General features: G+C 37.0%; 3 protein-coding genes and 3 long non-coding RNA genes across 10 annotated transcripts; 1 reads left to right on the forward strand and 5 right to left on the reverse strand.

Moving 5' to 3' along the window:
• Nucleotides 1-30,659: 30,659 nt before the first annotated feature.
• LOC114299355 (ABC transporter B family member 20-like) lies at nucleotides 30,660-53,872 on the reverse strand. The gene is made up of 11 exons (XM_082882786.1): nucleotides 53,201-53,872; nucleotides 49,190-49,244; nucleotides 48,913-49,088; nucleotides 48,624-48,824; nucleotides 43,859-44,118; nucleotides 42,619-42,929; nucleotides 42,272-42,495; nucleotides 41,839-42,179; nucleotides 40,877-41,664; nucleotides 40,473-40,714; nucleotides 30,660-32,456 (listed from the first exon to the last, which is right to left on the reverse strand). The coding sequence occupies exons 1-11, from the start codon at nucleotides 53,576-53,578 to the stop codon at nucleotides 31,227-31,229; spliced, it is 4,206 nt and encodes a 1,401-aa protein (XP_082738912.1). The 5' UTR covers nucleotides 53,579-53,872; the 3' UTR covers nucleotides 30,660-31,226.
• A 1,744-nt stretch (nucleotides 53,873-55,616) lies between these two features.
• Nucleotides 55,617-59,097, reverse strand: LOC145796963 (uncharacterized). Its single transcript, XR_014337771.1, has 4 exons — nucleotides 58,733-59,097; nucleotides 57,196-58,517; nucleotides 56,987-57,070; nucleotides 55,617-55,888 (listed from the first exon to the last, which is right to left on the reverse strand). It is a non-coding gene; the product is annotated as an uncharacterized LOC145796963 (long non-coding RNA).
• Nucleotides 59,098-72,628: 13,531 nt separating this feature from the next.
• Nucleotides 72,629-80,339, reverse strand: LOC114278271 (uncharacterized). Of its 2 annotated transcripts, XR_014337772.1 has the most exons (3): nucleotides 80,040-80,339; nucleotides 78,343-78,411; nucleotides 72,629-72,911 (listed from the first exon to the last, which is right to left on the reverse strand). It is a non-coding gene; the product is annotated as an uncharacterized LOC114278271 (long non-coding RNA). The 2 variants fall into 2 exon arrangements; XR_014337773.1 differs by lacking the exon at nucleotides 78,343-78,411.
• Nucleotides 80,340-86,396: 6,057 nt separating this feature from the next.
• On the reverse strand, nucleotides 86,397-118,734 carry SVR1 (pseudouridine synthase family protein). 4 transcript variants are annotated; one of them, XR_003642283.2, is made up of 12 exons: nucleotides 118,148-118,734; nucleotides 117,813-117,892; nucleotides 116,580-116,680; nucleotides 116,386-116,458; nucleotides 116,167-116,260; nucleotides 115,960-116,008; nucleotides 115,678-115,828; nucleotides 94,555-94,611; nucleotides 93,986-94,041; nucleotides 92,783-92,925; nucleotides 87,236-87,271; nucleotides 86,397-86,665 (listed from the first exon to the last, which is right to left on the reverse strand). XR_003642283.2 is itself a non-coding variant. In XM_028244066.2 (10 exons), exons 1-10 carry the CDS (start codon nucleotides 118,623-118,625, stop codon nucleotides 92,865-92,867), a joined length of 1,200 nt encoding a protein of 399 aa, XP_028099867.2. In that variant the 5' UTR covers nucleotides 118,626-118,734; the 3' UTR covers nucleotides 92,370-92,864. The 4 variants fall into 4 exon arrangements, 1 of the variants encoding a protein (XP_028099867.2); XR_003642280.2 differs by having other exon boundaries at nucleotides 92,769-92,925; XR_003642281.2 differs by lacking the exon at nucleotides 87,236-87,271.
• LOC114299922 (uncharacterized) lies at nucleotides 90,284-91,235 on the reverse strand. Its single transcript, XM_028244749.2, has one exon. It carries the CDS (start codon nucleotides 91,186-91,188, stop codon nucleotides 90,547-90,549), a length of 642 nt encoding a protein of 213 aa, XP_028100550.2. The 5' UTR covers nucleotides 91,189-91,235; the 3' UTR covers nucleotides 90,284-90,546.
• Nucleotides 118,735-136,892: 18,158 nt separating the features above from the next.
• Nucleotides 136,893-138,321, forward strand: LOC145796569 (uncharacterized). The gene is made up of 3 exons (XR_014337046.1): nucleotides 136,893-137,188; nucleotides 137,965-138,029; nucleotides 138,253-138,321. It is a non-coding gene; the product is annotated as an uncharacterized LOC145796569 (long non-coding RNA).
• The last annotated feature ends 5,858 nt before the right edge of the window (nucleotides 138,322-144,179 follow it).

Consider the following 144,179-nt stretch of genomic DNA (forward strand, 5'->3'; position numbering starts at 1 on the left):
AAACGCAATGCTATGAATTGAAAAGGCATACACAATGCATAATGGACTTACACCAACATGAGTGGACCTCAGCCACACTCACATTAATAGCCGTTAGATGAAAATGAGACAACCGAAATGCGTGCACACATGCACGTATACCGAGGACCGAACCTAAGGCATCAAATGCCACTCTACCAAAGCATGGCAAGGGATGAAAGATGGCCTATGAACATGTAATTTCCAGCATTAAAACATAATGCTAAATGATCCCGAAACATGGAAATATAGCACCTGATGCATGGAATAAGCCCCGAAACTCAATACTAGGCACATACATTGAACCACAAGTATACAAATCAAGCATTATTTAATCATGAAGTCAAAAGATAGAGCCAAGGCAGTCCCAAAACATGCACATTTCTAGTTTAGAGCATGGCCAAAAGATGCTAACATGATGGACTAAAATAGCATGAAACATTGGCTAGCAAGCATGGTTTACATGGCATGTATATTAAGCAAATGAGAACTCATCAAACCAGCCGAAAACAATGAATAAAACATGCCAAAATATGCCCAAATAATCACTGAAATGTAGCCAATGCATGTAAAAATGAGGGGCTTCTTTGGAAGGCCATTCAAGGGGTTGTTTAGCACATACAAGATAGACATGAAGCATAGAAAAACCACCTCTAGAAATGGACTATGACAGCCCTAAAACTCACCAAATTGGCCCTGAAATGGGTCTAGGAAACATGCAAAGAAAGGCCCCTTTGAAAGGCCTTGGATGGGATTGCTCTACACATGCATTGTAGACATAAAATATGGCCAAAAGGGCATTGGATAGCGCCAAGGCAGACCCCAAAACTCACAGAATGAGGCCTGAAACAAGACTTCAATGCATGCAAAATAGGGTCCCTTTGGAAGGTCCAAAAGACCACCAAACAAGACAAGGAGAGAGAGGGTCACCCCCCTCTAATTTTTCCCCTCAAAAATATATCTAAGCCACTGAAAATCCACTAGATTTCAATGGCTAAGAGGCCAAACCATGGCCAATGCAAGTGCTGTAATGCATAGCCTTAATCATGAAGATATGAAGCATGCATAGGGGGAAGATGACCCCAAACAGAAATGGGACCTTAACCAAACTTGAAGAGCATTTCAAAACAAGACTTTTTCCAGTTTATATAAACTCTCGAAAATGCTCACAAGTAAGGCTAAAATAGGATGCAAAAATAGCCCTAAAAGAGAGATTGAACAAACAAGAAAGTAAATGACTTCGAACAGTAAAGTGCCCTTAAACAAAGTTGAAGAGGGGCTTAAAATAAGTCACTTTACACTTTATATAAAAACTCGAAAGTGCTCACAAGTAGGACTAAAATAGGATGCAAAATAGGCCTACAAAGAGGGGTAAAGCATGCAAGGGTGTAGGAGGCCTCAAACAGAAAAGTGTCCTTATACAATTTTCAAGAGGAGCTCAAAATATGACACTTTCAGTTTATGAAAAAGTCCAGAAATGCTTTCAAGTATGGCAAAAATAAGGAGCAAAATGAAGACCAAAAGAGGGAAAGAGTATGTTACCCTTGTAGCCAAGAACTCCAGCAGCAAAAGGGGTCCAAATTCTGAGCTAAAACCAGATTTTGGAGCTCAAAATGATCCTCACAGAACCTCAGCCCAATGGTAGTTGAGTTTGATCAAGGGTGCCTAGGCAAAGGAGAGGTATATCTCTTGCTATGCACACAAAGGCAAGAGAAGGAGAGAAAGACAGAGATTTGGCTCTGGAATTTCTAGAGAGAGAGGGATTTTCTTTTTTAGAGTGAGAAGCTCCCAAGCTTCTCCAAGAAGTTCCTCTTTGAAAAATGGGAGATATATCATCATATATAGCAAAAATGAGAGTTGGCTCGAAAATATCTGATTATAGGATAGCTGGGGGTTGTGGAAGACAGCTGAAAAGAAAATATCTATCAATTTTGAGCTTTCTGGGCATAAGTGGTCAGCCGGCCACCTTTCCTGGTCGGCCTGCTACTTTTCCTGGTCGGACGACCACTTTTTCAAGAGAGGGTGGTCGGCCAGCCACCTTTTCTAGTCGGCCTGCTACTTTAGGAAAATTCTGCTTTCCCAGTCCAACTTCAAATGGTCATAACTCCTCCTTATAAACTCCTTTTCAGGTCATTATTGTGTCCCAATTAAAGCCCCGGAAGTTATCTTTCCAATGGCGCAAACCTTGCATTAAAATTCCATCCGTGCAAAAAGTTATTCCTGTTTTGGTGAAGCCGCGCAGATTCGGTCCAACCGGATTCATGCCGAACTTCTCACAAACTAGTTTTCTTCTCTCCTTTCCTCTTTTCTTCAATTCCAAACCCCTAAACAAAGTGTTTTGAAAAAATTTTCAAAAATTTCATCTCTCTTTCATTCATTTTCACTTTGTCCTTGCTCGGTTTACCGAAAAGCGCAATATTTGACAAAATGCGAGTCTCGGAACATCGTAAAAACTTTATTTCAAAAACATTTTGAAAGAGAGGGTTTTGAGGTCTAAAATCTTTTGATCAAGATTGTTTTGGTCTAAAAAGGAGTATGAAGTTGAGATTTGACTCTCTCCTTACCGAGGAAACTGAACCTTTCCCCTGCATACCTTTCTCCACCATGTAAACCATCAGTCGCGTCCAAGTCTTAAGGGCGGTCAAAAATGGGGTGTCTACAGTTGCCCCTCTTTGACAGAACTTGGAAGTCAAGAAGTGACGGGAGTGAATGTCAAAGCCCAGAGACGACCCATTTTTGACAAGGCCAAAGACTTGGACAAACAAACAAAGTACAGACAAATAAATAGTTGCGCCCGCAGGTTGCCTACATATCCCCTTGCAAGGAATCAAACCAGCGTAGTTCAGGGGCAGGATACAAAATGATATGCAGAAAGATTTTGATAATTGGACTTATACGCTATGCGAAGCCGGTTTGAAAATTGGACTTATACGCTAAGCGAAGCCGGTTTGAAAATTCAGGATTTATGCGATGCACTGTAATGACTAAAATGCAATGTGATAGCTAGGACAAGGGAGGTTCCTTACAGGGGTAATTGGTAATGACTTACCTCGGCAATGCCCTACCTCATGCTGATGTGGGAATCTTCCTCTTCTTCTCAGTTGAACTACAGGTACTACTTTTCTCCCTGACTATGGTCGCAGCTTTCCCTATTCTCCAACAGGGTGACAAACTAGGTTGATTCGGTATCCAGAATTGAGGCGCATACATATGCTATCTCAATCTATGGGGTTGCCATACAGATTTCAAGCTGAGGATATACCCCTGGGTATTTAAACTAGACTTTAGTCTCGAAAATTCCGAACCTTTGCGTTCTAGGCATGAGCCATTCGAACTCTAGTTTCCACCGTCTTAGTTGGTCTCCTAGGAACTCACCGCAAACACAGGCAGGTGGCTATACCAGACCACTGGAAGTCATTCGGGCGCGACAAACACCAAAGGAATTGCACCTTTAGAGGATTTAAGGTCTCCTAGACCAAAGGGTGCACAAGACAGTGCGATGCAGAATGAATGTACAAAACAGTGCTAAGAAGATGCACAAAATAGTGCGATGCTAAAGGTGTACAAAACAGTACGAGCATGGTGAATGCACAAAATAGTGCGATACAGATAAGGTGCGTAAGATAGCGCGATGCAATGCACTAACAAGTGCAGGTAAGGTGCGCAAGATAGCGCGATGCACTGCACTAACAAGTGCAGGTGGGATGCACAAGATAGCGCAAATGATACAATGTAATGCACAAAACAGTGCGATACGCTAAATAGCGCGAGTGTAAACTGCACAAAACAGTGCGATGCGCAAGGAAGCGCGAGTGATAAACTACACAAAATAGTGCGATGCGCAAAATACTGCGAATGTAAGCTGCACAAAACAATGTGATACGCCAAATAGTGCAAATGATAAGCTGCACAAAACAGTGCGATGCGTAAAATAGCGCGAGTGTAAACTACACAAAACAGTGCGATTGAGGTGCGCAAAATAGCGCGAATGATAAACTGCACAAAATAGTGCGATGCGCAAGAAAACACGAGTGATTTGAAATGCACAAAATAGTGCGATACGCTGAACAGCGCGAGTGATTTGAATTGCACAAGAAAGTGCGATACGCTAAACAACACGAGTGATTTGAACTGCACAAGAAAGTGCGATATGCTAAACAGCGCGATTGATTTTGAAATGCACAAAATAGTGCGATGCACAAGAAAATGCGAGTGATTTGAAATGCACAAGGCAGTGCGATACACTGAACAGCGCGAGTGATTTAAATTGCACAAAAAAGTGCGATACGCTAAACAGCGCAAGTGATTTGAACTGCACAAGAAAGTGCGACATGCTAAACAGCGCGATTGATTTTGGAATGCACAAGACAGTGCGATACGCTAAACAGCGCGAGTGATTTTGAAATGCACAAGACAGTGCGATACGCTAAACAGCGTGAGTGATTTTGAAATGCACAAGACAGTGCGATACGCTGAACAGCGCGAGTGATTTGAAATGCACAAGACAGTGCGATACACTAACAACGCGATTGATTTTGAAATGCACAAGACAGTGTGATACGCTAAACAGCGCGAGTGAGATACAACCACAAGATGCACAAGACAGTGCTAGTAAGATACAAAGTGTAAGTGCACAAGATAGTGTAAGTGAATGCATGTTCTATGCAAATGAGGTGCATTTTCTATGCAAGTATGGAAGAGTGCATTTTCTATGCAAAAGATACGAACATTTTCTATGCAAGTATGGGGGCACTTTCTATGCATGAAGCAGGCATACTCTATGCAACTTTTGAAAGCACGTTCCATGCAATATTGAAAGCATATTCTATGCATGAAATAAACAAAGCATATTCTATGCAAAAATTGAAAACAAGCATATTCTATGCATGAATCATAACGATGCGCGGCATGCATGTAACAGAAGTGTATATGAAAGTGCACATTCTATGCAATAGAGGGACATAAAACATGTACTCTAGTGCCTCTAATTTATCTCTCGGAGGGCTTTGTAACACACTCAGCTCAAAAAGGGCACACCCTGCTTATATTGGCGAGAGATAACATCTGCATGTGAAACCCTCGGGTGCTACTTAGACTGCCATTCTGACTTGAAGCAGGCTTACACTTGAGGTAGAGGCGCACTCATACTTCGGTAGCATTAACAAGACCTGAGGAGGTGCATATGGAATGCAATCTCGAAATTTTCTAAAGGTGAAACACACTCAGATGCTCAAAATTTTCCCCATTTTCTTTTGCTTTGTAGTCTGGAACCTATATAGCTTCAGATAGGTCCTGGTTTTACTGTTCTCACATGACCTGGGTTGAACCCTGCAGCTTTTGAAAGAACAAAATCTTGTTTTGCACAAATGTGGAGAACGACACGACACTCTGAGCACAAAACGATTTTCGAAATTGAAATGAGAAAAGGGTTCTCAACCGGGTATTGAGCCTACAACTGAACACAGCATATTATGACTTAACAAAAGGAAAACAAAGGTAGAACAACCTAAACATAACTCAACAAAGGAAAAACAAGGTAAAATGACCTAAACATCTATTGACACTCAAACGACTCAAAACAAGAATCGAGACAAACAAATGCACAAACACAACACTCAGCTGTGTTACAAAGGCAAGAGACCTCTCGGTGCACAAGGAGCCAGTTTCTCCGGGTATTGTTTCCCACCCTTTCTTATTTGTGATTCTCACATCACTCGGCCCTCAGGCTCGGTTTTTTCTGAAAAAGCCCTTGTCCTCACTTTTTCTCTCAGCGCACATCTCTCTATTCTTTAATCTCTCATTTTTTATCCCTTCCCTGGGTGGTTTGATGGATAAACAGAAAGTTGCGGGCTCTTGCCCCTAGCACTCAGCTAAATTTTTCTTCTTGTTCACAACAGTGAGTTTCTCCCAGAGAGGGGCTGCACTACAACTGGGCGGGTAGCAAATTTGCAACTGACATCGGTTGACGATGCTCTGCTGGGGAGTTTGGACGTGATCAAATCTGTCCAGATAAAGGAGTGGAATATCCTGATCCATTCCAATTCATGCTTCGCATTTGGTTTGATACCTTGTTTCTTGGAGGATGAGAGAGCTTTTTGGTCCTTTGTGTTAGCTTCAGTTGTGCCCTTTTCTAGCAGGTAGAGTGCCCTTCCTGGCAAGTAGAGTGTCCTTTTCTGGCAAGGATGTTGACAACGGGGGAAAGACAGAAAGCCTGACTCAACTGTGCCCCTAGTTTATCATTTTGACCATTTTTTGTTTTGGTTTTCCACTAAAACAATTTTGACCAACATAAGAGTTAGATTAACATGCTTGTTCAATTTTTTAATTTAAAATCATGCAAGTCAAGCTATGAGCACTGAAAATTTTCCTTTTTTGGGTCCAAGGAATGGTCCGATTTTGGAAAAAGATGGAATAATTTTTGAGAAAATTAGTCAACCTCAGTAAAAATTTTCAAAAACTGTTTTTGCAAATGGTCACTGCTCAACAAGCACGGAACCTACTCTTGAGATGCACAACCTCAGATCCACACTCAAACGACTCAAAACAAGAATCGAGACAAACAAAACGCACAAACACAACACTCAGTTGTGTTACAAAGGCAAGAGACCTCTCGGTGCACAAGGAGCCAGTTTCTCCGGGTATTGTTTCCCACCCTTTCTTATTTGTGATTCTCACATCACTCGGCCCTCAGGCTCGGTTTTTTCTGAAAAAGCCCTTGTCCTCACTTTTTCTCTCAGTGCACATCTCTCTATTCTTTAATCTCTCATTTTTTATCCCTTCCTTGGGTGGTTTGATGGATAAACAGAAAGTTGCGGGCTCTTGCCCCTAGCACTCATCTAGATTCTTCTTCTTGTTCAAAATAGTGAGTTTTTCCCAGAGAGGGGCTGCGCTACAACTGGGCGGGTAGCAAATTTGCAACTGACATCGGTTGATGATGCTTTGCTGGGGAGTTTGGACGTGATCAGATCTGTCCAGATAAAGGAGTGGAATATCCTGATCCATTCCAATTCGTGCTTCGCACTTAGTTTGATACCTTGTTTCTTGGAGGATGAGAGAGCTTTTTGGTCCTTTGTGTTAGCTTCAGTTGTGCCCTTTTCTAGCAGGTAGAGTGCCTTTCCTAGCAAGTAGAGTGCCCTTTTCTGGCAAGTATGTTGACAACGAGGGAAAGACAGGAAACCTGACTCAACTGTGCCCCTAGTTCATCATTTTGACCATTTTTTGTTTTGATTTTCCACTAAAACAATTTTGACCAACATGAGAGTTAGATTAGCATGCTTGTTCAATTTTTTGATTTAAAATCATACAAATCAGGCTATGAGCACTGAAAATTTTCCTTTTTTGGGTCCAAGGAATGGTCCGATTTTGGAAAAAGATGGAATAATTTTCGAGAAAATTAGTCAACCTCAGTAAAAATTTTCAAAAACTGTTTTTGCAAATGGTCACTGCTCAACAAGCACGGAACCTACTCTTGAGATGCACAACCTCAGATCCATAACAATGGCAAACTGCTCCTCATCTAAAGGACACTGCATGGCAACGGAAAGTTGTCCCTTGTTTGAATAGCACCGCAGCACATTGTATGGCAACAGAAAGTTTCCCCTTGTTTGAATGGCACCGCGGTGCATTGTAGTTAGTCCTCAGAGCGACGAACACAACCAGACTCTCGAATACAGAAGATGATCAGAACCATCACATGGACATAGTCGAATTTGAAGTGTTTTGCGGCTGGACTTCAGAATGAAGTTGCCTACGTATCCCAAAGATGGGAATCAAGTCTTACGTGGTTCGGGCTTAAGGTACACTCGGGTATTAACCTCTCCTTTTGCGCTCTAACTTTTGCTAAGGCCGCCCTTCCGGGTTTTCAACCTTGCGAGCTCTGTTTTTCTTTTCTTTTCATTTCTTTTCTTCTTTTTTCATCTTTTTCTTCTTTTTTTTTTTTTTTGCATTTTCTTTATTTTTCTCTTTGCATTTTTCTCTTTTGTTCTTTTCTTTTCTTTTCTTGCTCTAATTTTTGCTTGGGTCGCCCTTCCGGGTTTTCAACCCAACGAGCCTCTCAATGGTAAAAGTGTAGCTTTTGTCCATATGGAATGGTTTGAGATCTCGAAGCCATCTGAATCCAGGAGAATGGCTGTTGTTCGCTGATGATGCAGGAGTCCATCCAATGGGGGCTGAATTTGCCCCTAGTGTAGTGGATAGGAACTCAGTTGTCCTTCAGCAATACCTTCGTCTTTCCTCCCTTCTGGGATTTGGCATTCTTGCCGATCTTTGTTGATTTGCAGAATGATCCATCTTCAGCTCTTCGAGCACATTTGAAATTCTTTGCCCCTAGTTCCAAGGGTGCTTCTGATCTAGCTTTGCAAGCTTCTTTTGACGACATTTGATCTTCTAGATCTGACTTTTCTTGCCGTTGATTCACAGGCTGCTTCGAATCTGGCCACACAGGCCTCACGTTGTAGTTGACTATTGAACATTCTGAATTTAAGTCCAAGGTTTGACAATGAGGGGTTGAGTCTTGAGGCTGAGAGCGATCCTAGGCTGCACAATCTCAAGAGCGATTCCACACAAGTCTTCGCAGGATCGCACAAAACATTTTTTTTGAAATCTTTTAAGAAAGCGACAAATCGCTCGCGCTGAAGACAGTGCGGAACCAATCTGGATCAAGTTAGGATCCTTCTCAGTGCTCACATTAACAAGCATGATCCCGATCATTAAAGGCTTAGCATGCCTCTCTTTCTCTCAATTGATCAAATTTTGCAAAACCCGAGGAATTCCTTCCTCTTCGTTTTTACCGCAGTGTTCAAAAAAAGATTTGAAAAACTTAGGTCAATGCAATAATTTCAAGGCACAAGAGAGCAGGTGGAATGCACTGCCGTTTCATTCAAATCCCGGCACAACTAGCACACGGCAGAAGCAAATACAAGAGTGCGAAAATCACTGCTATTTCAATCAGAATCTGTTGGCACAACTGGCTCCAAGGCAGAAACAGACTCAAAAGAAAACGAAAAGACAAAGGCAAAACAAGCAAGTGATGTCCGAGGTAACACCCCTGAAATCACCCGACTCCAACAAAACAGGACTGACTCGATACAACAAGACGGACCCAAAACAAAAAGACTGACTCTATACAAAACAACAAGACTGACTCAATACCCAAGTCAGAAAGCACAAAAACTGGTGTTTGCATATTGCTCAGAACAGTGCGTGCCATTACCACATCTGGAGTTAATCGAGCGCCACCCGCAGCTGGTTCATCCCCCGATCACATCACATTATCCCCCAAGTTCACCGATCCAGTGCCGATAGACTTTGCTGAGCTCGGCGAGAGGATGACCCCGTTGTCAAACAGATCCTGTACTTCGTAGCGAAGACGAAAGCAGTTGTCGGTAGTATGGCCAGTTTGCTGATGGTACGCGCAGTACTGGGTAGCATCATATGTAGCTAGAAGAGGGTTCGGGAGAGGCCGAGGCTCAAGGGGTTTGAGATGGCCTTGTCCGACAAGGATTTGGAGAGCTTTGGACAAAGGCATATAGAGGGCATGGAAGACCCTCCGACCTCGGGGTTGGTACTTCAAGGTTTGTGGATTTTTGCTGGGCGCACCAGAAAAGAGATTGGTAGGTGCTGGCCTGGCTTGCTGATCTCTTCCAAGTGGAGGATTAGAGCTAACAGGATCGTCTCTGGTATGACGGCCCTTCTCCCGGTTTTCCCTTTGATTCAGACTGCCCCTAACTTGAGTAGCGAAAGTGTCATCCACAGCCTTTGCAACAACTGCAATCATTTGCTGTTTGTTCAGTCCTTCGGCTTTCAAAGCCTCAACAACCCATATGAGGTGTTCATAGGGATGAATGTCTACCCCTACCTTGTTCTTACCACTGGCCTCCACTTTATCAAAGGATCGGGTCGCTATATCCGAGCGGAGCCCAGTTGTTGTCGACACGCCAACACCCAGATCTGAGATGGCTTCAGGTTGGCCCTTTTCAGTTGCAGCTTGCTTCAAGATTAAGGATCCTTTTGGATTGAAACTTCTAGCCTGTGATGTGGTCAATGATGGAGCCAAAATTCCAAAGGCTAAGTCTGCCACAGTTCTCTGAAGATCTTCGATCATTCTCATCAACTCAGAAGTGGTGGGCTCATAGGTTTGAGATGATTGGGGTTCAGATGCACCCATCATGCATAAGTCCATGCTTTCTGGGATAAACACCTCAGGCTTGGGTAGATGGACTAGGGTGATGTATATGCTGGGGTCGTAAGGGACGGCCAGTGTATGGATTAGATTGAGATGTGGATGAGGTACTTGGTCATTGGGGTCTAAAGGTGGAGCTATTGTCCGGTTGTCGATGAGATTTTAGACCTCGTGACGAAGGCGGTAGCAACGGTCGGTGCCATGACCGCGCTGCTGATGGTACACACAGTACTTGGAGGGGTTATGTCTGGTTGGGAGTGGGTCAGGCAGAGGTTGAGGATCGAGAGGTTTGAGATACCCTCTTTCCAGCAAGACTTTTAGTGTACTAGTCAGGCTCATATAGAGAGGGGTGAAAGTTCTGCCCTGAGCTCGGGCTGGGCTGGTGGTTTGTAGGCTTGGATTGGCAAAAGGGTTGGCTGTGGCGACTGTATTGATTTCTGCGGGTTTGGGAATAGCGCTACTACCAGCATTGGCACTCCCTGAAATCACCCTCCTTGTCGCTTCACTTGTTCTGGGAATGATCCCACTGTTAAACGCATTCTCAATCTGAACCCCCAGTTCATGCAAACTTTTGAAAGTGAATAGCGGAGCGACTATCAACTTTTGCAACATATCATGCTCGAGGTTTCGCACCATCATCTATACTTGATCCCTCTCAGAAGGGCGACGATCTGTCATTTGTGCTGCCTTTGCTCTCCACCTCGCAACAAATTCCACAAAAGGCTCTGTTGGGTTCTGGCGAGTTGCTTCAAGCTCTTGGATGGTCGTTTCAACTTGGGTATTGTAGGAATACTGATCGACAAAGGCCTCAGCCAGTTCTTCCCAATTTTGCTTCACTGTATCCTCCAATTTGGCATACCAAGTGGCTGCTACACCCGACAGGGTTCTTCCATACAGAGAGAGTTTCTGTGGCTTAGTCAGACCCATCGACTTCAGGATATCCAAGAAAAGCCGGATATGTACCATAGGATCTCCAGAGCCGTTGAAACGGTCAATATGTGGCATTTTGAATCTATCTGGGAGCCGTACGGCAACCTCAGTGTACCCATCCTCAATGTCGGGAATGGAGTTAAGGCCATGTACCTTTTTGAATTGCTTCTCAAGGTTTGCAATTTTCACTGCGGTCAGATCGAGCTCATTAACATCAAGGGGATAAAGCCTCTCATTAGGCTGCACCAGGGGTCTGAAAACTTGGGCTTGAGCCAACCCTTCTCGAGGATATGGACCCAGCAAATCTTCAGCTGGCGGAAGTGGGTCAAAGTTCGGCTGGGGTCCCAAAGCTGGATGTGAGGCAGATGCCCCAGATGGGCGTTGTGTTTCAATACTGGTCTCGGCCTACATGGCAGTTCCCTGATTTAACGCTGCTATCACGGCCACAAATTCTTCCGAACCCTGTGCCATCACGATCAGCTGAGTTCGAACAAAGGTAATGTGACTAGCGACTGACAGATCAGATGAACCGGTGAGCCCCGACTGGCCTTTCTTTGCCTTACCTCAGCGAAAGAACACTGGTTGCCCTTAAATTGAATTTCTGACCTAACAAAGTCTATCAGCACTAGTCTAATGTACCCGGGGGATATCGGAGCCTTCTGAAGCTGTGGTTCCCAGACTACCTAGCAAAAGAGAAAACAGACAGCATCTCAGCCCGATTTCACCGAAACCCATATGAGCAGAGCTGAATGACTGTGCCCCCTACAGAATTCTGCCCAAAATTCTACCCGTAAACTGATACCCTCAGGTAAACTGAATCCCAAAATACTGAACTGGTACCCGCAGGCCTGATACTCAAACTTGCAAACTGATACATGTATTCCCTGTAGAGACGCACTGTAAAAGCACATAGCAAACAAAGAGAGCCAAAACACCCCTATGTTGGGGGTAGGGTTTCCCTGTCCTATTTTGTCAGGAGCTAGGGTTTCACTACGCACGCAACGGTTTCAAACAACCTATCATCGGGTAAGCAACCTGTCCTAGCTTGGAATGGTCACTATAGATTCCGAATATGCACTAGGTCGAATGGTCAAAAGGGTGCCCCGGTAAAAATCGGGGTTTGTGTTCCCATACTAGCAGAGCCCGCAACCGATCAGCCTTATGGCATGCTTTGACAAAGCAAGCCTCCGGCAAACCGTTCAGGAATAGCATATGGCAAACACGGTGTCCTAGGCGCACCAATGCACATGCAATGCAAAGAAACACATAAGTGTAGTCAAAACAAGATATCATGAGTTCAAGTCAAGTTCTCTAACTCCCCAGCAGAGTCGCCAGAAATTGTAGACGCGCCCTTGGGCCTCACTACAATTCAGGACTCAATGTCACGGTCCTGTATCTAATCTGGCAAAGTGCAATACAAGACCGATGAATCATCAAAGAGTCCAAATCCGACAAATCGTTTTTGAAAATAGGTTTTTTGAAAGAAGTGCCAAACATGGACTGCTTTGCCAGATACAGAGTCGCCACCTAAATATTTTATTTTGGGAAATTTAGGAAACCTTGACTCGTTGCCTAAGGCCACGTGTCTGTCATCACCAAAGTTGCCTCAGCTCGGGAACTTGGGTACGATTGGGGAAGGTCACTTCGTAAGCACCCCCGCTCGCCCGATCAAAGATCGGCCTCTACTAACCATGATATCTAGTTTTGAAAACATTATGCGTTCTTATTCCGGTTATTAGCCTAGATTTACTATGTGGTACGCGCAGCATACAAGTATAGACTAGATCACCTGAATTGGAATAAAACATTTCATGTTGGTTTTTGAAAGCGGTTTGCGACTCGCAAGTAGGCTTAAAATGCAGATTTTGCCACCCTCAGGTGGGCTTAGAAAACAAGGTGATTTGCCGCTATCCAGTGGGCTTAAAACTCACAATTGATGAATTGTTCCAATCCAAATAACCCAACCTTCACCCACAGGCATTCAGGCAGGTATATCATATAAGCACATAGCCTCATGGTAAGCATGCTATCATGGCAGTCACTCACACACATGCAAGGATGCTAAAGCAAAAACACTTACCGAGTACTCCAAGCCAAAACAGAAGCTAATTATTAATCCATGCATGGTCCTAACTATGCTGAAATGCCTAATGCAACACATGCAAAATGCAACTAAGATAGGCCCGGCTATTCTAAGGATGGCATGTGAAATGCTACAACTAACAAGTATTCAACTTGGAATTGAAATACAAATGCAGTTAGTATGATGCGCCGAACCCGGTGCATGCAAGACAGATGAATGATGCAAACATGCAAACATAAGTATGCTAATTGAAAGATGCCCTAATCTAACCATCATAAGCTGGTAAATAAAAGGGAGAAAGACGTAGGGTTGGAAAACACATCACACGCACGCACACTTATTACAACATTGCCCTCGTTCGGAGGGTCCGAAAGAATAATACAGTCTGAATAAATAATTACAATCCGGAATGAATAATTAAATATTTGTAGACACCCCATTTTTGACCGACCTTGAGACTCAGACGTCACCAGTTGAGCACTTGGTGATATTGCATAATGTGCCCGTTCAGAAGTTTCAGAGTCTTGGCTGCGAGCCCTGCCTTTGGACTTCTGAACCCTCTTCTGTGCCTTGCCTCGGTTTGCGAACCAGACTCAATTTTCTCTGTTTCTTTTCCTAAGGGGAGGGAGAGGTCCCGTAGACCATCTCTCAGTGGCCGTGGGCTACATTTTGTGGCCGTAGGCCATTTTTCCCATTTCGGAGTCCGGTTTCCGGTTTTCGGAGCCGTCAGGCCGTGTGCCTCGGTTCGGGACCGCCTAACCGACTCTGTTTGCTCTGATTTTTGGCATACTTCTTTTTTGCTCCCTTTTGAGGGACACTGGGGTCGAAGAAACCCACTTCGTGGTCGAACGCCACTTTCGGTGCTTAGCAGCTCATTTTCGGGACCCCGAACTGCGTGTTTTGGCCCCCGAGGGTTCGTTTTGCATCAGTTTTTGTTCATTTTTGGCAGGTGCCTCTGTTTCATCACCAAGGAGGTCACTGGAGGGTGGGAGGCCAGCAATTATCTTGGCAACCTGTTATATTCCATTTTCGCCCTCTGACACCTGTTTTTCGCACTTCCGGGCCAATGTTAAACAACCTGGGCCATTTTTCTTGAACTTTGAACCACATATTTGTGATGTACACACATGGGAGGACCCTAAAAGTTGGTGGCCGGCCAGTAATTCCACCTGACCCTTTTGAACCCCTCTTTTCGGGCTAATGTTGAACCCCTTGGACCCACTTTCTTGGACTTTTAACCACAGGGTTGTGTTGTACACAGATAGGAGGACACCATCAGTTGGTGGCCGGCCACTAAATCTGCTTGACCCTTTTGACCCCTAGCTGGCCGGCTAGGGGGTGTGGCCGGCCGGCCACCTGCAGCAAAAGTAACAGGCCGGCCGAGCTCCTTGCACTGTGCACTTTACAGCTGTGGAGCTTTATCCCCCAGAAAATATCAATATCCGGGGGATATTTTGTGGGGGAAAGTTGCTCTCCTTTTCCCCCACCTTTACACCCCCTTTTTGGCCCTTATAACCAGCTGGTGGCTTCACTTGTAGGGGTTAGAAAAATTGTTCTTCAAGCTTCCATACACAAAGCCATTTTTATCCCTCTCATTTCCTTGAAAACTTCCAAGTCCCTAATCACCATTTCTTCTACACCACCAAGCTCTACCACCACCACCTCATTTCCAGCAACAAGGAAGGCTTCTCAAAGGCTAAAGGAGCTGCAAATTGATCCAAGAAGCAACAAAAGCTTTGATCTTCAAGGGTGAGTAACACTTCTCCTCTTTTGACCCTTTTTCTTGATCCATTTGTAAGCCCCATATGCTTTTTGTTTCAAGCTCCGGCCCTAACTGAAAAGGGCCCTCTTTTGATCTCATATTCACTTTTCATTAAGGGCTCAACCCTGTTTGAGCCCTCCATGATGCACTTGCTTCATTGATCCTCTTATATGTCATAATCTTGCATGCTATTTTTGGCCCATGAGTAATCTGTTTTTGAGCATGTTGTAAACTGATATTAGGCTTATTTTGAGCCCCTCTTCAACATTGAAGAAGGGCTCAACACCATTTGGGACTTCCATGTTGTACTTACCGTTATACTCCTCTTTTATTCCCCATTCTTGCATGCAATGGCAGCCTACCATGCTTTTGTTTTTGGTCATTTTACAGTTCTGAAAAAGTGCTTATTTTGGTCCATTATTCATGTTTCATTTAGGTCCTTTCATGGTTTGGGACCTCCATATGCCACTTCATGTTATATCTCTCTTTTATTCCCCATTCTTGCATGTTTAGTTAGCCTATCATGCTTTTGTTTTTGTCCATTTTACAGTTCTGAAAATAGTCCTATTTTGGCCCATTCTACATGTTTTATTAAGGGTCTTTGGCTGTTTGGTGAATATTTTGCATACCTCATGTTATAGCCACTTTTGAGCCTCATTTTGCATCACATTTCTATCATGTTTGTATACTGATTTTGGGGCTTCCATATACTGTAAATATTCATATTTTTGGTCCCTCTTCAGTGTTGTAGAAGGGAATTTTTTAGAGGTGGATTTTTCTTATATCACTTGCTTCATTACCCCTCTCTTGGCCCCTATTCTTGCATGCCATTTTTGCCATACCTATGCTTGCTGTTTGGCCATGTTTATAACTGTGAAAGTGCCTTTTTTTGGGACTGTCTAGCTTCTGTCTTTGCATTGCATGTCCATATTGTGCATGTTTGGCATAGCTATAGGCCATTTCGGGTGCCTAAATTCGCATTTCGGGACAATTCCATGCATTTGGTGTCATTTCGCCTCATTTCGGGACTGTTTTCCCCCATATTTTAGTGCTGAAATTCCATTAGAATGATTGTATGTCATTTTCCATGTCATTTGCATTGCGTATGCATTGCCTCGGTTTGCGTGCCCGTGTGCACGCATTTCGAGGCACTCCATTTTCATCCATCGGCCTCTCATGTGAGTGTGGCTGAGGCTCTCTCATGTTGGTATAAGCCCATATCATGTTTTAATGTCATTTGCATTGCGTATGTATTTCCTCAGTTTGCGTGCCCGTGTGCACGCATTTTGAGGCATCTCATTTTCATAGCATTGTGCATGCTAGGCTGTATCTTAGTTGCATTCATGCATATCATGCATATTGCATCGTGTTCGGAATAGGAGTTAGCCTGGGCACAGGAAACGAGGTATGTTCCGTACTCCGAATGACGGAACGTATCTCAATTTCCCAGTCACCGACACTTCGGATCATCCATGATGGAGTTAGGTTTTGTTGTGTTTTCATGTGCATTCATCCTACATTAAATTGTGCAATTCGACTCCTCGGCCATCATGCCTCGGTATGCGTGATTGGTGGCACGAGGATCGAGGCATGCATATATTTGTGAAAATACACTGCTATGCCCCTTTCCTGCTCTCTGTTGCAGCAAAATCAGGAATCAGCAACTTTCCGGAATTTGGCACGCTTTTCAAGAATAATTGTAAAACAGAGGCTAATCGGGGCATCCCGGTGGATTTCCGTGCAAGACAACCCGGACATGCATCATCCATCAGAAACAAGGCAGTCCCTGGCTTGCATGCCAGTTTTACAGCTTTCGTAGTTAATTCATTAATTAATTAGGAATTTGTATATTATTCGGACTGTAATATTTGGACTGTAATATTCTTTTATTTTGGGACTGTATATTTATTTGGACCCTCTGCACGAGGGCACAACTGTAATAAGTGTGCGTGTGTGTGTTGTATGTCTTCCAACCCCACGTCTTTCTCCCTTTTATTTATCCGCTTTTGATGGTTAGATTAGGGCATGTTTAAATTAGCATACAGTATGACAGCATGTTTGCATCATTCATCTGTATTGCATGCATCGGGCTCGGCGCATCATACTAACTGCATTGTATTTTCAATTCCAAATTGAATACATGATAGTTGTAGCATTTCATATGCCATGTTTAGAATAGCCGAGCCTGCTATAGTTGCATTTTTGCATGTATTGCATTAGGCATTTCTGTATACTTAGGATCATGCATGATTTCTAATGTAGTTTCTATTTTGGCTTGGAGTACTAGGTAAGTTCTATGCTTTAGCATCCTTGCATGCGTGTGAGCGACTGCCATGAATAGCATGCTTACCATAAGGCTAATTGCTTATGTGATATAACTGCCTGAGTGCCTGTGGGTGAAGGTTGGGTTATTTGAATTGGAATAATTCATCAAATGTGTGTTTTAAGCCCACTAGATAGTGGCAAAATCATGTTTTCTAAGCCCACCCGAGGGTGGCAAATCCACGTCTTAGCCTACTTGCGGGTAGCACCATCAAACCATTTTCAAATAAACAAACATGAAATGTTTTGTTCCAATTCAGGCAACTCAGTCTATACTTATATGCTGTGTGCATCACATAGTAACCTAGGCTAATAACCGGAATAAGGACACACAAAGTTTTCAAAAATTGATATCATGGTTAGTAGAGGCCGGTCTATGACCGGGCGAGTGGGGGTGCTCACGAAGTGACCTTTCCCCAATCGTACCCAAGTTCCCGAGCCAAGGCAACTTTGGTGATGACGGACACGTGGCCTTTGGCACCGAGTCAGGGTTTCCTAAATTTCCCATTTAAAAAACATTTAGGTGGCGACTTTGTATCTGGCAAAGCAGTCCATGTTTGGCACTTCTTTTCAAAAATCTGTTTCTCAAAACGATTTGCCGGATTTAGACTCTTTGGTTCAGACTTAGAACGTGACAAATTTGAGAGTCCTGAGCTGTAGTGACCCCCAACTGAACGGAACGGGAGCTCGTTCCTCCCGGGGCGTTCGGGGACGTCTACAATATTACAAAACCCTAATTAATTAACAAATTAACTAGAAAAGTGATAAACTAGCATGTAAGCCTATGGATTGCCTCAGCTCTGTTCCGAATGGTGGAATGATGCATGAAAGCCTGACGCGGAAATCCATTGCGATGCCCCGATTCGCCTCTGTTTGCAATTGTTTTCGGAATATTGCGCAACGCTCTAGAAGGCCGCTGATTTTTGATTTACTGCAACAGAGAGCAACAAAGGGGCATGGCAAAGTATTTTCACATATGTATGCATGACTACTCTTCAGGGAGTGTAGTCCTCGATCCTCGTGCCACCAATCACGCATATCGATGCAAGATGGCCGAGGAGTCGAATTGCACGACTCAATATGAAATGAATGCACATGAAAATACAACAAGACCTAAACTCCATCATGGGGAATCCGGATTGTCGGCGACAGGGAATTGAGACACGTCCCGTCACTCGAAGTACGAAACGTCTCTCGTTTCCCGTGCTTGGGCTAACTCCTATCCCAAACACAATGCAAATGAGATGGCATACACAATGCGACTAACATACAACCTAGCATACGCAATGCTATGAGATGGCATACACAATGCTCGATGTAACATGGCATACACAATGCACTAACACGCAACCTAGCATACGCAATGCTATGAATTGAAAAGGCATACACAATGCATAATGGACTTACACCAACATGAGTGGACCTCAGCCACACTCACATCAGTAGCTGTTAGATGAAAATGAGACAACCGAAATGCGTGCACACATGCACGTATACCGAGGACCGAACCTAAGGCATCAAATGCCACTCTACCAAAGCATGGCAAGGAATGAAAGATGGCCTATGAACATGTAATTTCCAGCACTAAAACATGATGCTAAATGATCCCGAAACATGGAAATATGGCACCCGATGCATGGAATAAGTCCCGAAACTCAATACTAGGCACATGCATTGAACCACAAGTATACAAATCAAGCATTATTTAATCATGAAGTCAAAAGACAGAGCCAAGGCAGTCCCAAAACATGCACATTTCTAGTTTAGAGCATGGCCAAAAGATGCTAACATGATGGACTAAAATAGCATGAAACATTGGCTAGCAAGCATGGTTTACATGGCATGTATATGAAGAAAATGAGAACTCATCAAACCAGCCGAAAACAGTGAATAAAACATGCCAAAATATGCTCAAATAATCACTGAAATGCAGCCAATGCATGTAAAAATGAGGGGCTTCTTTGGAAGGCCATTCAAGGGGTTGTTTAGCACATACATAATAGACATGAAGCATAGCAAAACCACCTCTGGAAATAGACTATGACAGCCCTAAAACTCACCAAATTGGCCCTAAAATAGGTCTAGGAAACATGCAAAGAAAGGCCCCTTTGAAAGGCCTTGGATGGGATTGCTCTACACATGCATTGTAGACATAAAATATGGCCAAAAGGGCCTTGGACAGCGCCAAGACAGACCCCAGAACTCACAGAATAAGGCCTGAAACAAGACTTCAATGCATGAAAAATAGGGTCCCTTTGGAAGGCCCAAAAGACTACCAAACAAGATAAGGAGAGAGAGGGTCACCCCCCTTTAATTTTGTCCCTCAAAAATATATCTAAGCCACTGAAAATCCACTGGATTTCAGTGGCTAAGAGGCCAAGCCATGGCCAATGCAAGTGCTCTAATGCATAGTCTTAATCATGAAGAGATGAAGCATGCATAGGGGGAAGATGACCCCAAACAGAAATGGGACCTTAACCAAACTTGAAGAGGATGTCAAAACAAGACTTTTTCCAGTTTATAGAAAATCTCGAAAATGCTCAAAAGTAAGGCTAAAATAGGATGCAAAAATAGCCCTAAAAGAGAGATTGAACAAACAAGAAAGTAAATGATTTCAAACAGTAAATTTCCCTTAAACAAAGTTGAAGAAGGGATTAAAATAAGTCACTTTACAGTTTATAAAAAATCTCGAAAGTGCTCACAAGTAGGACTAAAATAGGATGCAAAATAGGCCTACAAAGAGGGGTAAAGCATGCAAGGGTGTAGGAGGCCTCAAACAGAAAAGTGTCCTTATACAATCTTCAAGGGGAGCTCAAAATATGACACTTTTCAATTTATGACAAAGTCCAGAAATGCTTTCAAGTATGGCAAAAATAAGGAGCAAAATGAAGACCAAAAGAGGGAAAGAGTATGTTACCCTTGTAGCCAAGAACTCCAGCAGCAAAAGGGGTCCAAATTCTGAGCTAAAACCAGATTTTGTAGCTCAAAATGATCCTCACAGAACCTCAGCCCAATGGTAGTTGAGTTTGATCAAGGGTGCCTAGGCAAAGGAGAGGTATATCTCTTGCTATGCACACAAAGGCAAGAGAATGAGAGAGAGAGACAGAGATTTGGCTCTGGAATTTCTAGAGAGAGAGGGATTTTTTTTTAGAGTAAGAAGCTCCCAAGCTTCTCCAAGAAGTTCCTCTTTGAAAAATGGGAGATATATCATCATATATAGCAAAAAGGAGAGTTGGCTCGAAAATATCTGATTATAGGACCGTTGGGGGTTGTGGGAGACAGCTGGAGGGAAAATATCTATCAATTTTGAGCTTTCTGGGCATAAGTGGTCGGCCGGCCACCTTTCCTGGTCGGCCTGCTACTTTTCCTGGTCGGCCGACCACTTTTTCAGGAGAGGGTGGTCGGCTAGCCACCTTTTCTGGTCGGCCTGCTACTTTAGGAAAATTCTACTTTCTAAGTCCAACTTCAAATGGTCATAACTACTCCTTATTCACTCCTTTTCAGGTCATTCTTATGTCCAAATTGAAGCTCCGGAAGTTATATTTCCAATGGCGCAAACCTTGCATTAAAATTCCATCTGTACAAAAAGTTATTCCTGTTTTGGTGAAGCCGCGCAGATTCGGTCCAACCGGATTCATGCCGAACTTCTCCCAAACTAGTTTTCTTCTCTCCTTTCCTCTTTTCTTCAACTCCAAACCCCTAAACAAAGTGGTTTGAAAGATTTTTCAAAGATTTCATCTCTCTTTCATTCATTTTCACTTTGTCCTTGCTCAGTTTACCGAAAAACGCAACATTTGACAAAATGCGAGCCTCGGAACATCGTAAAAACTTTATTTCAAAAACGTTTTGAAAGAGAGGGTTTTGAGGTCTAAATTTTTTTGATCAAGATTGTTTTGGTCCAAAAAGGGGTATGAAGTTGAGATTTGACTCTCTCCTTACCGAGGAAACTGAACCTTTCCCCTACACACCTTTCTCCACCATGTAAACCATCAGTCGCGTCCAAGTCTTAAGGGCAGTCAAAAATGAGGTGTCTATAGATGCAAATATGTTTCAAATATATAGGGCAAAGGGAAAGGTAAGGGAGATAATTGCAATGGATTTGGCAGAGCAATATCATAGGATTAGGGATTATGCAGCTACAGTTGTTTGGAAAAATCCAACCTCACACATTTCAATAACAACTAATCTTGAAAAGACGGAGCCTACATTTGAAAGAATGTATTTCGAACTTGGTGCATAGAAAGATGGATTTCTAGCAGGGTGTAGACAAATAATAAGACTAGATGGTTGTCATTTGAAAGGGATTTTTGGAGGGCAGCTACTCGGTGCTATTGGCAGAGATGGAAATGATAACATGTATCCTATTGCAGTGGCTTTGGTTGAGATAGAATGTAAAGCCTCTTGATCTTGGTTTCTTCAAGAATTGATGAGTGATATTGGGAGTGTTGAGGAGATGGGGTGGACATTTATATCAGATAGACAGAAGGGGTTGATTGAAACATTTGCAGAGTTATACCCTACTGCAAATCACAGATACTGCTTGAGACATATGTATAGTAACTTCAAGACAAAATACAGTGGTTGTGTGTTGAAAGACCTGTTATGGAAAGCTGCATCAACTGGAAATGTGCATGAATTCAGTTATTGGATGAAAAAGATTGAAAAAGTTGATCCTAAGACTGGAAATAGGAAGACAGCTGTGAAGTGGTTGAGGGAGACTGACCCTGTTTGGTGGGCAAGGTCACATTTTTCTCCAAGAAGCAAGTGTGACATCCTTGTGAACAACTTGAGTGAGTCATTCAATTCTTACATTCTAGAAACTAAAGAGCTACCAATTATCTCCATGTTTGAATGGATCAGAAGGAAATTGATGCAAAGAATTCAAGTTAAAAAGGCTGGAATGGGAAAATACAGTTGTGAAATTTGTCCCAATATTCATGACAAACTTGAGAAGTTTAAGGGGGAATCAAGGAATTGCTTTGCAACCTAGTGTGGACAATTGGAATTTGAAGTCGATCATTTTCAGAGGAGGTACATAGTGGACCTAAGTACTAGGACATGCAGTTACAAGAGATAGGATTTGTGTGGTTTGCCTTGTAGTCATGCCATCAGTGCAACTAAAATCAATCATGAGCAGCCAGAAGCCTTTGTGCATGAGTATTACAACAAGTCTAGGTACTTGGATACTTATGCATTCATGATACACCCAGTTCCAAACATGCATGAGTATGAAAAAGGTGGCCAAAAATTAAATCCATCGGAAGTAAAGAAATTAGCAGGTAGACTAAAGAAGTTAAGAAACTGACAAGCAGATGAGCCAAGAAATTCATACAAGGCATCAAGGAAGAACATCAATGTCACATGTGCTAAATGTCTGCAGAAGAGGCACAATCAGAGGTCATGCAAGAACAAACTGTATCCTAAGTCCAAATTAGTGAAGGTTAGTGTATACTTATGCATTCATTTATTGTACACATGCTGTTATTTGTTTGTTGCATACTTAATTTGTTTGTTGTAGCAGAGATGTACTACTGGGAAATCATTTCAACCTGCATCAACTCTTACTCTTGTTCCTACTCCTACTCCTACTCTTACTCTATCAACAAACATCCCATCAAATGAGATAACTAACTTTTAATGTTGACTTGTAACTTCAAGTAGGAAACTAACTAAAAAAATTTTTGCCTCAGATGTCCAGTAACATCCAAACTAGAAAAGGAGACCAAGCAGCATCTCAACCACCAATGACTACTGCTTCTATTGGACTGAAGAGGAAGATTACTAGGTCATCCACGCAGGTAACTCACTTGTTTATATAACCAACTTTTTAATTTTGTAACTTTTCAGTTTGTTAATTGAAAATGTTGTTACAACCCACAAAACTACCAACCCATGGTGGAAAGGCATCAAGTGGTCCTCGCAAAGGACTTAAAATCACATTTGATGGGAGGCATAGAGGTAGAGGACCAATTAATGCATCAACATCTGCAATCAATGTTGGAAGAACTGAAGAACTGGAGTGAATGCTAATGTCAGAGGGCATGCTGTTTCAGTAACTTCTGTACTAGAGACAATCAATACAAGGAGACTGCACAAAGAACCGGCAACTGGATCAAAGTAGACTATACTTATAGTTATGGTTTTTGTAATGAAACAATACTTATAGTTATGGTTTTTGTATATAGAGTTATGTTTTGTATTTAGAGTTATGATTTTTGTATTTAAGCTATGTTTTGTATTTAGAGTTATGGTTTTTGAGAATGGTTTTTTGAAATGCAGCATACTTCTGTAAATGGATTGGTATTGAATAGCATTGTTAGCATACTTCTGTAAATGGATTGATATTGAATAACATTGTAAATCTTAGTTTTTTTTTTTTTTTTTTTTTTTTTTTGCTATTGAATAGTATTGTTTGTGTTTGAAATGTTGGTTGTATATTTTGCATTGGAATGTAGTAAAAGAAATAAAGAATTTGTTAATTTTTTTCCAATTAAACTCAATAGGGTTGATTTTTTTCCAATTAAGAATTTATAAAAAAAGATTTCCAATAAAACAAATCATGAATTTGTTGGAATAATTTTCAATATTGCAGTAAAAAAATTCATACAAAAATCATGTTGCAGTAAAAAAAAATTGAATTTATTTTCATGTTACAGTAAAAAAAAAATACAAAAATCACAAGTTTCATAAACATAATTTCATTTTTTTCAAACATACATCAAGTACATAAAGCACCTTACAAATTCTTACAAATTCATTTCATACTAAACATTAACATGGTGGAAATGAAACATACAAGCAAAACCACCATCGATGTCTTCATCATCATGGTCAGTGCCTCTATCTTCATCTCCAGCTTTATCAGTCTTCCATTAAACTGCACACCTTCCTCAACTCTTGGCTTCTCATCATCAATCTCATCTCTTCCATAGATGGGAGCATATCCAACTAGGTTGCACTAAGCCCAGAAATCACAATCCCCCAAACCTACATTTTCACAAACATAGTACAACCTACCTTTTGAAGGCTTCTTAGACTCCACGATTCTAATGGCTGCTTTTCTCCCACAACGACATTTCTTGCTCATGAACCTCAACATTTGTCCTTCTCCACCTCCAATGCTTGAAGATGACATTTTTTCTGGGTAAACTACATGCAACTCAACATATAAAGCAACGAAGCAGTATAAAAAGCAAGGTAAGCTTTTATGTTTAACCCTAGGGGCATTTTCGTCTTTTCATTGCGAGGGAAAATCATCAGTTCATGCCCACTAGCACCACTCTCGCGTGCACTACACAACCGGTTAGAATACATGAAAAAGCTAACAGTGCACATTACTCCATCAACCACAAGGGGGTTATGTGGCTATATTTGAAAGTGAAGGAGGTAATCCACAGATGGCCTAAACCATAAGGGGGAAAAGTGAAGTTTGCCCATATATATATATATATATATATATATATATGCATATTTATTTATCATTATTGTTATATTATTACGTTATTTTGAATTGCACACGCATTACGTGTGCGGCTCGCTGGTGTATATATATATATTAGTAGGTGTGTTGCATCCGATGAGTGCGCAACTAAATTTCTAGAATATGAATTTTAATTTTGAATTAACATCATATAGTATTTTTATTACTCAATTGGTAATAGTGTTATTTATCAAATCAATGGTTTAGGGGGTGAGCTCACTCGATGAGTGTGCTTAAAATATAAATTTTAATTTTGAATTGAAAACATATCTTTTTCATTATTTAAGTGGTGAAGGTATTATTTAGTCAACAATGGTCATAGGTTTAACTTATGTGCCACTCTTGTAACTATTTTTTTTTTTTATTTCCCTTGGATGGAGAAATTAACACTACAAGAAAAAGCAGATTTCACGACTAAAAATGAATTTTTCGTCGCTAAAAGCAGCAGAACTGGCGACTAAAATTAAATACACTTTTGTCGACTAAAACAGATTAGTAGCCAAATGTAGGGGTTTTGGCGACTAAAAGTCAGTTTAGTCACCGAATATAGGGGTTTTAGTGACTAAAAAAATTTTAGTAGCCAAAAGTATAGGTTTTGGCGACTAAAAAATAGTTTGGTCGCCGATTATACGTGTTTTACCAACAAAAATCAATTTCGTAGCCAAAAGTGAAGCTTTTTGGCTACAAAAAAAATTTAGTAGCTAAAAGTCAAGAATTGCCGACTAAAATGCAGTTTAGTCGGCCAAAGTAGAGGTTTTGGCGACTAAAATTCAGTTTAGTCGCCAAAAGTGCTATCCTTAGGCGGGATTTAATTCTTTTATCGACAAAAAAGAAATTAGCAGCCAAAAAATATAGAATTGGCGACTAAAATTCAGATTTAGTCGCCAAAAGTGCTATCCTATTTTTTTTAGTAAATAATTTATTTTTTACATAAAATATATTAAATAAAAATAGTTATTTTTATATATATAGTTTTGTATTAATACCGGTCAATATAGTATATAAATAATATATGTTGCATTAATATTCATGTGATGTTGTAGTGGCGTAATGGGGAGAGAGTGTTGGTAAAGGTTTAGAATGTTGGGAGGTTGGTGGTTCAAAACTTGGGAACAACAGAGGCAATTTTGTTTTTTCTGAAAAATACTTTTGGCGACTAAAGTCTGTGGTCACCGAAAGATTGGCTATTGGCGACGAAAAGTTTACTATTGGCGACTAAAAGTTTAGTCGCTAAATGTATAATTTCAAAAAATTGAATTGACTATTGGCGACAAATTCTTTGGTCGTTGAAGACCTGTATATTGTCGACTAACAGTTTTTTAGTCGCCAAAGGTATTCACGACCATGTATTCGCGACAAAACCGGCGACTAAAATATTTAGTCGAGGAAAGTGAAAATTCGACATTTGGCGACTAAAAAATGACTTTTGGCGACTAAAAATTTAGTCGCCAAAAGTGTTTTTTCTTGTAGTGTAATATTTGACGCGAGGAGATAAGACCACTTGCCAAAAGGAGGCCAAGTGAATTGTTCACTTTTAATAATAGATAGATAGTATAGATAGATAGATTAATGAGATATACCTAAAAAAAATATAGTGTAGATAAATGATATATATATATATATATATTTAATGTGTGAATAATATACACTACAAGAAAAAACACAATTGCCGACCAAATTTCCCGACTAAAAAGAATTTGGTCGCTGAAAATATAGCTTTTAGCGACTAAAAAAGAATTAGTAGCCAATTGTGAAGCTTTTTGGCGACTAAACAAATTTAGTATCCAAAAGTCCACAATTGGCGACTAAAAATAAGTTTGGTCGCCAATTATATGGGTTTTACCGACTAAAACATTTTTAGTAGCCAAAAGTATAGTTTTCGCCGACTAAAAAAAATTTAGTAGCCAAAAAGTCAACAATTGCCGACTAATTATAATTTTGGTCGCCAATTATGTGGGTTTTACCAACTAAAACATTTTTAGTAGCCAAAAGTACAGTTTTTGCCGACTAAAAAAATTTTGGTAGCCAAAAAGTCTACAATTGGCGACTAATTCTAAGTTTGGTAGCCAATTATGTCGGTTTAACCGACTAAAACATTTTTTAGTAGCCAAACGTAAGTTTTTTGGCCACTAAAAAAATTTTAGTAGCCAAAAAGTGTCCAATTGGCGACTAAAAACAAATTTAGTAGCGAAAAGTGGTCTTTTTTAGCGCGAAAGTCTCTTCACCGACCAAAATTATTTTGGTTGCTAAAAGTTAAATTTTTATTTTTATTTTCCTACTAAATAATTTATTTTCACATAAATTATGTCAATAAAAATAATTATGTATATTACATATATATAAATAATATATATTACATATATAATTATGTGTTGTTACGTTGGCGTAGTGGAAAGTATGTGGTGCATAAGGCTTATGCTGTGGGAGGTCAGTAGTTTGAGTCTTCATAAGAGTGGATGCAAAGCTTAACAATGAATTTTTTTTTTTTCACAGATGAAGCTTTTGGCGACTAAAAATGTTGCTCGCCGTTTGGTAGCTTTTGGCGACTAAAGATTTTGGTTGGCGATTCCTTGATTATTGGCGACTAAAACATTGGTCGGTGAATGTATGATTTTAAAGAAATATAATTGACTATTGGCGACCAAAATTTTGATCGCTAAAGAGTAGCTTTTTGCCGACCAAAGGCTTTTTAGTCGGCAAAACCTTCCCCGACAGGTTTTTGGCGACAAATGTAGCGACCAAAATTTTTTGTCGCAGAATGGCTTTGGCGACCAAAAAACAAACAATTGGCGACCAATATTTTAGTAGCTAAAAGTGACTTTTTGTAGTGATATTCTTTTTTGTGAATGCAAAACAGAAAATTTAGAATTTTAAATGAGGTCAATATTTTTTTGTAAAAGATAAAATATAATAAGTTCTAAAGTTTTAACATAATTATATTGAGATCCTTTAATATTTTAATTCACATAACATTAAAGTCATTTTTTTCAATGATTCGTTAGTTATATGGATAAAAAAAAATGATATGGTCGTACATTGACATATAGGATAATGCTACTATATGCACCCCATTTGGAATATGTACCAGGTACAAGTTATAACATTTATGATGTTAATAATAACAAATGTCATAACTAAATCATTTTTTAGTCATAATCAAAATCACATAAGGTATAACAAAAGAACTTTTAGATCATAATTAAAATAATAGTCATAACCAATATCACAATGAGTCATAAGTAATACCGCAATAAGTCACAATGAGTCTTGTGAATTTGTCTCTACAAGAATTTAGGTAGATGATATGCCTTGCCTTGATCTTCCCTGTAAGAGAAAACCCCAAGTCAGAGGCCTCCTTGACCTATATAGATTGGGAGACCCTTCGATAATCATGTTAGCCCCCAGATTAGACATAACTATATTGGATTAGTTTTTGACCGTGTATGTGTATTTTTTGTTGTCTCTTTACACCTGTGGTGTTGTTGGATCCTTTCATAGGCAAATGGTACTCAACTTGTCATCATTGTGGGTTGTTTGATACCCTTATTTTCATGAGACAAATGAGTCCTTGTCAAAGGTCATTTTGTATAGATCAGCCAGATTGTGTTAATCTAGGCCGATCGGTCTAATCAGTTTCTTTTGGTTTCCTTTGCCAAACAAATTCTAGTCTCGTGCAATGGATTGTTCCCCTTTTCTAGGCCTGTTTGGGTCTGAGTTTCCTTGGTCCGAATTCTTATCCTCCACAATCATGATAGATTATAATTAAATATTATAATTGTCATAGGACATATGGTGTGTATTGTAAAATTTCCCAAATAAATTATATATATATATAAAGAAACCTAGCGAGTAATCAAAAGTCAATTGGGTAAATTACAATACACCCTTTTTGTTTAAAATATGAATTGGGGAGCTTCTATTTACACACACCCATTCCCCTCTTTACACATCTTTTTCAATAAATAATTGGTTCGGAAGTAGATTTTCGAAAATAAGTAATTGGTTCGGAAGTTGCTTTCCGAAAATAAACAATTGGTTTGAAAGTAGACTTCTGAATTTTTATTATTTTTTTGACATTCAACTTCCGAATGTGTTTATTTGATGTCTATAATAGTAATTTCACTTGAAAAAAAAAATTATAATAAAAATAATTTTTATGAAGTGTGTGCAAAGAGGGGAAGGTGGATGTGTAAATAGAAGCTCCCATATGAATTGCCTCATATAGTTTTGAAAATTACATTTCACTCCTTCATGTTTTTAATTACATAACAAATGATCTCTTTTATTAATAAATTATTAAGTCAATTAACAGTTTTTAATGATGTCAAAATTATATTTTGATTAACAATTTCGGTAATTTTATTGTTCTTGGAAAGTAGTTAGGAATTTTATTTTTTCTGTTAATTCTATTAAATAAAAAATTCTGACAATAGGTTATTTATAATTTCCAGAACCATAAAGAGCAATCCGTATTTAAACAATCTTCAAGAAAGGTATTTATAATTTACCCAAATAAATTTTAAGATTAGTAATAAATATCATTTTTTAAAAAATATTTTAGGGGTTTGAGTCGTTTCGTGCCATATATTGGCGAGTATATGTCAAAATTCTCTTTATATTAACCTAACTTGTTCAACCATATCAAGTATCATGACTCTAACTGGAGCTACTTGTAACAGCTTCTAGTTGTTGACACATTTATAAGTAGTTTGTTTAACACACTAACCTTGTTTAACCTTGTTTGTTGATGATATGATTAACACACTAACCTTGTTTAACAGATAACATGGGCCTCAATCAAAGGCTCAATTAAACTAAGAAAATTTATTATATATATATATATATATATATTTTCAAAATCGGCAATGATTGGTGGCCACAAATTCTGTGACTCAAATGGCCCGAAAATATCAAAACGACGTCGTTTTAGATACAAAAACAACTTTGAAAATGCCAAAACGACGTCGTTTTGATATTTTCGGTCCATTTGAGCCACAAAATTTGTGACCACCAAACATTTTCCTTTCAAAATTAAGGAAACCGTTTATGGCTTCGTGATGACTTACTTCATGATAAGTCCAGGTAGTATTTAAATAAGCTAAGCTGTAGATTGTTTAATTTTGGTTCAAATATATAACAAATTTAAGAAAAATGTAATTAAATTTAATTTATTTACCTTCTAAGCCATTTTCAAACCAGATTTAATTGAATAAATCATACGTTTTTGTTGGAGTGGCTTAGCTTTTTATATAGTTCCATGGTGCCCTGCCCCATTGCCATTCCTACACATACCCTGCCAACCTTCGGTGCCACTTTCAATCTTCAATCCATCTCCAGACAAATAAAAAGCCATTCCAGTTCTTCAAAGTTTCTCTCCTACTAGCCATCAGATTTATGGTTTGGACCCTAATCATATCAATCATCTTTGCTATACGTAAATGACTAGTTTCACAGATTCAAGAATCAAACAACTTTGTATCATTAGAGCATCTCACCATATCTTTGGCATTTAAAGTATGCAATGAACGGTTGAAGATCCAAACCTGCCCAGATACCTACTCTACGAGAGCACATTTTGAATAGATGGAGGTCCGAACCAGCCCAGATTTGCGAAATCGATTCCAACCAGCAACCATTGACTATAACAAGCCCCAAAACAGAAGTGTTTGTGGGCAACAAGTTCACAATTTAGGAAGGAGTTCCCAGCGGGAGGAGTACGAACAAGCAAGTCATTCAATATTGCTTATCACCAAAATGCTCATTACCTGCATCGATGCCTTAAGAGACCCAGCCTCTTCCAAAAATGTGTATACAAGCTCCCCACAACGATAATGGACAAGGGCTGTGACGTCGGAAATGATTAGGAAATAAAAAAATATGTAAGTTGATAAATTTTCTCAACGATTTTATATACAAAAGGTCTCAACAAATATCTTCACTTTATCCTCCTATAAAGCTCATGGAATTTTCACAAATGAAAAAAGATGTACAGGAAAATGGGCGAGAATAACCCGAGAGAGAGAGAGAGAGAGCTCATCCACCATACAAACAGAAAGCAAGCTGGAAAAAGACGTAACAACCACTTCAGAGAGACGGTACAACTAACTGCACTCTTCTATAATTAGTGAATCAATATACCATGGAGACGAAGCACAACCCTAATCTAATGATATGCTTGCCTCCAAAAGAATATGGATCTAAGCCTGAGAGCCTGTCCTCACAGGCTAACTGAATTTTGAAGACCATTCTCATCCTCCAAATTTCACTATATAACCACCACAGCCACAACAGCCATTCTCAACAGCACTGCCAGTGCCACCAAACCACCTATATGAAAACTTTCACTGCCTAATTTTTCCAGAACGAGCAGTAATCAATGTCCTGGGCAACTTGAAAAATGGGCAGATTTCCCATGGGCCAAGCACAAATTACAACCAAGCCCAAACCCCTCCTAAACAAGTCTATGTTGACGCAAGCCCTTCCCAAAGTGAGGTTGCATCAAACGGACGTACAAACCATTCTTTGCCATTAATGAATCGTGAGCGCCTTCCTCTACTATTCGCCCTTCATTAAGTACTACAATGTTGTCTACATGTCTCATCATAGCTGCTCTATGGGCTATTAGAATGGTTGTTTTGTTCCCCATGATCAGTGTATCCAGAGCCTCTTGCACCACTCGGCTAGACTCAGACTCAATGGAAGAGCTTGCTTCATCCAATAACAAAATAGGTGCATTCTTCAGCACAACCCGAGCAATTGCAATTCTTTGTTTCTGTCCCGGTGTTAGGTCCACACCCCTCATCCCCACATGTGTGTCATACCCATGTGGCAAGCTGCTGATGAAATGATGAGCATTTGCTATTCTTGCTGCCTCTTTAATTTCTGCTTCGCTTGCATTGTGCCTTGCATAGATGATGTTTTCTCTTATTGTCGTTGAGAAGATAACTGGTTCCTGCTGAACAAGACCCATGTGGCTCCTCAACCATCTCAAGTTGAAAAGTTTCAATTCTCGACCATCTAGTAAAACCTGACCAGCAACAGGGTCATAAAATCTCTCTATCAAAGATATTATAGTGCTCTTTCCAGACCCTGAAACTCCCACCACGGCTATAGTTTGTCCCCCATTGACTTTGAGACTAAAATTGCTCAATACCAACACTTCCGGGCGGGTTGGGTAAGAAAAATCGACATTTTTTAACTCAATGCTACCATAAACATTGGGAGGTTTCAATGCCAAGTTATCATCTGGGTCAATCTTAGGCACTCGATCTATGATCTCAAATACTGAAATAAGAGATTTGCGCCGTTTGAGTATGTAAGGAGCCAAGCCAAAAGGCTCCACAAGTGCAAACATTGCAAAAGAGAACACCATGTACTCCTTCAGAGCAGTAGCTAGATTCATGTAGTTATTTTTAACAGAGAATGCAGTGTACCAGAGAAGAGCAGCATTGCAAGCAAAAAGAAGAAACTGTGAAAAGCCAAATCCAAAACCAATAGCCATCCCAAGAAGGAAGCTCTGCTTGAATATTTTTTGTAGTTGCAATCTGTAGAGCTCCATAACCTTGTTACCAGCGCAGAATGCTACAACAGTGTAAATATTTCTCACAGCATCCTCAAGAACCAAAGAAGCCTTTCTGTGCATCTCTTGTATACCCTTGGAGAATCCGGCAAGCCACAACTTCTGCAAAAAAAATTCAATGGGTAGCTACTCAGGATTTAGGGACAAGATTATCAGAAAAATCGTAGTGCTTCAGTTACAGAAAATAAAATGCAAAACAATACATGGAAAAAAAGCTCCATCGCTTTTATGAAGTATAATCAACATATTGCTGATTCCCACATTATAGACTTTTTTTTTTTTTTTGGTAAGCATAAGACACTTGATTTCCCCATTATAGACTTTTTTTGGGGCAAGTATAAAACACTCCTCCAAATTCGAAAGAGAAAGTTGTCCTCATTTTTCCATGAGAGAGAGAGAGAGAGAGAGTCCTCATTGACTTGTGGTGGTGAACTTCATTCCTACCAAGCTAGAAGTCCTTGTTTGCTGCTGCTACTCCTTTTCTGGTCTTCAACCAATATTTAAATGATTTCAACCAAGGTTGTCAAATCGGGATTCGAATTGTAAGTCGAAATGGCCTTGTACCGAATAGCAAATCAATCGAATCGTGAATCGTAAAGATTCGGTCAGTTTTTCTAAATAAGATTAAAAAAATATATCTACACACTTAGATATTACATGTCTTACAAATATTAAATATTTAGACTAAAATCCACGAAAATGCTGTTTGGTTTTGAGTTTTTTTTGTTTTTAGTGATTTTTTTTATATATATTTTAGTCATTTAAAAAAAATTAGATGCACCTAATTTAGATGTATTTAAAAAGTACAATATTTGTGAAGGATCTTAAAAAAAATCAATAAACACACCCAAAAAAAAAAAAACAAAACAAAACCAAACCAAAATATCTTAAATTTTTATATTTTTTTTGTATTTAGTGACAACAATAACAAAGATACTAAGGCCTCGTTTGGAAACAAGCTATTTTAGTAATTTTTTGATTTTTTAACTAAAATATGAGGTAAAAAAAACTTGTATGCTTGGAATGACCTTTTAATTTTTTATGAAAAGATGTGCAAAAAGTAAAAAGAAAAAGAAATCTTTACTTTTTGCTATAGGTTATAGGCTTTTTGATTTTTTTAATAACTTTCTGACTTTTAGGCTAAAACTAATACTTCCCAAACGAGGCGTAAAGTAAAAAAAAGTCTCAAAGTGGCCAAAGTTTAAGCTATTCAGTTTGGTACTTGTACAACAAACAGTACCGTTTGGAGTTTGTGGACCCACCGCAGCTCAAAGTCAAAGCACCACACTTCAAAAAAGTTGTTGAAGCTTCAAGATTTCCTTAAAGTTGAGGGTGCAAAGGGATCCAACAGAAAAAGCGACTGCTCCATAACCCGAGAGAGGAAAAAACACATTCTTTTTTCTAGGGTTTTGTCATTTGAGAGTTAATAGGCACACAAAAAGACAATGGGATTGTCATATAATAACTTGAAAGGTCTTAGAAGACCTACTTGATCCATTCTCCAGCAAAATAAAGCAAAAAAAATGCCTCAGAAATCCAAAAAATTCACTCTGGTCCGACTGGTAGAAGTGGGTTGACCCACGATTTCCAGAATCATGCGATTCTATGATTCTTGCGATTCGGCAATACAGGTGCAATTCATGGCCATTTCAGATTCTCTCTACCAGTTCATATCGATTTGTATGTCCATCGAACCGAATCGTACGATTCGAACAACAGAGTTTAAATCTTCTTAGCAATTAAACTATAGCTTATCGGTCTAGCTTTGTATAATTGAACACTCTTAACTTCATAGCAGCAACTGCATATATGGCTAAATTATCATACATTAATGATTAAAGCTACATTTAAACAAAACACAGAACCTGAACAAAAAATTTCATCCTATATAATCTGAATTAAACTACTAAAAAATCCAAAGTATTAAACACTCCATAAATAAAACATATTTTCAATTGTACAATAGTTTAGTTATATGATGATTCTGATTCTGCATTGCATTACCTGAACACAATGATCCTGTATTACTTTTGTCCAAGGCTGATCGAACAGCATGGATGAGTGGTTTAGATGTTCATACGAAGAAATAGTAAAAAAAAAGGACACAATTGATGCCAGAGCAGAATCATAATACCTTAGGGAACAAAAACATTAAAACTTTAGAAGGGTGGTTCTGATTTGGAAACTTAAATAAATTTGTATAAAATTATTAATCGTTATACGATTGCAAAAGAACAGGTTCTTTAAGATTTTATACTACATTATTCATCATTTACAGAAACATGGTCATTTAACAATTGTTTCAAGGTAGGAATTTACAGAAAGAGGCTGCCTTGCTAAACAATACACATGATGAGAGTTTTCAAAGTCATTACTGGGGTGAAGTGCCATAAGAAATGAAAAGGCAGCAAACACGAAAGATAATGTAATATTAAATAAATACGAAAGATGGTGAGCTATATGGATACAGGCTAAGATATGGTAAAAAAGGAAAGTAGAGACATGATTCCTTTTAACAACTGCATGATGTTGGTTGGCTGATTGCAAAGAGCACTCTCCAAAAGTAGTCAACCCAAAATAAATCTAGGGCAGCAGAGAAAGGGTTTTATTTAGGCTGATTATAAACAGTTTTGGGCTTAAAAGTTCGTAAAGACAAAGGGCTGTTACGGGTCTCTATGAGGCATCAGAAGGGGCAGGGATTGGAGCCATAAATCAGACGGGGTAGAAGAAGTTGAATAGCCTTGTTCAGGGACAACGAACAGTAACAGTGGATTGTTTTGTTCGTTTTGTGCTGTAGAATTGAATCGTTTAACAGAGAAGAGCTAGGGCTTACAAAGTAGAATTTTCTGGTAGGGATGAAAGTGAATTAGGTCTAGCTCTGGGGTATTAAAGGCTAAAATTACAAAAGAAAGAAGAAGTATATATATTTATTTTTTCTGGACTTCACAACCCAATCCCCGTAAGTGTCACACCAAGGTTAGATTTACAGCACACAAACCATAGAACTTCATATGCTTTCCACTGGATAAAAGCATTACATGACTTCACATAAATTAAGCACTCCTAACCATTAAGACTTGGACCGCTACTTGGAAACTATTCCCTACAAAATCCATCTACAATCAAATAAAAACCATGTATGAAAACATATTAACATAAGTTCACCCGAATTACGACCCCAAAGCAAAGCTTTAAAGCCAATGTCCAAGAAATCCAAACATTAAAAAAAAGCCACTCCTAAAAATTGTGAAAAGCATATATATACTGACAAAGCACTAAGGAAAGACAAAAAGGAAATTCTATACTCGAAAAATTGTCGGACCAAGTTCCACCATCTCTCCTAAAACCAATTCGTGTTAGAGAGGGCTTCACTTATGTATTTTATGGCATTGGACATCGTGCCCCGCGCCTATTTTTAGATCAATCATAGGGAGTGGCATTGTGTACCAACAAATTTTATTCACCAAAAGCTCTCTTTCCATAGGCTACATCACCATATTTATAAAGAAATAATCCTAAACCTATAGGACTAGAATTCCTAAGGAACACAGGGAAAATTATAATATTGCCCAATTGGTTCCTAACTAGGGAAGCCATTAGAGTATCCAAAAAAATTGGCAATAAAAGGCTAAATTACTAAAACAACATACAAAAAATAGTAATACAAATCTTCCAACAAATGTGATAAAACAAGGTTTCTTTCCCTACACCAGTCTGCCCTCTTTCGAAATAACTCATCCTCAATTTCAGTTTTATGTATTGAAATCTTCCTTGGCAGCGAATCAAGTACTTCAAAATTTTCAGTTGTTTTGATTTCTTTCCGAATTTGCTCTCCATAAATTGCATGATCTTAAATTCCTTTTGCATTAGGCTACATCATTGATGAGATCCACCAAAGGATTAGAAATCACATTAAAATTTTCAACACCAATAAAATCAAATTTGGGTGAATCAACCTAACTATATAATTTGATCTCATCTTGAAATTTGATCATCTTCTTCTCCTCTAACATCCATAACAAGATTCACAACATATGCAATAATTTCTTGCTTGTGTTAAACTTGTTCATGGTATAGACTTTAAGACTTTTTCTTCAATATCCAACTCATCAATGTCTGCAGTAGTGCATACATGTGTAAGGACAATACACTGACATCTGATTCAAAAATTTATAGCCTTGTGGTAATTATCATGATATGTAATTTTTCTTCCGTAACTTCAATTCATCGCAAACAAGTAGTTGTTTAGCTCTGTTGATTTCTTGAGAGTGGAGTAATACAGATTTGTCATCAAACATAAGCTCTTCAATGTCATCTTCAAAATGAGTAATCACATTAGTGTTTTTATTGTATTTGTCCTCTAATAATTGCACATAATTACAAGGAAATTTTCTCCATCATACACCTTTTCATTATTGACCATGAACAACTACACAGCCTGATTGATCTTTTAGAGATTACAAATATAACCACCATCATAGTTCTAGACCCATAAGCTTTAATAGTACATACTCTATATTCAGGGGGAGAGAGGAAAAAAAATTTATATCTAGTATCCAGTTCAAAATATTTTTAAAATTAACACGACCACTACAATTACATAAATTTTCTGATAATACCTAAAAAATCTCTGTTAGAAAAAAGTGTCTATGAACAGATTGATTGTGAGCAAAATCTCCAATGCTACACCCATTCCTGTCATGATTCTAGTGAATTTGAAACTCCTTACAAGTAACAGTCTCCTTCCCACAATCATTCACTGAGAAGTTTGCCTCTTCACTTATTGGTCATCAAGCCAAGCGAATCCTTTCTTATACCAAGTGTCGCAAAACGAAAAGCATGTAAGGGCTAGATATTGTTCTAGGGACGAACGGTTTTGAGTGCCCAACAAAAATTGAACTAGAATTCACTATGAAAACTCATAAATTTTGGGAGCTGCCATGCCTCCACATTATTTCTTGAGACCCCCCACCTCTTTTTTTATTACCATTTTTACCCTAACATGAATTTTCCATTTTACCCCATCCCTAACATCTCAACCCTAACCGTAACCCTAGTTCTAGCCACCTCCCCTAACAGCTCTGACCACCTCCATCCACCCCTCTCCGACAACCCTCACCACCCCCTGCTCCTCTCCAACGCCAATCGCCACCCCCAACCCTTTTACAGTCCCTCCCTCCACCCGCTGGTGCCACCACCATGACCAGAACCTTCATCATCCCTCTCTAGCCCAACCCCGCCATTGTCATCCCTCCCTTACCCCACTGTCTGCTGCCGCAAACCCACCGCATCCCTCTTTCCTCTCTCTTCCTCTCCTTTCTTTCTTCTTCTTCACATGCAATCTATAAACCCTAGATCTAGAGTTTTTAGATCACGAAAACCATAGATCTAGGTTTCACAAATGGCAGTGCAAAACAAGAGGAAAAGGGGTTGCAGCAATGGCAGCGGTAGAAACAATGGTAGAGGAAGAAGAAGAAAAGGCGAGGGTAACTGAAGGGCTGGGAGAGGGTCGCCAGAGGGGGAAGAGCACTGGGTAGGTCGGCGGAGATGGGGGCGGGGGCTGCTGGAGTTAGGTACAGTAGTGGGGGAAGCAATTTTGAGGTGTTGGGGTCCTAATAAATAGTGCGGGGTCTAATAGTAGCTCCCTAAATTTTTATTCATCAAAAGTTCACTTACCATGAGACTACATTACCATAATTATAAAGGAAATAGCCTTAAACCTAGGACAACTATAATTCCTAATGAAAATAAGAAAATCATATTCTTACCCAAATGGATCCTAGTTGATGCCCTGCCATAAAAAGACTCTAGTTTAACAAAGGAAGTCCTAAATTTTCCTAAAATTAAGAAAATTAAGAAAATAGAAGCCTAAAATAATTTTAAAAATTACAAATAAAGTAATAAAAATATCCAACACATGAGATTACGTTGGATTTCTTGCCCTACATCAACCGACCAACAACATAGCAAGCACAAAACAAGACTACCAAAGCTAACAATAGATTAAGCAAGTCTCTAATAAGGTCCCTCTTAAAATCAACCAAAACCAAAATGTTAACACCTTTTTAATATTACTTTTTTGAGAAATTATATTTTAGACATGGGGTTTGGCCAAAAAACATAAGCGAGTTATGTGTCCTGCATGCCTAGTCAATTATAATGGTTTCCATCCATCTTGCACTTCAAACCACGAAGGAGTTATGTGTCCACTAAAATGGTCTGATCATGTACAACAAAGTCTAATAAAGGCAACAGTGAGGAATTGCGATAAGATCATGCTTAATGAAAGCCCCAAGGGGAAGGGAAAGACCTAGATTGACATGAGATACCGGAATGAAGAAAGATATGAACTTAATTTAACTAAACATATGGCCCTTGATAGAGCAGAATGAAGAAAAATGATTCCTGTGGCCAACCTGACTTTATTGGACATAAGGTTTGGATTGGTAAGCGATGCTTTAGAAGAGAAAAGGAAGACGTCAAGAGTACTTAGAACCAAAAATTGCTTCAAGGAGTACGACAGACGATGCATTTTGGTTAGATGGGTCAACTGAATAATCATTCTTACGCCAATGGAATAAAATTGTAGGAGTATTTAATGTTCCTTAATAATAGGGTTGTTCAACAAACTGAATTACAAAACAAACCAGTTTAATCCAACCGACCTGCCAATAAAACAAACAATTTTGATCATTGCAACGGTTGGTTACAGTTCATAAAAGCATAAAAATTATGTGTCTTGGTCGGTGTGCAATTTAATTGTTAAAGTATTTGTTTAGCCTAAATCAAATAATTAAAAAAAAAAAAAAAAAAAAAAAGCTTTATCCTTTTTTGGGAAGATGTTAAAAGCCATCATCTAGCTTTTACCCTATTTTGGATCCATATCATCTCTCTACTTTTTTACATGTTTTTTCAAAAAAAGCCAAAAAGCAAGCTTTTAACCAACTTTTCAAAACAACCCATAGATACGTGTTCAAATGTAATAAGCTATTGAGATTACATACTTATCTCTTTACTTATTTTTGAGATTATATCCTTAGCTGATCACCTCAAGCTAATTCTCTCTCTTACGTAATCCGTAACTCAGTCCTCTCATATTTCTTCTCTCTCTTAAGCAATATGTCATCTCATCCATAATCTTCCCCTCTCAATCAGTCAATAGTGCCCTCGTTGACGGCAGATCCGGCACTGAGGAACGGCTACGGTACTCTATGGGACTACGATTTCATCAACTACCATTGCCAATCTGCCTATAGCCCTTGTCAACAACACAGCAACGACTGAAGTCTCCATTCTCGCTCTCAGATCTATCAAATCTGTATGTAAATGTGTATCTCTCTCACATATTTTCTTCAGATCTATATCTATATCTATATATATGTATTTTTACTTTCCTGCTAACCCTTTCATCTTCCCAACTACTCTGACTGACACCGATTGCCAAACCAAGGGGCTGTCTCAGTCGATTTCGAACAGAGGGGTGGTTGACAACTGGTGAGATGATTCACAACCCGGTTGGTGGGCTAACGGGAAACCTGACTCGAACCGACGCGTGAATGGCTCAATTCCATTTAATGTTAACAATTGATGAAAAGATTGGACACATGTTGCACAGAATACCATATTGCAGCATTCCAATAGGCAAGGCCAGAACAGGTGTAAACAATTTCAAGGCCAATTTTTTCACTTCAAAGTTCAGTTGAGAAACTTACTGAAATGATGGGTTTCGTGTAATCTGATTCTATAGAGCCACACATTATCAGGGGAAAAGTGTCAAAAGAGATACGATGCAGACTAAATTAAACAATTTTGATTCAGAAGAAGAAAGGAGTCACATGGATAAATTTCCAAACACTTGGAGTTGGATGCTTATATGAGAATTAGTCTCACTGTATAAAAAACAGAATTGGGCAGGGTATTTCATAATCACCAGATAAGATATTTTATTGAACTTCAAATTTTAGGCATTAGGAAGGATGCATAGACTTCTGGTCCCCATCAGATTGATGGAGAATGGCTCTTTAAACCTGATGAGATGAATAATAATCTGCAGATGCTTATTCAGTCCATTGATGAACACGGAATTTTCATAGAGAAGCAAGTAAACACAATGCGAACCTGTGCAATGGCAGAAACAGTAAGAATAGGTAAGGTTGCCAAAGCCACCAGTGCCAGTCGCCAATGTAAAAACATCCCAATAAGAACAGCCACTACAACAGCTGCACCGTCTTGTATAAATATAGAAAGCCGGTTGCTAAAAGCAGCTCTCACAAATGTAGCATCATTTGCTAAACGCATGGATAAGTTGTCAGCACTGTTGTCCTCTTCATCAAACCATCCAACTTCATTACGCAGCATAGCTGTAACATTAAAGTTATTATATAAAATCACACTAAAAGGCAACTTATGCACTCACAACGAGGAAGAAGTACATATCCAGCACGCATTAAGATCACAATAAGATAGCTCATGCATTCAGAATGTTAAAAACATAAAATTCTATTTGGGAAGGAACCATGTACCTGAGAACATCATTCTCCTCACTCGTTCGGTCATTTTCTCCCCCATTATACCAAAGTAGAAGTGCTGTAGGAAATTGGCAACAACTGTCACAATACCCATGCAAGTAATGATTAAACACCACTTATCTACTTCACGACGTATGCGATGACCTTCTTTGTAGTATTCTGCAACTATCAGCGCGATAACATAGGCAAGGAGTGGGTTAAAAGAACCAAAGATGGCAGCACCAATGCTTCCTAAAACAGCGTAAAGCCATTCTGCTAGGCTAAGCTCTACAAGCCTCCAAACTGATGGTGCATTCCGATGTCGTGTATCCACTGGTTCCTTCATTTTCACTGATGTGTCATCAGATGGGCTAAGAGGTCGGCTAAAAGTTTGCGAATGAGAACGTTCATTTTTGGGATCAGATGTCAAGAGCGGTGAGACAGGAGATTCAGGATCAGAAGCATTGGATGTGTGTTTATTCCCAGACAAAACATCAATCTTGGGTAACTCAGGGAGCCTCATTTCAAAACTATCCTGCCTTCTTATGGACGGTTCCTTACCAGAAACATTCAAGGGCAAACCATTTTCCCCCCTTTGTTTTGGTGAGGGGCTACGAACTCCTGGGGATTCTTGTGAATTGAGTGCAACATCCGGAGGCCAAAATGCATGGAGACCAGAAACTCTCTGAAGAGATGGTGATTTAACCATTTTTGGAGATGATGGTTCTTGGAAGCTGTGACTTGCTGATGAATCTTTTTCAATTTGGAAAGCTGCAGTTTCCTTGTAGTTCATCATGGGCATCCTGGATAGAGATAAGGAACAGGCAAACAAGATAATGTTCAACTATTACTAAAGAACATATAGTTTAAAAAGGATGTTTATTCTAACGACTCTGTGTTTAGATGCAGGCCTTGATAACACAAGTACTTCATAACACCATGTTCAAACAAAGCCTAAGAATTCTCAAGCACAATACCTCCGTGGAAGTTTTGCTGCTTCTTCACATCTGAGAAGCTCCGAATAGAGGCCATCCAGCTTTATTAACTCATCATGTGTGCCTATTTCAACAAGTTGACCCTCTTCCATCACTGCTATATAATCAGCATTCTTTATAAGGCTAAGCCGCCGGGCTATAATAATAGTTGATCGTCCTAACATGAGGAGATCTAGAACCTCCTGAACAGATCTTTCAGCTTCAAAATCAAGTCCACCAGTAACCTCATCAAGAAGAAGAATAGATGGATTTGAAAGTACTGCCCTAGCAACAGAGAGTTTTATTTTCTGTTCTTCAGTCAATAATAAGCCAGCCCTACCCACCTGACTTTTGTAAAGGGAAATATGTCACTAATAAAGAATCAAACCCAGCAAGCAATACAGTTTCGATTGATATGCTGTCTCTAAAATTTTACCTGTGTCTCATATCCTTTCGCAAGTGAGCTGATAAATGTATGTGCATGTGCTATCTTAGCAGCTTCCTCAATCTGATCAAATGTAGCATCAGACCGCCCATAGGCAATGTTGTCTCTGATACTCAAACTTAGCAATGCAGGTTCCTGTGTGACTAAACCAATTTGGCTCCTTAGCCACTCCAATTTGAGGTTCTTTATATTTTCTCCATCCAAAAGGACTTCTCCTGCAGTACAGAATGGAAAAGCCATAGGAATATGAGATAAGAGAGGATCAATAATGTTTCAGCGAAACCTTAATTGAAATAACAAGAGCACCATGTAATGACAAAAAGATATGTTCACAATACCTAATGTAGGATCATAAAACCGTTCCATAAGGGGTATAATACTGCTTTTTCCAGAGCCATTTCTTCCAACAAGTGCCACTGCTTTTTTAGCAGGTACAGTGAGGAAGAACCCACTCAAGATGGGAATTTCAGGACGGGATAAATAGCTGAAATATACATTTCGAAACTCAATGTTTCCATGTACAGAATCTAGAGTAATTCCATCATGATTAACAGCAGAGGATGAACGGCTTATCATTTCAAAGAGTCTATAAGCAGCAATTCTCCCTTGCTCAAAAGAGTAGAAGTTTGTTGCTGCTTGATTCAGCCCTCTGCGAAGGACACAAGAAATCATACATAAGAGCTCCAGAAACAAGAAAAAACATATATAAGCAAATAATAAAAGTTTCTGTTTCCATCAAAACAGCCAAAGCATTTCCTTCTCCAAGGAAATGGACACAAAACATTACTTGAAAACCAAAATTCCAGCATTTTCATTGAAACATACTGAAACTCACCAAAACAATATGAAAAGAAATGAATACCTAACAAAAGTTGTTTTGAATCTCCTCCTTTTGTTAATAAAAAAATAAAAACTTAAAATTGACTGAAAATATAAGGAAGTAGAACAAGGAAGGGAAGAGATAAAGAGAAGAAAGACATTATTACGCCACTTATTGCCTTTCACACTCATCACAAGAACTACTTTCTTTTTTTCACTATGGCTCGTAGAATCTAGCTTTCCTTCTTTAAATCATTTGCTTATTATATTCTAACATTTATTTTAATCTTGTTACCAAACAGCCTCCTTACACCTTGGCACGCTGCAACGTTTGATTATTATTATTATTATTATTATTATTATTATTATTAGTTGTTGTTGTTGTTATCATTTCAGCTATATTTTAAACCTTGTATGATAGGAACCTTATGCTCATTGAAAATCATAAACACTTGTGTTCAATAGCATTGATTTGGTAGACTTCAAATGATTATTAGTTCATGTTGACATTTACTACAAAATTGTACAATTGTGCCTTTCAAGTGAATGGATAAGCATACCTTATTAGCTCATACATACATTTAGAAAAGTTTTAAATTTGTTTTGAAACATTTTTGTACATTTCTATAAAAAAAAAAATTTAATGTTTCATTTCCAAGCTCCCCGAAGCGGCACACCAATATGAAATTTTGATCCTTTTATATAAGAAACCCAGTAAAAATCAGAAGTAGGACAACAAAGCAAGTTCAGGATGCTTACAGGCCGCTTAAAATTACAGCAAACAGGGCTGTTACAATTTCACCGCCATGGGCTTTTCCACGAGTTACAAGAAACCTTCCAACCCAAAGCTGTAAGGCACAAGAACAAATTGCAAGCCCATATGTAAATCCAAGTCCAAGTCCTTGCACAAGACTTATCAATATACCATATCTCAGTGTGGCTTGTAGTGAAGTTGCATATGAATACTTGGCCAACGTTTCGTTTGTAAATGCATATAAGGTTCTACTATAGGAAATTGCCTGCAAAATTTTAAAAGAAAAATGGCAACAAAGGATCACTGAAAATCAAGAAACTCCCCAATGATATACAAGCAAGTTGAGCACCCATTGATATGACACCCATATTTACCACACCCAGCACTCGCATGGACACTTATGAAAGAAGACCTACATTACGTACCAATATAAGTGTTCCACAAAGGATTTTTTACTTAAGTTTAACAAGAAATCTGTTGTATGGCTGTTACTTCCATATTTGTTAAGACTCAATGTGTAATCTGCTTGCAAGCATACACACAAACATATATACCACAAGTTAAACAGATGACATCTAGCCAAATGCTCATAAACCAAATTCCATAAGTGAATGCATGTGCGCATATAAGATAACAGAAAAGAACATGAACATTGAGACCCATACATGAGGAGTATCCTTGGTCTTATCAAAAGTCCAGGGTATAATTAATAGTCCCTTCCCAGTCTCAAAGTCCATTTCACAAGTGTACAGGAAAAACTTTAGACTTTGAGCACATCATTGGAAGGGAGATAGACAAATTAGGTAAAACCTAGAAGGCAGGGATTTAAAACACAGTATCTGTTGCAATAAAGGTCAAGGTCATGGTGACATGGCACTGCTACCAGGAGTATCAGTCAATACATAATAGGAACAAGTCACCAAAATTGCACATATTTTCTTTCCAACAAAGAACTCCTATAAACTAATTGCAATATGTGTTTCAACCTCAGCTTGCCAAAGTTCAATCTTTCTAAATTCTAATCATTGTCAAAAAAAATAGAGAGCATGATTTACCATGGATCTTAGATTTTAATTAAAAAATTTGTCGACATCGATAGGGAAAGCTCTCTGTATATACATTTTCACCATTATGATTAGGATTACAATTAATGTTAATAGAAAAGGATAAGCCAAAAAGTTAGTTAATTTGGAAGCCGATTAAATTTTGACATGAATTCCATGCAATGAGTGAATTGACTTACGGATTTTCAAATATAAATTTCTCCAATTACTAATTAGAACCCAGAAGTACAAGTCTTCCAACATGCTAGTGTCATGTGCCAGCAATTCTCTGTTGTACCACCAAATAAAGGCAACAAGCATGTAATCCCCACAGTACCATTACATTAGCAAATAGTTAGTATAATCAAATGCCCATTGATGGTACACTGTAGAATAGGATAATCCTATCCCAAAACTTTTCAATCTAAAGACTTGGCTGTAAATTGTGCTATTTTCACATGTGTTTTGCAATTAGTAGGTGACCTAATTTAGAGGTATTCTAACTTATCAGGAACCAGAAGTCCAAGTACTTCAATTTACTAGTGCCATCAGTAGTTCATTGGGATGTTACCAAATAAAAACTGTCACTCCATCAGCACTGTAGAATTGAGAACCACAGAAATAAAATCAACTCAACAGGGCTTAGTCCCAATTACTTGGAGTCAGCTACATGGATATGTTCTCTCCAATCTCTTAAGTAACCAAAATTTAATCAAAATATCTATTAAGACTAGTCCACTACAATTGTAATAAAATAGGATATCCTCTTATTACCAAGCGATACAAATTTTGGAAACCACAACTCTTAAAGATCTAAAGGCTTGGCCTGGTAGATGCTAGTTTGAATCTAAAAGTGGAAAGCTAATAAAAAACTTGATTTTTTTTCACTAGTTTTTAGACTGGAGTTGCAATTACATAGAACAACAATAGATATAAGCAAACATTATTTTTAGTAACAATTGGTGCTCAATTGGACATAATGGTAGTACCATATCCTCAGTACATAAATGCCATTAATGGATTTTCTGAATTCTTAAATGTAGAGTTGATCTTCTAACTATTTTGACATCAGTATTTTTTCCAATCTTATGAACAACTACCTGAAACAGCTTTCTAGCAATAAAATAAATATAAATGACTACACTCTGAGACTATTGCATGGACTCTTCAAAAGAAATCAAATACCCAGGCTAAACACTTGACATATGCAACATTATCCAATACTTCTTTTTCCTTTGATAAGTATATGTGGTCGATACTTCCCATCAGATATGCACTTAGCAAGCGTATCCATCAATTCAATTTTATCACATAATTGTATTTAAAACTTGGCCTATCAACCTAGAGGTTTTGGGTTCGAACCTGAGGGCAACCACTTCGTCCAAATAATGCCAAAGATTAGGTTTGTACCTAATCTACCCCTCCCAGACACCCATCCAATACGGATTAAATTAGGCATACTTGGTTTTCGATGTAGGACAGCTTGCAGAACTTTTAAACAGAAGCTAATTAAAGGCCCAAACAAGTAATTTAGGGTTTTAATTAATGGTTAAATTGAAGGTTAATAGGCAAGTTAAGGGATTAGGGTTGATTTGGGGTGGATAGGATATGGTTTGGGGGCTAAAACGGTAACTTATTTTAGAGATGTGAATAGTACCCGAGAATAATAACTTGGGTATGTGCGCAAAGAAGAAGAAAGAGAAGTAGAAGAAGAGAGAGAAAGAGGTGATTCACCCTCGCAAGGGTGCCAATCACACATAAACACAATTCCAAATTCTCATACTGCCAACTCTTCCGTGAATCATTGTGATTACACATGTATTTATAGGCTAAAGGCGTTCTTACTTCAATAAGGACTATGACTCAAATTTAGAAACTACGAATATTTGGTAACTACTAATATTCTAAGCAAACTTAGACTCCAAATAAAATTCAAATAGCATTACTTGAGTTGCAAGACAACCCATAGACTATGACTAGTAATCATGTCCAATAATTATTTAATGCATCATAATACCCACAAGTACTAAAACATACTAGAACAATCTAAATATGTCTAGCAACATAAGAAATTATAATCAATATAAACAAAGACTGAAAACTATTCCAAAACTTCAATCCTTGATACCATAACCATGCTTCATATGAAATTCTAGATTTGCCTTTTTCTTCTTTCCATGATCTTTTGTCATTCTCCCTTGCATTGAAAAAAACTTGACTTCAAGTTTTATAGTGTTGAACTATAAGAATTATGGACTCTCAGACTTGCTTCCATTCAAATTGATCTTTTTGAACCAACAATGAAAAAACCAAAAAGTTCAATGCTATCCTCACTCCATCGACTACATCGAATTTATTAGGAATAATAAAGTCAATATGAACTTCCCTTTTCTTTTGAAGAGCAAAACGTTCTGTTGCATTGTCATCTCTTTCTTTTTTCTTTTTTTTGGCTTCCTTTACCTTTAGTAAGCTAATTAATTATTGCCTTCATTGCTTCAATATTCTCAATATCAGCAACATGTTTATCTAGCTCTTTCATAGTTTCTTCAAGAACTTCAACGCTATCATCCTTTCTCCTCAATATTAGTTTCCTATAAAACAACAACTAACAATCTTTCCATGGAAGCTTTCAATTCTTTCAAAGATATATTGATAGTATACACTTCGCTCTTTATTGTCGCAACATTCTCCTTCAACATCACAACATCTTTCTTAATAGCCTCATAAGCTGCACATAGGACTTCAAGATCCTACCTTATTCCCTACCAATTTTTTGACAAAATTGCTTTCTTGATTACAATGTTTCTAATCAAGAAGGAGGTGTGTCACCCTCGCAAGGGTTAGGCCAATCACACATAAACACAATATCAAATTCTCATAATATCAACTATTTATTGAATCATTGAGATTACACATATTTATAGGCTAAAGGCCTTCTTACTTCTATAAGGACTATGACTCAAACTTAGAAACTCAGAAGATTTGGTAACTAACAATTTTCTAGACCAACTAGGACTCTAAATAAAATTCAAATAACATTACTTGACCATGAATTTACCATAATACCCCTAAGTACTAAAACCTAGTATAATAATATAAATCTGTCTAGCAACGTAATAAATTATAATAAATACAAAAAAAGACTTCAAAACATTCCAAAACTTCAATCCTTGATGCCCTAAACATGCTTCATATAAAATTTCAATTTGCCATTTTCCTTGTTTCTAATCTTCATTAGTTTTATTTAGCACTATCATTATATGTTTTTTTGTTGTGTAATTTAGTTAAATTCTTTTTCTGTTAGTGTCTATTACATAGAACACCATTTTATCTCACAAAACAGATTAAAAAATACAATTATAATCCTTTTCGCCAAGTTTGAAAATCTTTCAATTAAACGTTTGATGGATCCAACCCTAGATATGCTCCCTCACCCAACACCCGTACTCAAGTTTATGCAACATAGCTCCAAGATATTCATATAGATATACAAGTTTTGATAAATAAAATTCAAAACAGCAGGGAGCCTTGCTCAACTTTTTACCAACAATGAATCAATTTCAAGTTCATTGAACAATTCTACCAGAAGCAATATTGCGTTCCTGATACTGTGAGAACTTCTTACCCAAATTACCAAAAATGTAGGCCAAAATTAACTCTGAGAACATTAAATAGGAGGCGGATGAAGGGAAAATTGTACAGAAGGAAAACAATTGAAAATAAAAACCTGCTCAGCAATGCTAGCTGCTTCTGCATAGGCATCTTGAATATTCTCAGCAAGCCTATGGAGAAATATATTTGATATTCCTCCTGCAGCAACAATAAATGGACCAGTAGCTAAAGTTATTAAACCAATCTGCCAACAGTTGACAAATCCAATCACAAGACCGCTAAAGAAGGTAGCCATGTTATGAATATAATTTCCAACCTGTCACGTCAAGAGTGAGTAAAGATTAAACTATACATTTTCAAGGAGCAAACAATTTAGAAGCCACTAACTTCTGTTTGTTACATACTTTTTCACTAAGAGCAGACTGGATAAGCAGCACATCACTCAAAACTTGGCTTACAATATCTCCATTGTTCCCATATGTATCAAAAAAACTCATTTCCTGATTTAGTAATACTTTAACATATTTTGATCTGATAACTGCAGTTTGCCGTTCTCCAGTAAGAATCCAGCATGAGACCTCTATTATTACACAAAATATGTTAGTATTGATGGTTGCAACAAAATCTATGAGACAACAACAGAAATCGAAAAATAACAGATAAATGAAACATTTGGCTTACCTATCCAACCAGATGCGAAAACACCCGCAGCAATATAGACGATGGTTAAAGTAAGCTGCAGAAATAACATATAAAGTTAATTGACAACCCCTTTTGTTAAATTGATAATTTATTTCACTTGCATCCACCTTTTCTTAGATCAAAAATTGATTCAAGTAAAAACCTAATAACTGAACTAGAGTAGTCTCCACCATAGATTACATCTTTTCCAAATAATTAAATTCAAAATTATCACACTTTCCTAACCTAAATAATGTTGGTGGAAGGGAAAGGGTCAATGTTGATTGAAAAGTATCATTACCTTCTAAATTGAGGATACCAAATCATCTTCACTTCACCACAAAAGAAAAATGGAGGTTCGAACGCTAACCCCAAATATTTGATTCTGATGGACCAAGCTAGTGGAGGCAGAAGTAGGTGGTTTACCAAAAGATGAGAAAACAAATTCAAACTTTTACCTAATTTTACGTAAAAATATATACTAATAAGCCTTCCCTTCTCCCCCACACACCACCAAAAAAGAGAATTGCATATATTGTAAAAAAAATGCCAAACACAGAATGGGTCCAGAATCAAAACTCAAGTAATTATGCAACCTAGAACTCATGATTGTGCCCAATTCAGCAAGTCCCTAGAATGGTGAGTATTTATTATAGTGTTCCATTGAAGTACAAGTTTCTTTTTTTATTTTTTGAATCATAAAATAAACCTAGAAGTCATGAGTAACATGACAAAACACTGCCAGCTGGCCTCGTTTAAGAACAGGCTATTTTAATAATATTTTGGCTTTTTGGCTAAAATATGAGGGGAAAAAAACTAATATGTTTGAAATGACTTTTTGATTTTTTACGAAAAAAGTGCAAAAAGTAGAGAACTAATTGAATCTTTGACTTTTTTTTATAGTTTGGTGGCTTTTAGTTTTTTTAGTGACTTTTTGGCTTTTAGGCTAAAATACACACTTCCCAAATGAGACCGAAAGCCTTTAATCCATAATTCTAGTCAGATACAAGGGCAACAGACCTCTAGAATCTCAACTTGGCAATGCCACTGCTCAAGCTACCACTTATTGGTTGGTATTGCAAAATACCACATAACCCGCCCAATCCGCTCTGAACTGCCCTGGTTGAAAGTGTTGGTGGTGCAGGTTGGGAGGGTTCAACTTTTTTTAGGGGTGGGTCGGGTTTATTTACCTTTCAAAAAAGTCTAACCCAACACTAATCTGAACCTAACTGCCATGCATAATAAATATTGTATAAGACTTTAGTCCACCGCCGCCACACCCAATCAATCCTCAAAAGTAATCCCCTCTCTCTCACATCACCGGCCGACGCCTCCCGTATAGAATCATCTCCTCCAAGGGTCTAAGGTCCAAGGCTCTAAGGAGGCAACGATCAAACATAGAGCACAAGACAGAGATCTCACTTCTCAAGTAATAATCTCTCAGTTATGATATCTCTCCAATCTCCCATTTTTTCTCTCCTCCGTGTCCAAATGCCTCTTCCATTTGCTGCTCTCTTTCAGACTTCATCCATTTCCTCCATCTCTCTTAGATCTATGAATATGTTATCTAAATGCATTGTGTGAGATGGTGTAGTGCCATTAATTTGTGAAGGCATATACCAACCCTTTTTCATTTTTTTTTTTAATTTTATCTTGCTAAGATTGTAAAGCTAGTGCCATTAAGGCTACATTTGAAACGTGGCTAAATTAGCCAAAAAGCCACTAAAACGGCCAAAAAGCCAATAAAAGCCATACAAAAAAGTCAAAAATTCCATCCAATTCTCTTTACTTTTTGCATGTCTTCCGTAAAAAGCCAAAAAAGTCATTTCCAAACACTTCAGTTTTTTGCGCCTTATATTTTAGCCAACAATCCACTCCCCAAACAAACTGTAAATTGTAATTTTTTTTAACTTTTTCTATTTTATTTGTTGTGCTTCTTGTAAAGGTAATGCCATTAAGTTATTTGATTGAGGCTTTAAACTACTTTTTAAGACTTGTAGTGCTCTTGTAGATATTTTCTAGGGTTTATGCATTAACAAGTTTATTGTTTATGCAATTTTTGGTTTACGCACTACCGCAGTACTATTTTTTTTTTTTTTTAATTGATTGTAATTTGGTGTTGCAACTTCAAGGTCAAATTTGTGTAAAATGGACTTAATTTAGTGCAACGTATTGTAGCCAAAATAGAAATGGCCCAATTTGTGAATGCATTTATTAACCCACCAATCTGCTAATATGAAACTGTCTTGAAAAATCAACTGACCTGCTGGTTTAGGTGTTTCACAGTTTGGCGGCAAGTGAGAAAAATCTCAACCCACCATTGGCGGTTCAGTTGGAAAATTTGTGAAATCCGCTCTACACCAACCCGTGCACACCAGTATCAAATTTAGGTATAAATCATTTGTAGTTTCTCTGCCCTTTTTTTCTAATTAATTACTATTTGCCTACCAAGTAGAGACTAACAAGTTTCTCCATAATAATTCTAGCATTCAATCACCATGATTCAGCTTCATCAATGTCGAGTTGTTTCACCTAGGACCATTAGCTGTTGGTGGAAGATTATGTTGCTTGGAAAGAATAGAGAACACTTTGTTATCCTACTTCTATTTGGTGTATCCAATACCGGGTGCTTGAGGCAATTATTATGTTTCTTGAGAAGTAGCCTATCATCAAATTTCTTAGGGAATGTGATGATGATCCTACAGTTTTCAATGAGGACCCTGTGGTTTGTTTGTGGCTGCTTCCAAGTCTCATTTCCAACTCCAATGACCTTCACATCCATCAAATATGCATTTGACACCTCAAAAGTGGTAGGGGCATAATCTTACAAGGGCACGATTAATAGAGTACCGGTGTCAATACAAGATGACCCAGGTAAAGTTTGGGATGTACATTCAGCACACTAACTGTTAGATACCACCTCAAAGGTAGTGTTTAGCATGGGAACAAGGGAATGCATAGTTGCTCAAAGTTTCACACGGGAATGCATAGTTGCTCAAAGTTTCACACGGTACCTACCTTTTAAATTTTTTTAATCACTACATGAATGTTTTAAAAGTAATATGATATCCCTTGTACAAAAACATCACTCTAACAAGAATTAAATATGATAAAGACTCGTCATGTTGACTATTTAGATGAGTTCCCATGTCCTAAGATGCAACTATTACATTAATGATATCTTAATGTTTATAAATTACATTATAGAATATATGTTTTTTTAATTTTGATTATTGTTATGTTGCTTTTTTTTATTACTTTCAAATAAATTATTCATATATTTGACATAAAAATATAAATTTTTTGCATGTCCCAAACGTATCGTATGTTGCATTTTTTTGAAATCGTTATGTTGACATGTCCGTGTCGCGTCGCATGTTCATGTTTGAGCTACATAATTCACCTCAATATCATCCAATTAGGGTCAATCCTCTGACCAATAGAATGCAACTGGAAACGGGTTAAAGTCAAGGAACAATATAGTGCACAAAAGATGGCCAACCTGCTGGCCACTCGAGGAATCACAAGCCCTCACATCCCATAAAAACCTTAAATGCCTATACTAATTAGGAATCACAATAATAACATTCTGAGATTTATTTATTACTTTCCAAGGATTTGATCCTCTTGGAAGCTCAATCTCAATTGTAGGCTTTTAGAAAAGTTTCTGCAATTGACAACTTGCCACCTTCTTTCCCCATCTAATCAAACTTTAGAAATGACACAAAAGTTTGCAAATTTCTACATAGAATATACAAGCAACAAATAAACAAGTTCCTCATTTAATCATGGACATCTTAGTGACACAAGCACCTATAATCGACTAATAAATACCTAAAATGGTGCTAAATTTGAACCAAAAAGCAATCTTCCTAAACATGAAGTTAATAGAGCAGTAAACAAATCCACAGATCACAAATTTCACTACTGGTTGATTATACATATACTACATAAATGTTAATACTAGACAAAGAAACTTCAAAAACACTATAAAAGGTTCCAAAACACTACCTCTCTGAACTCGCCAAACAGAGCATCCCTATTCTCCAAACGATCGAACCTCAGCAACTGAACAATCTTCGCGAAGTAATGCAAGTACACCACCAGCGCGGTGCCGTGAGCGGCGGCGGCTAGCGATCCCACCACCATCAAGACCCAATCGAGGCGATCAGCGCAGGCAAAGAGCCGCGAGAAGGGGACGGCGGCGGGCGGTGGCTCGATCTCCTCCTCCTCCTCCTCCATCTCCTCCTCGACATCGACGGCGACGCCCTCGGGGCTCGTGTCGAGGTACGGCGACGGCGACTCCGGCGGCTCCGACACCTCCGACACCGGAGTAAGCGGCTGTATGTGCGGCGGCGACCACCCGAACAAACCCCTGGAGATCATCATCTTGGCAAGAAGAGCTGAAGAAGCTCAAAAACCCCTAACCCTTCACCACTCAAAACCCTAAATACATCGAATGAGAAAGTGTGAGAATTTGACGAATTCAGTGGAGATTTTAGCGGAGGGTTACTACTACATACAGATTGTTCATTCGCTGAATTTTTAGTGAATAAAGTGAATTGAGGAAAAGGAAATTGGGTGAGTCGTCGAGGCGACTCGGGGGGTGAGTCAGTAGGGGGCTGACTCGGTCAAATAAACAAGGCGGAAAGAGTAACTAGGGGAACGAACGTTCTTCTCCTCTCCTCTGTTGTTGGATTAATACTGGTAGTTGTAACTATGCGCGTGGTCATGTTGGGTCGGGTTTTAGTTTTTTGAAAATTAAATTTTTTATTTTTATATATTTTACTTTTAGTAAATATTTTAAAAATTTTAAATAAATTTTTTATTTTTTTAAATGTATATGTATTTAAATAGTAAAATATTTAAAAAAATTAATAAATACATAAAAATATGAAAAATATACTAAATCTTCATATTTTTTGTTGTATTTTTAGTATTTAAAAATTCACAAATATTATATTTTTTTAAGTGTATTTATGTTAAATGTGTTTAAAAATTAAAAAAAATGTTTAAAATATTTTAAAAAATTCATTGAAAATAAAAAATTACAAAAAATAAAAAAGTAGAATTTTCTAAAAAGTATTTTTTGGAAACTAAAACCAAACAAGCTGATTATCATTGATAAAAATAATATAATAAGGTAAAGAAATTATAAAAAAAATTAAAAATCATAAAATTTTCAACATAAAATACATAATATTTTTTCTTTTTTATCTTGTTGTTTTAGCAGAGTCGTCAACTATGAATGTCGTATCTTTTTTAAGTCTAAGGCCCATTCCCACACAAATGTTATGTGAACTTGCTTTAATAAATATAAAATCATCACTTAATTTTATGGATAATTAAAACCTTTTAACAATGAAAACTAAAATAAGGACCAATTCGTCATAACCAGATAATTATAAGTTTATGAGCTTAGGTACAAAAGGAAAAGGTCATTGAATGATAACACCTCTTTTGCCTAATCCGAAAATTGGCCTCTATTAACTTTCTATTTTATGAGGATTTTAGTGGTTAATTATTTATACAAATTCATTTTAAGTCTAAAACTCTTAACTAACTCAAAACTATGTGATTTGAATAAATAATAAATATCATTTATTTTAGATTAAAAAAATAAAGCCATATTTTTTTCAAAAATAATGATCTCTAATAAAAAGTGGATTCTTTAATGATCCATAACTATAAACTCAACCTAAAATTAACAATACTCATAAAAACATCCAAAATGTACAATTTTGCAAGGAAAATCATACAAACTTAGATTATTTAAAAGACAACGCAAGAAGACACAAGCACATGTTATGGAGGAATAGAAAACTTACCCGGTTGTCCATTTTCAGCGTCTTACATGCAATACTTTAAAATAAGCATGACCTAAATATGCAATTACGCATACAAAATATGAACATAGGCCCGATTTGAGGCTATCAAATAATCACCACAAAAATTTCAGTTTAATGTCGTCTCAAAAAACTTTTAGCGACGGCAAAGGGGAGTCATAACAGAGGGTGTTTCTAAAACATTTTAACGACGGCATGATGCCGTCGCCTTTTTTTTGCAATGACAAATGTTGGCTTTTGCGACGACGTTTTATTATCGCTTATAATATGTAAAAAATGAGGCCTTTTGCGACGGCAATATTGTACCGTCGTTAAAATTTTTGTTTGAGACGGAAAAAAATGCTATCGCGATTTTTTTTTTTTTTTTTTTGCGACGGCATGACCTTTGTCACCAAAATTCTTTTGCGATGGCATTGCCTATGTTTCCAAAAAAAAAAAAATACATTTTAGCTCTTATATTTTTTGCAATGATGTGGTGCCGTCGCAAAAAAGGAAAAAAAAATGTAATAAAATTATTAAAAATATTCAAATTACCTGTATTAAATGAAAAAAAATTGAAAAAGAAACCAATAATTGCATGATAATATAAAAATTCCTGTATAGAAATAACAATTTCTCCATAATAAAAATATTCTTGTATTCATAACTAGACATCAGCAAAATTACCACACTACATAATATTGCATAATACATATATAATGTTTAAATACATAATGTTGTTCACAATTCCAAATAACGTAAACCAAAAACAAAAGTTTTCCTAATCATTCTCCGTGGGTAACAAAAACAAAAATTAGTCACATTCTTCACAGGCATGCATTCCACAAGAAGCAAACTCCTACTCGGAAAATATCTGAAAACAAAAAATAAAAATAATTAATGACAATATAATTATGTGTTAATATGTTAATTACAAAAAAAACATAAAAATATAACTACTATACAATTATAAAGATAATTAAGTAAATAATTTTGCCCAGACCGAAATCCGGCTCTAACTCCCAAACTAGGAACCCGATTTGACTCTCGTCTTCTCCCACAAGTCTCTCGTGCCAAGGCGGTCATGTGTGCCAAATTTCGTGCTAATCCAACGTCATTGAGTGATTTTGGGGCGTCAACACCTCGAATTCTAAGTTTCTTAAGGAACTAGTTTGCCTACACCGAAATCCAGCTGTAACTCCCAAACTCCCAAACCGAAAACCTGATTCAAGTCTCATCTTCTCCCACAAGTCTCTTGTGCCTAGGCAGTCGTGTGTGCCAAGTTTTGTGCTAATCCGACACCGTTTGGTGATTTTGGGGCGTCAATACTTCGAATTCTAAGTTTCTTAAGGAACTAATTTGCCTAGACCGAAATTCGGCTCTAACTCCCAAACCAAGAACCCGATTCGAGTCCTGTCTTCTCCCACAAGTCTCTCGTGCCTAGACGGTCGTGTTAGGATTTACTTTTGTGTCATTTACTGGCTATCATTGCTAAGTGTTATTTACCTCTGTGGATTGAGTGACTTAGTTATCCAAAGGAGTGAGATTTGTTTGCAAGTTTTTAATACATACATCTTTTATACTGTCATGGTCCTATCCAAAGCCTTAACTTTGTTTTCTCTTTATTAAGATGTGTCTTTAGTGTGGATTGAGAGTCTCATATTTTTTTTTTTACACTATGGGCTTTGCTTTGAATAATGTTATGCAGTATTTACATATTTGTGTACTCTTGGTTCTTCCAGGCTGCATTAATTGTGTTGGGACAAGATGTGTGCTGCCTCATTTCCTGTTATAGAGTATGTTAGGAACACAAGGACCAAGCTGCAATGGTGCGCTAGTTCGAGTGGGAAACTTAACAATGGAAAATCCTTTGTCTTTCTTTCTAATTATGTAATTAGCCTCTATCCTTTTGAGCTGTGTACAGTTAATGTATGATTATTCTTAGCTTAGAATGCAAAGATATATTTTATACCTGATCTTCTGGTGGTGGTGTATATGGAGTCTTATCTCCCACAGATTCCTTAAATCCCCGGTGGCCACTTGATGCATCAAAAACCTATGACAGTCCATACATAATGTGTTAATCATATTTGAATTTTATTATATATATGTGTGTGTGTATATATATATATATATGTTGTGTGAAAATTTAACTATCAAACTATTTAATTTATGTCGAACCTGTCTGTTGGGATCTACACTCGCCCCCTATGACACAATGGTCATCATCTCAGCTCCCATCTGTTGTAAATGTGTAGAGAACTCTACTCACATCTCCTCCCTCAACTCCGCACGAACCTGCTGGGTGATCTGAACAACAGTAGATGGCTGGGGTGTTAACTGTGATAGCCCAGCACCATCTTTATACACCGCGCTCCGAGGCACAGTTTTCTCGTAAGTGCGACAATATCCATGTCTGTCATAACCTATCAACTCATGGAAAATGGTGTTACTAGCCTCTACAGACCGGCAATCCTCAGGTAGCATGGAGAGTTAACGATTAAACTCATCCTATATTGAATAAGACATACAAGTATATGTCAAATTAAGATGGTTGACACACAAAAAAATAAAAAATAAAATTTAAATACAACGTTACGTGTTTGGAAACTACCAAGGTCTAGAAAACCTTAGGGTCATCTGCTCTACGTGTCATAAGCCAAACATCCATCATATCAGTAGACTCCCCCTTGTTGGTCATCTAGATTTTTTTAGAAATATGAAAATTAGAATCCACATTGTTTGCAAATATATAATGCTTATTTATATACAAAAATAAAAACAATAAAATATAAACCTCGTGTCGGATTTGAACAAAAGTAGTACGCCCTGTGGTATAAGGTATGCCGTGAGCTTGTCGATTTTTAGCATTCTTAGTTGCAATTTTTTGTAATAGGTTCAACAAATGTAAGTATGTAAATATGATTTGTATGTTTACATATCATACATATAACTAATTTGTATACTTTTGTGTCGGAAGTACGCCAATACTCTACAAGTTCTTCCCACTGGCTTGGCACAATGTGTAAAGGTACATCATCCTTCATATTAGGATCAAAACTTCTAGGCTTGAAATACTTGGTTTTAATCTTATTCTTGTGATCCTTCCATATGTTATTGCAGGTTTTCATGCAGATTGGCTTATACTTCTCTAGACATACATTCAAATTGTCCTACAAAATACAATTTAAAAGTTTAAATAATAATAACACAATTTTGGAATTTGAATTTTTGGACAAAAATATTCTTTCACCTTTACACCCTTCCAGATAGCATCAAGAATATCGTCAGGCATAGTGATCCAGTCAAGAAAAGTAAAAGAAACAATATTACCATTGCGCACAATAATGCCAATTTGAGTAGTTAACGTAGACACATTATCCTCTATTGGGTAGTAATTTTCATCAAATTGTATGTCCAACTTTGTACCAGTACCCCACTCCTTAATGCCTATGGCACATCCTCACCACACCTAGTCGAGGTTGATGAAAAACTAACATGACCTGCGAGATACAATAAGAATAAACAATATACAATGATAATAAACAAATGCAAATTTAAATAATGTTAATACAAATCAAATTCTTATACCTAAGGTGAGCTGTGAAGAAGTCGAAAGGTTTGGAAAATACAATAAGAATAAACAAGTTATATATAATGAGAATAAATAAATGTATATTTAAATAATTTTCATACAAATCAAAGCAAATTTATATACCCGCGGTTGGCTGTGAAGATGATGACTCTAGTCGGGATGATAGCTGTTGTGGTGCCACTAATGGTGGACGCACCGATGGTAGGCGTGGAGGCTGAGTAGATGATAACTGTTGTGGTGCCACTGATGGTGGTCGATGTGGTGGCACTAATGGCCCATTTGATTGCGGTTGCTGGTTAGATAGTGGTGGCACTAATGGCCCCTCTAATGGTGGTCGATGTGATGCCTCCTCTAATGGTAGTGCCACTGATATCCTCTTACGTACCACATCGGACATCATGCATAGGGGACGATCAAGTTTTCTCTTTTTTGCCATAATAATCTGTAAATAATATGACATTAATTGACAATAGAAACATAGAGAATGGTTTTGAATCAATAATATAACATTAATTGAACTAATACAATTACAAAGATAAAGTAAATTAAGAAACTGATAATTAATTACAATCCTGGCCTTAATTCAATTACTGATGTTTATTAAATATCAGCCTATTTCAACATCAAGTGTTTCTCTTTTTGCGGTTTCCCCCACCCAACCAACTTCTTCATCATAGAGCATTATGTTTTCTTCAAAATGTTGGCTCATATATGACTCAATTTCTGGATCAATCGAATCCATATCAAATAAACCTCTTTGAGACATCTTCACCACCACTTGCCAATCTAGTTCTAACGGAGTCTGCAACATACCAAACTTGTTCTGCTTGGGATGCCAAGATGAAAGGTTCATTGGTAATTCGATCATCTCGGTACAACAAATGGTTGAAGTTGACCAACATGGAATTGAAAACATCTTCTTTGTTCCCGTGAATGTTGTCAATGCAATCACACTTAAACAACACATGCTTCATCTTATTGGAATATCGAATCTCAACAATATTTGTCAATTGTCCATAATAGTACATAGACCCTACACGAGGATTCTTGTCTTTTCGACTAACATAACTTATGGAATCTGCCTTCAAAGCTACACCACAATTTTGTGTGGCTCGACGGTCATCCATGGCCTTTACTCAACACTGAAACCCATTCATTATATACCCGTTGAACCTCCTTGTCAGGTTATGAGGACCATTTGTCAATAAAATAATCTCTTCAGAAAATGTGACATCACTAGTCCTTCACAAAGTTTGGACCTATTTAAAACAAAAATTTAAAATTTAAAATATAGTTCGACTTAAGTAATTAGAATCTGTAGATTTAAATACATATATGTTCCTTGAACCAAATGTGAAAAGTTTCAAAATGTTCACGCCGAAGCTGATGATCGTCGACACGAGGCATTTTAACCTTAAGTATTTTAAGGTGTTTGCTGTGTAGATTGAAAATTTATCAATAAAAAAGTTCAAAATTCAATAAAACAAAATAAAATATTGAGTGAGTGACATAACCTACTTTATGAATGGTTGAACCGCGCTTGTATTGAATAAAACATACCGATAAGCTTGTACCTAAGAAGTATTATCAAGATAAAAGCTTGTCTTTTCACCAACAACATGACCCAGATTATCATCACCATTGTAGTTCTCACGGGTCGACTAGATTTGGTTTTCACATCATTGAGATATTGTGCACAAAAATTCATGCATTCTTCCATAAGATATTCTTTTACAATTGAACCTTCTGAATGAGCTCTATTACGCACATATTGCTTCAAAGTAAGAAGATACCTCTCAATTAGATACATCCATCGAAACTGAATCGCTCCAGCCAATAATGCTTCGTTAGCTAAATGTACAGGTAAGTGCTCCATTATATCAAAAAAAGTTGGAGGAAATATTTTCTCTAGATGACAAAGTGTTACGGTGATACGATCTTGAATATATTGCAAATCCGTCGCACGATTCACTTTGGAACACAATTGTCTAAAGAAATTGCTCAATTTAATTAAGGGTTCAATTACATTCTTCGGTAACGATCTTCGAATAACCAATGGAATAAGTTGTTACATCGGAATATGACTATCGTGGCTCTTAAGGACCCCAATAATTTTATCATGTGAGTGCACACGACGCAATATATTGAATGAATACCCATCAGGAACTCTAACTTCCTTCACCACTTTCAAGAACAAATCTTTCTCATCCTTGGTCATCGTGAATTGTACTGGTGGTAAATAAGCTTTATTCGACCCTCTTAACGACAAATGTAGGGGGTTTTTAATATTCATTTCTTGTAAATTACGCCGAGCATTAACACCATCCTTCGATTTTCCTGCAACCCCTAATATTGTCCATAACACATTGTCACAAACATTATTCTCTATATGCATCACATCGAGGTTGTGTCTTATTAAATTGTGCTTCCAATATGGCAATTCATAAAAGATACTCTTTTCTTCCAGCTATGGGTGCAATGTCCAGCTTTCTCCTTCTCTACTTGTCTCATATGCCTTTTCTTAAGGTCATCCCTCTTGTATTGGGTTAAAATACCCTCAAATTCTAATTGTAGCAGCATCTCAGTTCAAGACAACAATTTTGGTTTGAGTCTGAATTCTCGACTACCATCAAATGATACTTTATCCTTTCAGAATTTATGGCCACTAGGTAAAAATCTACGATGACCCAAGTATGATTGTTTCCTACTATGCTTCAACCAACATGATGTAGCTTCCTTATTGCAACGAGGACATGCATATTCACCTTTAGTGCTCCATCTTGACAAATTTGCTTATGCAGGAAAATCACTAATTGTCCACAGTAAAGTTGCATGCATTTGAAATGTTTGATTTGTTGATGCATCAAATGTGGAGACAACGTGATTCCATAGTTCTTTCAATCAATCTTGTCACCAGGTCCTTTCTGGCCGTCAATAAGCACAGATAAAATTAGAAATGGTTGCTTTATGCACATCCATGGCAGCAAGTTGTATGGAATGAGCACAACAGGGCAAGTGCTATGAACTATGTTCATCATCCTGAATGGGTTAAAACCATCAAATGCTAGGCCAAACCTTACATTTCGGCAATCATTACTAAAGTCAATATTCCGACGATCAAAATCTTTCCATGCAAGGGAGTCAGCAGAATGCCTAAAGACACTGTCATCAGTTCGTTCCTCTGCATGCCATCTCATTAACTTGGTCGTCTTTGATGACATAAACAACCTCTGTAACCTTGGCTTTAAAGGAAAATACCTCATCTATTTTGCAGTTATTCGTTTCCCACCTTTGTTAGAACTATTTGAACTACTATTATCATTTGATTTCCATCTAGAACTGTTGCATATGACACATTTATCAAGATTGGTGTCCTCTTTTCGAAACAACATGCAATTGTTGGGACATGCATCCCACATCTCATACGTGAAGCTCAAATCCGTTGTGAACTTTTGAGCTTTATAATATGAGTTTGGAAGTTTCACACCCAACTGGAACGCCTCATTCAATAACTCAAGCAACATGTCAACGGACTTGTCTGTCCACTGATTAAGCACCTTCAGATGTAGAAGTCGAACTATGAATGACAAATATACGAACTTCTGACAACTCGGATACAATTCACTTTGTGCATCTTGAGAAGTTTGAAATACTTTGCAGTCTCTGCATTTGGACCGAGCTAGGGTTCAAATGCATAGGGATCAGGCACCTGTGGTTCATTACCATCAACACTTGTACCGGCATGTGGATTTGGACCGAGCTAGGGTTCAAATGCATAGGGATCAGGCACCTGTGGTTCATTACCATCAACACTTGTACCGGCATGTGGATTTCCCATAGCCCCTTGTATCTTTCCAACCATATCATCCCCAATGTCTAAATTAGCCAATGTTTCATTCTCTCGATTACCATGCAGAGATACGTAAGATTTCCCATCATTAATCCAATATTTGTACTTTTTTAAAAAACCATTCAGAATCAAATGCTCACGCACACCCTCTCGTACAAGATGGTATCGATTCTTACATTTCCTACACGGACAACTAATCCTTGAACCTTCAGCCCTATTGGTGTAGGCAAACACAAGGAATTGATCAATCCCATTAATGTATTCCCTTGACATCCTATGTGGCAAGTCAATCCAACTCTTATCCATCCTCTGTACTTCCCTCAAATATCTCTTCTACACATAGTAAATTCATGTTAAGTTTAAGGGAAAATTTTATAGAATAGCTATAAGGATCTGTTAATGTATGGTATTAAATGTTTGGTGGTTAAGAAAAAACATGTTTACGAAAAGAGTGTAACTGAAATGAGATAGTTGAGATGGATGAGTAGAATTACAAGAAAATATAAAATAAGAAATGAATCCATTAGGAACTTCTTAGTTTAAATTGACTGAAGCAGACCATAATCATTTATGAACTTCTTAGTATAAACAAAATGAAGGCATTTTATTCCTCACAAAATTCAAATCAAAGCATCAAAAAGGGAATGCAAATGAACATGGTATAAACCATTAAAAAACAAATCCCATAAATTGTTAATACTTCCAAGACCAAATTCAAATGGGTGAAGACTAGAACCCCATAACCAAGTCATTATTTGAAATATTTTGCTTCTATTCTATTTACTTGTTTGTAAGTTTTGTCCCAAGAAATTGGGATGAAGGTGGTTGAGTTTATGTACTGCCTGAACTTCTGTATAGAAAAACAATTGGATATTGTGTCAAAAATTGAAAAATGTATCTCCGTATATTACAAGGCCCCAAATAATTACGTAGCACTAATAGAAAATAGAAATCCACTTATGGGTACGTCATTTCCTACTATGATTTTGTCTTGGTGGTCAAAATATAGAACCAAAGATTCTCCAATTCAATGAACATGATGATAAATGTGTATATACTATAAAGAAAATAATGGAGAATGAGCTACCCTATTCTCACAACCATTAAAGTACAAGGGCTCCTTGCTCACGCATGCATACACGTATAGAAGGGTTTAATACAAAAGGCACAAATTGTTAGATATATATAGCAAGCTAGCTTCCATGGAAGAAATCATTTTCCCACATAAATAAAAGATGTTTCTCATGTCAAGTAAAAAGAAGATGATAATTATATCAAATTAAAGAAAATTATATATGCTCCCTCCCTCATCTCATGACAATCTCTCAAATCCATATGACATAATTTTCAATGAATTTATAAAATTAAACAAAAATTTTAATTAACCCAGCAGAGTAAAGACGTAAAGATGAAGAAGAAGAAAAAGAGCTAACCTGGTTCAAAGATTGAGACTGACTGAGAGAGTTGAAGAGAGACACACAGCACCTAGGGGTGTAAAAATGGCCCAAGGCCCCATGGGCGGCCCAAAGCCCAAGGTAGACCCAACCCGTTTTGGCCCAAGCCCAAGCCCAGCCCAGTACCTTGGGCCTGGGCCGTCCATTTTGGAGCCTAGCCCGGCCAAAAAAAATTCGGGCCTTGCGGACAGTCCGGCCCTCGCTATATCAATGGTCAAATTTTAAAAAATAAAAATAAAAAACAACTTGTAATGGTTAAATAATTAATAAATAATAAATAAAATAAATAAAAAATTGATCTTATAAAAAAAAAAAATAATCTTGTAAAAATAAAAATTTATATAATCAAATAAATAACATTAATAATTTAAAAATAAAACAAAAAATAATAATAATTTATTAAATTAAAATCAAACTAAACAGTGTTTGGTTATGATTTTTTAGACACTGTTTTTTGAAAAATTTTGTATACTTGTTTGGTTAATCTGCAGTGATATATATATATATATATATATATGTTCTTAGTTTGATATATATATACATGCTCAATCTGCAGTGATGATGGACCATGGTACAAACAATAAAGCGGATGAACATGATATACAGGACAATGTTGTTGGGCCCATGGGGGCCCATCACGGGTCCTATTTTAATACTCTGAACCGTTAATGTGTAGAACTCGTTGAATACTATATAATTATAAAAAATCACGTTGATCGGATATCGATAACTATATGATCAAATCAGTTTTGTAACAAAAAAATGGACGGTAAACAAATTAACGGTTGACAAAAAACTAATCCGATCAGATAGCTATCGATATTCAATTAATATGATTTTTTACAGGCATATAGTACTAGATAAGTTCTACACATTCAACGATTCCGATTATCAAAATGGGACCCCCCCACGGGCCCAGTAGTACCTGTGAAGCCTCATCCTATATTCATATGATATATGTTCTGAAGTTATCAACCTATCACCATTTTGAAAGCAATCTGTAAAAGAAGGAAAGAGTCTCAAAGAGATAAAAAGAAAGAAATGGAGTGTGTGTGATGTAATGTGACATTGCGTCACTGACGTTGCGGCTCAGTGGCTGGCAGTGGCTGCTATTAGCCTAGCCTTTGGCCTGGCCTAGCCTAGCCTAGCCTCATCAATCACTCAACTCAAGTTTCAAACAGTAATATACAAACGGTCATAATTAAAATTACTATAAATATCTTTCATTTTTCAAAATAAATCTCACAACAAATAATTCTCTTTCTCTCTCTCTTAAACTCTTTCAATCTCTCTTAAACTCTCAATCTCTCTCAACTTTCAATTAATTTTAAAGTGTTATCTCTAAGTGACAATTACAATTATGAACCAAAATATTTTTTATCAGAAAAAGCAAATTTCTATATCACATTCGCCAGTCGGTAACATTAATTAGTTTAATTAAATTTATTAGCCATTTATTTTTTTCATTAATTATTTGTGCACATTTATTAATTATTATCTTTTATTGATTGTAGCTACACATTATTTAAATTAATTGTTAATTCTTATATATTGTTTTACTTACATTACTATGGATCCTAATATGCCTAATGTTTATGTTGATGTTGATACATATACTACACAACATGAATATGTTGATTCTCCTTCTAATATCCCTCTTCCAACAGTTGAATCATCATCTAGGAGCAAAAGTAGTAGTGTTTGGGAACATTTTGAAAAAATATCTATAAATAATCATGATGGTACAATTACGTTTAAAGCAAAATGTAAATATTGTACACATTTACTTAATGCTACATTTGCAAGGGGTACTAGTCATCTAAAAAGGCATGGTAATAAACATTTACAAAGTCAACAACTCGATATTCGAAGTCAAATGCAATTAGGGGCTTCATCAACTGGTAATTTACAAACATTTTCATATGATCCTATACGTGTACAAAATTCTGTAATTGATTATATTATTAAAAAAGAACAACATTTTGCTACTAGTGAATGTCCTGATTTTACAGAAATGATTCACGAAAGTTTTGCACCGCAATATCAAAGTTTTTCAAGAAAAACTACTAGAAACAGGATTTTAAAAAAATTTAGGGATGTTAAAATTGAATTATTTGACATCTTTAAAATTTTGAATGGAAGAGTTTGTTTAACATCTGATCTGTGGTCAAATAATGGTTTTGAATATCAATGTATCACTGCACATTTTATTGATAATGATTGAAAATTAAATAAAAGAATTATTTCATTTAAATTAGTTGAACTTCCATACACTGGTCATTCGCTTGGTGCAGAAATAAAAAATGTATTATACGAGTGGGCTTTACAAAATAAAATATTTACGATTATAATGCATCATATTATAATCAAATTGTAACCCATTTAAAATCAACTTTACAATTACTTGTTGATGGTGATTGATTTCATGTTCGTTGTTGTGCCCATATTTTCAATTTGATTATTAAAGAAGCTATGCATGTATACGAAACTTCTGTACTTGTAATAAAAAATGCAATTGTTACTATTATGTCTTCTGGTAATCGAATTTCGAAATAAAGAAAAATTTGTCAACGAGAAAATATGCCATTTAGAAAATTAATTTTAAATGAAGATAGTAGGTGGAATTCAACATATAATATGTTAAAAACAGCTTGTAAACAAAGAAGAGCAATAGATTTATTTTTTGTAACAACATCAATAGGAGGAGTACTGACTCCCACTGAACTTAATTGGCTCCAAGTATCCTTATATAAATATTTTTTTAAAGTTTTTGATATTTTAACAAAATTATTTTCTTATATATATATTCCTACTTCACCATTTGTTTTACATATGCTAGCAGAAATAATTAAAGTTTTCATAAAATATATGGGTAATGAATATTATATAACCATTATTACTTCAATGAAAGAAAATTTTGATAAATATTTTGATCATTTACCAATTTGATCATTTACCTCATCTATTAGGTTTAGCCATAATAATTGATCCTAGGTATAAAGAAATTGGTTTACAAGAATTTTTAGAGCGTATTTTCACTGATCAAACACAATCTGCCCCTATTATGCAAACATGTAACAAATTATTTAAAGAATACAGGGCAGCTGCATCTGTAAATACACCTACACATACTAGACTAACAATCTCATCTTAATGTGGGAGATTAAGCGTTTTTTCAGCAATAAAAAGTATAAGAATATCTCAATATACAAGTATAAGTAGTTCTGAACTACAACGTTATTTGGAAAGCCCGTCAATAGATCATTCCGATGATTTTAACATTTTGGAATGGTGGAAACAAAATGAAACTATGTGGCCTGTGGTTTCACAGATGGCTCGTGATATACTAACCGTTCTTATTTCTACAGTTGCTTCGGAAACAGCTTTTAGTGCAGGTGGATGGGTGCTGAGTGATTATCGGAGCAGGCTTTCACCCGAAATGGTTGAGGCACTGATGATATCCATAGATCATATGCATGCGCTTATAAGAAGACAAAATTATAGTGAAAATGAGCGAATTCAAAATGATTTGGATAACATATCCTCAGGCAACGTACCTGAAATGTCTGTCTCCTCCGATGATTGATCAACAATTTGTTTTTTACTATTTCATTTCATTTCATTTCATTTATTTTTTTTTTTGTATTAGATTATTGAGGTAGATTATAATGCAAATGATTAGTAGGCTAGTAGGTGTCAACCTAGTTGGAATGTACTTGACCTATAGTGATGCAATTGCTCTATCATCATCAGTAATGTACACTATTTAATAATATCAATTTTTGTAATATTTTTATTTCATTTTGGAATAAAAATTATTTATTCAATAAATGTTATATAAATAATTTAATATTGTAATATTGAAAGTTTCATTTTCATATATATAAAATTATTCATTTTGAAATAAAAAAAAATTACATAATTGCATACTTTTTTAGTTATAAGTTCATAATTAAAAAAACATAAATCATACATGATTAAATTTAAATATCACCATGAAACATTACATAACAAACAAAACATCTCGTTAATCTTAACTAAAATATTCTAGTATAATTATTTTAAATTTTTTATTCCTAATCCTAAAAAAAAAAAAAAAAAAAAGGCCCGGCTAGGCCCGGTCCTAGGCCCTATTATGAGTGGGCTTGGGCTTGGGCTTGGGCCCCATTTTTTTGCCCATAGGCCGGACCAGGCTGACTCGCTAAAAAGGTGGGAGCCCGTGAAGCCCGCTTGGTCCCGGGCTCGGGCCATTATTACATCTCTAACCGCACCATTGTCGCTTGCTCGCCACCGTCGATTCGATGCTCGCCGTTGTCTGTCACTGCTTACAGTCGAGAGAGAGAGAGAGTCGTAAGAAGAGATGGGGATTTTTTATAGGGTTTTTGGTTCAAAAGATTAGGGATTTTTGAGATTGGGGATTTTTGGTTGAAGGGAGGAAAAATGAGCGCGAAGGGAAAAAAAAAAACTAAGCGCTCAGATTCTGGTTTTTTTTTTTTCGCGACATCAAGCTTCACCGTCACAAATGAAAATTTAAACAATAAAATGATGTCGTTTAACTAATTTTTTTTTATATTTGCGATGGAAGGATTACCGTCACCAAAAACCTTTATTTGCAACGGGGAGAGGTTGCCATCGCAAAAAAACTAGTTTTTTGCCAAAAACCTTTGTGTCTATTTTGCTACTCAATAAGAGCTATGGAGAGAGAGAAATAGAAAAAAAAATGAGAAACAAGAGATGATCAGCGAGAGAAAGACAAATAGAGAGAGAGAGAGAGAGAAAAGAGATGACAAAGAAAGATACAAAGAGAGAGACATAGAAAGAGGGAGAAGAGAGATGAGCAAAAGAGACAAAGAGAGAGAGGAGAGAAATAAAGAAGAGAAATAGAGGAGAGATGAGTGTGAGAGAGAGAGAGAGAGAGAGAAGATAGTTGAGCGAGAGACACAAAGAGAAAGAGAAACAGAGAGACCCATTTCATTTTTTGACTTTTTCCTCTTTCAATAACAATAGGCTAAGAGAAAGAGATGAGTGTGATTGAGAGAAATGAGCGATTAAGAGAGAAGAGAGATGGGTGAGAGAGAGAGAGAAACAAGAGATGAGTGAGAGATAGACAAAAAGAGATGAATGAGAGAGATATAGAGAGAGAGAGAGAAGAAAGATGAGCCAGAGAGAAGAGTAATGAGTGAGAGAGAGAGAGAGAGAGAAATGAGATATAGAGAGAGAGAAGAGAGATGAGCGAGAGACATAAAGAGAGAGAGAGAGAGGCCCATTTCATTTTTTTGACTTTTTCCTCTTTCAACAACAATGAGCTAAAAGAAAGAAATGAGTGATTAAGAGAAATGAGAGATGAGTGATTGAAAGAGAAGAGAGATGAGAGAGAGAGAGAGAGAGAGAAAAGATCAACAAATCGAGAGGGAGATCGGTAAATTGAGAAGAGTGGAGAGAGGGAGTGAGCAACATCAACAAAATGGGGGAGAGAGAGAAAGAGAAAGACAGACAGACAGACAGACAAAGAGTGATGAGTGAGAGAGACAGAGAGAGAGGGAAAGAAAAAGAGATAGAGAGATGAACGAGAGAGACAGAGACAGAGAGACGAGAAGATGAAAAAATAGGTGAAAAGAGAAATGTTATATCAAAACAGTATCGTTTTTTCTATTTTTTTAAAATTTTTGTTTACGACGGAACCTATTACCGTCGTAAAAAACTCTTTTATTTGCAACTGCAGTTCATGTTGTCGCAAAAATAGCTTTATTTGTGACAGCAGGGGTTATCGTCACAAAAACCCGTATTATTTGCGACTGCAGTTGTTGCCGTCGCAAAACTGGTGTTTTTTGTGACAGGAAGTGGTGTCATTGCTGAAACCTGATTTATTGGCGACGGCAGGTGGTCTCGTCACAAAAACTCACTTTTTGGTAAGTGGTGCCGTTGCAAATGCTTCTGTGTTATATGTCCCATTTTCTTGTAGTGAATGCTTATGCACAAAAAACAAAATAACAAATAAAAAAGTAAAAATATAAACTAATTGCATGATTATTCAAACTGGACTGAATGCATGATTGCTACATGATTACATGGTCCTAAACATATTGTACTAAGAAAAACAAATAAAACATGTGAGAAGCTGTGAAAAAATTGATAAACAAAGAGACTACATGATGAGATGATGAATGGAGACCTTAGCAAGGATTGATTACTAAAAATAAGTAAAGAAAAGGTACTTAAATAATAAAAAGATAAGAGGTTACCTGTTGTTTTGAAGAAAATGCAATTGCAAGCCTCCCTCAAGTAAGGGTTTCTGATTATAGTTTAAGTCCTTCAAGCCTTAATGGATTTTCAAAAGTTAGAAATTGTTATGAGGGTGGGAATTTCAGAACTAAGACAATAGAGGAAAGGAAAGGGTGTTTTTGCTCTCAAATTCACAAGTTGGCTCTTCATTTTCTAACCCTTTGAAAAGGAGGGGGAAAGGTCCCTTTTATAGGCAAAATGGAAGGTTTTGGAGCCCCTCTAGGGTTCTATCGCTTCATTTTGCCGCCTCCCTCTAACATTGCACCAAGATTGTGTTGCCAAAAATGGCTCTGCCATGCGTGGATGTGCGTATGCACAACCAATGTGCGCATGCACAACTTGCCTTGGTACACATGTCATCTATGCATACAAGTATGGAGTCCCATGCCCTTAGCTTGCTTGTGGCTTAAGCAAGTCCAAATTGCCTTTCGATCAATGTTTTTAATAAATTTGGCCACTAATTTTGGAAAATGTTCACAAACGGGCTTCCCTCTCTTTCTCGGGGTTAAAAAGTTGGTTTTTGGCTAAAAACGGGTCCAGTAGTAAAGCGGCCATTTTCGCAAAAAATTAATTTTTGGCCATAACAGGTTTATATAGCAACTCCAAACAACCTCAAACATTCTAAACATAAAGTAATTACCGTTTCATCATCGGGAGGCTAGCAAGCTCCCGAAGTCTTACGACCAGTCAAAATAAGATGTCTATAGTTGCCCTCTTAGACAGAACTCTAGCAATCATGAAGTGATGTGGAGTGAATGTCAAAGATCTGAGGCCATCCCAGTTGACATGACCCTAAAGCTTAAAGTAGTGTCAAACACAAGTGATCGAACCAGCAAATTGCCTACATATCCTTGATTGCAAGGAATCAGATCAGTATAGTTCGGAGGCAATTATGCAACAGTTCATATGTGAGTGAGCGTCTGTAACAAGCACTCAACATTCATCCAAGCATGCAATCTTTCTAAAAAGAGAGAGGATAGAGCTACCTACCATACTTACTTTGCCGTGCCAAAGCTTATGCTGAGTTCCTTTCCATTCCATTCCAAGTTTTCTAAATGTTTCAATCCTGCGAATTTTTCAAAACCATTCCTAAGTAATAATACACACTGCAGTGTGGTTAGCATGATGCCAATATGATGTCAAAGTGTGTCATTTCTTTATGTGCAAGGTTTATGCAATTCCTTTTTTATTATGTTCCATTCCACTCTTGCTCCTTACAAGATGGGGGTTTATTAATTTCCATTCCATCATCGCGTCTTAGAAGGTAGGGGTTTATTAATTTCCATTCCATCCTCGCACCTTACGAGGTAATGGTTTATTAATTTTCATTCCATTCTATTCTATCCTTACACCTTACAAGGTGGGGGTTTATTGATTTCCATTTCGTTTTGTTCCATCGCGCCTTACGACATGGGGGTTTATTAATTTCAGGTTAAGTCCCAAGTGGTTCCAAGTGCTTTTCCAAAATTTTCTAAGTGGTTTCAAGTGATTCAAATATGAAAATTTGTTGCAATTATTGTTTTCATGCTCTTAGTTGAATGAATGTGCTCCTTATTACTTGATCAAGCTTTAGTTTATCATATATGTGTATTTGTGATTATAATTCTTTAAATTTATGTAATGAAATGTCTATATTGGTGTAGTATTTGTTATTTTAATAGTTTATTCTAACCCAACACAACATACTTAACTCAATGTGAAACTAAAAAGGGTGGTGTTGCGATTTCGCTTGCTAAAGTAATTTTTATGAAATAATGATAAGTTGATGTTGAATATTGATTGGTGGAATGTGTTCCTTATTCGAGGATTAATTCTTGCGCAAGCGGTTGTTTCAAAACTCTTGAATAGATTGGTTGTATTCGGACCCTAGGTAATTATTGATATTGGTGTTATGAGGTTTGGGAGGTTTTGGGTGTTTACTCATGTTTTATCGTCTCTTTTGAGGTCCTTGGTTAGCACTACGCGATAAGTAACCATTGTAGGCATCCGGGGTAAGGTTTGCAAAGCAGAAAAAGAGGGGGTACCGAATAATCTGAGTCCAATTATTGTGATTGGGAAGATAAAATCTCTTTAGAGGATTTCTAGTTACTAACATCTAACATTGTAATTTCTTTAACTATTGACTTGGTTGTCATGCTTCATTGTTCATTTTATTTGTGATTGTGTACTGGATTGGGAAAAAGTGATGAAGTATGTGTTAGTTTACTGGGCATTCCAAGCTCATGACGTTTCATGCCAGGTGTTGAAGAATCTTATCCGAACGACAGTGCTGCAGAAACTTTCAAGGACGTTTGTGTCACGACCCAAACCCACCCCTATGGGTTTAGCATCGTAACCGGCCAGTAATTCTAGGATTACCGAAGGCCTCTGAGACAGATTAACATAATATTAGGGGCTAGAGGAAGCAAATAACAATATACAACGTCCATTGAGTTGTGCAGGCTTATATGAGACAGAAAAATTTAAAACTTTTTATGTACACATATACACATTAACTTTAAGTCGTCATATAAACACAGATTAGACAAAAAGGAACTTAACCCTATTTACAAAATACACAAGACTTGTTTAACTAAACACGAAAATAAAACTTAAACTTTAGATCACATAGCAATAATCACTTGACATATCTGGAACCTCCACAGGAGGCACATAGGTTGGCTGACAAAACTGGTTCTAGGCAGAAGCCTCTAAGCCTGGTCACGCGCCTGAACACCTACATACATAAATAATACAGTGAGTTAAAGCCCAGTGAATAATAACAAAGTAAAGGGTTTTTATAAATGATGTCCAGCACAAGTTAGGATCCAGTATTTAAATCAGAACATATTCAGACTTCAAAACAGACATAGATTTAGATACATACTCATGTTCATATTCAGATTTTGCATAAGATCATACGTGGTACACCCATTAGCTATCAGATCAGATTAGTCCAGAGACCCACATACATAGTTGGTACCAACGACCATAAAGGTCCATATCTTGCGTGTGTAGACACCCCATTTTTGACCGACCTTAAGACTCAGACGTCACCAGTTGAGCGCTCGGTGATAGTGCATATTGCGCTCGTTCTGAGGTTGCGGAGTCTCGGCTGCGAGCCTTGTCTCCGGACTTCGGGGCTCTTTTGTGCTTTGCCTTGGTTTGTGAACCAGGTCCTTTTTTCTCTGTTTTCTCTTCCCGAAGGGAGGGAGAGGTCCCGTAGACCATCTCTCAGTGGCCGTAGGCTACGTTTCGCGGTCGTAGGCCATTTTTCCCATTTGGAGGCCAGTTTTCGGTTTTTGGAGCCGTCGGCCGTGCGCCTCGGTTCGGGACTGCTTAATTACCTCCGATTGCTCCGTTTTTTGGCACACACCTTATTTTCTCCCTTTAGAGGGACACTGTGGCCCCGGAGACCACTTTCGTGGTCATACGCCACTTTCGGTGCCTAACAGCCTGTTTTCGGGACCCCAGATTGCACGTTTTGGCCCTCGAACCTTCGTTTTACATCCGTCTTGGCCCATTTTTGGTAGGGACCCTATTTTCATTTCTAGGGAGGTGGTAGGATGGTGGGAGGCCACCTTTTCTCCTGAAAAACCAATTTTCTCTTTTTCTCTCTCCAAAAGCCAATTTTTCTGACAGAAAGCTGGTTTTTCTTACTTTTGAGCCACAATTTCTGGCTTTTCATACCACCATTGTGTTGTGCTCATCTGGGAGGCCACCAATATGGATAGGCCGACCAGTAATTCATCTTGACCCTTTTGAACCTTGCTAAAAAGCTGGTTTTTCTCTCTCTTGGGTCACATTTTCTGGTTTTTCACTATACAGCTGTGTTGCACTCATCTGGGAGGCCACCTTTTTGGGGTGGCCGGCCAGAAATTCTTCTTGAACCTTTTGACCCCTGGTCGGCCGACCAGGGAGAGTGGCCGGCCGGCCACTTGAACTGGCCGGCCTGCTTTTTGCTTTTTGCCATCTCTGAATGCATCACAGCTGTGCCAGCTGTGAGGCAATTGGACCATCCTCCATACACGTGTATGGAGGATATGTGAAGCCCTTTTGTGATATTTTAGAGCCTCTCCTCTATAAAGGGGAGGCTGAGCTTCCATTGCAAGGGTTGAACAACTTTGAAAGCTTACAACTCTTTCTCTCTCTATATCTCTACACTTGAGCCTCCAAACCCTAGTTTTCTTGGACCATTTGCACTACAACCCTTAGCACCACACCTCCTCCATCCATTCCAGCACTTTGGGACTAATTTTCAAGGGTTGAAGGTTCACCAACTTGGTCCAAAAGCTTCAGCTTTGCTGCTTTTCAAGGGTAAGCACCTATTTCCCTTAAACTTGCATTTTTTTTCTCCATTGATTAGCCTTACTTTCAAGTATTTCTGGACTTTGTCATAAACTAAAAAGTGTCATATTTTGAGCTCCTCTTGAATATTGATTAAGGACACTTTTCTGTTTGAGGTCTCCTACACCCTTGTATGCTTTGTCCCTCTTTGTAGGGTTATTTTGCATCATATCTTAGCCCTACTTGTGAGCATTTTTGAGATTTGTCATAAACTTGAAAAAGTTTCCTTTTGATCTTATAAACATGTTTGTTTAAGATACTTTCTCTGTTTGGGGTCATCTACCCCCTTTCATGCCTTATTTCCTCATGTTTTGAGCTATGCATGTAAGCACTTGCATTGGCCTTGATTTGGCCTTTTAGCCATTGAAATCTAGCAGATTTTTAGTGGCTTAGATGTGCCTTTGAGCTTCAAAATCATAGAGGGGTGACCCTCTCACCCCTCATTCTCTTTACTAGCTTTGTTGGACTCCCAAAGGGACCCTCACTTGCATGTTGTGAAGTCACTTTTTGAACTCAATTTGGTGAGTTTCAAGGCCTGCCTTAGCTCTGTCCGGAGCCTCTTTGGTCTTATTTTATGTCTATAATGCATGTGTAGAACAATTCCATTCAAGGCCTTTTGAGGGGGCCTTTCATTGTATACTTCATTGACCCATTTCAGGGCCAATTTGGTGAGTTTTAGGCTTGTCATATTTGATTTCCAGAGTTAGTTTTTCCATGCTAAGTGTTCTTGTTGTATGTGTTAAGTAACCCCTTGCATGACCCTCCAAAGAAGCTCATCATTTTTGCATGCATTGGATGCATTTCAGTGGTTATTTGGGGTTTATTTGGCATGAAATACTTCTATTTTTGGCTGGTTAGGTGAGCCCTCATATGCTTCATATAGCTGTAGAACAACTCATGGTTCACTAGCCTATGTTGCATGTTGTTTTGGCCCTTCATGTTGGCACCTTTTGGCCATGCCTTGAACTGATAATGTGCTCATTTTGGACTACCCTAGCTCTGTTTTTGGGTCTTGTGGTTAAATGATGTTAGTTTTGCATGCTTGTAGTTCAATGCACTTGCTTATCTTCGAGTTTTGAGGTTCGTTGCATGCATGTACTGAGATATTTCCATGATTTGAGCCTATTATTCATCACATTTCAGAGCTTGTTTGAATGCCATGTTGCCATGTTTTCATCTCTTTAAATGCGTTTGAGAGTTGGGCTTGTATGCCCCATTTACCGACCATTGAATGAGTTCCATTTCGTTGCATTCCGAGTCATCATTTTAGGCCAATTTCCCGCTGTTTCAGACCTACCTAGGGTCTGTTTGGGGTTGGTTTTACCTTTGGTGCATTGCTTTGGGTACCTCTAGAGTAACGCACTTCACTAGTTTCGGTACCCGGGCCCCCTAGCTTGCATTGTGTGCCATATTTGCATGTTTCGAGACCATATTTCATGCTGCTTTAGAGCTGTAATTTATGCTATTCCATGTCATGTTTCATCCTTACCATGCTTTGGTAGAGTGGCATTCCATGCCTTAGGTTCGGTCCTTGGTATTCGTGCATATGTGCACGCATTTCGGTTGTCTCATTTCCATCTAATGGCCATTGATGTGAGTGTGGCTGAGGTCCACTCATGTTGGTGTAAGTCCATCGTGCATTGTGTATGCCGTTTCGGTCCATAGCATTGCGTATGCTAGGTTGCATGTTAGAGCATTGTGTATGCCATGTTACATCGTGCATTGTGTATGCCATTTCGGTCCATAGCATTACGTATGCTAAGTTATATGTTAGTCGCATTGTGTATGCCATCCCATTTGCATTGTGTTTGGGATAGGAGTTAGCCCAAGCACGGGAAACGAGGGACGTTTCGTACTCCGAGTGACGGAACGTGTCTCAATTCCCGGTCGCCGACACTCCGGATTACCCATAATGGAGTTTAGGTCTTGTTGTGTTTTCATGTGCATTCATTTCACATCGAGTCGTGCAATTCAACTCCTTGGCCATCATGCATCGAGATGCGTGATTGGTGACACGAGGATCGAGGACTACACTCTCTGAAGAGTAGTCATGCATACATATGTGAAAATACTTTGCCATGCCCCTTTTCTGCTCTCTGTTGCAGCAAATCAAAAATCAGCAGCTTTCTAAAGCCTTGCACAGCATTCCGGCATTAATTGCAAACAGAGGCAAATCGAGGCATCGCAATGGATTTTCGCGCCAAGCAACTCAAGCATGCATCATTCATCATTCGGAACAAGAGCTGAGGCAGTCCAGTTTGTAGCTTGCACGCTATTTACTTGCTTTCCTAGTTAAATTGTTATTTAATTAGGGTTTTGTAATGTTTAATTATTCATTTGGACTGTAATTTTTATTCGGACTGTATTATTTATTCGGACCCTCCGAGCGAGGGCACAATTGTAATAAGTGTGCGTGTGTGTGATGTATGTCTTCTAACCCCACGTCTTTCTCCTTTTTATTTACCAGCTTATGATGGTTAGCTTAGGGCATGTTTCAATTAGCATACTTATGCTCGCATGTTTGTATTCATTCATCTGTCTTGCATGCACTGGGCTCGGCGCATCATACTAACTGCATTTGTAATTCAATTCCGAATTGAATATGTGTTAGCTGTAGCATCTCATATGCCATTCTTAGAATAGCCGAGCCTATTATAGTTGCATTTTTGCATGTGCTGCATTAGGCATTTCTGTATAGTTAGGATCATGCATGGATTTCTAACATAGCTTTTGTTTTGGCTTGCAGCACTCGGTAAGCGTTTACGCTTTAGCATCCTTGCATGCACGTGAGTGACTGCCATGATAGCATGCTTACCATGAGGCTATGTGCTTATGTGATATACCTGCCTGAATGCCTGTGGGTGAAGGTTGTGTTATTTGGATTGGAACAATTCATCGATTGTGAGTTTTAAAGCTCACCCGAGGGTGGCAAATCCACGTCTTAGCCTACTTACGAGTAGCACCATCAAACCATTTTCAAATAAACAAACATGAGATGTTTTGTTCCAATTCAGGCGATCCAGTCTATACTTGTATGCTGTGCGCATCACATAGTAAATATAGGCTAATAATCGGAATAAGAACGCATAATGTTTTCAAAACTAGATATTATGGTTAGTAGAGGCCGATCTTTGATCGGGCGAGCGGGGGTGCTCACGAAGTGACCTTCCCCAATCGTACCCAAGTTCACGAGCCGAGGCAACTTTGGTGATGACGGACACGTGGCTTTAGGCAACGAGTCAGGGTTTCCTAAATTTTTCAAAATAAAATATTTAGGTGGCGACTTTGTATCTGGCAAAGCAGTCCATGTTTGGCACTTCTTTCAAAAAATCTGTTTTCAAAAACGATTTGTGGGATTTGGACTCTTTGATGATTCATCGGTCTTGCATTGCACTCTGCGAGATTAGATACAGGACCGTGACTTTGAGTCCTGAACTGTAGTGAGCCCAATAAACAAAACGGAGGGGGGGATTCATCCTCCCGGGACGTTCGGGGACGTCTATAGCGTGCAAGTAGCCATGGTATTGTTACCCCCAGGCAAGGGCCACGTGCAGATTGGCCACGGTATTGTTACCCCTGGGCGAGGGCCACGTGCAGATTGGCCACGGTATTGTTACCCCTGGGCGAGGGCCACGTGCAGATTGGCCACGGTATTGTTACCCCCGGGCGAGGGCCACGTGAACTAAGGGTGCCACAAATACATTTCGGAAAATTGGACATTCATTCATAATTCGTAAGATAGCATTTCAGAAAAACAGATCATATCATACCAGTCAGAAAATACTTAAGTTAAAACATAACTTTACAGAGTTATTACTCACAGATGGCTGCAGAAGCAAATCAGATAGACTGGACATATCAGATAAATCAGGCAAACAATGGCGCTTGACCTACACAAGCACATAACATGTACACATTGAGATACAATATTACTCCATTGATCAAACTTGACTTTCCTAGTCTTTTTCCGTCTAAATAGTCCAAAGTTCTACTACGCTTAATCTTTCTCATTCAAATAAACCGGGTTCTTATTTCACATATTCTTTCATTACTAAGCCCTTCTTTTCCCAATAGACTAATCTTTTACTTGGCTTCTTAAACAACTACCACTAGATCAATGATTCATCCTTCAACCAACTAATCTATGTTGATTGGTAGCTTATTAATCTATATTGAGTCATAAATCATGTCTAGAATGCCTTGGAAAAAGATGAGAATAAAAATGTGAACTAAATGCAATTTTCCAAAATATGCTGAAAATGGGCCTTCGCTCGAGCGCCACTTTGGTCGCTCGAGCAGACTGTAAAATTTGAAAAACTACTAAGAGCTCGATTTTCACGCTCAAGCGAGACTTTCCTCGCTCGAGCGGACAACACAAATTCTAAAATTTCCAAAATTGTAATTGAAGTTCATATTTGATATTCAAAACCTCAAAACATGTATTTTTAGTACACAAAAATAGAAAACCATTGTATGATTTAGTAAACACTTCCAATTAGAAAATATTCAACCAAAATCATGTTCCAATTGCCCAAATTTAATTTTAATTCATCTTATTAATATCAACCCACAATTCTAAGACACAAATTAGGCTTTCCAATTCTTAAAATTGCACGATGCATGTGTGATTGAACTCAATTTCATACAAGACAAATAAATTCAAACCCAAAAGGGTTATTTTCAAATTAACTTCTAAAATTTTGAATCTACTTCAATTTCTACACCATTTTACTAATTCCTTTTAATGTACATGAAATTGAAGTTATATGACCCTTAGGAAAATATTTGCATGCATGACATTAAGATTAAAACTAATTAATTTTTTCTACATTCAAAATTAACTCAATGTTTAATTTTCCATAAACTTGATTTTTCTTATAAAATTTCTTCCTTCTTCTCTTCAAAACATGAAATTGTTTACCTTAAGTCCCTCAAAATCCAAAATGCATGTATAAAACACTTACCAAATCCAACCAATTTTACATCATCAAGCTCAATTTATAATTTGACTTCTTAATTTGTATCATAATTTAATCTCAAACTCATAAACTTTAAAATATGAATTAAATTCTAAAATCTTGAAAACTTACCATGCATGTAATGGAAAACTTCAAATATGTGAAGGATGAAGAAAATCAAATTCAAATATTTAATCTCAACATCAATTGCTTAATAATTACCTTCTAATTTATTTTCCATAAACTTGATTTTTACATGCAAACCCAAATCTTAACAATTCATAATATCTACAAAGCTTTATTTTTAATTCCTTCAAAATTCATGATGTATGTATCAATCTAGTCTAAATTCCTTTCCATAGCTTTCAAATTATAAGATTGAACTTCAACATAACTCAATCCTAGAATGCATGTAACATATAATTTCAAAATCCAACATATTCTTGTATGTACGTAAGGAATCACCTTCTTCTTAACATGCTCAAGCAAAATACATGTAATGGCCCATAAATCCAACTCTATACCATAGGATCTTCAAGTTTTAAGAGACAAATCCTTACCTAGAGTCTTCATAGACATTTAATCTTGCATAATTTTGACAAATCCAAGCCAAACTTGAGTTTCTCCTTCCTTTTCTTCACTTTTCCCTTGGTTTTCCTTCAAATTTCCAGCAAAGATTTAAGGAGTTGAACTCTCCCTCATTCACGGTTCTCTCTTTCTCACCCACGGTTGTCTCTCTCTTTCTCACGGTTTTGCACCAGCAGATTAATTACATTGCATGCAAAAACAATGAAGCTCTCCCTCTCTCTTTGGTTCTCTCTTTTCTCTTTTCTATATGTTTGAGTCTAACTTCCCAGCACATGTATTACACATACACAACTTCTTTTGAGGCACCACACTACACACGTGCACAGATCCAATGCTGCCAGCGCAACAACAATATACACATATCTGGTTTCTCTGCACACCCACACTGGTTACTCTGCACACCCACACACACTCACAATTCTAGATCCTTCTTAACTTGATTTATGATTAAGATTAGATTAATTAAATAACACGTAGTCTTTATAAATCTTATTTAACACACAAATAATTAATCATAACAAATCACAATTCACATAATTTAATTAGTCTAATTTGACTTCCATTAAGGCCCAATTAATTTTATTTAAATTTATCAATCCGAATCGGATTTTTAGTCAGACTCCCAAAAGGCTCCAAATATTAAATTAAATTTATTATCATTATCAATTTTGATTTCCCAAATCATTAGGCCTTCAATTTCTGATCAAACTCAAATTTCCAACAGTAAATTACATATTCAAATTGGACGTTCTATAAATAACTTTAATTCGCAATAATCACAATTCTCAATCCTCATAATCTAATTAACTTAATGAACCCCAATTCGGACCCAATTTTATTGAATCTCAATTTATAAATCTGAATCGAATAGTTAATTAAACTTCCACACGGTCTGATATTCGAAATTAAAATAGCTTAATTCACTAATTATACTCTCTTGAGCCATTTAGGCATTCTATTTCTAATCCCAAAATAAATCCTCAATAGAATCATGTATGAGTCAATCTCTATAATTTTCGTAAATCCCAAATTAATTATAATGCTCGGCAATTAAATTTCAAATCCTCTTAATTAATCAAGTACTAATCATTATACGTAATGGTGTCGTTACAGTTTGGCTATCTTAGAAGAAATAGAACTTATTTTTGTTTTAAGTCCATTTCATAATCATGTTTTGGGACGTAATATTGATAAACTTACTTGTTTTGTAAAGACTTAACTCCTGTAACTATTGCTTTTGTTATATATTTCATCTTGTGTAAACCTATCCTTCATTTTTGTAGCACTTTGAATCTTGATGTGAGGCTAGAAACATTGAAAAACTTATTTTCGAGGGTTCGATTTAGACACAAGAATGACCCAAAACGGAGTCCGGATGAGAGAGTTATGCCCGTTCGAAGTTTGCGAATCTAAGTTATATGTATAGTTTGCTCGAGCGCAAGTTTCACTGCTCGAGCAGTCCATAGACCCTTCTAACTTTGTCTAAGATACTATAAGCCTTGATTCATCGCTCGAGCACACTTTTTACTGCTTGAGCGGTCTATTCGAAAAAGTATAGATACTGAGAATTTTCATTCACCGCTCGAGTTCAGCTTTGACCACTCGAGCGGTCTGTTCAAAATCAATCATTTAAAAGTCACTTTTAGCCAATTTTTTCTAACTTTTTCAAATCTTTTCTCTCTTATCTCTCTTTTTCCTCCATTTTGAGCTTCCAAGCTCTTTAACCCATGGTTTCATCTATTTCTAAACATCTTTAACTCCTAATTCTATATACTGAAACGTAGAGCATGGCAAGGGCTTCCTCTTGATCTAATCGGATCATCTTTTCATCGCCGGTGGATTTTTAAGTTTTTTTTTCTCTCTTCAAGTGGTAGGGATTTCTTTGCTTCTCCTCAATACTTTCATATAGACAGATGTGTGGTATCTTTCTATTGTATAAAACATCACATTTAAAAGAGATTTTTGACAAGCATGTAAAGGAAAGTTAGGGTTTTGTAATAAAGAAGTTAAACTTATGATTTGTAGTCGATTATGGAAGTTTTAAGCCATTAGAACAAGTCTATGTGATTTATAGCAAAAAACCCTAATTTCTAATTATGAAATAATGTTGAGAAATGAAATAAGTTAAATATTTAATTATTGTAGAGTTATGTTAACTTTGTGAGTAGAAGTTTTGGTTTATAAATAACATAGAAATGATCATTGTGGAGCTAGTCTATATCATGGGAGTTGGCAATGTGAAGTTGGTGAGGTAAATTATGAAACATGTATGATATTATGTTTATTGATTTAATTCTCATAAAGGTTGTTGATATTGGAGTATAGAGATCATATTGTTCATTGGCGAGGACTTATGTCATTAAATATGTAGAAGTTTTGCCCTTGGCCATTGGTGGAGGACAGTATTGATTGTTGTAGAATAGGTTGTATGTGTAATGTGATGTTGATTTAACTCTATAAATTGAAATGATGAACTATATGAAGAATTAATGGATTAAAGTTCCAAAAAGAGGGTCCGTTTTCTTCCAGCTTGTGACACGTAAAGTGTGGCGCATTGATAGAGGTTCTACTTTCCTTCTGGTTTGCGGCCAGTAAAGCGTGTGGATTGTTGAGCTATATGGAGGTTCCGTTTTCCTTCCGATTAGGCACCAGTAAAGTGTGGTGCTTTGAGATAGGTTCCAAATTTCATTCTGAATTAGCGCTCTTCAAATTGTGTTGGAATGGCTTGATGAAGCCGATGGTTTTTGTGTAGTGCATGGTGTTTGGTTATGGTTTGTGTAGATATGTATGACTTGGTGGTTTTGTGTTAAAAATTTTAAGTGTGTAATCGGGATAATTTTTATAATAAATGGAATATTGTTGTTTGTCTATATGATGGATGTTGGTATGTACAATCGGGGTTATGTGGATTATAGTAGGTTGAGAGGTGATAGTAAAATTATTGTTTTTAGGATAAAAGATTAGAAAGAGTGTGGGTTGATTGGTTTAAAACCTTTTCTAAAGTAAAAGAGACTCGAAGCATTTTTTTTGGATTGCTAATGATAAATGAAAAGATACTAAATGAGTTTTCCCTAAAAGATTGAAGTGGGATTTTGATAAGTAAGTATATGTTTATGTATGTTTTATATTGGATATAAAAGAGCATATTACTTATCTATGTATCACCTGATAGTACTCATGATCGCATGTATCTATTGGTCCTTGTTGAGAATCATTGTAGATCCCTATTAGACCTTTGTGTTCATCCCATGTGGATTGACCATTTTTTAGGTATAGAGTCGATTGCGCCTTCTGATGAACTAGACGTTAATTTATTGAGGACTATTCCTTTTAGATTTGTGGGTGAAGGATTAATTTGCTGTAGAAATGATATAGTTCTTGTATTGTAATTGTTTGTTTCATAATATTTGATGTAAGCATAAGGGCATTGTTTGTAATTCGTTATAATGTAAGCATCATCATTTGTATTATACGAGATAGAACACTTTCTATCTGTTTGTTTGTATTCTTATTTCCACACTTGTGTTATGTAATTTGACTTAAATAAAAAAATTGGTAATATATCCGAGTAAATAAAAATTGGGGTGTTACAATTTTCTTGTCAACTTGTGTAGTCCTTGTGTTAATACCTTGTTAAAATCTATAAAAAAGGTAGCTTTGTTATCTAAAGAGATTGGACTTAGAAGGGAGGCCATTTTGACTCCCTCGATCTTTCTTGGAATCTTACTTGGTTATTGATCAAATGACTCATTAATGACGTTTCCTAGATAACTCTTAAAATAGAATTTGGGGGCGTCACAATCTGTCTCCCCAAGAAGTTTAAAATGCCACACATAGATAGATTTGACGGCTTGAGAGATCCTATGATACGTGTCCGACTTTTTACCTACATTTTGAGGCCAATGGGACTCACTCGTCAACAAATTATGTCCTTGTTTGGCAAACCTTGTCTGGAGTGGCAGCCAACTGGTATGTTAAGCTTGTCAATGAAATCAAGTAGAGGTGGGATGAACTAGCCGAAGCATTTATTGCCCAATACTCTTACAACACTTAGCTAAGTGACCTTGAGGGAACTCAAAACCACCAAGCAAGAACCTAATGAAAGTTTCAGTGACTTTGTCTCAAAATGGAGAGCTAAGGTAGCCAGAATGACTAACCAGCCTAATGAGAAGGACCAAGTGAGGACCATTGTGAAGAACCAGCATCTACTTCTGCTAGGCATCATGTTGCCTTTACCATGTTCAGCTTCCGGGAAATGTTTGACACTAGAAACATCTGACGCAAAATCAATTGGTATTAGGTGGAGAGAACCTTAAATTATATTCCTTCCATCCCAAAATATTAGTCTCTTATTTCATTTTTTATTATCCCAAAATATTAGTCAATTTTTAAAAATTCGTAATCATCACCGGCACAAATGATGATGACTCTCACAACGATGATGACTCTCTACTAGTAGCGACGACTACAGCCCCTCTTTCTCTCTCTCCCTCTCTCTCGATCTGGAGCTTCCAGATCCAAATCTGAGATAGAAGAGTGAGAGAACCTGAGAGATGATGAACAAAACTCTGCCATAAAAGCAGATCTGCCATGAAAGCTATTTTCCTTCCTTTACAAATTTATGAACATAAATTGTCTTGTCTTTGGTTATTTACATATTTTCCTTCCTCTATAAATGAATTCCCCAAGTAGATCTGCCATGAAAGATACTTCTTCAAAGGGTATCCACTTTGTTACACCTCATCACTTCACTTTCTCTCTCATCTAGTTTATACACCTATCTATACCCTATATTTATACCTATACATATACATTTTCATGTGTGTATATATGTTTGTGTTTTTGTGTAGTGAGAGAAATTAGAGAGAGAAAATGATAATATAGAGATAGGAGATGACGATAAATAACACTATAGGTTGTCATCGGTGGCGGAATGATGTGGTGGCGAGATGTTTGACTTTTGAGATAGGAACTATATTATTATATCTATATTATATTTGAAAACATTGATTTTGGTTTAAATATTTTTATTTTTTTTGAGAGGGTTGTTTCTTGTTGTGATGGAGTTCTATGACTATTTGTTTAAATTTTTTTTTTTTTTTATATCTCAGATTTGAATTTTTTTGTTGTTTTTTTATCTTGGTTGTTGTAGTTCTTATTATATCTGCTTAAATCTGTTTGTTTTTGTTAGGAAGAAGATGATATTGAATAGATCACAAACACAAATTTGTTTAGAGTAAACAAATAGTTTTTGAATTTAGTCTTGTGTTTTTCAATCAGTGAAAAGATATACAAAAAAATACTATAGTTTTTTCATTTTTATAGATTAAAACTGATCTTGTGTTCTTCAATTAGTAAACAGATAAAAATATTTATTATTGTTCTTGAAGAGATTTGTAACAGATCTGTTCAAATAGTGACCTGGTGTATTTCAATAACAAAGATTTGAACAGATAAAAAATTAACAAATAGAATTCAGGAAAAAAAATTGAATAGATAAGAAAATATGGACAGATAGATTTAAACAAAAAAGTGAAAAAAATTAAACAGATGATAAAATTTGGACAGATATTTAAACACATAAGAGGAAAAAATTAAATAGATAGTCAAAAATTTTGAATAGATAGATATAAATTTAAATAAATAGTCAACGAAAAGTTAACAGCTAAAAAAAAAGTTAACAGATAAATGAAAGCATAAAATTAGAAACAAAATATCCTCCAAAATCAACGAAATGACTTCTCACCAAACTATTTCACAAAGGGTGGACATCTTATTAACAAAAAAATATCCACTAGACCTAATACCTTACACTCTGTTTACCTTGGATTTTTCAATAATTCTCTCTCTTCTAGCCCAAAAATGAAAATGATAGGTAATATTCAAACTTATAACTGTTTTTGTTTATGAAAACATGCAAAATAAAAACAAAGAAAATAATAATACAACCAAATTGGGCATAGTAACTGCACTAGTTTGTGTGCATGCGCGCAAGCATATGAAGGTGGTGCACTTGCAATTTTACATGCACATATAAAAGTCCAGAGCAGGGTGCTTGCTTACATGAGATTCATGCCTCAGCTCAGATGTCTGAGTTCATATGGTAGGGTGTTTACTTTTAATATCATGGGCACATAAAAGGTTATGTACTTGTCACGATCCAAACCCGCCCCTAAAGATTCAGATCGTAACCGGTCAATGATCCCAAATTACCTGGCCTCAAAGTCAGAATTAACAAAAATATTTAATTAATAATGGGGCCAAAAGTGAAAGCTAGTGTTACCAAACGGCACCTAAATGATAAATTTTTGTCCAATGAGCTGTGCATATATGGCATATCAAAGACATCTCATTTAGTTAATAACTCATATCCATTCATATACAAAAGATATTACGAAGCCAAGACCATTCACAAGATCATTATCTTACAAAACTAAAAATTTATTTATAGATATGGCCAAACATGACCAACAAAAGGAAGCAAAAGAAAATCAAAAGACAAAAACCTCGTGCGTGAGACATCCTGGACTGACTCCACAAAAACTCAGTATTCTTTCACAAGTTCACTAAGGCTGGAGTTGGACATCCCGCTACTCACCTACATACATATAAATATAGAGTGAGCTAACATCCAGTGAATAACACCAAAGTGAAGAGGTTATATGAATGAGTTTTAATATTAAACAGAATCATTCTCGTAATAGTTTCGTATCATAACGGAACGACCTCCGGTCCAATATATGATAGAACGATCTCAGGTCCAATATATGACAAAATGCTATCGGGTCCAACTTATAACAGAACGACCTTGGGTCCAATTCGAATATACAGAACAACCTTAGGTCCATTTCAGATATATAGAATGACCTTGAGTCCATTTCAAATATACTTTCATGCTTGTCAATCACATTTACAGATCCTTTACGAATCAGACAGCTAGAAAGCTCATTCATAACACAGAATCACAAGTTTAGAAAACTCACCACATTGTATCATTTAGAATATAAGATATATTCATGTCACATTAATCACATTTACAGTTATCATGTTGATCCGACAGATAGGAACTCATTCACATTTGCAAATTCATGAATTCGGAAAACTTAGTACATTGAGACCTTCAGAAAATAGAGTAATAAGAAAATATCATTACTAAAATATTACTCACCTCAAGTAGGTTGATATTCTTCCACAACGTTCAAACCTATACATTACACATAACCATACACATATTAGAACACATTGCTTAACCGAATTGTTCTTTAACTTATTCAATTCTCTTAGGCATCATTCTAACTCGTTAATTCATTTAGGATGTTCAATTCATGCCTAAGAATGCTCAGAAAGACATGTGGATGGAAAAACGAACACAAAACATCTTTTCAAAATATGTTGAAACAGGGGCCTTCGCTCAAGCCAACTATTGGTCGCTCGAGCAGTCTTAAAAGTTTGCAAAAGTACTGGATGGGTCTGATGTGCGCTTGAGCCAATCATTGGTCGCTCGAGCGGATGCAAAACATACACTCAGTTCGTTTGAGCCAACTATTGGTCGCTCGAGCAGTCTGTAAAAACTGCAAAAATGTTGGGAGCTCAACAAGTTCGCTTGAGCCACCATTTGGTCGCTCGAGCGGTCTACAAAATTTATGGGTTTTTCAGGACAGAATTTGAGCTCCAAAAATGCATTATAACATGCACAAGCTTGCATGGTTATTCGAAACCCATGAAAACACTTTGATAATTATAAAAACATTTTAGAAAACTCAAATATACAGGCATTCATAAATCATTTGCTCAAAACCTCATTAATTTACCAAAATTAAACTCAAATCTTCATGCATGTAAGATTTACAAACTTTTTCTCCAAAACTCATGAATTTAACAAATTTGAGCTCAAAAGCTCCATGCATGTAGGAATTTGTAGAACATCAAAGTCAAAGATGAATTATGCATGCATATTCAAATTAACTCATAAACTCAACAAAGATGATAGAATTCAACCGTAACATGGCAAAACTCAACATAATCATGCATGCATATAGAGCTACAACACTTTCTTGACATTCTTTAACAATATACATGCAATTAATCCTGTTAATTCCATGAACTCAACTCTAATATGAATTATCTTCATAAATTGAGGATCAAAACCTTAACTAAAGTCTTGAATTAGCCAAATTCTTGCAAATCCTAGAGCTCCTCTTCTTAATCTTCAAGAACCAAGCCTTAACCTTCCAATTCTCTAACACTCTCTCTCTCTCTCTCTCTCTCTCTCTAGAATGAAGTTCTCTCTCTCTCTCTCTCTAGAGCTCTCCCTCAGATTTTGTGAACTCAAAATGAAGAGAATGAGCTCAAAATGAGCATAAGGAACACATATATAGCTAGAGTAGCTTAATACATTAATTAGAATATTAAACTAATTAAACATAACTTAATTTATCAAGCTGAATCAATTTTTAATTAAACTTACCAAATGATTCTAAAAATTCTAATTAGTCTATTCATGTCACTAATTGTAGAAATTTAATGTATAAAGAGAAATAGAGAATTGTATTATTGATTGATATAATGTTCTATTTATTACAATGATTCATGATTCCTATATATAGAAGAGGGTGAGTGTGTAGTAGGTAAGGAGTAGGTGAAGTGGAGGTGGTAGTGGTGTAGTGGGTTAGGTTTAGTGGAGTAGGTGAGGTGGTAGTGGTGTAGTGGGTTAGGTTTAGTGGAGTAGGTGAGGTGGTAGTGGTGTAGTGGGTTAGGTTTAGTGGAGTAGGTTTAAGTGGGTGAAGTAGGTGGAGAGTAGGTTTATGGTAAATTCTAACAGCCCCCCGCAAACTCAAGGAGAATAGAAATTAACCAACTTGAGTTTGAAGAAAGGAACAAAACAAGCAAATACATAAAAATAAAAGAGGATAGGTGACACTGTATGGTCGTGTCAGACCATTGGTGAAGACACTCGATGGTGGTGTCATAACATTGTAGAGGACACTGGATGGCGGTGTCAGACCGATGTAGAAGACAGTTTATGGGGTCATGTCGGACCGTTGTAGAAACTAACCGGAATCAATGTCGGGACAGTTTACAGAGTCTTGTCGGACCCTTGTAGAAACTAACCGGAATCTATGTCGGGACAGTTTACAGAGTCTTGTCGGACCCATGAAGGAGCTAACCGGAATCAATGTCGGGACAGTTTACAGAGTCTTGTCGGACCCATAAAGGAGCTAACCGGAATCAATGTCGGGACAGTTTACAGAGTCTTGTCGGACCCTTGAAGAGTCGCACCCTCAAAAGGTGTGCCCAATTTTTTAAAAGGCGTGCCATCAAAAAGCGTGCCCAATTCATAAAAAGGCGTGCCATCAAAAGACGGGCCATCAAAAGGCGTGTCCACTTTATCAAAAGATGTGCCATGAAAAGGCGTGCCAGTTTGTCGGGCGGCAAGAGGCGCGCAATACGCGTGGCTGCCTCGGCTATTTAACCAAGACGAAGGCTGAGGCTGAGGCATACCCTTCTGAAACCTCTGAAACCAACCCTTCGCTGAAAAACTCTGCCTCTGCGGAGAGAGAAACTGTGGAACACTTTGTTGCCATTCTGTCACCAACCCTTCCGAACATTACCAGTCTGAAATTGCTATTTCGCTGAAACACTTAGCAACCCAAAAACATGGCCTCTTCTTCCCGTCCAGCTACCCAGAACCTGCTCACGCTCTTTCCAGAACTGAACGAGCCCACAAGAGAAATAACTGGTGCGGTGGCCAGTGAACCTCAACCAAACACCTCTGGTTTTGCTCCATTGAACTTTCCGATGCGGTCGGTGGAGCAAAAAATGGCGGTGCAAACTGATATTGAGGCTAATCAGTATACTCTGAAGGCATGTGTGGAAAGCATGACGGCGGTCACAAATTTGTCGAACCGGCTGCAGAGTAGAACAAATGAGGTGCAGCATTTAACCTCCCAGCTGGCTCTGCTCCAACGCATGTATAAGGATGCGCGAGCAGAGATAAGCGTGCTAAGGGCAGAAAACAAGGAGCTCAAGCGGAAGGCCACCGTGATGTTCCGATTTGGAGGTCCACCATATGCTGTAGTGGAGGAGCAGGGAGGAGGCAACTTGCTTGGTGGTCTAGGAAGCATGGAGGCTGGGCAGTCACGGGACAACCAAGAGAAAAGCAAGAAGAAGAGACCCGCAGCAGAGTAGAGAAGAAAAAATCCCACTGTGGATGTGGTTGTGTTGGTTTTTGTTTTTTGTTTTTTTTTTTTTTTTTTTTTGGTGTAAAATGGTGATCGGGGTGAGTCCCAACATGAATAAAATGAGTTTGTGGAATGATGAATGTTTTTTTTTTTTTTGAAAAGTAAGGGAATCGAATAATAAAAAAATATGGAGATAGTGATGAAATGATAAGCATGGTGATGATGAATATATAATAAAAATAGAGCACCAATTAAGTTTTATAATAAAAAATAAAATTTGGGCGGTGAATGAGTGTGATTAAAAAAAGGAGTGTGGGTTTGAAAGTGGAAAGATGAGAGAGAGATAGAGTGGGGTACATGATGGGTATGTGATAAAATAAAATATAAAATCAGTGGGTGGAGCATATGCATTAGCATAATTAAATCCATGCACCTGAAGGTTGAAAGACGGAATCAAACCACCAAAAGCAGCAGACAAGGTGAAATTCCCAACCCTTGCAGCCCCCCTAGGCATAAAAACTCCCAAAATTCCATCCTGTTCTTGACGGAAATAGTTTGCAGCCCCCCTAGGCATAAAACCTCCCAAAATTCCATCCTGTTCTTGACGGAAATAGTTTGCATCTGGAGCAGGAGGAGGAGCTGTTTCGGGCCTCTGGCCTGCAGGGCGATGAGGAATGTCCTCGCCAGGAATTGATCTGAATCTCGGGTCTGAACTGGTTTTGCCCCTTCCATATATTGGAACCAACTTCTCTTCCTCTAAAAAATGTGAGTGAATATGCAGCCACCTATAAAGACAGGGCCAACAGTACAGGTGGCCACAGAGAGTCACTATTGGGTCTTCAGTGAATTCAAAGCATATATTACATTCAAAATCACCCATTTCATTGCTAGTATTGCCTGAACACGAAGGGCCAGTTGATTGGCCAAAAACACTATTCATACCCAAACCCTAAAACTTGAAGCACCTGGGCTGTAAAATTGGGAAGATCTGTGGTGGTGATGAAGACGACCGAGACGGTGGTGTATGGGAGGACAACAGTGAGAGGAGGTGCAGTGGTGGTGGACTCGAATAAATTTCAAGGTATGTGTAGAAAATTCTAGCGGATTAGGTTGAGGTCCGGCGGGCGGCCAAGGCGAGGTTGCCGCCCGCCGGTGAAGCGAAAAATACTAAGTGCTTAACCTTGCTCTGATACCATGTAGAAATTTAATGTATAAAGAGAAATAGAGAATTGTATTATTGATTGATATAATGTTCTATTTATTACAATGATTCATGATTCCTATATATAGAAGAGGGTGAGTGTGTAGTAGGTAAGGAGTAGGTGAAGTGGAGGTGGTAGTGGTGTAGTGGGTTAGGTTTAGTGGAGTAGGTGAGGTGGTAGTGGTGTAGTGGGTTAGGTTTAGTGGAGTAGGTGAGGTGGTAGTGGTGTAGTGGGTTAGGTTTAGTGGAGTAGGTTTAAGTGGGTGAAGTAGGTGGAGAGTAGGTTTATGGTAAATTCTAACACTAATTTTGGTTTCTGACGCCGTTAAGGCCTTCAATTTCGAATTCTTACAATAATCACAACAGACATTTCTACGATGGACAAATATGCATCCAAAACCACATTAATCACTTAATTAGCATTCAAATTCATACTAAGTACTTGAGCACATGCACAATTAAAGAATTAAAAATATAATACGCGACAGAATTGTCACAGCAGTTGTACTAGGTATTTTACCTAATAGTGCTCAAGTTACTCTCACAATCCCTTTTCATATATCAAAATTTTATTATTGTCCGTTCCAAATACCAAAATTTCATTTTACTGCATGCCATGTTGGCAAGTAAAGAGAGTTTGTAAAATCCGTTAATTTGTATAATTAAATTCAATTACAAATTTAGTAACTGTATTTATCATTCTCTCTAGAGAAAGTAATAGCAAGTTTGACCATTTAATTGGGCATACCGCCCTTGATAGAGCTAAATATCAAAAAAGGCTTCATGTAGCCGACTCCACTTGATTAGACAAAAGGACTAGTTTGGTTTGATTTGATTTAGTTTGGATCAGAGGCACAAATCCTTAAACATGAAATCTTAAATGTGGTTAGGTAGAATAGGGTCCAATCCATTTGCAAGTGTTCAAGTTAAGTTACCAAACAGCAAAAATATGAGATCTTTATCCCTGGACAAACAAAAAACTAGGACCCAATGAAATTAACAGTCACATTGATCTCTACTAACTAAAAAGGGTAAAAAGCTATCGGATGGGACAACACATCTCAGTTGCAGTGTTGCTAATCAGCATCACAATTGCACTATGTACAGAAGTGTCTCTTGCAATCCAGCTCTTTTCAGGTTCAACAAATATATTTGGAAATCATTGTTCGCTCAAAGCTGAGCAACCCCAAGACAAGAAAAAAATGTACAGAAATTGCCTTTTGCAGGTATTGCAACTGATTTGGACACGACCTTTATGAAAGGAAGTATCCCGACTCATAGATTCAGGTAGGTTGAGATCCACATTCAATAATTATCACCTGCAAGACATTACCAGGTATTGCAATACTTTCCTTCAAGCTCTATTGCAAAGGAGTGCAAGAAAATTGGCTTTAATCCCTTTGGCAGCAATTTCTTTAACTCTTCCAGCCAAGAGCCCTCAGATTCGATTGTTTTAGTTCAATGTGCTTCCCAAGCCTGTAAACAAACACAATACCATCAGCAACAGTTCAGAGAGTACATCATAGTTATGTCAAGGAAGGGGAGAACCAAATTGTGACAAAGAAAGGCATTGCATTGTCAAGCACATGGAACAAAGCGATGTCACAATCAGGGTTTTGTCTTCAATACATTCCACAAATTCATTCCACATTTCAAATTGTAAAAAAAAGATAAAAGACTAAATTAGAAAAGTCAAAGGCTCAATCCAATATCATTAGAATTGCAGAGGTGCAACCATAATTAGGAGCAAGTCATCACAGACCACAATCACTACCACTGCCAGACAGACCTTTAAGCCCTCCAATTCTACCCAGTCAACATCATTATGATAGATGAACTACTTCCTGTTTCCAAACCAACCTTTCCCAACTTCAATTCCTATTAGGTCACCACATCAACTTTCCATTTCTTACAGAACTGACTTTACAAATGCCACTTTATCTGGTCCATTTAACCCACAAGCATTCCATGATAGACTTCAACTCCCAATCTCCCTGCATAACTTACTCTGAGATGTCACCTTCCAGCTTCCTCCTCGCTAGGTTTACACTCATTCTTCCAACTCAACTGAACAAGCCTTAATCTCAATCAATTAGGGTCAGTTACAGGCATCCATTTTCCAACATTCACAAATATGGACACAAGCGTGAACATCCTCCTCATTTTTGCCTCCATATCACCTCATGGGGCAACATCTAATGGGGATCCTACCAATATGTTCTTACTCAGGATTATAAAGGCACAAGTTTGGTCTCAATCCACTGTCAAGAGATGAATAAAGAAATCTTTACTCAGATGTAGTGAAAGATAGCAATCTACACCCCACCCTATTAGGACAGGGATGGGATGGGAAATCCATTTCAGTAAGAAGGGAACGCAAGGAACAAACCCAAAAGCAGACATGTTTATATATTTATGTATCAGTCTATGCATGCACGCTCACATTTGTCACAAGAATTAGGAATTCTGAATCACTGCAGTGAAAGGCACACAAAATATACAATCGCCAAAAATAAAGGTATGCTATGGCACTTACACAAGGTCTGATGGAAGCCTGAAGCCACCTATACGTACACGCTTTAGTGAATGAATCTGCGTCAAGGAGAAAAGAAGAAGATGAGTCAAACATAACTCAAACAAGAATCTAGAAATGAATAAAAAAAGATTGACACAGCCAAGAATAATCAAGCTTATGAAAGTGCAGTGCTGCCACTAACACAATATACAATTCTATGTATAAGTAATGGTCAAGCTTCATCATATTGAATGATGGTATCACCATACTACTCCATTAAACTAAGAACATTAATACGAGCAAAATTTTACAGGTGCAATAATCCACAGCTTTCAATATACATACCTAATTGAAGAAGAATGAAAAAAGGAAGCTTAAATATAATAAACATATGAGTTAGCTTTAGAGGATCAAAGCAACAAGTTTATCACCTGAAACAATTTAAAGAAAAATACTGAATTCTGTTTAAATCCCAGTCCCCTTAATTGTATGATTTAGATTTGACCAATTCAGAAAATCAAATAATAGTCATGATGAATAAGGTTATATTTACAATAGGAAACTAAATGAATCAAAACGCTGGAACAAACCTCCAGTCCAGCATTTTTTACAAGTTGCCGAACTTCATGATTTCTCCCCTCATGAACCTGCAGAAATTTTCATTAATCAAATGTAAGTTAGCTACCCACCCAAAAAAAAAGGAAGTTAGCTTTTTTGTGCTCATGCAGCGCCATGTAGCTGAGAAAGGCTCAAAAGAAAATTAACTAAAAGGATTCTTTTTCTTCTTCATCTTCTTCTTCTTCTTTTCTTTTTTTTTCTTTTTTTTTGAGAGGGTTGGCACTATTCATCTTTCGCATGACAGAATATCCAGGTTCATAAATAAAATAAAAAATAACGTCCAAATAGCACACGTGTGTTTGGAAGGAGAAAAATTGGATACACACCTAACCTTTGGCATAGTGCACAAAGTGTTTGTCCCAACACTTGAACCCATAACTTCAAGGTTAATAGGCCAAGGTTTTACCATTGAGGTTCATAAATAAAATAGTAAAAGAAAAAAATCTAAATGAAAGTTGATATGTCTTAGCAAAGTAAAGGTTGGAAAATCTCAAAGAAGACAAATAAAAATATTAATCATCAGCTAAACCATATCATTCTTCTGTAGCTTTCCATAACCACATGTCAAAGAACTGAGGTTCTAGAATTTGAATAAAAATCCTAATATATATATATATACAACAATGCTAGGTAGCCTGAATTTTCATGGCTCGAATGGCTCAAATTGATAAGACAACAGCTCTAGCAGAACACAGCCACAGCAGCTTAGCAGCTCAGCACGGCAGCCACAGCAGAGTAGTAGCCATAGCAGCTCAGGGCGCCAGCAGAGCAGCAGCCATAGCAGCTCAGCAGCTTCAAAGCAATAGCTCCAGCAATCACATGTGTATTATCAAGGCTAGGTAGTTAGTTTGTTAGAGTTTAACTATAGTTTAGTTAGACGGTTATGGTTAGGTTAAGTGTATCAGTCTTGTATATATACTACCTCCTCTGTATCATATAGACTCATTCAGTAAATCAATAAAATATATATTTTCTTGTTTTCTCTTTATAGTATCAGAGCTTTATGCTCTTGCGAGCTTTGGTCCTTCAGTGAAGTTCATCAATGGCTTCTCCAAACACCATAGCTGCAGCACCATCCTTCTTTTCTCCTTCAGCACCATCTTCTTCAGCTTCTATGTCTTCGTCTATCACACTGCCTTCAAATCTCACATTATTAATCTCCAATCTTAGTGCCTTTGTCACTACAAAGCTTGACTCATCAAATTACATAGTTTGGAAAGTCAGTTGCAGAACATCTTGCAAGCAACAAAGCTTCTTGGTTATGTGGATGGATCTGAGGTATGTCCTCTGTCGGTTGCGTTAGATTCAAACAATCTTGGAGTCTTGAATTCAAATTACACTGTATGGAGCACCATTGATGCACACTTATTGAGCTGCATCACTGCAACTCTTTCTCCATCTATTTTCACCACTGTGATTCATTGTCAAACTAGTCAAGAAGTCTGGAGTGTTCTTGCCAAGAGATTTACTTCTCTTTCAAGATCTCACATCTATCAATTGAAGAATAAACTAAATCGAATTGTTAAGAAAGGTTCCACCATGGAAGAGTATTTGAATCAGTTCAAACTGATATCAGATCAGCTTGCCTTGGCTTCATCACCTGTTGATGATGAAGATTTAGTCCTCTTGATCTTGAATGGCCTACCTGAAGGATACAATGCTTTAAAAACCACCATACGAGCTAGGTTTGAACCTATCTCACAGGATCAACTAAGTGTTTTACTTTGTTCAGAATGTATTCATGTGGAATCTGCTCTCAAGCACACACATGCTTCAGAAATTTCAAGTTCTTTTGCCTACACTGCTCAAAGAAGTAACTATTCTCATAGAGGAGGTCCTAGAGGCTCGTATAGGGGCAGAGGTGCTTTCAGAGGGAGAGATGGGGGTAGATTTCGAGGTCAGCATAGTCATAGTCAGTTTCAAAATCAGAGAGGAGGCAACACTCAATCTCAGAGAGGCAGAGTTACAACAGGCTACAATTCACACAGCTACAATACAAACAGTCCTAACTCAGGCTACAATACTCATAGCTATACTCCAAACAGTCCTACTGTGATCTGTCAAATTTGGGGAAAAGGAAATCACACTGCTCTAGAATGCTGGTACAAACTAGATGCAACTTTCCAGGCTCAATCTCATAATCATTATTCTAGTCCTTCATCCTCTACCAGTCATCCAAAAGCATATGTTGCAGCCAACACAGTTCCACAGTCTGAATCCAGTTGGTTCCTTGATTCTGGTGCTACAACTCACATGACACATGATCTGAATAATCTTTCTTTATATCAACTCACATGACACATGATCTGAACCACACTTCCAACTCCTTCCTTTCCTTTCCAACTTAATAAACTTCTTCATGTTCCTACTCTTTCCTCGAATTTACTCAGTTCATCAATTGGCCACGGACAATCATTGTACTATTACTTTTGATGAGGATTCTTTTGTTATTCAGGACAAGAGTACTCAGAGAGTACTATATAGAGGTTGCTATTCCAATGGACTATATCCATTCAGTCCATCTCCTGATTCTGTTGCCTTCCCTTCTCAAGCTAGTCTTTCCTGCTCCACTACTCCAGCTAGTGCAGCAGCTCCTCCTAATTGGCATTTTCATCTTGGCCATCCTTCCACCAAGAAGTTTCATCACATCATGTCTCATCATCACTTGGGATTTTCTTCTTCAGTTCTGTCTAATAAAGGCTCTAGTTTGTGTGAACATTGTTGTGTATCTAAGAGTCATAGGTTACCTTTTTGTTTGTCCAATTCTACTGTAAATAAGCCTTTAGCACTCATTCACACTGATGTTTGGGGCCATTTTCTTCCTCCATTTCAGGCTTTAAATAGTATGTGTTGTTCATTGATGATAATAGCAAGTTTACTTGGCTCTTTCCTCTTCATTATAAGAGTGAAGATTTTTCCAAATTTCTAGAGTTCAAAGCTTTTGTTGAGACACAATTCTCTACTAAACTTCAAGTTTTAAGGAGTGACAATGGAGGTGAATATCTAAGCACACAATTTCAGGTTTTTCTTAAACAAAAAGGGATTGAACACCAGCTGACCTGTCCCCATACACCATCTCAAAATGGTGTGGCTGAGAGAAAACATAGGCATCTCATTGAAACCACAATTACTCTCATGCATCACTCTTCTCTTCCTTTAATCTACTGATTTGATGCTCTTGCCAATGCAGTGTTTTTGATTAACAGACATCCTACCCTCAAACTCAATAATCTTACCCCTTGTGAGGTTCTGTTTAACCAAAAACCTGACTACCAATTCTTAAGATCTTTTGGATGCAAGTGTTATCCTTGGCTCAAGCCTAATACTACTCATAAACTTCAACCTAGATCCACACCTTGTGTTTTCATTGGTTATCAACCTTCTATTAAAGGGTATAGGTGACTTGATTCTCAATCAGGCAAAGTTTACATTTCTAGACATGTAATCTTTGATGAGTCTTGTTTTCCTTTCAAGGCTTCTTCTTCTTCTTCTTCTTTTACTTCATCTACAGTTTCTCAATTGGTTAATTTTTTTTGGTCAGCTTCCCCTGCTGCTGCACCTCAGTCTTACTCTTCTTCTTCATCTTCTGTTTTACAACAGCCACCTCAGTTACAGCAGCCAGTTTCATCTTTACAACAACCAATTCCATCTTCAGTTCATGCTCCTCAGTCTTCTCCCTCGCAGCAGCAGCCAATTCCATCTTCAGTTGATGTTCCTCTTTTGTCTACTGATCCTTCTACTCAAATTCCTATCTCTTCAATTTCTATCAATCTTCACTGTGTTCCATCCACCGCTCATCCCATGCTTACTAGATCTAAATCCAGAAGCTTACTTCCTCTTCTACTTCTGTTTCTCTCCTTGCTTCCACTACTCCATTTGAACCTCAAACCTATTCTGAGGCTGCATCTTCTTCTGCTTGGCAGGCTGCTATGCTCGATGAATATTCAGCTCTTCAAAAGCAAGGTACTTGGACCTTAGTCTCTTTACCACCTGGCAAACAGGCAATTGGTTGCAAATGGGTTTATAGGTTGAAAAAGAATTCAGATGGAACCATAGCTAGACATAAAGCTAGACTAGTTGCCAAGGGCTTTCTTCAAATTGAGGGAGTGGACTATCATGAGACTTTTAGTCCTGTGGCTAAACAACCAACTATCAAAATTCTTTTGTGCCTTTGTTGGCACATAAATTTCAACTAAATTTATGACATGTGGAGCCTACAAAAGATGACACCTGTAGAGCCTACAGCAAGGACACCACACAGGATGAAACCCCAAAGATCAATCCGGTTAATAAGATATATGATTAATCAGATAGCGCTATTATTCAAAATTCAAATGGCGCTATCATTCAATATGAAATTCAAATTGAAGATGAAGCATTCCTATCACCTGATGGCCCTCCATAAATATGAGGACCATCACACAAGACGGGGGATCAGAAAATCAGAAGTGAAAAGATAAGGGAGAAAGAGAAAGAAAGGAATTGAGAGCTAAAGAAGTCGTTACAAGAAAGAAGAAGAGAAGCCTAAAGAACTCAAGAGCCTACGCTAATGGCGATGAATAGGTAAAGGGTTCCAAACCCAAGAACTGTATTTTGTATTTGAGGGTTCAAAACCCAGAACAATTTCAATAAAATATTTATTTTTTCTTAAATTGTCTTTTGTTGTTTATTTTGTTCTTCATTAATCGGAGGTTTCATTTGTCTAAAATGTGTAATTAACGATCTAAAATACAGATCGGAAATAAGAACCTACTATTCAAATAATCAACACTGTTTAGTCCAAAAACTAAACAGTGTACATTTGTAACATAAAATTTTGAAATGTGTTGAAATACTTAATGTTTTAAAATTTGTATCTACAAATTCTGGCACGCCCAGTGGGACTTATTTCTCCTCCCATCTTTTGAAGAACAAAAATATATATATATATGTATATAGTTGAAACTTACTGACATATTCTTTTGTTATAGGAATGCTGAAGCAACTGTCAGGAGACAAACCTACAATCTAGTGGTTCTGAAATCACCAAGAGTGGAGATAGCACCCATCACCCAAGGGACTCCGGAGCGAATGCTCTTGGCTGTCCCAAAGGTAGAACCAACGAAATCTTGGAAAGATGCACTTCTTTCCCCTATCACCCAAGGGGCTCCGGAGCGAAAGCTCTTGGCTGTCCCGAAGGTAACTGGTGTGACAAAGAAGTCACATTTCTCCAGAAAGCTGAAAGTTTGAGAAAGATTACCGAAGATTATGTGAAAGCGTCAAAGCAGTACGCAATTGTGAGGGCCACAGCCCGAACGAAGAGCTTTTTAATTCAGGCAAAGGAGGCTAATCAGTTTGCAACTCCGACTTTTGTTGCAGCTTCAACGGGGGCAACAAAAAATGTTGTGGCCCAACTACTCAAAAGGGTAGAAGACTCCATTAAAATGGTGGAGTCTGCCCAGAAGAAAGCCTCTGCTGAAAACATGGCCATCATTAGGGCCATTGGAGGAGGGTAATGACCCAAACTCCTGTTGATGGAAAAAAGGCCCCTGTTGTTGAAAAAACAGTTGCGGCCTACGAACCGATAGTTCTGTTCAGAGCACAAAATCGGTCAAACCAAATCTCAGTCAACTCTCAGGAGCCAAAGGAACACTCGTTGGCTCGACAGGGTTCGAATAAGGAACACCCGTTGGCTCGACAGGGTTCAAATAAGGAACACCCGTTGGCCCGACAAGGTTCGAATAAGGAACACCTGTTGGCCCAACGGGATTTGAATCAACATCAATTGGTCCGCTCTAAAAATGTAGGGACTGTTTTGAAAATTCATGAGGAATTTGCAAAAACGCAAATGGTTCCTTCTATGCCCCTAGGGGCTCGACTTGATATGTCATCAGGTCCAGTTTCAAAAAGACAAAGGCGAAGAAGAAATAAGGCCTTAAAGGAACTGAAACTAAGAACAATGGCAACAAATGTTACAGGAGCTATTGAAAGGGCTCTCTCGAAAGATGAATGCCAAAAACAAATTGAAAGCCCTGTCTTTGTTGGAAAATGAAAGGTGGAGGAGGGCAAGCAACCCTTGGGAAATATTTCTACTTTGATTGAACTATCTATGGAAGGAATAAGAAAAGGGCCTGTAACAAGGTCCATAACCCGTGAGGCTCAAAACAAAGTATCGCAGTCAGATGCTTCAAATATGAGTAATGTTGTGGGGGTTGATAATCCTTTGCATGAACAAGATGATTCTATCTCGTTTGTTTCAACAAATATTGGAAACAAGGAATTGAGAGATATCAACAAAGTCGCAGTTATGATGACTGAGGTTGAGAAAGAAGGTGAAAATTCGCAGGTCCAACAAGACCAAGGTCTCAAGGAAAAAGTGGTGGCCGTAGAAGAACAACTTGAGAGAAGAGAACGAGAAATGGCTGCTATGTTGCAGCAAATGCAACAGTTACAGGCCCAAATGACAGGACCAGGAAGTGCACCTAAACAAATGACACAACCTGTTGTGGGGACATTCGTAGGCATACAAAGCACACTAGCCCCAGGGGGCAATGGTCCTTGTTACTCCGATCTAACCAGTGGTGGTATGAATCCAGTGCTCATGGCCATGATTGATGATATGGTGAGGAGACAAGTAAAGAAAGTCAAAGAAAAAGATGATGAAAATTTTCGAATAATTACAAAACCTTACCCAACATGGGTAGATGCTGTTCCATTCCCTTCTGGTTTTTCCCAGCCAGATTTCAAAATGTTTGATGGAACAGGAGATCCAAGACAACATGTGGCTCATTTCCTTTCAAGATGCGGGCCAATAGCCTAGAATGAGGCCCTGTGCCTGCAGCTATTTGTCCAATCGCTTGAAAGTTCAGCATTTACTTGGTATGCTAATCTTCCTGAGGGATCAATCCTAAATTGGGATTCCATGGTGAAGGAGTTCCTTAAACAATTCTGCAACACACAAAGACGAGTTGGAGTACCAGAACTGATTGAGACCAAGCAACGTGACAATGAGTCTGTTACAGATTTCATTGCAAGATGGCGAGTTTTGACATTTGCTTGTCCTCAAAAGTTTACGCAATTAGAGTTAATTCAAATGTGCCTTAACAACTTCTGACATGAGCTCTCTACGGCTCATATGGCTCAAACTTTTGAAGGATTCAGTGATCTATGCACTAAAGCTCATGATATGGAGCTGCATCTAGCTAAACGAAGGAGGCCTAGGGCCGCTGAAAAGGTTGGTCCTCGATTGCAGCTACAATCGAAACCAGAAAGAAGGGTCCCGTTGTAGTAGGGGCTAAAAAGCCCAAGGAATTTAAAAAGGTAACTATGAAAGAGAGGTTGGAGAAGAAATATTCCTTCATGGATGATCTGGTCGAAGACCTATTGGAAGATCTGTTGGAGCAAAAGTTGATTGCTCTCCCTGAGGTGAAAAGACCACATGAGGTAGGAAAGACCAACGATCCAAAGTATTGTCCCTACCATCGTTTGATTAGCCATCCGATAAAAGAGTGCTTTGTTCTGAAAGATAAAATTCAAGAACGTTTGGACTCTAAAATTATCGAACTCCCTCCTCAAGAGAAAGCATCTGCTAACCCAATCACTATCGACAATGATAATGAAGGTGAATGGGTTGTTTATCAGTCAAAAAGCATGAAGAAAAAACAAAATGCCACAGTGAAAGCTAGAAGTGTGGTTGATTCAACAACACAAGGGCCAAAAGTTTCCAAAAAGCAAAAACCAAAAGTTTCTAGGAAACAGAAAAAAGCCAAAGTAAGTAAAAGAAAAGGAAAGAAGAACCCAAAGAAGGAAAAATGGGAGAAATTGGTCCCTGATATGCAATTAGAGCAAGGTCCTCTTGTCCCAGTCACATGAGGAATTTCTACCTTCAAAATTTCAATTTGTGGAGTTGCAGACATACTTTGATAAAAGAAGGGAGGAAAAGTTTACTTTGGCCCCTTGCCTAACCATCATTGTTTTGAGTGATGACGAGGAAGATGAGGGTGAAGTTGGTTCAAAAGTTAGGGAAGGAGATTGCATTACATCTCCTATCTGCATACCTGACTCACCAGAATATACACCAACTTCCCCAAAATACACACCAACCTCTCCAGAATGTACACCAGCTTCTCCAGAGTATACACTAGAAGCCTTTTCTCCAGAGTATTCGCCAGTACCACCAATGTACTATCAAAATACTCCAGAATATGTAAGGGGAACAGAACAATGAGACACTGGGTGTAGGTCTGACTCTGAGCTTGTGAAAAAGGCGAAAAAACGACTACACTTCAAGGATGATGAGGTGAATGGCAGGTGTATGTCGGATGATGAAGTATGGAAGCATTCAAGTAAACAAGCAAAGTCATCTCAAGTTGAGGATCCTAATGAAGATTGGGAACTTGATTTTTCTCCTAATGGTTCACTATACACATCCCCAGCTAGGACATACGATGGAGAAAGTGTATCAAGTGACCACTTTGACTTTCTTTGTAATGTCATCACTGTGGATGTAAATTTTGAAAAACGAGAAATACATATCATTCGCAATCCAGGTTATGATGAGAAAGCAAAAATTGAAGCTAGAAGGGAAGCGGAACATCAGGCAAAAGTAACAGTCTCTTTGAAAGATGAGGGTTTTGAAGCCCATCAAAATTTGATTATTGAAAGAAATCAAATTTCTAGACACCCTTTCCGTAATTGGGTCGAATGGGTTCAGTTCCCACGAGGATATGTAGTACCTCGTTTTCCTTTATATAATGGGACAGGTTGTCCAAGGCGCCATTTGGTTCGTTTCCTTGCACAATGTGGAAACACAGTAAAAAGCCAGGCATTACTTCTAAGGCAATTCGTTCTTTCTTTGGAAGGATGGGCAACAGATTGGTACTTCAGCCTGCCACCTAATTCAATCCCAGATTGGGACACCATGGCTGATCGATTCTATAGGACATTTTATAAACCATGGCCAATAGAAATTGAGATGTCAGAACATTTGGATGACGAAGGTACATCTTCTCAAACATATGATTTTATAGAAGGCACAATTGAGGAGAAGATTGAAACTACCCTTGATCTTCGAGAGATGGGCACTTATCGCCCAAGGGATTTGTTCCCTTTATGGGTAGAGCAAACACCATTTCCTGAAGGATACGAACTTCCGAATTTTGTCCTATATGAGGGGTATGGAGATCCTCAAAAACATATTAGGCGTTTTTTGAAGCAGTGTGGGGAAACAGCTCAAAATCAAACACTTTGCCTAAAATAATTCCCCCTTTCCTTAGAGGGGATCGCCTTTGACTGGTATTGCTCCCTCGATGGAGTCGTGGTGCCTAGTTGGGAGGCCATGAAGAATGGTTTTGAAGAATCTCAATGCTTTTATAGGCGTGACTCCCGGTACCTAAGAAATGGGAGAAGAATGCAGCTCCAGGAAGATGGAGAAGGGACTGATGATGATGATCACCCTGCAGCTGGACCAGTTAACATGGTCTAAATAAGTGAGGAAATAAAAGAAGTTGAGGTCAACGAAAAGGCGGTTGCTGAAGTATGCCAGACTTCTTTACCTATCGGAGGAAATTACGAAATCCTCAGGACTCTCAAACGTCAGAAGTTCCACAGGTTTTGCTGGAGGAAGAGCAAGTGAAATATGATGTACTAGCTCATCTAAAGAAAATTCCAGCATTATTGAGCGTATATGATGCACTGAAAATGTCTCCAGAGCTTTGAAAGTCTTTAATACATGCCCTGTCCAAGCCAGAGGATTTCCACAAAGAAATTGAGGGTAGAAATCAAGAGAAGACAACTACATGCATGGCTATAGTAACCTTTGATGACAATGACATGTGTGCTGAAATAGCAGACCATAATCAGCCTTTGATTATAACTGGGCTTATCCATGATGTGAAGATTTCTCGAATTTTGGTCGATGGAGGATTTGCGGTAAACCTCCTGCCTCGAAGGGCCTTAAACCTATTAGGGATTCGAATTTCACAACTGTGTCCAAGTCATCTGGTCATTCAAGGACTTAATCAGAATGAACAATGCCCAATGGGAAAGATTGAATTGTGAACCCAGTTTGGGGATATTGAAGAAAGGACTAAGTTCTTGGTCATTGATGTAGACACCTCCTACAATGCTTTGCTTGGGAGACCATGGATGCATAATCATCATGCAGTGCCATCAATTTATCACCAATGTATCAAGTACCCATTGCCTTCACCCAAAAAAGAGGGGACAATTGTGGCTAACAATGATCCATTTGGAGAAGTAGAGGCCTATTATGCTGATGCTCGCTTCTATACAAAGACTTCACAAAGAAAGGGAAAAGATGTGAAAAAGTCTGAAGATACTCCGAATGTCAAAGACGCTCTAGAGTCTACTCCAGTTTCAACAAAAAGAACTTTTCGATATGTGCCAAAGTCCGAAAGGAAACTGGGGGCAAAGGCTCTAGCCCCAATAAATCCAATTTTAGATCTCAAGGCTGAGTTCACGTTGCCATTAAGGAGGACAGAATGCACCTATGTGGAGAAATATAATAAGATTGTGGTCCCTTCTAAAGGAAAAGGGTCGAAACCCATCACATTCGACTCACTTGGAGATGTTGAACAGAAAGTGAAAGTTGAACAAGTGCCAGAAGAAAACATCTCGAGTTTTGAAAAGCCTACTTTCAGTGCAGAAATTACACAGATGTTGATGAAAGTTGGTTTAGATCCTGAAAAAATACCAGAAACAATGACACCCTTTGACTTTGCATTAACACCTTTGTAGAGGCAGGCTATCCAGCAAGGCGGTATTATCACCGCTAGGGCAGAAGGGTTAGGCTATCGGGGTGATGAGGAAAAATTTCCAGTAAACATGACTATCACTCAAGATGTGTTGGAAGATGTTGACCAAGATGAAGCTCAACCTGCACCAACAGAATTTGAAGCAAGAGGCCAAGCCACTGTGGATGACCTTCGTGAGGTAAATCTGGGCGATGAAGGAGAAAACAAACCAACCTTCATTAGTGTAAATTTAAAGGAAGAAGAAGCTCGACAATATATTTCCTTCTTAAGGGAGTATCGTGACATATTTGCATGGAACTACAGTGAGATGCCTGGTCTTAATCCAGAGATTGCAGTCCATAAGCTTGCAATTCACCCTGAGAAACGGCCAGTTAAACAGCCTTAAAGGCGAACTCGACCAGAGCTTACAGCCCAAATTGAAGCCGAAGTCGACAAGCTTATCAATGCAGGATTCATCAGGGAAGTCCAATATCCAACCTGGCTAGCAAACATAGTGCCGGTCAAGAAAAAGAATGGTCAAATAAGGGTCTGCATTGATTTCCGTGATCTCAATGAGGCTTGTCCTAAAGATGACTTTCCCTTGCCCATCACTGAGCTTCTTGTAGATGCAACTACTGGGTATGAAACCTTGTCTTTTATGGATGGATACTCAGGATACAATCAAATTCGAATGGCACCTGAAGATGAAGAAATGACTGCATTCAGGACTCCGAGAGGAGTCTTTTGTTATAAGGTAATGCCTTTTGGCCTGAAAAATGCTGGGGCCACGCATCAAAGGGCAATGAATGTAATTTTTCGTGATATGCTCCATGACACCATTGAATGCTATGTTGATGATCTTGTTGTCAAGACGAAGGAGAAGGAAAACCATGTGGAAGATTTGAGAAGAATCTTCGAACGTTTTAGGAGATACAAACTCAAGATGAACCCACTAAAATGTGCATTTGGAGTTTCCTCAGGAAAGTTTCTAGGGTTCGTGGTTTGAAACAAAGGGATTGAAATTGACCCTACTAAGATTAAAGCCATTGTTGAAATGCCTCCTCTGCGAAATTTAAGGGAATTAAAGGGGCTACAAGAGAGGTTGGCTTATCAGAAGATTTATTTTGAACTTGGCTGGTCGATGCGTGGCATTCTCAAGCTTGATGAAAAAAGGTGTTCCATTTGAATGGGATCAGCAGTGCCAAAATGTTTTTAATAGTATTAAGGAGTATCTTTTGAAGCCTCCAGTACTCATAAGCCCAATAAAAGGGAAACCACTCTTGTTGTACATAACAGCCCTGAATGGTTCGTTAGGGGCACTATTGGTACAACACAATGAGCATGGGAAAGAAAATGCCTTGTATTACTTGAGTCGTACTCTGGTTGGGGCAGAAGTCAATTATTCTCCTATCGAAAAGACATGTCTTGCCTTGGTGTTCGCCTTACAAAAACTAAAACACTATGTCCTGGAACACAAAGTCAAGTTGATATCAAGAGCAGACCCTTTGAAATATATACTTTCACGGCCCATACTTTCACGGAAAATTGCAAAGTGGGCTATAATTCTCCAACAATTCGCAATTGAATATGTTCCCCAAAGAGCTGTAAAGGGACAGGTTCTAGCAGATTTTTTGGCAGCACATCCTATACCTGATGACTCACCTCTAGTAATTGATTTACCAGATGACGAAGTTATGCAAGTAGAAATCCAAAAAGGATGGGAGATGTATTTTGATGGAGCTTCAAGGAATCCAGATGGCAAGAAGCAAGAAAATCCTAAAAACAATAAAGCTGGAATTGGAATTGTGTTTGTGACTCCAGACAATGCTATACTCACCCATTCTTTCGCCTTAAGTGAAGGATGCTCCAATAATAAGGCAGAATATGAAGCTGTAATTACTGGATTAGAATTGGCATTACAAATTCCTATTGAAGAACTCTCAATTTATGGAGATTCGGAACTGGTGATAAAACAACTCCGTGGAGAATACATTGTTAAGAAAACAAGTCTCATCCCGTATCATGAAAGGGCTAATCAATTGCTTTCGCAATTCAGGAAAACACATATTTTCCATGTGAAGAGAAGAACAAATGCTCGAGCCAATTCACTTGCAAGTTTAGCTGCATCACTCACCCTACCAGATAGCAAAACAATTACTATCACGGTAGGTGAAAGAAGGGTGTTACAACCTTTAAAAGAAGTTTTTGACTGGGTTTCAATCTTGGTTGTCACCACGAAAGGAGAAAACGAGGAGGATTGGCGGGAACCATTCATAGCTTACCTCCAACATGGTAGGCTACTTGAAAATAAAGTAAAAAGAATTGAAGTGAGACGCAGGGCTACCAAATTCGTCTTATGGAAAGATGGAACGTTATACAAAAGGTCTTTGGATGGAATGTACATGCGGTGTATAGCCAAGGAGCGTATTCAAGAGGTAATGGCAGAAATACATGCAGGTAAATGTGGGGCACACCAAAGTGGTCCTAAATTACATATGCAGCTAAAACGGTTGGGATACTATTGGCCAACTATGATTGCAGATTGCATAGATTATGCTCGAAGGTGCCAAGTCTGCCAATTCCATGGGAACTTTCTCCACCAACCCCCAGAGCCTTTACATTTAACAACTTGTTCTTGGCCATTTGCAGCATGGGGTATGGATATTATTGGTCCTTTTGTACCTCCATCTTCAGCAAGATATCGATACATCTTAGCTGCTACTGACTATTTCTCAAAATGGGCAGAGGCCGTGGCTTTAAAGGATATAAAAAGTACAATTGTCTCCGAGTTCATCCGAACCCATATCATTTACAGGTTCGGAATTCCAGAAAGTGTCATCATGGATAATGGACAGCCGTTCAGGAGTGATGCTTTGAACAAGTTATTTGCCAAGTACAAAATCAAAAACAACCATTCATCAAGATATCATGCACTGCCAATGGTTTGGCAGAAGCTTTCAACAAGACATTGTGCAAAATTCTCAAGAAGATGGTGGATAAGAACAAAATAACTTGGCACGAAAAGTTACAAGAAGCTTTGTGGGCTTATCGAACTTCACACAGAACTCCTACTCAAGCAACCCCTTATTCGTTGGTCTTTGGAGGAGAAGCAGTGTTACCAGTTGAGGTTCAAACACCATCATTGCGAGTGGCAATACAAGAGTCCTTAATAGAAGATGAAAGCGCAAGAGTGAGGTTGGCCGAGCTCGAGACCCTAGATGAAAGAAGGTTGTATGCTCAACAGAATTTGGAGATCTACCAACAAATGATGGCAAATGCGTTCAATAAAAGGGTGAGGCTTCGCTCCTTTAAAAATGGAGACTTGGTACTAATGGTTAGAATACCCATAGTAGTCTCACGAAGAACCAAAAGAAAACTTGAGCCCAAATGGGAAGGACCTTATGTGATTGAGAAGGTTTATTCTAATGGGGACTATTTGTTGATAACGATGGATGGTAACAGAATCATTCCCCCAACCAATGCAAGGTTCTTGAAGAGATATTATCCTTAAGAAAGCCTGCTAGATTGAAAACCCGAAAGGGCGACCTAGGCAAAAGTTAGGGCAAAGAAAAAAAAAAAAAAAAAAAAAAGAAAGCCTGCTAGGTTGAAAACCCGAAAGGGCAGCCTAGGCAAAAGTTAGGGGAAAAAAAAAAAAACCACCAACGGTATTGTATGTGGTTAAACTGCTAAAACATCCCACAGAAATCTAAGGTGGTAAAACATTGGATACTCCTGGCCCGCAAGAGTATAAACTGTGTACGACCAAACAAAAGTCAAAAACCACAAACAGTATTGTATGTGGTTAAACTGCTAAAATATCCCACCGAAATCTAAGGTGGTAAAACATTGGATACTCCTGGCCCGCAAGAGTATAAATTGTGTACAGCCAAACAAAAGTCAAAAACCACCAACGGTATTGTATGTGGTTAAACTGCTAAAATATCCCACCGAAATCTAAGGTGGTAAAACATTAGATACTCTTGGCCCGCAAGAGTATAAACTGTGTACGGCCAAACAAAAGTAAAAAAAATCACCAACGGTATTGTATGTGGTTAAACTGCTAAAATACCTCACTGAAATCTAAGGTGATAAAACATTGGATACTCCTGGCCCGCAAGAGTATAAACTGTGTACGGCCAAAATAAGACAAATAAATGTATTGTATTAAGAAATTTCATATAACAAATAAATCTATTGTGTACGGCTAAAATAAGACAAATCAATGTATTGTATTGAGAAATTTCAAATAACAAATAAATCCATCACTGAGCAAAATTTCATAAATACATTATGTTCGGATGAATAACAAAATAAAAGTGCATTCATTCATTAAGAGAAGCCTTAGCCCTTTCAAAGGCACGTTCCACAACACTGTGTTGTCCATTCTTCTTCTTGTGTTGGCTCAAAACATTCCGAGCAGTTTGCACGTCTTCTTCTGATTTAGAAACACTCTCGGAAGCTTGTACAAAATCACACAAAGAATGCATGTTCCGCTTGGGTGGATGACAATTCCTCTTCAAGTTGTTTGAGTAACTCTTTGGTTTGAATAAACCTTTGATTAAGACCCGCAATGTGCTCATCCGACTTGATAATTGAAGCAAACAACTGTTCATGTTCGCCAGAAACTTTGTCGAAATGAAGCTTCTTCTCATAGTATTGGGCCTCAAAGAGGTTAGTTGAGGCAAAATGTCATAATATAAAGAAATTGACGAAAGTCCCTTGCCAAGGAATCAAGCCGTTGGGGTGACGGACACGTTCACTGCCAAGGACTCAAGCCGTTGGGGTGACGGACACGTTCACTGCCAAGGACTCAAGCCGTTGGGGTGACGGACACATTCACTGCCAAGGATTCAAGCCATTGGGGTGAAGGACACATTCACTGCCAAGGACTCAAGCCATTGGGGTGACGGACACATTTACTGCCAAGGTTTCAAGCCGTTGGGGTGACGGACACATTCACTGCCAAGGAATCAAGCCATTGGGGTGACGGACACGTTCACTGCCAAGGTTTCAAGCCATTGGGGTGACGGACACATTCACTGCCAAGGAATCAAGCCGTTGGGGTGACGGACACGTTCACTGCCAAGGATTCAAGCCATTGGGGTAAAGGACACCTTCACTGCCAAGGATTCAAGCCGTTGGGGTGAAAGACACAATCACTGACAAGGATTCAAGCCGTTGGGGTGAAAGACACAATCACTGCCAAGGATTCAAGCCATTGGGGTGAAGGACACAATCAGTGCCAAGGATTCAAGCCGTTGGGGTGACGGACACATTCACTACCAAGGATTCAAGCCGTTGGGGTGAAGGACACAATCACTGCCAAGGATTCAAGCCGTTGGGGTGACGGACACAATCACTGCCAAGGATTCAAGCCGTTGGGGTGACGGACACAATCACTGTCAAGGATTCAAGCCATTGGGGTGAAAGACACAATCACTGCCAAGGATTCAAGCCGTTGGGGTGACGGACACAATCATTGCCAAGGATTCAAGCCATTGGGGTGATGGACACAATCACTGCCAAGGTTTCAAGCCATTGGGGTGAAAGACACAATCATTGCCAAGGTTTCAAGCCATTGGGGTGACGGACACATTCACTGCCAAGGATTCAACCCATTGGGGTGAAGGACACAATCACTGCCAAGGATTCAAGCCATTGGGGTAAAAGGACACAATCACTGCCAATGATTCAAACCACTCATTGCCATTAGGCTAGAAGGGGTAATGATACCTGCAAACAAACTCTGACGCCTTGCATGTTGCCTGCAAAAGAGATAAAAAGACATGAAATAATTGTTAACCAAAAAAAGAAAAGAAAATTAGTCATCATGATTCGTACAATTAAAAGTCACTTGTACGAATCACGAGGGGGCAAGGCTGATTTTCAACTTTTAACAAAAAAAAATAATAATAATAAAAAGAAAAAAATAAATAAATAGGCCAAGGACCAAAGCAAATAAATAATCTCATTTTGTTTGGTCTTATTTAGATTCATGGTCTACAAAAACAAAAGGTTTGCTAAACAGTTTGAAAAAAAAAAATTGAAACCTTTTTTTTAAAAAAAAAAAAAAAGAAGAGTTCTGTGACAGGGACTTTGTTTGGTCTATTTAGATTCATGGTCTACAAAAAAAAAAAGGTTTGCTAAACAGTTTGAAAAAAAAAATTTGAAACCTTTAAAAAAAAAAAAAAAAAAAAAAAAAGAGAGAGAGAGAGAGAAGAAGAGTTATGTGGTTTGTTTGGTCTATTTAGATTCATGGCCAACAAAAAAAAGGTTTGCTAAACAGTTTGAAAATTTTTTTTGGCCTATTTAGATTCATGGTCTACAAAAAAAAAAAAACAGTAAGACAAAAAAAAAAAAAAACTAGTGTGCGAACTATAAAAAAAAAAAAATCTGCTGGAAGAACAAAGTTGCAGGAGGAAAAATATCTATTGTCCACATGCATGGATAGGTATTATATAAGCAAAAATTTTTGCTTAAGAAAGGAGATAGTGGTCTCCTAAAATACTTCAAAGAAGCAAGAGTTTAGGTAGGATTTAAATTACTAAGTAAAAGTTTGTGTAGGATTAGAAATCCTACCAATGCTAATCCATCCTATTCCATTTTAGACAAACTCCTAAAATATATATATATATATGCTGTAAAAAATCCTAAGTGGCAAGTTGGAGGCTCATAAAGAAAAGGCCCAATTAAAAATGGTGGCCTAGAAAAGGAAAGGTTCATGATGGCCTAGAAAAAAAATCTGCTGAAGAAAAATGGTGGCAAGTTGAAGGCCCACAAAAGAAAAGGCCCAATTAAAAATGGTGGCCTAAAAAAGGAAAGGTCCATGATGGCTCAAAAAAATCCATGATGGCCTAAAAATAAAATCTGCTGTAAAAAATGGTGGCAAGTTGGAGGCCCACAAAAGAAAAGGCCCAATTAAAAAATAGTGACCTAGCAAAGGAAAGGTCCATGATGGTCGAGAAAAATCCATGATGGCCTACAAAAAAAATCTATTGTAAAAAAAAAAAAAAAAAAAAATGGTGGCAAGTTGGAGGTCCACAAAAGAAAAGGCCCAATTAAAAAAATAGTGGCCTAGAAAAGGAAAGATCTACGATGGTTTAGAAAAATCCATGATGGCCTAGAAAAAAAATCTACTGTAAAAAAATGGTAGCAAGTTGGAGGCCCACAAAAGGAAATGTCCAATTAAATCTTGGACTTTACTCATGACCCTTAAAACAAATAATAAAAATAAATAAATAAAAAATCAAGTCCACAAAAAAGACCCATGCGACAAAAGTAAATAGCCCATGGACTATAAAGGGCAATTAACCCTTTATTTTTTTAAAAAAAAGATCAAGTCCACAAAAAGGACCCATGCAACAAAAGTAAAAAGGCTCATAAAAAAAGCCGTCAAAAAAAAAAAAAAAAAAGAAAAGAAAAGAGGTCAGGGACCAAAGCAAAGAAATAATCTCATCCAAGACCTAAAGATCATCCAGATAAAAGTGCCAAATTGTCGTGACTCGCACAATTAAGAAAGTTCACTTGTGCAAGTCACGAGGGGCATTTGTTGGCACATAAATTTCAACTAAATTTATGACACGTAGAGCCTAGAAAAGATGACACCTGTAGAGCCTACAGCAAGGACACCACACAGGATGAAACCCCAAAGATCAATCCGATTAATAAGATATATGATTAATCAGATAGCGCTATTATTCAAAATTTAAATGGCGCTATCATTCAATTTGAAATTCAAATTGAAGATGAAGCATTCCTATCACCTAATGACCTTCCATAAATATGAGGACCATCACACAAGACGGGAGATCAGAAAATCAGAAGTGAAAAGATCAGAGAGAGAGAGAAAGAAAGGAATTGAGAGCTAAAGAAGTCGTTACAAGAAAGAAGAAGAGAAGCCTAAAGAACTCAAAAGCCTACGCTAATGGCGATGAATAGGTAAAGGGTTCCAAACCCAAGAATTGTATTTTGTATTCGAGGGTTCAAAACCCAGAACAATTTCAATAAAATATTTATTCTTCTTAAATTGTCTTTTATTGTTTATTTTGTTCTTCATTAATCGGAGGTTTCATTTGTCTAAAATGTGTAATTAACGATCTGAAATACAGATCGGAAATAAGAACCTACTATTCAAATAATCAACACTGTTTAGTCCAAAAACTAAACAGTGGACATTTGTAACATAAAATTTTGAAATGTGTTGAAATACTTCATGTTTTAAAATTTGTGTCTACAGCCTTGCTCTTCATTTTGATTGGCCAATCAAATAACTTGACATTTCTAATGCTTTTCTACATGGGGTTCTTGATGAAGAGGTGTACATGGTCCAACCTCAGGGGTTTGTTCATGCTTCCCAATCTCATCTTGTTTGCAAATTGAACAAAGCTCTTTATGGCTTAAAACAAGCCCCTAGAGCTTGGTTCTCTACTTTCTCAACTTTTCTCCTCTCTCAAAATTTTGTTCCTAGTCAATGTGACTCATCTTTGTTTGTTCTCAAGACTCCTACTTCTATTACCATTCTACTCATATATGTGGATGATATCCTGCTCACTAGCAATGACCCTCTTTATATTGCTTCTTTGATTCAACAAATGCATGCCACTTTTTCTATGAAAGAACTAGGATTCATTAACTACTTTCTTGGTATTTCTGTCACTAAGACCTCTGTTGGATATGTTCTTTCTCAACAGAAGTATGCTTCAGAAATCCTAGCCAAAGTAGGCATGAATGATCGCAAGTCTTACTCCTCTACCATGGCTACTAAAGTTTCTACCCTTTCTTCTGATGGTGACTTACCCTTTAGTCAACCATCTCTTTATAGAAGTTTAGTAGGTACTCTTCAATACCTCACTATCACTAGGCCAGATCTTACCTTTGTAGTTAACCATGCCTGCCAATTCATGCAAGCACCCTTGAATAGTCATTTTGCCTCTGTCAAGAGGTTGCTCAGATATCTTAAAGGCACATTGGGCCATGGTCTTCATTTCTCCAGTGGTCCTCTTATTCTTAATGCTTACTCTAACTCAGACTAGGCTGGAAATGTGCTTGATAGAAGGTCTACTACTGGATATTGTGTTTACCTTGGTCCCAACTTAATTTCTTGGTCTGCCAAGAAGCAGCCAACTGTGTCTAGGTCTTCCTCAGAGGCTGAGTATAGAGCTTTAGCCCAGACCTCAGCTGAACTTAGTTGGCTTGGTATGTTGTTGGCAGAGCTTCACTGTCCAGTGCCTATTCCTACTCTTTGGTGTGACAACTTATCTGCTATTGCTATGTCTCACAATCCTGTGTTTCATGCACAAACAAAGCATATTGAAGTCGATTATCATTTTGTTCGAGAAAGAATTGCAGCCAAGAAGCTTCACGTTTGTCACATTCCTTCCAGCTCCAGCAGAACACAGCCACAGCAGCTTAGCAGCTCAGCACAGCAGAGCAGCAGCCATAGCAGCTCAGATCTCCAGCAGAGCAGCAGCCATAGCAGCTCAGCAAAGCAATAGCTCCAGCAATCACGTGTGTATTATCAAGGCTAGGTAGTTAGTTTGTTAGAGTTTAACTATAGTTTAGTTAGATGGTTATGGTTAGGTTAAGTGTATCAGTCTTATATATATATATACTACCTCCTCTATATCATATAGATTCATTCAATAAATCAATAAAATAGATATTTTCTTGTTTCTCTTTACGAATGTCTCAAAACAATATCGTTTTTGGTGTAAAACGATGTCGTTTTGATACATTCGAGCCATTCGGGCCAAACAAATTTGGGCCACCAAGCATTTTTCATATACATATATATATAGAACATATTAACATCTAGTATTAGAACATCAACCAAAAGCCTGTTCCCACTCCCATATATCTAAAAAAATAAAAAAATTGAAGCAACAAAAACTCATTACAAGCCACCATAATGGTTTTAAAGATATTTCCAACTAGACAGCAACTTGTATTACTTTATAATATTGCTTAAACAAGTTAAACTGATAGGCATTTCACATAAAAATTGAAAACATTATATAAAAACACAATCAAGAAAAAATAGAAAAAAAACCTGCCAAAATATTTTAAAAGTAGAAGTAAACAAAATTCAGGATTCGTCAAATTTCATCAGGGCTTCTCATCTCCAAAACCACCTACAAAATTAGTGGCTTTGAAGGTTGTGATTTAATTTTATTTCATGTCATCTAAGTACTTGAATAGTTGAATTCGTTAGTTTTTTTTATTAAAGAACAAAATTTATTCCGACCAAAATTCATACATCTTCAACATACCCCAGCTGCTTTGTGTGAGACAATCAAAATGCCATTATAAGGCTTCTGAATATGACATTAAAATTATTTTTCTAGAAGAGAACAACAGAAATACCACAACACGAAGTCGAGGTCTTGATATGTCAGGCTGTTGTGGTAGAAGCTCAACAACATCTGGGGTGCAATGGGTGCCTTCAATGACTGTTCCCTCACTGATTGCTATTAGGTGCCGCTTATTGACCACACCATCTATAGTTGCAATGTATCTACAGTCACAATTTTATAATATTTTTAAAAAAAAGTTTAGCAGGATACAGAGAAGCACGATAGAAGCATTATATATGAAAATCAGGTCAATAATGAATATTAAATAATAAAAAAATGAAAGGAACCTTACTCCTTTGATAAATTAAAAGAAGGATGTGAAAGTTTTTGAGCAAACTCCCCTGAAAATGGATGGCAGCTAGATTTAGACGAATCCATTCTGACTTCCATAATTAATCCAATAATGATCAAAATCAAAATGATTCAATTTCAACCATTATTATGAAACACCAAACACGATAGTATAGGCACATATGCTCAGTCACGGCAGTACACATACCATCATTTGTTACAATAATTAAACCACTTGTGGCAACATCAAGGCGGCCAACAGTAAACAATCTTGGTTTAGGTTGTCCCCGATTCCTTTTATCCTGAAAAAGCCCATTTTTATATAATTATTGCAAAGCCAAAAATCCAGCAAGGATAAAAAAGTAGGCAATGGTTCACCCAAAAAGAAAAAACTTATTGACGTTGCAATAATGTAATTTTTGCATACCCAATTCTTCAAATAATCATCAAAAAGAGATATCACTGATTTAGTCTCTTTCTCCCCAGAAGAGCATATGTACCTGCAATGATATAACCCCACAAGTACCAAATAATTCAAACTCAAACTAGGGGAGGGGGGGAACACACAAAAAAACAAACAAACAAACAAACAAACTCTGATGAGTCAAAGAGATGACGAACCCTTTTGGCTTGTTCAAGGCCAAATACACCTTTGGAGGCAATTTCTTAGGAAGGCGGTTTCCATTGACATAAATTATATCCCTGGCAGGATCAACTCTAGTCTGCCCATAATCAAAAGATACATTACAACATTAACAGTACTCTTGATCCGTGACTTTACAATTGTAATCTCAGGCCCTGTTTGATTAGCAGGACTCATAGTGAGAGGATTAAGAATCTATGGGATTAATATAGGATTGGTTATCTAGCTAAATTAATGAGATAAATAATTCTCACTTAATCATATTTGTTTTGCAATGGATATGGAAATATATAATCTCAATTATATGTTCGATATGTATTATTAGTTGTATGATTAAAAAATCCACCAATTTTGCTAGATAGAATGTCCATCGAAATCCAATCCAAACCAAACCAAGCCTTAAGTCCCATCAAATGGGATCGACTAAATGAATCCTTCTTCTCCACGCGGCCCTATCAAAGGTCATTTCGTTAGTCAAATTAAGTAGATCTATATCTCTATTTACAACGCTAACCAACGTTAATTTAGGCCTACCCCGTCCCCTAACGTGTCCATCTACCGTTACAGTATTGTATCTCTTCACTACTGCCTCTGTTGGTCTCCATTGAATATGGCCAAACCATCTCAATCGATTCTCTCTCAACTTATCTTTTATCGGTGCTACTCCTACATATTCCCGAATATACTCATTCCTAATTTTGTCTTATCTAGTCTTGCCACACATTCACCTTAACATTCTCATCTCAGCCACACTTATCTTATCTACATATTGTTTCTTAGTTACCCAACACTCCGTCTCATATAACATCATTGGTCTAATAGTCGTTCTATAGAACTTACCTTTTAAGTCTAGTAGGTATTCGTTTATCGCACACTACCCAGACGCACTTCTTCACTTACACCATCCCGCCTAAATCCTATGGGCCACATCCGCTTCAATCTTCCCCGCTATTGTGATAATCGACCCTAAATAACGAAAATATTCACTCTTAGGCAATATTGGTTCTCAATCTTCACTTCTCCTCTGCTTTCATTATTACTTTTACTAAATTTACACTCCATGGAATGTGAGTAACATAAATTAATAATCGCAATCCTATGTTATAATCCACCAATCAAACATGCCCTCATAGTATTATCTCTTAATAGATTTTCCAACAACATAAACAAAGGCAACATAGAATCAAATGCTACATAGCACAGAAACGAACCTGAGGAGTGTTGCACACAGAACCATTAACAGTCACCCTTCCCTGGAAAATAAGCTCTTCGCTGCTCCTTCTCGATGCCACTGACAAGACAAGACAAGCCATGGGCCCATGACACTCGATAAAGAAGGAAGTGGGTTAAAAGCTGGGAAGTGTCTTTTAACCCACTTCCCAAAATAGGCCATAATAATTCAAAACCAATCACACACAAAACAAAAGTTTGGCATTTGCCACATTTCCAAATTACCCTTTTGCTTTTGAGAAAAAAAAAAAAAAAAAGACCCAATATGAAATAGCATCGAAATTGGTGATCAAAGAATCAAAATTCAAAATCATACCTCCGGAAGAAGCAAGAACCTTACTGAGGCGCTGAGGAGGATCTCTGAAATTCTGATTATAAAATCTCCTTGCTGCTTTGGAATGCTTGGGCTCAGATGTTGGGACAGCATTGATTGAGCTCTCTTTCTTCTTCTTCTTCTTCTTGGCGGACTGAGTCTTGGCATTGGCCATTTCGTGAAGAAGACGAGGCGGTGGAGTGGACTGGAGAGTGAGGTTGCCCTTCTCGTCGCGGACGATCCATGGGATGAAGAGTTGTTGACCTAGTTCGTCGGGAGAGATTGGGTCTGGGTTGGGTTTTGGGGTTTTGGGTTTGGGAGGGGCGAAGGTGATGTTGAATTGGGTTGTGGACGGCGAAGAGAGAGATGAGGTGAGGGTGCGGAGGTGGGAGCGAGTGCGGATGAGAGACGAGGGTCGAGAGAGGTGGAGGGAGTTCAGGGCCGACGACGCGGCGGCGACTGCGGCGGCTATCGCCGCCATTTCTGGTGGCGGTGTGGTGGCGGGTTTCGGATTGGTTGCTGTGATTCTTTTGGTGTGGCTTTGGAGATGAAGATGAGTGGGGGTTCATATTTGATTTTTAATTGGTATTGGTGTGATTTTTAGAAATGAAATGAAAAATTGTAAAAGGAAATTAAAAAATAAAATAAAGTTTGAGTGTTGTAATAAAATAAAATTTTAATTTTATTAATTTGAATTATAAATTTTTTTATTTTTTTAATTTAAAATATTTTTTATTTTTATGAAGTAAAATTGATAAAATTTTTGATATTTTAGTCATTAAACTCAATAAAAATGTTATTTTAACTATTTTATGTATACTTTTAAATTGAGTTTATAGACAAAAATATTTTTTCCCGTCACCTTTTCTCAATGAAAACAAATCAAAATGTTACGATTTAAATTGATAAAAATAAAAATTATGAATTTATTTTGTTATAAGTTTCAAATCTTACGATTTATTTTTATTTATTTAAAATTGTTGGAAAGTCTAAATTCAAATTTATTTGGTCAAACAGTCCATGTTAGACTAGGAAAAATTTATTTCTAAACACTCATTTACACTTAATGAAATATTATTTTAATGACAATTATATTTTAAAGTAAAATGACTATAATAGATATTAAAATGCACCCTAAATATTATATTTAAATCTTCTCTGTACACATTTTTTTTTTTTCAAAAAAAAAGTTCAGTGTACATCTTCTTAGTGAAAAAAAAAACAAAAAAAAAACCCCTAATTTATTCATTGTTTCTCACTTCTTCCATAGTTTCTAGATGGCCTTAACAATATCTGCAGGGGTTGGCTTTAACCAGTTGAAGTAACAAAAGAGAGACTCCTAATTTCATTTTGATAGAGGGGTGCTTTGGAAAGTTAGTAAAAAGTTAATTTTTTTAGTGTTTTTAGCTTATTTTGTCTTTTTGTGGGTAAGTTATATAAGAGGTGATGTGATTCAAAATGAGTAAAAAGTTGAAAACTGACTTTTTACCAGCTTCCCAAAAGTCTCCAGAGTCTAGATACGTTTTCAAGTTTTGAGATCGTTAAATCACCATTCAAACTATTATTGATCAGTTATATTGATTTAAAGAGAAAATAATGTTGGAGAACATTTTGATCATCATCATTCAAGGAAAGTGCACTTGAAAATTTCAAAAAAAAAAAAAACTGGGTTCGTTTGGTTTGTATTTTTGAAAGAATTTTGGGAAATTTTCTCTACAAATAAGTTTTTAAAAGTAATTAAACCAAACAAATTTTTCCAAAAAAATTTCTCAAAACTTGTAAACCAAACAAGTTTTCCAAACAAATCTCTCTTTCACACACATCAAATCAATCACTTTTTCCAAAATTCTCTCTCAAAATAATTTTCCAAAATATCTTTTGAAAAAAATCAAACCAAACAACTTTTCATACTTTTTATCTCTAAAACACATCTCTCAAACACAAACCAAACATACCCATGAGTTTCTTACCAACCTGACACTGTAAGGCAAGGAAATGATTGGCACACTGCAATCATACAAAATTCGGGACTTAACTTTTGAATTAAACAATGAAATTCGGAAACCAAGTTCTAAAAATATGTGAATATTTCGGAAGTTAATAGTCAAATTATTGCTTTTTATTCAATAAATTAGTGCCAAGTGCACGAAATCATAAACATTCGAAGAAAAAAACGAGGGTCTTCAATGGAGTGCAAATAGAATGGATTGCAAATAGATAACGCATAAAAGATTTTGAAATGGATAGAAGATATACTCACCTTCAACAATGTAATGGAGAATCTTTAATGGAGTTGTCAAAATGTAGGGTCTTCAATGGAGATGTCAATGGGTCTTCAATAGAGTTATCAATGGATCTTCATTGCTTCTTCAATGGAGCTTCATTATTTCTTCAAAGTTTACATCAGGTGTGTAGAATTAGGGCTTTTAACAAAAATCGGTAAAGGTGTGTAGAAAGAAGGTTTAGGTGATGTGTGTACAAGGATATGAGTTAGGGTATAATTGGAACATCAAGTGTACAAAATGAGAATAATAATCAATAACCAAATTAATAAGCATATACAGTGAGAAATGATGTGCATTGAGGTAAATAGATGTGTGGAAATAAAATTTCCTGCTAAACTATTCAGGCCAAAAGGACACGACTCTGCAAAATGACCAAACTACCCTTATCCAATCTAAACTCTCTTCATTGGAACCACACTTAGAAGTTACTTGGGATACTAGATTAATATACATTTTGAATTTTTACAAAATATATATGTGTGTGTGTGTGTGTGAGAGAAATGTGGGTGGGGTTAAAGTGACGTGATAGAGAAGTGGCGTGGCCTAAATAAAAGGTAATGAGACCAAAATAAGATGATTGTGACTGAAATAAGATAATATGCTAAAATAGCATGTGCTATTGTAGCACATACCAAACAAACCCTTATTATCTATTAAAATTAAACCCATTTTATTCTCTCTCTTTCTCTCCTCAATCTGTTGAATAGGAGTTATAGTCTATTCACTTCTTTCTCTCGCTCTGCAAGTCTTCACCACTTCAGATCCATTACTGCAGCGAGATCAGTGACCACAACGATGGCACTAGAGTCTTTAGGAACACTTCGGAGGTAACGCTAAAGAGTTATTCGATGGTTTCTGGTTACAAGAAAGGTGATTTCGACGAGTTTGGCTGACTATGCTCAACTACGACGAAAATTTTAGCCAAATCGGAAGCTCATCATCTTTCCCAGATCGGCGTTGGGTTCATCGCTAGGTTGTCTCTCTCACATCGCCTCTTAGATCGGCTGTGGGTCCATCGTCTCTCTCATATCTAAACTCATCACTAGATCTTCGATAGGATTTTATCGGCAATTATCCCCAACGCTGCTGTAACGGCCCTAAAATATGTGTCACGATGATCGTCATGTAATTATGAATTAATACGATTTAATTTGGAAATATCTATCTAAATTGGAAAAATATTTGTTGGGGCTACGACTTCAGAACTTAAATTGACGACCTTAATGGGTTCAAAAATCAAAATTGAATACATGGATATGCTAATAGGAATTTTTCGCGCCATTTGGGAAGTTTAATTGAAAATTGATTTCGTCTAATTCACTAAGTTGTATTTGGCTTATCATTTATACAATGATATATATATATATATATGTGTGAGACATGAGCTCATTCTTATCAACTAAGACCTAACAAAATATTAGGAGAGAGAGAGAGAGAGAGTTCTAGAGAGCTTCAAGAGGGAAAGGAGAGAACTTCGGGAAAACATAAAAGATTGGCTTGATCTTCGCAAATGTCCAACTCAAGGTAAGCTTTTCACTTAAATTTCTTGACATTGGAACTTCTACACCATCATTCTCTATGATTTAAGTTTGAATAGGATGAATACATGGTTAATTAGGAGTTTTGTTGATGTAATGCAAGATTAGAACTTACATAGCTTGATATGGAAAACTTGAAGAAATTACTTCATAACTTTGGCACACATCATGTTCATACACTTGTTTCTTGCATGAGCTTTGGGATTTTAGGAGGAAATCTCCATGGATTTTGATTTTGGAACTCATCACATGCATAGTTCTTAATTTTATTTTTCAATTCTTAAGTTTGATTTTCATGAACTTGAAGTTGATTTTTGCAAAAGATTCAGTTTCCATTCAAAGCAGATTTTCGAACTGGAAATGCACCCAGGCCACTTGAGCGGCCAACCTTCATTTGTTCAAAGTTGCATTATGCTTAACCACCGCTCGTGTGGCCAAGGCCACCACACGTGCGGCCAACCAGGTAGATTTTTTGGTTTTGTTTTCTTTTAGTTTTTCTGACTTACGAGCCTTCATGTACATGGTTTTCACGTGTAATACACATCCATATGTATAGCATGAACACGAATGAAATTAAAGAATTAATAGAAATAATTTAACGAATAAGTAACAGATGAAACGAATTAGTTTAAGAACCGATTGCATAAATTGAATGTGTTATGAAATGTTATGCTCGGATATGTTTCTGCAAGTTGAGCTGTTGAGTTGTATCACCGACCAAGCACTGTGAGTAACACTACTGTAAAGATATGTTCATATGAAACATATTTGAAATGTTGTTGGATATATTATGTTTTCTGAAATGTTATTTTGTTAAAGTGAACGAATATCTGGTTTTGAATATACTGTGGCATCAAAGGAATGGTCCCAAGTCATGGGGGACAACATGTTAATGGGGGTCCATGACAAATAAGTGATTACGAGATCTTTCGTTAACCACTTCATTGTGGTGATATGTGTTTAATCGATATCTGGAACCGATTACTCTAGTCGAAACCGATCACTCTAGTCGGAAGACGATATGTGATATGTTCTGTTGGATGTACCACTATTATGTTCTAGTATGAGACTGATATGATAGATTTGTTATGGTCGGTTTTCTGTATATGATATGGTTCAGAATTCGTTCATTAACCTCTTTACTTTAATGTTATTCACTGAAATTTTGCTCACTGTTTGTTTATATATATGAATGGGTGAGCATCTTAGAGGTCAAACCTAGATGAGCACCGTTAGTCAAGCTACTCGGTGCCTCCGAGTTGAGGCTAGGTCTAGAGGACCGTTGACTAGTTTTGTGCTCTTGTTGTGGAAATTTTGATAACATGTATATGATGATGGAAGGTTTTGTGCATGATATTACGTATGTATTGTACAGTGGGTAAATTAATGTTATATGCATCTGAGTTTGTCCATATAGATTCTCAGTTTAATGGACTATTTGTTGAATTTATGCTATAAGGTTCTGCTAGCCCCGATTATTTTGATTTGTACAGGAAGACCTTTAGGGGCGGGTTTAGGTCGTGACACCTACCTTAACCAACACCATCTTCAATCAGATATAGCCGAGAGAAAAAGATCAAACTCAATCTAGACCTTCGGCACCGTCGTCGTCAACTCTGGTCTCCTTTTAGGTCAACTATATATGGTTCTGTCGTCAACTCTAGTTTTGTTATCGACTCTAGTCTTCGTTCGGCTATTGGTGGTGGTGGTGATGATGATTATAATAGTGGTGATGAAGATGATGATCATGATGAATCTATGCTCTCTGAATTTCTCTCTCTCTCTCTCTCTCTCTCTCTCTCTCTCTCTATCTCTTCATTTCTCTATGATGAATCTGTGCTCTCTATTTCTCTATGTATGTATATGTGCTGTAAGTATTGTTATTTGTAGAGCATCATTATAGTTCATCATCATTTTTTTTTTTTGTAGTTCTTGTTCAATGGTGTTTTTGTAGTTATTAAGTGTTTCATCGTGAAAGTAATTTGAAACTGGAAATTTTCTATGCTTACATTTTTTGTCTACAAGATACAATTATTTTAAGAATAACAAATGATGGCTATAGAGTCAAATTCGTTGCACTTATTTTTTTGGCTGGACTTGTGGTAATTATTATTTTATTCTTGAACCCATAGAAAGGTTGGGTAAAGGGAACAAGGATAGAAAAAGAAGCCAAATTCCTCTCAAATGTCTCCAGGTAAGGAGAATGTGTCAAAGGTAGCTGTTGATGTTGTCATTAACAAACTTGGTGCAATGAGTATTGCTACGATATGTTGAAAAACAAATAGAAAATATTCAAAAAATTAGGGTTTGGAGAATATGAGATTAGGGTTTGTTGTTGTTGTTGTTGTTGTTGTTATTGTTGATAATAATGATGAAGCAAATTGCACAGATAGGAAGAAAGAAAGAGAGAGAGAAAAAATAATAATTTGCACTCTCTTATCTCTCCTATTTGCACAGATACAAAAAATTAAAACATATATATTAAAATAATTTCAGCAGGTAGGAAAAAAATGGACAGATAATATAATTTGGATATGTATTTGAACATATAATAGGAAAAATTGAACATATAAGGTAAAATATTGAACATATAGTCAAAAAATTTGAACAGATAGATATAAATTTGAACATATAAAAAATAATTTGAATATATAGATATAAATTTGAACATATAGTCAGAAAAAAGTTAACAGATAAATTAAAGGGGTAAAATTGAAAACAAAATGTCCTTCAAAACAATAAAAATGACTTCTCACCAAACTATTTTACAAATGGTGGACCTTTTACCCAAAAAAAAAATCCAGTAGACCTTATATTTTATGCTTTTCAACAATTAACTTTAAAAAGAATTCAGTTTTTTTTTTTTATAAATTTTTTTTATTGACAAAAACAATTTTAAGATTTGACCTCAAATAGTTTTTAATAGTCTTTTGAGCATGTATTATTCTTCATAATATCCTAAACAAACATAGGATTCAATAGATTAGTCATTTCTTAACATCTAATCTCATAATTAAACAAACATGAGATACACATCATTTTCAATCAAATAGTCTAGAGACTATGTATCTCAAGATTAACAGTCTGATGGATTACAATTCCTCCCTATCCAATCCGTCCAAACAAACTTGACCTAGGTGAGTTCGTGTCTCCTATTCCACAATTTTATTGAAAGTGATAAGCATAATCTTACATTTTGTGTATTCGTCTTTAATTTTGATTCATCCCTTGTTTTAGTTTGTCTAATTTGTTTATTTAATCAAATGCACCATTCGAATATTTAAGAGCGAATTATACTAACAATCTCTATAGTTTGGAATTTGTGTTACTTTAGTCTCTGATTTTTTAATTGTGATACATTTGATTATGAATTTTGAATTTTGTTTTAGATAAAGACAATCAAACATATTTCTTTTGCAAATAGTCAATTACAAGAGCAAAGTCGTCATATAATTTATTTTGTGTTGGTTAACTTGTATGTTATTTAAAATTTAATGGCCTTTTTTTCATGAATAATGTTGAAACTTTATTGGTTATAAAATTCTGTTTGATTTGGTTTTCAGACTCTACTTTCAAAAAATTTTTCTAACAAACTAAAAATTAAATTGGTGAAAAAAAGGTTAAAAACACACCATTTTGTTTTTATAATTTTATCTTTTGGGAGGGTATAAATAATTTTTAAATTTTTTTATATTTATTTTTGTTAAATTAGTTTATATTTTTTCGAAAGTCAAACATTGCAACAACTTTGATATTATTATTAAACCAATCTATTAAATTAAAAAATTCAAAACTAAAAATATTTCATATATTAAATATATTGATTACGCATAAAAAGCCTAATAACCATCTATTACATTATAATCATTCAAAAATATTTGTTAATAACGAATACAACCATTTATTACATGATAACCATTTAAAAAATAAACAAAAACAACCACTCATTGCATGATTATCATCCAAACACATACTAAAAATTAATTTAGTAAAAAATAAAAAAATAAAAAAGCAAAAGATTTATCATTTTTATATAATTTTATCTTTGGTGGAATAGAAATAATTTTTAAAAATTCGAAAATAATTTTTTGACATTTTTTTGTGTGTCAAATTAGTTTATATTTTATCAAATTAACAACTTTGCTCTTGAAATGGAACAACGGTATTTTCAATTGTCTTTATTTGAAACGAAATTTAAAATTCAAGATCAAATGTATCACAATTGAAAGGTTAGGAACCAAAGCGATATAAGCCCCAAACTACATAGACTGTTTGTATAATTCGCCCAATATTCAACTATGTTTTCTACTCTACTACTACCTATTTTGAGAACAAGGTTAAAAACTAACTTATTGGCTTTTTAACTTTTTTTTAGTCACATTACCTTTCTACTATTTTTGTACATTTTTACAAAAAAAAACAAAAAAAATTTTTTTAACATACTTCCCAAAATAAAACAACATGGCTTCATGGAATTACTTTTCACGATATTTTTTTTTATTCATTCAAGAGATTAAGATAATTGACAAAATGATGTTTTATTTTGATAATTTAATATTTGACTTTTTTATTAGTATAGAGGTTTGTAGCTATTTTAAATTTTTTGATAATTATTTCGATTTATAGTTTTTTATAAGGGTATTTGATGGAGTATGTTATTTCAGTTCAAATCATGATTTTAAGGTTTCAGTTACAAAAAAATAAAATACAATGTGGCTAGCAAGATTTGAACACTAACTTCAATAATTAACAAGTTTTTAATAAATTCACTAATTTTTATTAAGTTGTTTTAAATTGTGAAATATATATCATAACTCCTGTTATATAAAATTTTAAAAGCTATTGAACCGAATCGAATTAAATTGATTTCTATGGTTATATAGGTTTAATTATTTGATTCAGCTCATGATTAACTCAGAAATCTTTAAAAACTATTGAACCGAATTGAACTAACCAATTTCTATGGTTCAATTTTAGTTAGGTTACATCGTTTTAATGATTCACTTCAGCTTCTGATTTACTTAGAAATCGAACTAATCCAATCCATAAACAATCCTATTTTTCTTGATGTACATACATACTATATAATTAAAGATTTTATAAGCGGGCATCAGGGAAGCACCTAATTTGCCTAGTCTTTGAGCCGTTGCTACCACCAGCCCAAAGAGCTATCATTGAGCAACTTCAATGGTGAGGTAACAGAGCTGCTATTGCTATAAAATAGTATAAAGTTCACTTTTTCATCTCCAATGGCTAAGTAAAAAGTCTACTAAATTATAACTTTGCTATATCTGTGTCAAATTTGGCACATTATCATTGAATTTAATAAAGGGTTGTTAGAGGATGTTTGTTGAATTGCATCAATTCAATGGAGAGAAAGCTGGTTAAGCTAAAAATAACAATTTTTTTTTTGGGTAAGTAAAAAAAAATTAAAAAAAAAAAATATAAATAACAATTTGACCATTGGAGTAGCATTGTTATCCTATATATCTTAATTTATCTGTTGACTTTTCTTTGATTATCTGTTCAAATATATATATTTGTCTGTTCAAATTATTTTCTATTTGTTCAAATTTATATTTGTCTTTTCAAATTTTTTTCTATCTGTTCAATATTTTCTATCTGTTTAATTTTTTTTTCACTTATTTGTTTAAAATTTTATTATCTGTTGAAATTTACCACCTGATCTCCTAAATTTTTACCTATCTGTTCAATTTTTTTGTTAATTTTATCTGTACAAATTTTTTTTTGTTAAAATTGAAAAATAGCAATTTTTATTTGTTAAAATAGCTTCTTTTTAATATATATATATATATATATATATATATTTCAATAGATCTGATCTGTTGAAACAAACCTAATCTTTCTAACTCTCTCTATAAGAAGAAGAAAGTATAAGGAAATTAAATCAGATCTTTTTTTTATCTGATATTTCTCATTATATCCATCAGAAGAAGAAGAATAAAGTAGAAGAAAATTAAAAAAGAAAAAAAAAAGCTAATCTATTGCAAAGTTTTATCATTAGGAAATTAAAAAAAAATAAAAATTACTCTATTGTAAAGTTTCATCATCATCATCATCATCAACATCAACAATAACAACAATAACTACTACAAAACTCAGATCTAGACAGACAGACAGAGAGAGAGAGAGAGAGAGAGATAGGGAGACACCAAACAAACATGTATATCAATATCTATATATATATCAATGATGTTAATGAATATATCTAGATCCGTAGCTCCGTCGTGGTGACAGTGGGAGTTTTGTTTGTTCTTGATCCAGCTTGTGAGGGATTGGGGAGTCCGGTGAGGTGGCGACTTGATTGTGCCACACACGATGGTGATCTATTGTGGTGTTGTTGTGGCGAAAGGAGAAAGAGACAGACAGACAGACAGACAAACGTGGGTAGGGTTGTAAAGATCGACAATGGAGTCGCGGCGGAGGTCGTCGGCTATATCGGAGGAGGCAACGCACCAGTCACAGTGGCGTCAAATGAGGTGTTGGAGGAGGCGATGATGTGGGAGGCAACGAAAGAGGGAGATATGAAGAAAGATAGTAGAGAGAGAGAGAATGAAGAGGAGGACAAAGAGGAGATGACCGGTTTTATTTTCTGGCAGTGTATATCATGTATATATAGAGGGTATTTTGGTCATTTAACCTAAACTTGTCCTTATAGACAAGCTAATTCAACGTCTGGACCTCTCACCAAACAAAATTCAAAATTGAATTTTTGGCCCTAGCACCCTTAATTTTGTTATGTTTAAATGTTAAAGACTTGTTTATTTTAATTATTTATTATTGATTGATTTACTTATTTTTAATATAATGGAATCGTAATTTCAACCCGATTCAACCCAAGCTACATTGGGTTGAGTTGTGTTGGTTCTAGTACATGATTGGTTTAGTTTTGAGTTGAAAAACTTAAAATCAATCATAATTAGATTGGTTACAAATTTAGTGCCAAACCAAACCTACCCATAAACATCCCTAATATATATATATATATATAGCCGACTATGGGCACAAGCCAGCAAAGCCACTGCTTTGGGCCCCATAAAATTAACTAAAAAAAAAGTCTCATATTGTTGTTAATTATTATATTAGCATATTGTCACGACCCAAACCCGCCCTTAAGGGTTTAGCATCGTAATCGGCCAGTAATCCGTGATTACCAAAGGCCTGCTTAACAGTAATAACAATAATACAGAGTAAGGGGCTGGCGGAAGCCAAACAGTAATTAAAAGAGGTCCAATGAGCTGTGAAAACCTGAATGCAAAAAGACTTTTATGAACAAGCCACATTCATAATCAAAACATATGTACATACGTCATATACACAAACATCCGGGTTAGGGACCAAATCCCTTTACCATAACTGTACAGTCAAGTCCTATTCAGTCAATACAAAATAGAGACAAAGGGTGAATCTCAAACACCCCAAAACAGCCTTAGCTTGAACGAACTTGGAACCTTGAAGTGAGGCGCGATGGTTGGCTTAACAAAACAAGAGCTTAACTTGACGTTCCTAGCTTCGGTCTGGTGCCTGGACACCTACATATAAATATAAACAGTGAGCTAAAGCCCAGTGAATAACATATGCGTAAAGGGGTTAAGAATGAATGTCCTTTCATTAATTAAAGCAGTCATTTGCATCAGTAAATCAGTTATTCAATCAGTGGCTCATATTTCATGCCATATCAGTCATTTAGAAATCATAACGGTTATACGTGGTACGTCCAATAGCAAAATAGTACAGTAAGTCTTAACAGACCGAACAGTCAGTTGATGGCCATCAAACAGTAAACAGTAGTAATTCCAAACATTGGAATCAACAGAGATCTCTGCAACAGTAGCAGTAACAGTACAGTAACAGTAAGTTGCTATGGATGCCACGAGTACAGTTTACAAATAGGACAAACATTCATTCAGTAAGTAATGTCATTTCAGAAAGCGGTACAGTCAATCGTTCATAAATAATTATAATTGAACGTATCTTTACAATATTGTTACTCACAGAGTACTGGGCTAAAGACAGGCTAGTCAGCGTCCTCGGGTGCCAACCTTACACAGTTGCTGAACGAACACACAAACTAAGTTACACACTTGGGATTAATAACTTAGCCCCTTAACTTGACTCGGTGTGGTTCTATAACATTATCCTCATAAGATGCCTTAAACATGGCCTAGGAATGCCTAGGATGGAATGAGGATGCAAAAATTATACTTTAAAACACTTTTCAAAATTTACTGAAAACAAGGGTCTCGCTCGAGCGTGACTTTTACGCTCGAGCAAGCTTACCAAAATAGAGGGGTTGCTCGAGCGTAGACTCTCTCACTCGAGCGGTCTGTAAAAACATGAAAAGTACTGGATGTTAAAAATCCCCACTCGATGCTCGCTCGAGCATGAGACACAACTCTTCGCTCGAGCGTAGATCTCATCGCTCGAGTATGCGTCTGCGTGCACAAAAACCTGAGAGCTTGCAATCTACGCTCGAGCCAGCATTCTGTCACTCGAGCGGAGCTCTGAACAAAAAGATGGTCGCTCGAGCGTGGAATCCTTCGCTCGAGCGTGGAAGCCAAAATCTGGAATTTCCAGATTTGCTCCCAAAGCTCAAACCAAGAATTAAACATATCAAAACTCATCCTTTTGGGCCAATTTTCTGGAAAACACTTGAAAACTCATACTACAACATGTTTTGAAGATCAATTTTGTAAAATCAAACCCAAAGGTAAGCCAATTGAACACAATTTCAAAGAAACTTTCATGAACTATGTAAGAACATAACATGCATGAGCTCCTATGGATTCCAATGCTCCAAAACATGGTTAAATGCAAGATTGAACTCTAAAACATGGTGAATTCATGGACTACAACCAGAATATGGACATGCATGTGGAAATTCTCATGTAAATGATCTCAAAACTCAATGATATGGACATGCATGCACACATTGCTTCTCAATTCAACTCTTTAGGCTATAACTTGACTCTAATCTCCAATATTTCCATGAACCATGCAAGAAACAACTCAAATTCATGTTCAAGAGGGTGAATTTCCTACCTTAGGTCTTGAATTCCAAGTATGCTAGCTCAATTTTGCAAAACCTCTTCAATTCTTCAAAGTTCAAGCAAAATTTCTAGTTGAATTCAATTCTTTCCTCACTCTCTCTCCCTCTCTCACGATTTGGCAAGAAGATGGATGAAAAGAGGTGTGCCAACATGTATTAAAGAGAATAAACAATGGCCTAGAATTATCCACTTAATGGCAATAAGGTAATTTACTTGAACTAATGTGATTTAACATTATTTAAACTAATTTAATCATTCCAAATTGAATTTTAATTAAACCTACCATAAAATCACATAAATCCTAATTAGCATATAACACTAATCAATTTTTGATTCGGTCGCCGATAAGACCTTCAATTCGCAGTTCGAAATTAAAACATGAATAGATCATTCTGTAGCAAACAGATAGAAATGCAGTTCAAACAATACACTCGTGCAAACAGATTAGGATTTCATTCTAATCAATTACTTATCATGCTCAATCACAGTTTAACACTAATCAGAGGTGATGGTTGTCACACATATAAAAAAATCTCACTGGAATTTAAAGGTTCTTAACAAAAATCAGTTATGATTTAAAACTAATAGATGGTTGATATGATGGATTATTTAAAACTAATAGATAGTTGTTTTTCATCAGAAGAAACCAAAAAACTTATTGATGTGGTGAATTATTAGAAATTATTGAATGGTTATATTCCAAATGTATGATTATATAAAGAATACGATTGATTATATTAGTTGCAGTTACTCTTTTTAAATTAAAATTGATTAAATTTTACCTTTGCTCAACTATGTCAAATGAAAGATTAAATGAATTAACAATTTTATCCAACGAAAATGATTTAACATATAAGTTGGATTATGCGAACTAGATTAGTAATTTTATAGTTAAAAATGCTAGAAGAATGATGTTTAAGTGATTTTTGTTATAGTTTGTTTACTGTTTGTTTGATACTTCAATTTAGATTATTCTGGTCATTTTCCTTAATGTAAACTTTAATGTATATTTATGTAAATTTTAATAGATTTATACTAGAAGTAACCTTTTTATGAGTACTGTAAAAAAAAAAAAAAATTAGACGTATAATTATTTTTTTAAAAAAATATGTATGAAAAATCCCGTGTTGAAAGTTCGTTTTAAGCCCTAAAACAATTAGAGTCGGCACTTCATATATATATATTAGTTTAAAAAGGCTCATGCAAGGCACATACTATTATTACAGTATGTTTAAGTCTGGAGGACCAAACTTCTTAAAGTGAGGAGACTATAATAACCCCAATCGTAATCTGCTTTAAGGATGTTAATTAAGAGATTAAAATAAATTACGTGTTCATTGTGTGTTTTGCATGCTATTTGACTTTTTATCTGTTACTTGTAGAAATATCTATCTGGAATTCTGTTTTGATCTGAAAATTGAAAGCCTTATCGGCATCGGATACCAAAACTGGTTACATCAATATGTTATTTGGAATTTTTAGAACACCTTGGTAAGTTTAATTAGAAAATTGATTTAAATTAATTAATTAAGTTGTGTTTAATTGGTTTAATGTTCTAATTATTGTAATAAGCCACTCTAGCTATATATATTGGGCTTTAAGCTCATTTGAGCTCATCTCTTCATCATTTTGAGCTCCCAAAATCTAATAATACATCAAAGACAGAGAGAGAACTCTCATCTAGAGAGAGAAAGTGTGCATTTGAAGGTGAACTTGAAGATATAACTTGAATTGATAAAAGGTTGTACAAGAACTAGTGTGTTTGAAGGCTTTAGGTAAGAATTTACCTTTCAATTCTTGAAGATGATGTGTTTTGAGAAGAATTGTATTTATGGATGATAATTGACCATTTGCATGTATTTTGCTAATTAAGCTAGGATTGTAAGAATTAAGATTAATTCCATACATGCATGCATGAATTTGTCATGAACTTTTATTTTTGAACATCATTCATGTCATTAGAGATAAAATTAGAAGCTATAAGTTACATGCATGCATGAGTCATGAAGTTTTGAAAGTGATTTATATGTTTTTGAAGTTTAACAAAGAATTTTGGAAAAGATTTCCGTATGCATACAAGTTTTAAGTTTATTTTCTAAGAATTCACACATGCAAGTTTTTATATGTGCTAAGAATTGAGAGCTCACCATGATTTCATACTTAAACATCTCATTTGTACATGTTTTGGAAGTTTGGATTTCATGATCATTTCATGCATGTGTTTTAAAGTTTGGTTTTGAAGAATTGACATGCTTTTAGGCTTTGATTTTGCAAAATGACCTTCAATTCATGATATTCTACAAGTTTCGAAGTGTTTTCTCAAGTTTTGGCCCAAAAGAATGAGTTCTGATGCATTGAAATTGAGTTTTGAACTTTGAATGCAAATATGGAAATTCCAAAATTCTATATCATCGCTCGAGCGACCGAAGCTTCGTTGTACTTTGTGAGCTCTTAGTACTTTTGTAGAGTTTGATGGTTGGCTCGAGCGACCACCCTTTATTTTCAATCTTGGCTTGAGCAACCGAGAAGTTGGCTCAAGCCTAAAATGCGAGCTCTCAAAAGTTTTGCAGACCAAAGGGCTCGCTCGAGTGACCAAAGCTTCGCTTGAGCGAACTGCCCTATTTTCTGAATTTTTGTCAAGTGTTCAAAGTGCATAATTACATCCTCATTGCATCTTAGGCATTCTTAAGCCATGGTTAAGCTATAATAATAAGGATAAGAATTAGAAACACACCTAAAAACAAAATATGATAAGTCGAGTGTATTCAGAGTGTGTGTTTCAATGTGTACAAGCAATGAGATAATGTAAGGGAAGCTAAGCCATAATGGCCATATGAATGTATAATGATAAGACATGTTTTGTGCTATGTATGTTTGTGATTGTAGGTCAAGATCTAGAGACCGATCAACCATTTCTAGAAGCCCACTGTAAGTAACGTGATTGTAAAGATCATATGAATTATATTTGAAATGTTATTGGATAAGTTATAATTTCTGAAATGATATTTTGTTTATGTGAACAAATGTTCTATTTTTATTTATTATGGCATCCAAAGGAAGTCCCAAGTCATGGCGGATGGCATGTTAATGCGGGTCCATGACATATATGTGATTACGAGATCTTGCTAGGTACTTGACAAAGTAGTGTTATGTTTGATAATCAGTGTCTGGGACCAATTACTTTAGTTGGAAGACGATATGTTCTGTTTTGTTGGATGTACCATTATTATGGTCAGATATGAGAATGATTATGTTATAATTTGTTTTATGATTATGGAACATTCGAAATTTGTTCACTAACCTCTTTACCTTAATGTTATTCATTGGGATTTAGTTCACTATTTGTATATATATGTAGGTGAACGAGTGCAAGACTGAGCCTAATGGCACCTGTCTGGCCTTCTGTTTTGTCAGCCAACCTAAGTGCCTCACATGAAGGTTCTTGAAAGTCTTTTGTGGATGAGTTCTATAATCAATGTGTTGTGAACAAGTTTTAAGCTTATATTTCTTTTGTTTATTTGGGCAAGTCTCTGTGTTACTCTGTAAATAGGGCTAAGTCCCTTTTGTTTTATCTGTATATGTATGGATGACGTAAGAATGATGTGATTATATATGTATATAAAGTTTGAATTTTCTAGCTCGTATAAGTCTACACAACTCATTGGACGATTATATTTATATATTTGCTTTTGTTAGCCCCTTATTTTGCTAATCTGTTTCAGAGACCTTCGGTAATCTTAGGATTACTGGCTGATTACGATGCTAAACCTATAGGGGTGTGGTTTGGGTCATGATAATTAGCCAAACCTGATTGTACATTTTGGATTGAGCTGGAAATGAAGTCTAATTCACGGGGTCGGCCAAAATTGAAGATTGAAACCTCTACTCATCGTGAGCCATTTGCGTTTGAACTAGTTGCATCAGCACAATATTCACCTGGAGTCACTGCCAACACTACAGGAAAAATGGGATATGGTGGCGTTTTTTTAACGACATTTTTTTGAACGTCACTTTTATTAATTTTTAACGGCGTTTTATAAACGCCACCTATTCTTTAAAATAAAACTACACCGTTTTATAATAGGAGTCGCTTTTAAACGCCTCCAAATCCGTTGGCCTCACGCGCCTCCTCTCTCATTCTTTGTTGAAACCCTTATTTTGAATCTGAGATATAATACGCACGCATCTCTCTCTCTTTCTCTCAACCCTCTCATTCTCACACCTTCAAATCTCGCCTCTCTCCTGCTCACCCCCAATTGCTTCTAAACCCTCGAGAGCGATTTTCTTTGAGATTCAGATTCATGCAGGTTCATTTTTAGATTCAGAGCGATTTCGATTTTGAAGATCTCTCTCTCGATTTCAAAGCTCCACCGTCTCTCTCTCTCTCTCTAGATCTGGTCGGTAATCATAGTTTTATGAGAGAAGAGGGAGGACAGGGACTGGGAGCTTGTGAAGAGAGAGGCAGTGCTTGATTTCTCAGAGATTCAGATCGGTCTCAGAGATTTCATCTCTGAGCGATTTCGATTTTGAAGTTCTCTCTCTCGATTTCGAGGCTCCACCATGACCACCATTTGGTGCTCTGTCTCTCTTTCTCATGCTCTTCCTTCCCGTCTCTCTCGATTTGGTTATTGAAATTACAAACAAGTTTAATCAGGATTTGCGGGCCTTGTGTGAAAGTGACCGGAAGAAGGAGCTTTTGCTGCTACTACAGATCATTGACATAAAGATTATTTCTCTAGGTCATCTACCAAATATTTTCAGATCCTTGGGGAGGCTTTTATTGGAGTCTTTTGTGAAGAAATTTATTTTGGAATTAAAAAGTTATGGTATGTCCATGATTCTTTCATTTTTATGATTTATAAATATAGCAAAGATCGAGTGCTCATTTTCTCGATTATGAGTCCAGAAATTTGTCTGTCTCTGATTTTGCAGCAGTTCTATTTATACTTGGGTTCAGATTTTGAAGCGAATTGGCATCCTTAATGGAAGTATTAGTACCTTTTGTGTGTTCTGTAACAATTGGGTTGAGGAAAAATGGACCATGTTCTGTTGCTCTACCTGTTGAGTTGGTGTGTTTGGTCGAATATTTTAATTGGTGGCGAATCCAATGGGTCACGCCGGGTTCGGTGATAGAGTTGTTGCATTGGTGGGATGGGGTTTCTTTCAGAAAGATAGAAAAACAAATTTGGAAAGTAATCCCCATGGCAATTTTGCTGCTCAAAAATAAATAAATAAAAACAATGTGTAATGAGGTTGGCCGGTTCTTTATCAAGCAGTGAAATATGAAATTGTTCCCCGTACAATAGTTTTTTCAATGCTTATAATCTAAGTGTTAAGATATAATTTTTTACAAGCATGCGCAGTTAACATAGACTTTGTAAGACCATATTTTAAATTTGCATACACTTGATAAACACACACTAATCAATATTATATGATAAATTTATTTTTATTAAACTTTATGTTTGGGTGGTTTCAGGGGCTGGACAATATAACTGCTTGAAGTCTCGTGCACAAAATAGAAAAGCAATATATGAATGCTAGGTGTACACACACTAATCAATTATTCTATTGTCTATTCTATCTATCTAGGTAATTATTCTACTGTCCTTTTCTTTTCTTCTCTTTCTTCCTTCCCCAAAACCCCTCTCCAGGTGTGTGGGAGAGAAGAAATAAAATTTACTTTTTGGAAGCTAAAATCTTGTTAAAACAGGTGTTTAATTGTGTTTTTTGGTGAACTCAAATTCCTATTTTGGCTCAAATAGAGGGGCATCCAATTTTTGTGACTCCTTAATGTCATTAGTGTCTATATTCTATCTATTATAATTCGAATAGTCTAACGTGCCAACTTATGATTAGCAAAGTAGAATCGGTAAGGTGGTTTTTATTTACACTTGCTTTAAACTCTGTTTCCTTGAATTAAATTTTTTATTTTTTTTATTTTTATGTATGTTTATATTCTGAATGAATGTAAGAAACTTACTTTTAAAAACCGTTAATTAATTATGTTTATATTTAAAAATGTTTGGTTTTTCACTTCCTGTCATTGAGGAGTTGGTGGAAAAAATTCATCAGATTGAGGAGTTGCCACTGCAAGAATTTCATGGCCACACTAGTGATGTCTTGGATCTGGCCTGGTCCAAATCTAATGTAAGTTATTGCTTGCTTGCAAAATACCTTTAAAATTTTCCCATTTGTTTAAAAAAACATAATAATGTTTTTGAGGTCAAAATGTAATACATTAATATGGGCAAGGCCCAGGTATGTATACTATATCTGAAGTACACAAATAAATTAACTACTGTCATACTTTTGCAGCTTACAAGATATACTAGTATGTAACCATTAAAGAGGGTACAGTGATTAAAGCTTTGGTTCTTAAGTGGTTTAAACACAGGTTTAAATAAAGCATGAGGACAGACACTTTGTGCAAGTTAAGGCCGAAATTTTCTTTGTAACCTCCGCTATGCCAACCTTTACTAATAGAATGACCATTTATTTAAAATACTGATAAGATTGCCTCTCCAAACACTATATGCTTTTGAAGCAGCTCATTGGAATGAAAAAATATTGACATCCTTGATAGCACCATTGTTGCAGCAAATAACTCATGTTTTATGTATACTTTATTTGTATATTAATACTTTGAGTTGGAATCTCAAGGATACAAGTTTTCTTCTAACATAACCCCCTGAAGAATTTAGATGGTGGGGAACTATAAGCTTGGTGATCTTGACCTGCAAATATGTCCGATGAATCTGTTCTGGATGCTATACTTAGTTTAAAATAATTTGTCTTGACCTGCAAATATGTCAAAAGCTTTCATGTGGTCTTCAATTTTATTTCTTTTTAGTTGACTGATTGTCTTTGTCTGCAGTATAAAATTTAACATAATTTGTCTTTCATGTGTCTTCTTTTGCTTGCAGATATTTGGTGGTCTAGTCAATGCTGGGAACCCAAAATTAGAAGGAACAGATCTTTCTGATAATGAGTATCCTATGCCATTAAGTTAAGAGTATTTTAATACACCTTCTGGGACATGTGTTATTCAATCCATAGTTGTTTTTGATAGAATATTAATGATTTACCTACATTTACCAAAGACCTACATCTCCAAGAGCTGACATTGTTATTTTCCTGTTCATTGCACTTTCTAAGGTGTTGTGTATGAGTTAAATTTTAGTTTTGTGACTCAGTTTTCTTGACAAAGGAAGCTACCTACTTTTCAATTTCAATGACTACCCAAATGGAATAGTGACACTTTTCAATTTACTAATAATGGGAACTGGCAAGCCTGGATGCAGGTAACACTAATCTGTCACGATCATCTATATCTTCTCTTCATTCATACTGCTCTGTGCATGACTGAAGAATATGTCAACTTGTCTTTGCAGTTCACTTGTGATTTATGTTTACCTAGTTAACTAGTGAAAATTATGCCCTTTGTGGCTTGTTCTTATTTGTTCCATATCCTTGTTAGTAACCAAAGGTTTTGGTGCCTTGTTTATCTTGAGCTAACAATTAATCAGGATGGCGCACCTTGCAGAATATACAAAATTGTGTTTCTCACAGGACTAAATAGCGTTGGAGATGCTCAATGTGATTGACTTTGTACTTTTCTTTTGATAACAGAAAACAAAGTTTGGCTTGAGTTGCTTGCCTAATGGATTACTTGTGTCAATAGATATGTCTAGAACAACTACCTAGTCTAACGATGAAATAGAAAAGCAAAAATATTGCTAATACCGTAAATAAAACATGGTGGAAGCCAAGCTAATTTGGTGTTACACTGTTACTTTTCTATAAAAGATCAAATTAAATTCTCTGAAGCCTGCTTCTAATGCCTCTCTTTGACTAAAAATTGAGTGGACTCCTTTTGACAGCTTGACTTGCTTTGACTGTGTTGGGCTGGAAATCCTACCCATCTCATCATAAGAAAGGTGTGGTAAAAATCTTTTGTGCTCATCTCATCAGGTGGTTCTCTAGATGGATTTGAATGGAACTTCTTTATTCCGTGTTAACAATTATATTATAATTCATTTTCTGTAGCTTTGAATGCAGATGTGCAATTATTTGACACCTTTAACAAGTTATCATGATGTATCAGCAGATATCTTACAATATTCCAGATATGCCAACAAATGATATTACAAAAATCCGAAGCTCTCAGTTTTATTTGGATACCAGATTGGCCAAAAAATTGTTATGGATTCATTTGATACTGTTTAATTCATGTGATGCCTAGTGGAATGCATGATATATTTTGATTTTGAGATGCGCAACTTTCACCACCTATGGCCTTTCTCTTCACAATATTGCCCACTGCAGTCTGTAAATGTGCTGCTTGAATATATGGAAAACATTGTTTTGTTCTGCTGGTATGTGCAGAGAGATCTGAGCAGCTGGACTGGGATACACGGCTAAATATCATCATGGGAGCTGCAAAAGGGCTGGCATACTTGCACCATGATTGTTCCCCACGAATTATATATCGTGACATGAAGTCAAGTAACATTTTGCTTGATGGGAATTTTGAGGCTTGAGTATCTGACTTTGGATTAGCCAAATTATTAGAAGATGAGGAATCTCACATTACGACTATTGTAGCTGGAACATTTGGGTATCTGGCTCCAGGTAAGGCAATTTAAATTACAGCTGACACTCAAATGCTCAAAACTTTATTATTGAGATTGTTAGTGGGGAATACTACTCTTGATGTTGGTTTCACTAAGACTGATGTGGGGCAGTCTGATAGGTGGGTTTGAGGTTACCTTGCCTAATTACATAATAAAATTGGGAAAGCAAACTAGATGATGACATGAGGATAAAATAGGACTCAAATAAAACCAAAATTTAACCATACGAGGTCCTAACTGGATATCCTGACTTGATATCAATAAATTTTCAAATTTTGCTGCTTCTTTAAATTCACTTTTTTTTTTTTAATGGTCTGCATCAAAGTTGTCAGGAAGATGCATTAGTTACGATTTTGAGAAAGAAAAGAATAATGTGGGTGCCTTCTGGGTTTAAGATATTGAACAATGTTACCCCGTATGATAAAATCTGTTGTTTCAGTTTTTGACTTTCAATTGAACTTGAGAAGCAGCAGGCATGTGGAGCACTGGCCCAAGTTTTTTCTATTTTGTAACGTTGTAGTATAGCTACTGTGATTTTGGTATAAGCATTCAAAGTAGTCTATTTTGAATTGAGTGTATTACTTCACTGGCAGAATGAATGCAAAGCGGTAGAGCAACAGAAAAGACTGATGTTTATAGTTTTGAGGTTCTGGTTCTTGAAGTAGTGAGTGGAAAGCGACCCACTGATGCAGCATTTATTGAGAAGGGCTTCAACATTGTTGGCTGGGTACTTCTCTTCCCTACACGTGTTTACACTGCTTTCATTCAAATATGTATGACATGATTGTGGAGCTCACAAGGCGAATTAAGCTTCTTATTTTCCTTGATTAATGATTTCATATGAATCTTCAGAAGATCAGAGGTTCCAGCCTCCAGATCACCAATCTCTTGTTTTGAAGGGAAAAAAAACAGTATTCCAGAGATGATGTTAATTTAATAGATAATAGTGAGTTCACTTGGTACAGTTTATAGCACCTTGACATGACTGACTTTAAATGTCAGGACAATCACCAAAGATCATCTTCAAAAGTATATATCGACACACACATCCAGAATGGTAGGTGGTGTCATAAAGTTATGAGCATCTTGTCTGTTCATAATTTATTGCTAGTTCTATTTAGTTGTTAACATGTTGGCTTCACCTTCATTCATCTATCAATTATTCAATGCCGTCAATTTACTTTCTTGAAGTCCTGAACATTGGGTGTTCTACCTGGAGCTATTATTCTAGGTAATTGTTGCTTTTGTAGCTGTGAAGCATGAGGACCTTGTTGAGCAAGTGAAGAAGTTGTTTACCAAATTGTCATCGGATCCAACCACAACTTCTGAATTAGTTGCCAAAGGGCCAGCAATTTTTTCAGGATTTTTTGTGTTAAAATCCTTCGGTTTTTTATTTATCTTATTTTTTCTTTTTTTCGTCGGATTTGACAGTGGGTGTTTTGGTTCATTTCTTATTTTTTGTATTAAATGGGGGAGTGGTGAGAGAGAGAGGAGGGTAATGTTATTTTGTGGCTTTGTATATAAGGTAGTAATTTTTTGATTGAGAATTGTGAATTCAATTTTTGAATATGTTATTTTGTGGGAAAATTAATGCTATATTTGTTATTTTGTGGGAAAATTAATGTTATATTAAATTGAATGGGAAAGTGAATTAATGCTATATTTGTTATTTGAATGGGAGTTATTATTTCATATTAGTGTTATTTAGTTTTATTATTGGTGTTCTTTTAGTTTAATCACATAAAATTAGCACAATTTCAAAACCAAAAAAAAAAGAAAGATAAGATGGCGTTTTTAAAATGCCACTATAACGGTTGGAATTTTTAAAATTAAAAAAAAATCTATGAAGGCGTTTTAAAAACGTCGCTAAAATCATAGTGACGTCACAGTGTTGTTCGGGCAGGACATTTGGCGGCGTTTTTAAAAACGCCGCCTATACTAATACAACGACGTTATTCAAACGCCATAAAGTTATAGCGACGGCCGCGTCGTCGACGTTTGGTACTAAACGTCACAAAAAGAATTAGCGACGTTTTTGATACTTATAGCGGCGTTTAAAAAACGCCGCTAAAAGCCTAATTTCCAGCAGTGCAATGCGAGTGTAACAACAAAAAAGGTGAAAACAAAGAAGACAAAAAGGTACGTGGTTTACTAGTGAGGTATGTAATTGTGTCATGTTGTCTACTTTATTGTCTAACATTGGCATTGGGTTATGATAGGTTCACTGGCTTCAATCATTGAATCCAAATTCTTTTTTAGAGGTATTCCCTTCAGAATTGGGACGATACATTAAATACGTTAAGGATGTTGCAGCAGATAACAATTGTGGGTTCCGAGCTATTGCTGGTTTGATGGATTTTGGAGACGAATGATGGTTACAAGTGAGAAAATATTTACTTACAGAGTTACATGTGCACATTGATCACTATAGGAAATTATTTGGATCACAAGAGAGAATCAATTACCTTACCAATATCTTGGCATATTTTGAACCAAACCCTGGGTTGAACTAGTTGATGACTATGCCTGACATGGGTCATCTTATATCGTCTTTCTACCGAATCATTCTGGTCCATTTGTATATGCAACAATGTTTGACATTCCTCCCTCTTAAGTCAATACTGATGTCTGTTGCCTCTCGCAAGGAGATATGTATTGGCTTTGTCAACTATAACCATTTTGTTCAAGTATTGGTTTCAACAGCCTACCTTAGAACATTTAAAACTTAATAACAACAATATTTTTGTACATTATAATATTTTTTAATTTTTTTTGTAACTCATCTTGAAGCCTGGTCATCCTATTCCATCCATAGCAACTAACTGGTGGAGGTACCACGACCCTTGTGCTATAGGCTGGGAGGTTGCATATAGTTCCAGAATACAACATTTTAAATCAGTTATCAGTCCAGATGTAGCCACAATCAACACAGTGGACTTGGATGAGGACTAATGTCATACGAGTGAAATAAGAAACAAAATTGGAATGGATTTAAGTTATGTTATTTTCTTTGTTATACTGAATTATAATGGAAAAGAATTGGAATGGATTTAATTTATGTATTTTGAATGGATTAAAGTTATGTTATTTTCATTGTTATATTGAATTGGAATGGAAAAAAGTGAATTGAAATGGATTCAAATTACACATTGGTGAACAAATTTTGTTAAGACATATAGTGCTGACAGGATCACTAATGTTCGACAAATAGTGCTAAACAAAGAAGATTAGTTCGACAACACAGTGCTGAACGGTTTATTTTTATTTAGTTTTACAATGCTGAAGTGATTGGGCCAGCAAGCATTTTATGTTCCATTACAGTACTAAAAAGAACTTATATGTTCAGCATTAGAGTGCTACATGAATGCTATTTGTTCGGCATTATGGTACTAAACGAGTCATGTTGATTCGGTTTTACAGTGCTAAACGAAGAGGATTTGTTCGGTTAGTCAGTGATGAACATAAAATTCTTGTTTTATTCATTAGTTATTGTAATAAACAAACCAACATTTCAAACAAATAAGCTATCAAAGCAATTCAAACCATCAAACAATTCAAACAAATTCATTGATTTCAATGTCATTGCTAAACCATCAAACTAATTCATTGAGTGCCCAAAAAGTATGATAAAGTCATATACAAGCCTAGCTAATACTTGTGTCATATACAAACCACCATTAAAATATATGCCAAAAATATTTTTCAAACAAACTAACATATACTAAAGTGTCTAACATGTAATAAAGTCTAACATATGTTTGAGACTAAGATTTCAAAAAGCACATTTGAAACCAACAAAATACTAAAGTCTAAGATGTTGCTCCACGTTTCGTGCGACGAGTGTACACTAAGTTCTCCGATGGTGTATGTTCTTCACTAGACTATTGGCCCTCCAAGACTTGTGTTATCTTCTTCATAGCATTGTGTAACATATCTCGGGTGGGAGCTGCTTCATTGTATCCTATTTCGATCATTGAACGGGAAATGCTCAAGGCACTGTCAATGCACTATAAACAAGAAAATAATACTTAACAATTGCCTTGAAGAAAATATACATGAAAATGAAAAGTTTAAAAGTTGACATGCGAATTGAAGCTGACGATAAGCAATTGATGTCTCAGAGCGTGGGTTATACTTAGAATGATGTGTTGGGTTTTGAACTTGCACGTGTAAAATGGAAGTCAACCACTCCAAGTAACTTGGCACACAATCCCATGGATGCAAGACTGGAGCACTACTCGGCGTCTCAGACAACAAGTGATTTTCCCAACTCTCCCAAATCGTATCCAAGTATTTATAGGCAATGCTGTACTGGTTTGCAGTGGATTCTTTAGAGGCTCGAACTAGAGCAAGTAGAGGTGAGGGAATAGTTTGCACCTTACCAAACTGTCTCAACACCCTATTTGGATGGTATGGTTCAACAATGTGCATACATTTTAAGCATCCACTATAGTAAGCAACATCAAAAAAAGGAAGCTCAATACGCTTATCATGGTATGGATCCC

This window comes from Camellia sinensis, chromosome 8, assembly GCF_055761805.1.
Source record: "Camellia sinensis isolate YWXY chromosome 8, ASM5576180v1, whole genome shotgun sequence".
Classification (NCBI taxonomy): Eukaryota; Viridiplantae; Streptophyta; class Magnoliopsida; order Ericales; family Theaceae; genus Camellia; species Camellia sinensis.

Coding starts and splice junctions, on each gene's coding strand:
- LOC114299355 (XM_082882786.1), bottom strand. CDS start 53,578: ATGATGATCTCCAGGGGTTTGTTCGGGTGGTCGCCGCCGCACATACAG. Junction 42,930..43,858: donor GCTGTAATTTTAAGCGGCCT/GTAAGCATCCTG, acceptor TGTCCTTCGCAG/AGGGCTGAATCAAGCAGCAA. Junction 40,715..40,876: donor GAGGAGAATGATGTTCTCAG/GTACATGGTTCC, acceptor TTAATGTTACAG/CTATGCTGCGTAATGAAGTT.
- LOC114299922 (XM_028244749.2), bottom strand. CDS start 91,188: ATGAATAGTGTTTTTGGCCAATCAACTGGCCCTTCGTGTTCAGGCAAT.
- SVR1 (XM_028244066.2), bottom strand. CDS start 118,625: ATGGCGGCGATAGCCGCCGCAGTCGCCGCCGCGTCGTCGGCCCTGAAC. Junction 94,042..94,554: donor TAAAAAATGCTGGACTGGAG/GTTTGTTCCAGC, acceptor TCCTTGACGCAG/ATTCATTCACTAAAGCGTGT. Junction 92,926..93,985: donor AGGCTTCCATCAGACCTTGT/GTAAGTGCCATA, acceptor GTTTGTTTACAG/GCTTGGGAAGCACATTGAAC.